Source organism: Symphalangus syndactylus, chromosome 22 (genome assembly GCF_028878055.3).
Source record: "Symphalangus syndactylus isolate Jambi chromosome 22, NHGRI_mSymSyn1-v2.1_pri, whole genome shotgun sequence".
In the NCBI taxonomy this organism is placed as follows: Eukaryota; Metazoa; Chordata; class Mammalia; order Primates; family Hylobatidae; genus Symphalangus; species Symphalangus syndactylus.
Window position 1 is genome coordinate 62,502,346 of NC_072444.2, and position 144,179 is coordinate 62,646,524.

Genomic DNA, 144,179 nt, shown 5'->3' on the forward strand with positions numbered 1-144,179 from the left:
TAATATCTTAAATGAAGAGCAAAAAGCAGTATTTCAGGAAGAAAGATGACTGGACTGGAATGATCTCAGGATAATATAGTAGCTGTTGGAACTTGACATGGGAATATATATTTTTCAACAGAACAAAGGGCAAAAGTGAACTCTAAGGAGGAAAATGGCTGAATATCTACCATTTGCCCCAGCAGATTAACTTTCACATTTCTCTACCATGCTGTATGCTCCAGAAAAATGGTTTATGGATTCCATCAATAAGCTCCCTCACACACTTAATACCAACTGTATATAGTCACTTATAAGAGGCCCTGATGGTAATGGGAGGAGGGCACATCTTAGCCTTCCAGAATGCCTGGAATGTACTATATTTTGATCCCATGGTGGTTACAAAAGTGTATACATATGTAAACATTAACTACACTGAACACTTAATATGCGTACACTTCACTATATGTAAGTGCTAACTGAATTAAAATAGTATTAAAATATATTTATAACGAACATTCTATTTTGTAGTAAACTATGAAATAGAAAACAAAAGATATGCACTATCACTACCTCTGTGTAACATCGTACAACACTGTGAAAAGCCCTTGCTATTGCAGTATGACAAGAAAAAGCGCATAATGTTTGTAAGAAATACAATTTATTATTCACACATAATGTCATTAGGTATCTATAAAACCCACAACAAACTATGAAAAATAGAATTAAAAAGATAATTTATTAATAGATTAAAAAGTCAATATATAAATAAATGTTTTTATGCAACAACAGATACAATTACATACTAATTTTTTAAAGAATGATTATTCTTACTTTAGCATCAATGAACTGTCAAACACAGTAAAACTAAAAGTTGTATAAGATATAGACACAGAAAAGCCGTGAAACATTACTGAGGGAAATTAAAGATGGTCTTTGTAAGTAAATGGAGCTTTATGAATTGCAATATTCAAAATTGTAAAGATGCCAATTATCTCCAAATCAATCAACAAATTAAACAAAATCAGAATACGTGTATATGTCTAAAATCATAGCCTGCACTATTCACAAGTGTTGTTCAAAGATCAACTGTATGCATACAACTGTATTCTTTTCCCACTTCTTGTTTACCTTTTCACGTAGTAATGCTGTCTTACTAAATTTAAAATTTTTAAATTTTAAATATATATTAATTACTATTTAATACATATTAAATCTATATATTGTGATAGCAAAGGCATGGAATCAACCTATATGCCCACCAATGATGGATTGTATAAAGATAATGTGACACATAAACACCATGAAACGCTATGCAGCCATAAAGAAGAACAAAATCATGTTCTTTGCAGAAACACAGACGCAAATAGATGTCATCATCCTAAGCAAATTAACACAGAAACAGAAGCCAAATACTACATGTTCCCACTCAAAAATGGGAGCTAAACATTCAGTATTCATGGACATTAAGATGGCAATAATAGACACTGGGGACTGCTAGAGGAAGAAGGATGGAAGAGGGGCAAAGGTTGAAAACTATAGGTACTATGCTCACTACCTGGTTGACAGAAGCACTCATACCCCAACCATCAGCATCACACAATACACCCATGTAAAAAACCTGCACACATACCCAGAAATCAAAATAAAATAAAAGTTGAAATTATAAATAAAATAAAATTAGAAGCTCTTTCTTACATACATGAGAGAATGTAATGGCTCAAGAATAAAAAAGACAAATTTGTGGAAGCAAAACAAAATTGGAAGAATTTTATTACCAGATATAAAAACTTTATGTAAGCTACACTTATCAAGATCATGTAGTGTTGGGGTAAGATAAACTAATGCATCAAGAGAGTGGAATAGAGAATCTGAAAAGGACCGTACACATATATGGTCACTTGATTTATATCAAAGGAGAGTCTGTGTTATAGTGTGGAGAGAATGATTTTTTCAATAACCAATGCTGAATCAATTGAATATCTACATAGAAAAATATTGAATCTCGACACATTCCTCATGTTATTTGCAAAATGAATTTCAGAAGTACTGTAAATATAAATGCGAATTTTAAATAAGCAATAAGACTTCTGGAAGAAAATGTATTAGAGTATCTTTATAGTCTTGGGGTTGGCAATTATTTCTTATAATAGACATAAAAATATAAAACATGAAATAAAAAATCGATGGATAAGCTACCTTAAAATTTTAAATATCTATTAATTAAAGACACCATTACTGAGAGAAAAGGTAAACAAGACGTGGGAAAAGAATACAGTTGTATGCATACACACAGTTGATCTTTGAATGACATGTTTGAACTGCACGATTCCACTTATATGCAAATTTTTAAAATAAATATACTGGTAAATTTTTTGGAGATTTGAGACAATTTGAAAAAATGTGCAGATGAACCACATAGCTTTATTTTAAAATTAGAATTTAAAAAAAAATAGAATTATTTAAAAAAATTAAGGTATGTCATGACTACATAAAATATATAAAAATCTATTTAGATACAATTTCATCATTTACTACCATAAAATATACACAGATATAAACAGTTAAAATGTATCAAAATTTATGCATATAAACATAGACTGTTCATAGAATCATTTGTGGTCAAGAGAAATGGAAACAAATGTAAATATGAACTATAGGACCTACTACTGCATAAAATGAACTGGAGAACCTACTACTGCATAAAATGAACTATAGGACCTACTACTGCATAAAATGAGCTATAGGACCTACTACTGTAATAATTTTGTAGCTACCTCCTATAGGTTAGCATGCAGTTAGCTGAAGTGCTGTGAGTATCCACTTAAAATACTATATAATTTTTTTTTTTATTATTGTACTTTAGGTTTTAGGGTAAAGGTGCACAATGTGCAGGTTTGTTACATATGTATCCATGTGCCATGTTGGTTTGCTGCACCCATTAACTCGTCATTTAGCATTAGGTATATCTCCTAATGCTGTCCCTCCCCACTCCCCCCAACCCACAACAGTCCCCAGAGGGTGATGTTCCCCTTCCTGTGTCCATGAGTTCTCATTGTTCAATTCCCACTTACGAGTGAGAACATGCGGTGTTTGGGTTTTTGTCCTTGCAATAGTTTACTGAGAATGATGTTTTCCAGTTTCATCCATGTCCCTACAAAGGACATGAACTCATCATTTTTTATGACCGCATAGTATTCCATGGTGTATATGTGCCACATTTTCTTAATCCAGTCTATCGTTGTTGGACATTTGGGTTGTTCCAAGTCTTTGCTATTATGAGTAGTACCGCAATAAACACACATGTGCATGTGTCTTTACAGCAGCATGATTTATAGTCCTTTGGGTATATACCCAGTAATGGGATGGCTGGGTCAAATGGAATTTCTAGTTCTAGATCCTTGAGGAATCGCCACACTGACTTCCACAATGGTTGAACTAGTTTACAGTCCCACCAACAGTGTAGAAGTGTTCCTATTTCTCCACATCCTCTCCAGTACCTGTTGTTTCCTGACTTTTTAATGGTCATTCTAACTGGTGTGAGATGGTATCTCATTGTGGTTTTGATTTGCATTTCTCTGATGGCCAGTGATGATGGGCACCTTTTCATGTGTTTTTTGGCTGCATGAATGTCTTCTTCTTTTTTTTTTTTTTTTTTATGTTTTTGTTTTTCTGTTTCTTTTTTTTTTTTTTTTTTTTATTATACTTTAGGGTTTTAGGGTACATGTGCACAATGTGCAGGTTTGTTACATATGTATCCATGTGCCATGTTGATTTCCTGCACCCATTAACTCGTCATTTAGCATTAGGTGTATCTCCTAATGCTGTCCCTCCCCCCTCCCCCCACCCCACAACAGTCCCTGGAGCGTGATGTTCCCCTTCCTGTGTCCATGAGTTCTCATTGTTCAATTCCCACCTATGAGTGAGAACATGCGGTGTTTGGTTTTTTGTCCTTGCGATAGTTTACTGAGAATGATGTTTTCCAGTTTCATCCATGTCCCTACAAAGGACACGAACTCATCATTTTTTATGGCTGCATAGCATTCCATGGTGTATATGTGCCACATTTTCTTAATCCAGTCTATCGTTGTTGGACATTTGGGTTGGTTCCAACTCTTTGCTATTGTGAATAGTGCCACAATAAACATACGTGTGCATGTGTCTTTATAGCAGCATGATTTATAGTCCTTTGGGTATATACCCAGTAATGGGATGGCTGGGTCAAATGGTATTTCTAGTTCTAGATCCCTGAGGAATCGCCACACTGACTTCCACAATGGTTGAACTAGTTTACAGTCCCACCAACAGTGTAAAAGTGTTCCTATTTCTCCACATCCTCTCCAGCACCTGTTGTTTCCTGATTTTTTAATGATGGCCATTCTAACTGGTGTGAGATGGTATCTCACTGTGGTTTTGATTTGCATTTCTCTGATGGCCAGTGATGAGGAGCATTTCTTCATGTGTTTTTTGGCTGCATAAATGTCTTCTTTTGAGAAGTGTCTGTTCATGTCCTCTGCCCACTTTTTGATGGGGTTGTTTGTTTTTTTCTTGTAAATTTGTTTGAGTTCATTGTAGATTCTGGATATTAGCCCTTTGTCAGATGAGTAGGTTGCAAAAATTTTCTCCCATTGTGTAGGTTGCCTGTTCACTCTGATGATAGTTTCTTTTGATGTGCAGAAGCTCTTTAGTTTAATGAGATCCCATTTGTCGATTTTGGCTTTTGTTGCCATTGCTTTTGGTGTTTTAGACATGAAGTCCTTGCCCACGCCTATGTCCTGAATGGTATTGCCTAGGTTTTCTTCTAGGGTTTTTATGGTTTTAGGTCTAACATGTAAGTCTTTAATCCATCTTGAATTAATTTTTGTATAAGGTATAAGGAAGGGATCCAGTTTCAACTTTCTACATATGGCTAGCCAGTTTTCCCAGCACCATTTATTAAATTGGGAATCCTTTCCCCATTTCTTGTTTTTGTCAGGTTTGTCAAAGATCAGATAGTTGTAGATATGTGGCATTATTTCTGAGGGCTCTGTTCTGTTCCATTGATCTATGTCTCTGTTGTGGTACCAGTACCATGCTGTTTTGGATACTGTAGCCTTGTAGTATAGTTTGAAGTCAGGTAGCGTGATGCCTCCAGCTTTGTTCTTTTGGCTTAGGATTGACTTGGCAGTGAGGGCTCTTTTTTGGTTCCATATGAACTTTAAAGTAGTTTTTTCCAATTCTGTGAAGAAAGTCATTGGTAGCTTGATAGAGATGGCATTGAATCTATTAATTACCTTGGACAGTATGGCCATTTTCACGATATTGATTCTTCCAACCCGTGAGCATGGAATGATCTTCCATTTGTTTGTATCCTCTTTTATTTCATTGAGCAGTGGTTTCTAGTTCTCCATGAAGAGGTCCTTCACATCCCTTGTAAGTTGGATTCCTAGGTATTTTATTCTCTTTGAAGCAATTGTGAGTGGGAGTTCACTCATGATTTGGCTCTCTGTTTGTCTGTGATTGCTGTACGAGAATGCTCGTGATTTTTGTACATTGATTTTGTATCCTGAGACTTTGCTGAAGTTGCTAATCAGCTTAAGGAGATTTTGGGCTAAGACAATGGGGTTTTCTAGATATACAATCGTGTCATCTGCAAACAGGGACAACTTGATTTCCTCTTTTCCTAATTGAATACCTTTTATTTCCTTCTCCTGCCTGATTGCCCTTGCCAGAACTTCCAGCACTATGTTGAATAGGAGTGGTGAGAGAAGGCATCCCTGTCTTGTGCCAGTTTTCAAAGGGAATGCTTCCACCATTCAGTGTGATATTGACTGTGGGTTTGTCATAGATAGCTCTTATTATTTTGAGATACGTCCCATCAATACCTAATTTATTGAGAGTTTTTAGCATGAAGTGTTGTTGAATTTTGTCAAAGGCCTTTTCTGCATCTATTGAGATAATCATATGGTTTTTGTCTTTGGTTCTGTTTATATGCTGGGTTACATTTATTGATTTGCGTATGTTGAACCAGCCTTGCATCCCAGGGATGAAGCCCACTTGATCATGGTGTATATGCTTTTTGATGTGCTGCTGGATTTGGTTTGCCAGTATTTTATTGAGGATTTTTGCATCAATGTTCATCAAGGATATTGGTCTGAAATTCTCTTTTTTGGTTATGTCTCTGCCAGGCTTTGGTATCAGGATAATGCTGGCCTCATAAAATGTGTTAGGGAGGATTCCCTCTTTTTCTATTGATTGGAATACTTTGAGAAGGAATGGTACCAGTTCCTCCTTGTACCTCTGGTAGAATTTGGCTGTGAATCCATCAGGTCCTGGACTCTTTTTGGTTGGTAAGCTATTGATTATTGCCACAATTTCAGAGCCTGTTATTGGTCTATTCAGAGATTCAACTTCTTCCTGGGTTAGTCTTGGGAGGGTGTATGTGTCGAGGAATTTATCCATTTCTTCTAGATTTTCTAGTTTATTTGTGTAGAGGTGTTTGTAGTAATCTCTGATGGTAGATTGTATTTCTGTGGGATCAGTGGTGATATCCCCTCTTTCAGTTTTATTGCATCTACTTGATTCTTCTCTCTTTTCTTCTTTATTAGTCTTGCTAGCGGTCTAACAATTTTGTTGATCTTTTCAAAAAACCAGCTCCTGGATTCATTAATTTTTTGAAGGGTTTTTTGTGTCTCTATTTCCTTCAGTTCTGCTCTGATTTTAGTTATTTCTGGCCTTCTGCTAGCTTTTGAATGTGTTTTCTCTTGCTTTTCTAGTTCTTTTAATTGTGATGTTAGGGTGTCAATTTTGGATCTTTCCTGCTTTCTCTTGTGGGCATTTAGTGCTGTAAATTTCCCTCTACACACTGCTTTGAATGTGTCCCAGAGATTCTGGTGTGTTGTGTCTTTGTTCTCGTTGGTTTCAAAGAACATCTTTATTTCTGCCTTAATTTCATTATGTACCCAGTAGTCATTCAGGAGCAGGTTGTTCAGTTTCCATGTAGTTGAGCGATTTTGAGTGAGTTTCTTAATCCTGAGTTCTAGTTTGATTGCACTGCGGTCTGAGAGACAGTTTGTTATAATTTCTGTTCTTTTACATTTGCTGAGGAGAGCTTTACTTCCAATTATGTGGTCAATTTTTGGATACGTGTGGTGTGGTGCTGAAAAAAATGTATATTGTGTTGCTTTGGAGTGGAGAGTTCTGTAGATGTCTATTAGGTCCACTTGGTGCAGAGCTGAGTTCAATTCCTGGATATCCTTGTTAACTTTCTGTCTCATTAATCTGTCTAATGTTGACAGTGGGGTGTTAAAATCTCCCATTATTATTGTGTGGGAGTTTAAGTCCCTTTGTAGGTCACTGAGGACTTGCTTTATGAATCTGGGTGCTCCTGTGTTGGGTGCATATATATTTAGGATAGTTAGCTCTTCTTGTTGAATTGATCCCTTTACCATTATGTAATGGCCTTCTTTGTCTCTTTTGATCTTTGTTGGTTTAAAGTCTATTTTATCAGATACTAGGATTGCAACCCCTGCCCTTTTTTGTTTTCCATTTGCTTGATAGATCTTCCTCCATCCCTTTATTTTGAGTCTATATGTGTCTCTGCACATGAGATGGGTTTCCTGAATACAGCACACTGATGGGTCTTGACTCCTTATCCAGTTTGCCAGTCTGTGTCTTTTAATTGGAGCATTTAGCCCATTTACATTTAAAGTTAATATTGTTATGTGTGAATTTGATCCTGTCATTATGATGTTAGTTGGTTATTTTGCTCATTAATTGATGCAGTTTCTTCCTAGCCTTGATGGTCTTTACAATTTGGAATGTTTTTGCAGTGGCTGGTACCGGTTGTTCCTTTCCATGTTTAGTGCTTCCTTCAGGAGCTCTTTTAGGGCAGGCCTGGTGGTGACAAAATCACTCAGCATTTGCTTGTCTGTAAAGTATTTTATTTCTCTTTCACTTATGAAGCTTAGTTTGGCTGGATATGAAATTCTGGGTTGAAAATTCTTTTCTTTAAGAATGTTGAATATCGGCCCCCATTCTCTTCTGGCTTGTAGAGTTTCTGTCGAGAGATCAGCTGTTATTCTGGTGGGCTTCCCTTTGTGGGTAACCCAAACTTTCTCTCTGGCCACCCTTAACATTTTTTCCTTCTTTTCAACTTTGGTGAATCTGACAGTTATGTGTCTTGGAGTTGCTCTTCTCGAGGAGTATCTTTGTGGTGTTCTCTGTATTTGCTGAATCTGAATGTTGGCCTGCCTTGCTAGGATGGGGAAGTTCTCCTGAATAATATCTTGCAGAGTGTTTTCCAACTTGGTTCCATTCTCCCTGTCATTTTCGGGTACACCAATCAGATGTAGGTTTGGTCTTTTCACATAGTCTCAAATTTCTTGGAGGCTTTATTCATTTCTTTTTATTCTTTTTTCTCTAAACTTCCCTTCTCACTTCATTTCATTCATTTCATCTTCCATCACTGATACTCTTTCTTCCAGTTGATCGCATCGGCTACCGGCTTCTGCAATCTTCGCGTAGTTCTCGAAACTTGGCTTTCAGCTCCATCAACTCCTTTAAGCCCTTCTCTCTCTTCATTGGTTATTCTAGTTATCCATTCATCTAATTTTTTTTCAAAGTTTTTAATTTCTTTACTATTGTTTTGAATTTCCTCCCATAGCTTGGAGTAGTTTGATCATCTGAAGCCTTCTTCTCTCAACTCATCAAAGTCATTCTCCATCCAGCTTTGTTCCATTGCTGGTGAGGAACTGCGTTCCTTTGGAGGAGGAGAGGTGCTCTGCTTTTTAGAGTTTCCATTTTTTCTGCTCTGTTTTTTCCCCATCTTTGTGGTTTTATCTACTTTTGGTCTTTGATGATGGTGATGTACAGATGGGTTTTTGGTATGGATGTCCTTTCTGTTTGTTAGTTTTCCTTCTACCAGACAGGACCCTCAGCTGCAGGTCTGTTGGGGTTTTCTAGAGGTCCACTCCAGACCCTGTTTGGCTGGGTGTCAGCAGCGGTGGCTGCAGAACAGTGGATTTTCGTGAGACCACAAATTCAGCTGTCTGATAGTTCCTCTGGAAGTTTTGTCTCAGAGGAGTACCTCGCTGAGTGAGGTGTCAGTCTGTCCCTACTGGGGAGCGTCTCCCAGTTAGCTGCTCAGGGGTCAGGGACCCACTTTAGGAGGCAGTCTGTCCGTTCTCAGATCTCCAGCTGCGTGCTGGGAGAACCACTACTCTCTTCAAAGCTGTCAGACAGGGACATTTAAGTCTTTACAGGTTCCTGTTGAATTTTTGTTTGTCTGTGCCCTGCCCCCAGAAGTGGAGCCTACAGAGGCAGGCAGGCCTTCTTGAGCTGTGGTGGGCTCCACCCAGTTCAAGCTTCCTGGCTGTTTTGTCTACCTAAGCAAGCCTGGGCAATGGTGGGCACCCCTCCCCCAGCCTCGCTGCCACCTTGCAGTTTGATCTCAGACTGCTATGCTAGGAATCAGCGAGCCTCCATGGGCATTGGACCCTCTGAGCCAGGTGCGGGACACAATCTCCTGATGTGCCGTTTTCCAAGCCCTTTGGAAAAGCACAGTATTAGGGTGGGACTGACCTGATTTTCCAGGTGTCATCTGTTACTCCTTTCTTTGACTAGGAAAGGGAACTCCCTGACCCCTTGCACTTCCCGAGTGAGGCAATGCCTCATCCTGCTTCAGCTCATGCACAGTGCACTGCACTGACTGTCCTGCACCCACTGTTTGGTACTCCCTAGTGAGATGAACCTGGTACCTCAAACGGAAATGCAGAAATCACCCATCTTCTGTGTCGCTCACGCTGGGAGCTGTAGACCAGAGCTGTTCCTATTCGGCCATCTTGGCTCCACGAAATACTACATAATGTTAATCATTTCTGCATGAGCAGTTTCTCTCACCAGTAAATTGTATATCACATCAAAAAGTGATCTCTCATGGTTCTCATGTATTTTTCATTGTACTTAGTGCAATACTGCAAACCTTGAATAACACCACAGGACCCTTATGAAATGTCTCTACTCATGCTGGAAGAGTTAAGTAGAGAAAAGACATGACATTACAAGAAAAAGTTGAATTGCTTGATATGTACTATGGGTTGAGGTCTGCAGCTGCAGTTGCCTCATGAGAGGCAAGGAGTTTAGTGACTCTGTACATAATATCTTTGACAATATGTGAAGAACCAAAGAACATAATGAAGTTTGTTGGTTGCTCCTAAGTTCACTGGACAATGTGATGAAAGAAAACGAAGAAGTCAGGGATTCTAACTCCCAGTTTCAGAAGCAGATCCTAAACACTACATCTGCTAAGATTGCCCTAAGTGAGAGTCTTATCTCCTGTAGAGAAAGAGCTGAAATTGTGGAAAACCAGACACAAGTTCTTATCATGTGTGTGGCTGACCTGCAATGAAAGGTACATGTGCAACCTTGCCAGGTGTCTACTGTTAAAGTGAGGGCATGATTGAAAAAGAATGGAACCCTACAACTTAGAATGGGGATGTGTGGGAGGACTCTGATGAAGCTGGGGACATTGAGCTTGTAAATTCTGATGAACCTTTTTTGCCAGAAGAAACAACTTCCCCATTCCCAGTAGAGGCCACATCCCTTCCTCGATCCATGCTGCCATCAGGCTTTCCACGTTTTTCTGGGAAGATAAACCCTATGTTGCCTGAGGCAACAATGATGGCCTCCCCTGAGGCAGTTGCCAGGCAAGACAGTGTTGATTCTCCTCAGGACCTTCCCCCAACATCCCTGTTTGCTTCTAGACCTATAACTAGACTAAAGTCCTGATGGGCCTCTAAAGGTGAGGTTCAGAGTGTGACACACAAGGAGATGCACTAGATTCAAAGAGAACTGCTTGAGTTTTCTAATTTATATAAGCAGAAATCTGGAAACAGGCATAGGAATGGATTTAAGGGAGTGGGATGATGGTGGAAGGAAAACAGATTTGGATCAGGCTGAATTTATTGGTTTGGGCCCACTAAATAGGGATTCTGCATTTATTGTTGTAGATCAGGGAGTTTAAAAAAGGTTCTAATAGTTTATTTGCTTGGTTAGCTGAAATATGGGTTAATATATGGCCCACTGTGAGTGAACTGGAAATGCCTAATCTCTCTTGGTTTAATGTAAAGGAAGGGATCCAAAGGCTTAGGGAGATTGGGATGCTGGAGTGGGTTAGTCACTTTAAACGTACTTATTCCAGCTGGGAGCGTCCAGAAGATATACCTTTGACCAGTGCTTGTGAAGTAGATTTGTGAGAGCAGCACCTGCATCTTTGACCAGCCCTGTAATTGCTCTTCTGTGTTTGTCAGATCTAACTGTAGGAACCACAGTCACTCAATCACAACATTTAAATCCAGTGAGAATCATTGGAACCTAAGGTGGCAGGAGGGAAGTGGCAGCACTCAACCATCAAAGGCAAGGTGGGAGTAGCTACTGTAATGGACAGCAGAGGCAAAGCAGCAATCAGAATAGTCTGACACATGTAGAGTTCTGGCATTGGCTAGTTAATTATGGTGTTCCTGGAAGTAAAACTGATAGAAAGCCTACTGCATTCCTACTTAATTTATATAAGCAGAAAACTTCCAGGTTGAATAGACAAAAGACTAATTTGAATTATATATAAAAACGGAGAATCACCTGGCCCAGAACCCCTTGAATGAAGGAGAGGCCAGGTCCCCTTGAGGAAGGACTCCACTACATTGCTGACAATTTATGCTATTAATATTTCTCCCATTCTTCGCCAAGGAGACCTACAGCCTTTTACCAGGGTAACTGTGCAGTGGGGAAGGGGAAATAGTCAGACATTTCAGTGACTACTGGACACTAGCTCTGAGCTGACGTTGATTCCAGGAAATCCATAACGTCCTTGTGATCCTCCAGTTACAGTAGGGGCTTATGAAGGTCAGGTAATTAATGGAGTTTTATCTCAGGTCTGACTTACAGTGGGTCCAGTGGGTCCACAGACTCATCCTGTGGTCATTTCCCCAGTGCCAGAATGCATAACTGGCATAGATATATTTAGCAGCTGGCAGAACCCCCACGCTGGTTTCATGACTGGTAAGGTGAGGGCAATTATGATGGGAAAGGCTAAATGGAGACTATTAGAGCTGCCTTTACCTAGAAGAATGTAAATCAACAACAATATTGCTTCCCTGGAGAGACTGTGGAGATTAGTGCCACCATCAAGGACTTGAAAGATGCAGGAGTGGTAATTCCCAACATATCTCCATTCAACTCTCCCATTTGGCCTGTGCAGAAGACAGGTGGATCTTGGAGAATGACAGTGGATTATCACAAGCTTATCCAAGTGGTGACTCCAATTGCAGGTGCTGGACCAGATGTTGTTTCATTGTTTGAGCAAATTAACACATCTCTTGGTACCTAATATGCAGCTATTGATTTGGTAAATTCCTTTCTCTCCATTCCTGTCCATAAGGACCACCAGAAGCAATTTGCCTTCAGTTGGCAAGGCCAGCAATATACCTTTACTGTCCTACCTCAAAGGTATATTAACTCTCTGGCTTTGTGTCATAGTCTTGTTCGAAGAGACCTTGATCACTTTTCGCTTCCACCAGTATCACACTGGTCCATTACATTGTTGACATTATGTTGATTGGATCCAGTGAGCAAGAAGTAGCAAACACACTGGACTTATTGCTGAGACATTTGCATGCCAGACATTTTGCAAATATGATGAAAATTCAAGGAACTTATACCTCAGTAAAATTTCTAGGGGTTCAGTGGTGTGGGGCCTGTCAAGGTATTTCTTCTAAGGTAAAGGAGAAGTTGCTGCATTTTGACCCTCCTACAACCAAGAAAGAGGCGTAATGCCTAGTGGGCCTATCTGAATTTTGGAGGCAACAGCTTCCTCCTTTGGGTGTGTTACTGCAGCCCATTTATCGAGTTACCCTAAAGGCTGCCAGTTTTGAGTGGGGTCCAGAACAGAAGAAGGCTCTGAAACAGATCCAGGCTGCTGTGCAAGCTACTCTGCCACTTGGGCCATATGACCCAGCAAATCCAATGGTGCTTGAGGTGTCAGTGGCAGATAGGAATGCTGTTTGGAACATTTGGCAGGCCCCCATAGGTGAATCACAGTGGAGGCCTCTAGAATTTTGGAGCAAGGCCCTGCCATCTTCTGCAGATAACTACTCTTCCTTTGAGAGACAGCATTTAGCCTGTTACTGGGCTTTGGTGGAAACTGAATGTTTGACTATCAGTCATCAAGTTACCATGTGATCCAAACTGCCTATCATGAGCTGGGTGCTTTCTGACCCATCCATCCATAAAGTGAGTCATGCACAGCAGCATTCCATCATCAAATGGAAGTGGTATATACATTATCAGGCTTGAGCAGGTCCTGAAGGCACAAGTAAGTTACATGAGAAAGTGGCTCAAATGCCCATGATTTCCATTCCTGCCACCCTGCCTTCCATCCCCCAGACTGCACTGATGGTCTCATGGGGAGCTCCCTATGATCAGTTGACAGAGGAAGAGAAGACTAGGGCCTGGTTCACAGATGGTTCTGCACGATATGTAGGCACCACCTGAAAGTGGACAGCTGTAGCACTACAGGCCCTTTCTAGGATAACCCTGAAGCACAGCGGTAAAGGGAAATCTTCCCAGTGGGCAGGATTTTTAGCAGTGCACCTGATCGTGGCCTCTGCATGGAAGGAAAAATGGCCAGATGTGTGATTATATACTGATTCATGGGCTGTAGCCAATGGTTTGGCTGGATGGTCAGGGACTTGGAAGAAACATGATTGGGAAATTGGTGACAAAAAAATCTGGTGAAGAAGTATGTGGATGGACTTCTCTGAGTAGTCAAAAACTGTGAAGATATTTGTATCCTATATGAGTGCTCACCAACAGGTGACCTCAGCAGAGGAGGATTTTAATAATCAAGTGGATAGGATGACCCGTTCTGTGGACCCCACTCAGCCTCTTTCCCCAGCCACCTGCTGTCATTGCCCAGTGGGCCCATGAACAAAATGACCATGGTGGTAGGGATGGAGGTTACATATGGGCTCAGCAACATGGACTTCCACTTACCAAGGCTGACCTGGCCACAGCCACTGCTGAGTGCCCAATTTACCAGCAGCAGAGATCAACACTGATCCCTCAATATGGCACCATTCTTTGGGGTGATCAGCCAGCTACTTTGTGGCAGATTGATTACATTGGACCTCTTCCATTGTGGAAAGGGCAAAGGTTTGTCTTCACTGGAATAGATACTTACTCCAGATATGGGCTTGCCTATCCTTCACACAATGCTTCTGCCAAGACGCATTCTGCCATGGACTCACGGAAAGCCTTATCCACTTTTATAGTATTCCACACAGCATTGCCTCTGACCAAGGCACTCACTTTATGGCTAAAAAAGTGTGGCAGTGGGCTTATGCTCATGGAATTCACTGGTCTTAGTATGTTCTTCATCATCCTGAAGCAGCTGGATTGATAGAATGGTGGAATGGCTTTTTGAATTCACAATTACAATGCCAACAGGGTGACAATACTTTGCAGGGCTGAGGCAAAGTTCTCCAGAAGGCCATGTATGCTCTGAATCTGCATCCAATATATGGTATTGTTTCTCCCATAGCTGGGATTCATGGGTCCAGGAATCAAGAGGTGAAAGTGGAAGTGGCATCACTCACCATCCCCACTAATGATCCACTAGCAAAATTTTTACTTCCTATTCCTGCGATATTGCATTCTGCTGGCTAAGAGGTCTTAGTTCCAGAGGGAGGAACGCTGCCGCCAGGAGACACAACAACAATTCAATCAAACTGGAAGTTAAGATTGCTACCTGGACACTTTGGGTTCCTCCTATCTTTAAGTCAACAGGCTAACAAAGGAGTTACAGTGTTGGCTGGGGTGATTGGCCCAGACTATTAATATGTAATCAGTCTACTACTCTACAACCAAGGTAAGAAAGAGTGTGGATGGAATACAGATCCATTAGGGCATCTCTTAGTATTACCATGCCCTGTGATTAAGGTCAATGGGAAACTACAACAGCCCAATCCAGGCAGGACTACAAGTGGCTTAGACCATTCAGGAATGAAGTTTTGGGTCAATCCACCAGGAAAAAATTTATGATCTTCTGAGGGGTTTGCTGAAAGCAAAGGGAATACAGAATGGGTTGTAGAAGAAGGTAATCATTAACACCAGCTATGACCACGTGAGCAGGTGCAGAAATGAGGACTGTAATAGTCATGAGTACTTCCTCCTTCTTTTGTTAAAAACATTTTTGTGTATGTACATACCTGTACTAAGAAAACATCTTCATTTTATTTCCTTTTCCTTTATCATGTGACATAAGATTTCTTGACTTCATGTCAGCATTTAAGTATTGTTAACTTTATGTAATAGCATTTAGGTTAGGGATTGATGCATTTCAGGTTGTTTGAAGGATAATTATATTACATTATGTGTAATTATAACTTTATTATTGTCTTTGTTTGAAAATTATGTATGATCTCAGGAGATGTGTATGGGTTCAAATTGACAAGGGGTGGACTTATGATGGTTAATACTGAGTGTCAACTTGATTAGATTGGAGGATGCAAAATATTGATGCTGGGTGTGTCTGTGAGGGTGTTGCCAAAGGAGATTAACATTTGAGTCAGTAACCTGGTAAAGGCAGACCCACCTTTAATCTGGGTGGCCACCATCTAATCAGCATAGCCAGAATACAAAGCAGACAGAAAAATGTGAAGAGATTAGACTGGCTTAGCCTCCCAGCCTACATCTTTTCTCCTGTGCTGGATGCTTCCTGCCCGTGAACACTGGAATCCAAGTTCCTCAGCCTTGGGACTCAGACTGGCTTCCTTACTCCTCAGCTTGCAGATGGTATTGTGGAACTTTCTAATCCTGTGACTTAGTACTCCTTAATAAACTCCCATATACATATATATATATATATATATATAAACTCCCACATATATATATAAACTCCCATATATATGTATAAACTCCCATATACATATACATATATATCTATATACACACACACATATATACACATATATATACACATGTCTCTTCTTTGATAAAGGGGTCAATTCAGAAACAGCACATAACAATTTTTAATATATACACACTCAACACTGAACCACCCAGTTATATAAAACAATTATTCATAGAGCTAAAGAGAGGGATAGGCTCCAATATAATAATAGCTGGAGACTTCAACACCCCACTTTCTGCATGGGAAAGATCTTCAAGACAGAAAATCAGCAAAGAAACATTTGATTTAATCTGCACTATAAGCCAAATTGATTTAATGGATATTTACAGAATATTTATCCAACAGCTAGAGAATACGCATTATTTTCCTCAGCACAAGGATCATTCTCAAGGATGGACCATATATCAGGTCACAAATCCAGTTCTTAAACATTGAAAAAATTAAAATAATATCAATCATTTTGTCTGACTATGATGGAAAAGCTAGAAATTAATAACAAGATGAGTTTTGGAAACCATAAAAAATACATAAAAATGAAACAATATGCTCCTGAATGATCAGTGTGTCAATGAAGAAATTAAGAAAGAAATTGAAGAATTTCTTGAAACAAATGACAATAGAAACACAACATATAAAAACCTATGGGATATGGCAAAAGCAGTACAAAGAGGGAAGTTTACAGCTGTAAGTGCCTATATCAAAAAAGAAGAAAAACTTCGAATAAACAATGGAAAAATGAATCTTAAAAAAAAACTAGAAAAGCAAGAGCAAACCAAGTCCAAAATTAGTAAAAGAAAAGAAGTAAAATATTAAAATAGAAGTAAATGAAATTGAAGTGAAAAGAACAATAAAAAAGATAAACGAAATAAAAGGTTGGGTTTTTTTGAAAAGTTCAATAAAACAGACAAACCTTTAGCTAGACTAAATAAGAAAAAAAAGAGAAGATCCAAATAAATAAAATGACAGATGAAAATGGAGACATTACAACTAATACCACAGTAATTCAAAGGATTATTAGTGGCTACTATGAGCAACTATATTCCAATAAATTAGAAAACTTAGAAGAAATGGACAAATTCCTAAACACATACAACCTACCAAGACTGAACCAGGAAGCAATCCAAAATGTAAACAGACAAATAACAAGTAATAAGATTGAAATCATAATAAAAGTCTTTTAGTAAGGAAAAGCCCAGGACCCAGTGATTTGACTGCTGAATTCTATCAAACATTTTAAGAATACCTAATACAAATTTTACTCAAACTATTCTGAAAAACAGAGGAAGAGGGAATACTTCCAAATTCATTCTATGAGGCCATTATTGCTCTGATGCCAAAAGCAGACAAAGACACATCACAAAAAGAAAACTACAGGCTAATATCCCTAATGAATATCAATACAAAAATTCTCAACAAAATATTAGGGAACCAAATTAAATAATACATTTAAAAGATCATGCATCATGACCAAGTGGGATTTTTCCCTGGGATGCAAGAAAGTTTCAACATAATAAATATATGACATTTCTATTTTTATTATTTATATAAATAAATATTAAATAAGTAAATAATATAAATAAATAGTAATTATTTGTTGTGTTTTATTTATTATTTAATTTACTTATAATTATGTTTTATTTATTTAATGTATTTATTATTGGTTTGTTTAATTTATGTTGTATTGATTATGATTATTTATTGATTACATAATTGAAAATGTCATATATCATAGCGATAGAATGAAGGACAATAATCATATGGTCATTTCAATTGATGCTGAAAAAACATTTGATAAAATTCAACATCCACTCATGTTAAAAATGCTAGAAAACCTAGTTATAGCAAGAACATACTTCAACACTGTAAAGGCTAGAGATGACAGACCCACAGCTAGTATTATACTGAATGAGGAAAAGCTGAAAACCTTTTCTCTAAGATCTGGAACACAACAAAGATGCCCATTTTCACCACTGTTATGCAACATAGTACTGAAAGTTCTAGCTAGAGCAGTCACACAAGACAAGGATATAAAGGTAATCCAAATTGGAAAATAAAAGAAGTCAAATTATCCTTGTCGGCAAATGATATGATCTTATATTTGAAAAATCCTAAAGACTCCACAAAAAAACTATTAGAACTGGTCAATAAATTCAGTAAAGCTGAAGGATATGAAATCAACATACAAAAATCACTCATATTTCTATATGCCAACCATGAACAATCTGAAAAAGAAATTTAAAAAGTAATCCCATGTACAATAGCCAAAATAAAATTAAGTACTTAGGAATTAGCCAAAAAAGTGACAGATCTGTATAATGAAAACTATAAAATACTGATGAAAGAAATTGAAGAGGATACCAAAAAAATAGAAAGACAGTGCAGGTTCCTAGATTGGAAGAATGAATATTGTTAAAATGTCCATACTGCTCAAAGCAATCTATAGATTTAATGCAATCCCCATTAAAATACCAATTATGTTTTGCATGAAAATGGAAGAAAAACTATCCTATATTTCATATGGGACCACAAAAGACCCAAAATAAGCAAATATATCCTAAGCAAAAAGAACAAAACTGGAGGCATCACATTACCTGACTTCAAACTATACCACAGAGCTATAGTTACCAAAACAGCATAGTACTGGCATACAAACAGACACATAGACCAACGGAATAGAATAGAGAACTCAGGAAAAAATCCACACTCCTAGAGTAAACTCAATTTCAACAAAGCTGCCGAGAACAAACATTGGAGAAAAGACAGCCTTCAATAAACCGTGCTGAGAAAACTAGGTATCTATATGCAGAAGAATAAAACTTGAATCCTGTCTCTCAATTTATACAAAAATCAAATCAAAATGAATTAAAGACTTAAATGTAAGATCTCAAACTATGGAACTACTACAAGAAAACCAGGGAAAATCTCCAGGTTACTGGGCAAAAATTTATCAAGTAGTACCTTACAAGCACAGGCAACCAATGTAAAAATGGACAAGTGGTATCACTTCAAGTTAAAAAGGTCTGCACAGCAAAGGAAACAATCTAATGAAGTGAAGAGACAACCCACAAATTGGGAGAAAATATTTGCAAACAACTCATCTGACAAGGGATTAAAAACCAGAATATATAAACAGCTCAAACTCTATCAGAAAAAAATTGAATAATCCAATTCAAACTGGGCAGCATATTTGAATAGACATTTCTCAAAAGAAGATTTACAAATGACAAATAGGAATATGAAAAAGTTCTCAACATCATTGATCATCGATGAAATGCAAATCAGAACTACAATGAGATATCATCTCACCCGAGTTAAAATGGCTTTATACAAAAGTCAGGCAATAACAAATGCTGGTGAGGATGTGGAAAAAAGGAAACCCTCATACACTGTTGGTGGAAAAGTAAATTAGTACAACCACTATGAAGAACAGTATGGAGGTTCCTCAAAAGACTAAAAATAGAGGTACTATACAATGCAGCAATCCCACTGCTTAGTATATAACCCTCCCTCCCCCCCAAAAATTAGGATATTGAAGAGATATCTGAACTTCCATGTTTGTTTCAGCACTGTTCGCAACAGGCAAGATTTGGAAGCAGCCTAAGTGTCCATCAACAGATGAATGTATAAAGAAAATGTGGTACATATACACAATGGACTACTATTCAGCCATAAAAATGAATGACATTCAGTATTTGCAACAACATGGATGGAAAGCTTAAGTGACATAAACTAGGCACAGAAAGACAATCATCACATATTCTCACTTACTTGTGGGATCTAAAAATCAAAACAATTGAACCCATGGAGATAGAGAGTAGAAGAGAGGTTACCAGAAGCTGCGAGCAGTAGTAGAGGGGTAGAGGGGATGTCTGGATGGTTAACGGGTATGAAAATAGATAGAATAGATATGGCCTACTATTTGATAGCACAACAGGATGAGTATAGTCAATATTAGTTTAATTGTACATTTAAAAATAACTAAAAGAGTATAATTGGATTGTTTGTAATACAAAGGATAAATGCTTTAGGGCATGGATACCCCATTTTCCATTATATGATACTATGCATTGCATGTCTGTGTTACAACATCTCATGTACTCCATAAATATGTACACCACAAAAATTAAATCTAAAAAACTATAAAATATTTTTTTAAATTACATAGCCAACTCTCCTTTAACAGATAGCAGTGTGTATCTATTTTAAGAATGGTCTTTAGGGGAAATAATATTTCTCATGAGAAATGCAAATCAAAACCACAATGAGATACCATCTCACACCAGTTAGAATGGCCATCATTAAAAGTCAGGAAACAACAGGTGCTGGAGAGGATGTGGAGAAATAGGAACACTTTTACACTGTTAGTGGGACTGTAAACTAGTTCAACCATTGTGGAAGTCAGTGTGGCGATTCCTCAGGGATCTAGAACTAGAAATACCATTTGACCCAGCCATCCCATTACTGGGTATATACCCAAAGGACTATAAATCATGCTGCTATAAAGACACATGCACACGTATGTTTATTGCGGCACTATTCACAATAGCAAAGAATTGGAACCAAGCCAAATGTCCATCAATGATAGACTGGATTAAGAAAATGTGGCACATATACACCATGGAATACTATGCAGCCATAAAAAATGATGAGTTCATATTCTTTGTAGGGACATGGATGAAACTGGAAAACATCATTCTTAGTAAACTATCGCAAGGACAAAAAACCAAACACCGCATGTTCTCACTCATAGGTGGGAATTGAACAATGAGAACTCATGGACACAGGAAGGGGAACATCACACTCCGGGGACTGTTGTGGGGTGGGGGGAGGGGGAGGGACAGCATTAGGAGATATACCTAATGCTAAATAACGAGTTAATGGGTGCAGCACACCAACATGGCACATGGATACATATGTAACAAACCTGCACATTGTGCACATGTACCCTAAAACCTAAAGTATAATAATAATTAAAAAATATATATTTCTCATGAAACAGCCTAAGAGACATAAACATACAGACAGTTAAATTCTGCTCTACATAATCTATTGCATTTAAGGGATTAAAAAGAATTTGTCATATTTGGTCACAGATAGCCCTTACAATCTCTGCATATGAGAATTTAGACCCTTTTGAACCATCAATATTGCTCTTTATTGTGTATTTTAACATTGACTGAGATGAAAAAATATAAAATTTGTTATTATTTTGCACAGACTTATCTAAAATTGTTTTAGATACTGACCAGATGTTTTTTCTTTTCTTATTTTGTCTTAATCTGTGATTTGGGATATTTCTTCAGCCTGTTTCTGATCCAAGGTATTTGCTTTGTATGCCATATCGTGAACACTGCTTTATCCATAGGAAAGTGAAAATGCTCAGCCTGAGTGAACATATTTCCTGCATGACAAAGCTGTTGTCTTTCCTGACAGGAGAAGCTCCAATTCCCTGTTTAATGCAATCAGTGGAGGAAGTCTATGAACTGTTTGAATTGAAATGAAAAACCATAATGACGACGTTTATAACATCTGTCACATTAGATTTGCTTGGTCTATATATCTCTCTCTGGAATAATAGTGATTTATGCAAATTGCTTCTCACTGCAATTTATATCAGTGTAAAGATGCCACCAGATATATGGAGAATTTTATTTGCTTCAAACTGACTGTCTATTTAATTGTATTTTCCACTAACTGAAAATACTACCCTCTGGCACATCTGCTTAGATATATAATGGTTAATTTATTTTTGGGTTTTATAACTTCAACCTCTTCCACTTGTTAGATACTTGAAAGCATGACTTTCTCTCTTTTCTTTGCAAATATACATATGTGTGTGTGTGTGTTTTAATATATGTATATGTAACATCTTTATGTCACAAATCTGGTAACTACACTTTTATTTCTCTAGGAACTTCATTACCTAGATATCATTATTCCTCTTGTGGAAGGAAAAAAAAAACGCTTACTCTGGCTACTTAAACTACAGCAGTGGTTCCCAATACAGAGAAAGAGGGTATTTTGTGACTGTAAACATTTTTGGCTGTCGCAAGTGGGAAGGGTTACTATTAGCACCTGTGAATAGAGGCCAGGGATGCTGCTAAACATTCTACAATTTATGAGACAGTCAGATAACAAAATATTCAGTCCAAAGTGTCAATAGTGCTAAGGTTGATAAACCTTGAACTACAGAATGGTTTTCGTAGTGCACTGGAGCTGCATTACTAAGATATGTCTACATAAATCCCGATATTTCCATTAAAGGTCAACAACTTCTAAAAATACAAAGGTCAATTGATCTAGGCATAGATGAATTTCCAGGAAATCTAATTGCATTTTCAGTTGTAGTTTTGGAGTATTTTAGATGCCTGAATTCTTTCTGGCTGCTTCTATTCTGCCCTCTGTAGAGCCGGGCTTTCCCCAGAGTTGCACAGAGCCCAGTGTGGCTTTATGCTTTTTCCATAGACTCCTTTTTCTTTGAAGGAAAAGGAGTGAAAGAGCCCAGGAACTCATCCTCAGTCATTATTTTGGCTCTCTGCTGCTCAGCACTCCTGTGTCTTTCTCAGTATGTCTTCTACTGCAATGACCTCTTTTTCTCTGTCCCCTTCACTAACTTTTCCTCTTCCTCCCATTCCTTCCATGTAGCTACCACCCAGGGCTCTGACACGAAATCTCTTTACTTCTGAATGTGCTCCTTTGACATTTTCATTTACTTTCTGGTTTCAATAATGACTTCTAGAGGATTATTAAATTTGCAATATAAGCCTAAGTCTCTTTTCTGAATTACAGATTTTTTTCTCTGGGTACCAGGTGCTTTGCCCAACTTTACTGATTTGCTTAAAGGTACTTTTCATAACCTCCTCCTTTACGTTTACCACATTGACATAATCGGTGCTAAATCATGCAGATTGTGCCTCATGTAGTTTCTTTCCATCCATACTTATTTCCCAGTATTATTTGCCTTCTCCATCCACTCAGTCCTACATGATATGGTCATAGGAATTTCTTCAAAGCAGAGATTATTTGTGTTAGCACACTGCTAAAATCCTGAGTGCAAACTCTTCACCATATGCGTTAAAAGTCCCCATCCTGACATTCAAGATCCTCACTAACATGCCCCAAACTAATCTTTCTGCTTCAACAATGTGTGTACCAAAAGAACTTTCACATTCAAGCCAATATACCCTGATCCTTGATCATGAATATGCCCTGTATTTTCCCGAGTGTCTGTTTCAAGCTTGCCTTGTCCCCTGTAAACTCTGCACCACATCATTACAGATCCTGTAAGAAGCCTTTTCTTTAAAAGCCTCCCATGCTCCTCCACCTTCAACATTATTTTTCTCTTTTATGAATACCCAGTGTACTTGTTGCCACCATTTTATCAATGCTTACCTAGTGGAATGATCATTTTTATCCTTGTCCAATTTTCTGTGTTAAATAAACGGCACGTTGTTTGTTGAAGGGCATGGATTGAGTTTTTTGTATCTGTTTTTCTTCAAAACACTAAACATAAGATGCTGCACATTATTCATTGTTCAGCAAATGTCATACTCAAATTGAGATCTATCTTTTGCCCTCCATCTTCAACTGCTGACAGAATATTTATTTTATTTTTATCTAAAATTCTGCTTATTTCTACAGCTGGGCTCATCTTCCCCTGATCACAAGATTCTCCGTTTACAATTTCTTATTTTTGTCAAGGTAGGTCTCTTAACTCATTAGTCAAGTGAAAAACAAACAAACAAAACAACAACAACAAAAAAAAAACCTCAGTCTTTAATTTTATACTTCCTTTTCTTCTTTTCTTTTTAAGTCTTTTGAATCTTTCCTTGAACAATCTACACCTGCATTTTATGTTGACCTCTTAACCAGTGTTTCTGCCACTCACTTTATTTGAACACTAATAAAAATTGCTCACATTGTTTTGAATTCTTCCTATGTGCTAGGCAGTACTTAAGCACTTCCTAATCAGTAATTCTCTTAATGCTGAAAACAATCTTATCATCATGATTCCTGGAGAGATAAAATGACTTTGCCATAGAAACAAAATTATAAAATGGTGAGCCAGATGCAAACTTACGCAACCCGACACCAAGTCTTAAAACACTAGGCATACTGTTCCCCATCCTTGAATTCATCTTCAACTACAAGCAATTTAATTAAATCTCTTTCCATAATAAAACATTTTTTCCATTGTTAATAGAAGAAAAAAACATACTTTTTTGAATTCTAGACCACGTTCAATTTCTCCCAACACTACTGATCCAAACTTGTCTATTGCAAGAGCCTATCTCTCCAGCAGTTGCAGACACTGGCCAAAGCTTCCCCCCTTGTCATTTCTGCCTCTACAACTTGCTCAGTCTTCTCCTTTCCCCTTTTCTGCTATCCACGCCCTCCTTATCCAGTAATTCAGACATACAAATGAATAGACTATAGGTCAGATATGACCTATATAGCACTGGTTTATGGTATTTTAAAGTAAGATATTAAAAATTAGATGTTTTCACAAAAAATTCACATTCCTGGTTCTTCAGAAAAATGGAAAGATCTGGCAATGTTGAGCCTGCTTATCGCCTCATAGTGATTCATGGGAGCTGAGAAGTTACTGTTTTATTTAAACAGAATGGACCCCTCCACCCACTACTCTCTCCGCAATACTGATGCTAAGGGAACCGTCACTATTTAGCTTGCGTTAATTCTTGTGTGTATGTTGACTTTAATACTAGAGTTAGAGGAAAGTAAAATACTTATTATTTTAATATCTCTATGAAAAGCCAAAAAATAAAAGGTAAAATAAAATAACTTTTGAAGATTAAGAAAACCAAAAAAGGTATATTGCATAAAGCCAGTAGAAAATATTATTTTGCATTTATTAAGCAATAAATGCAGGTAAAACAAATGAATGAAAATGAATAAATGAGTGTTAGTATGTAGGGAACTAAATATACTTAACATTCATTCCGTGGAAGACAATTTCCATATGTTATTATATTAAATACTTACCAGATCTCATGATGTTCTCTCCATTTAAAAGATAAGGCAACTGAAGCTCAGGAAGGATGAAGTTGCCTACGACCACATGAATATGAAGCTATTTAGTAGTGTGGCCAGGGTTTCCTCTGACCTGGCTGAAAAGTCTAAGTGCTTCCCACACTGCCAAATTTAAGTAACACATTGATTAATTATGTCATTAAGTGTGAATAGAGAGCACAGACATTGTTACTAATTCTCAGAGTCGGTGATAAGCGCGCTCACACTGACTGATAACAGCCCTTTGTGCCGTTCTCTTCCTATCTCCACCTTAATGCCATCACACAGGTAGCTTGAAATCAGCCTTGGAGTGGGTATTTACACCATGGAAGCTGGCAAAAATCCTAAAATTAGGGCTGGTGTTTTGTTTTGGTTTGGTGTGTGTGTGTGTGTGTGTGTGTGAAAAGTCTGTTGTTAAACATTTACTAGCACGTTCTTAATGAGAAACCTGGTTACTTCAGGTTTGATCCCAAAAGGTTTTCTTTTTCATGTCTTGGGAAAGCATCTCCTAATACTAAAAACCTAATTCCCTGAACATCAGGATTTGGAGAATCACTGTGGTTGATCAGACATATCTTTGTCTGGTAATGGCAGCTATTTCCATTAGCTCTGTCGGGAGCACACAATGCTGCTATTACAAATTTCTGTTTCTGATGTTCATTACAGAAAAAGCTGGGAAAACATGAGCACGAAAGACTACAGAATAGCATTTGTTCAAAGAAGTTACCACAGAGCAAACACATAGCAGCCGACAAGTTATGTTGGGCCCCAACAGAAATAAAGGTGAGACTTGCTCATGATTTTTCTCACTGATGGTCACAGCAGGCACTGTTAACCAAGCAGAACAAGTCTTTGTCCTCTTGGTATTCACATGCTGTGTTACACTGGTGTTCAAACTCCTAGAGCCCAACAACGAGGCTTTATAGGCATTTACACCCTGCTGAGAATCCAGACTCTGTTATGTCTAATAGCAAGTTTTTAGTAGTTGGTCAATATGTTTGAGATTAATTAAGGGACACATCTGATGTTCATTTGGCAGATCTCTGGGCTTGCTATTGGTGTTGCAGCCGATGAGATACGAAAGCCTTGTGAGTCTGAGTGAGGGTTTAGCCTGGCCAGAAGGCCAGAAAAGACCAGAAGGTGTTGGAAGAGAGAGGAAAGATGTGGCTACCAGAGGGAGAAAACCCACGCAGGAAGACTTCATGATGTGCAAATTGGTCATCATCTTCTTCCCTGCATAAAACTTCACGGACATTTTATTACTCATCAGACCTTTCAAGGTTGGATATTTGGGATGATAGGGTAAAGTTACCAAATGCTAGGTTTAACCCGAAGATGGGCAAAACACAAGAACAGACACATGGTACAGTAAGTAACTAAAGCATATTTTCTTTGTTGCTATTGTTTTGTTATAAACACCATGAAATTGCTCTTTCTAATAATGAATTGGGCTGGGTGACCACTTCTCTATTAATTGAAGCACACTGGTAAATGCTGGAAGCAGTTTTAACTTGCTTTAACATATACTTCTAATTACCATCCAATATCTATTTTCTACTTCCTCCATAAAAACAAAACTCAGAGTTCTAATTTAGAGTGATGATATAACTAGCCTTCCACGACTTTCTCAAGCCTTCTTTTCAGCAAGGTATGGGCATGTGAATACTTAATGTCAATAAGACATATGCAGAAGTATTGCATGGGGTTTCCAGGAAAGTGGTTGAAGGGGTGTTAACTCAGTTTCACAGACTCTGTTTTTGGTTCTTCCACTTTCCTACTGCCTGTGTTGAAGAAGAGATAGCGTGAACACCAGATGTCATGTTTGTACAGGAATCAACCTTGAAGATAGAAGCCTTGTAGTAAAGACATTTTAGGAGAAAACTAGGAATTAGGTGGCTGAGTAATTCATCAAATCATCACATGAGTCTTGACAGCCTACCTTTTACATGTCTTTGTCTCATGGTTATTTTGAGTTTTCTCCTTTATGCAACCAAACGAACCATAATTTATATAATCATAGTAGCCCTTTATAAACAATCAAACATTATTGCTTTTATATTTAAAAATAAGGAATTCTGCTTACAAATGATTCCTAAGTATTTCCAGAGATTTGTGGACATACATGCCATTAATACAGTAATTTTCTTAATTTTATTCAAGTTGTTTTTATTCACGTAGATAGTTTATTATTTTATATGTGTTTAAGTCAACTTTACAGCTTTTCCCAGTGATCATTTTGAGTTTATCAAAATAAAATAAAATGCAGTCATTAATAAACATTTACTTATATTTTGGGATGAAATTTTAAAATTTAATTTTATTGTGGTAAGACCACAACATGAAATCTACCTTCTTAACAAAATTTTAAGTGTACCATAAAATATTGTTAACTATAAGTACATTGTTGTATAGATATCTAGCAGTTATTAATCTTGAGTAACTGAGACTTTCACCTGTTGATTAGTAACGCCCCTTATAATGCTTTTATTTTTAATTTTTTTGAGGAACCTCTATACTGTTTCATCAGAAGCTGCATCATTATGCATTTCCTCTAACAGTGTAGACAAGTTTCTATTTCTTCACATGTTGTCTAACAACTGTTCTTTGTTTTTTTGATATTAGTTATTCTAACAGTATTAGGTGATGTCACATTTTGGCTTTGATTCTCATTCTTTGATGATTAGTGACATTGAGCATCTATTTATATACTTGGCCATTTGTACGTCTTCTTTGAGGAAAGATCTGTTCGAGTCTTTAGCCATTTTAAAAACGGATTTTAAGGGTATTTTTGCTATTGAATTGTAGGAGTTTTTAAATATGTTTTACAAATTAGTCCCTTAATTGATATATGCTTTGCAAATTATCCAATTCCATAGGTTTGTTTTTTTTTTTTTTTACAATTTTTTTTTTTCTGTACAGCTTTTTAGTTTGATGTAGTTCCGCTTGTCTGATTTTGCTTTTGTTGCCTGTGCTTTTGGTGTCATATCCATGAAATGATTGCCAAGACTACTGTCATGTAACTTTGCCCCTATCATTTCTTCTGGAAGTTTTGAGATTTTAGTTTGTTTATGTAAACCTTTAATCCATTTTAAATTGATTTTTGTGTATGGTATAAGGCAAAGCTCTAATATTATTCTTTTGCATATGGATGCCCAGTTTTCCCTGCACCATCTGTTGAAGTAACTATCTTTTCCCCATTGTGTATACTTGGCACTCTTGACCAGTTCACAATATATGCATGAATTTATTTCCAGGCTCTTTTCTGTTCCATTGTTCCATGTGTCACAATTTACATCTATTCATACTGTGTACCATTAACATATTTTAAAATTACATTTATTTATAATACTTTTAAAACTTCTTCTAGGATAAAAGTGACTTATCCAACAGTTACAATCAAGGAGTATTCTGTATTTGTCTATAAATTTATCTTTACCAATGAGTTTTATACTTTCTTATTTTATTGTGCTGCTGTTTAGCATCCTTTTATTTGAACTGGAAAAACTCTCTTTAGCATTTCCTGTAAGGCAAATCTGGTGGTGATGAACATTCTCAGCTTTTGTTTGTCTGGGAAAGTCTTTCATTTCTGAATGAAAGTTTTGCCAGATATTGTTTTCTTGGTTGGCAGATTTTTCTTCCCTTCAGCACTTTGAACATATGATCCCACTACATTTTGGCCTGCAAGTTTCTGCTGAAAAATCAACTGATGGTCTCCTAAAAGTTCCCTTGTACAGAACAAGTTGCTTTTCTCTTACTCCTTTCAAAATTATTTATCTTTGACTCTTCACCATTTGATTATAATGTGTCTAGGTGTAAATTTCTTTGGGTTATTAGCTTATTAGGAATCCTTGGGCTTCCTGGTTCCGGATATTCATTTCCTTTCCCAGATTTGGGACATTTTTAGCCATTATTTCTTTGTATAACTTTCTGGTCCTTTCTCTTTTTCTTCTTATTCTATGATTTCCATAGTGCACACATCAGTCCAATTGATGACATACCTTAAGTTTTCTGTGCTCTTTTTTATTTCTTTTTCTTTTTGCTTCTCTGATTGAATAATTTCCAGTGACCTACCTTTGAGTTTACTGATTATTTCTTCTGCTCTTAAATTCCTCTAGTGAGAATTCTGGTGAGGAAGGAAATCTGTCCAATCCCATAGGAAGGGGGTTAAAGACAGGGAGCCAAGCAGCGTTCTCCATTGGGCCCCATTTCCACAGATACTCAGTAGCTAAGACCCACAGGCTTGGAATTCCCACCAGCCAGTGGCAGCAGGCTTGAGACTGCCTAAGTTGAATGAGCTCCTAGTGGGAGGGACGGCTGCCATCTCTGTGGCTCCAGTCGGCTGTTTTCCCCTGCCAGTGCCCAGGAAACTGGAAAAGATACTTGCACATGCATATTTATAGCAGCACAATTCACAACTGCAAAAACATAGAACCAACCCAAATGTCCATCAATCAACAAATGGACAATGAAACTATGATGTATATGTATATATATACATACACCATTTGTAGACGAATTATTGTTGATTTGGTTTCTTAATGAGGAGGGGAAAGGATGGTTCAGGACTTTCTTTTTTGCCATCTTTCTGACTTGCCATCTTCAGACTTTCTGCCTTTTTCTTTGTAAGGCATATTCTCTGAAAAATGTAATACTTTTATATCATCAGCAAAGCAATAGAAAGACCAGTTTTATCTATTATTGTAACTTTTAAATTTGATTTATGCAATCTAAAAAAAGCTGCCAACCTGGTATTCATATATATATATATATATATATATATATATATATATATATACGATGGAATAATAATCAGCCATAAAAAAGAGTGAATTAATAGCATTCGCAGCAAGCTGGATGTGATTGGAGACTATTATTCTAAGTAAAGTAACTCAGGAATGGGAAACCAAACATTGTATGTTCTCACTCAAAAGTGAGAGCTAAGCTGTGAGGATGCAAAGGCGTAAGAATGATACAATGGACTTTGGGGACTCAGAGGAAAGGGTAGGAAGGGGGTGAGAGATAAAAGACTACAAATAGAGTGCAGTGTATACTTCTCAGGTGACGGGTGCACCAAAATCTCACAAACCACCACTAAAGAACTTACTCACATAACCAAACACCACTTGTTCCCCAATAACCTATGAAAATTTAAAAAAGAAATAAAAATAATAACAATAAATAAATAAAAACCCTAGAAGAATATCTAGGCAATACCATTCAGGACATAGGCATGGGCAAAGATTTCATGATAAAAATGCCAAAAGCATTGCAATAAAAGCAAAAATTGACCAATGGGATCTAATTAAATTGAAGAGCTTCTGCACAGCAAAAGAAACTATCATCAGAGCAAAAAGACAACCTACAGAATGGGAGAAAACTTTTGCAATCTATTTATCTGACAAAGGTGAAAAATCCAGACTCTACAAGGAACTTAAACAGATTTACAAAAAAAAAAAAAAAAATCCAATAAAAAGTGGGCAAAGGACATGAACAGACACTTCTCAAAAGAAGATATTTATGTGGCCAACAAACATATGAAAAAAAGCTTGGCATCACTGATTGTTAGAGAAATGGAAATCAAAACCACAATGAGATACCATCTCACTCCAGTCAGAATGGCCATTATTAAAAAGTCAAGAAATGACAAATGCTGGCAAGGTTGTGGAGAAATAGAAATGGTTTTACACTGTTGGTGGGAACATAAATTAGTTCAACCATTGTGGAAGACAGTGTGGCAATTCCTCAAATATCTAGAACCGGAAATACAATTTGACCCAGCAATCCCATTACTGGATATATACCCAAAGGAAGATAAGTCATTCTACTATAAACCTACATGCACATGTATGTTCACTGCAGCACTATTCACAATAGCCAAAACATTGAGTCAAGCCAAATACCCATCAATGATTGACTGGATAAAAAAAATGTGGTACATATACACCGTGGAATACTATGCAGCCATGAAAAGGAAAAAGATCATGTCCTTTGCAGGGACAAGGATGGAGCTGGAAGCCATTATCCTCAGCAAACTAATGCAGGAACAGAAAACCAAACTCCATATGTTCTCACTTATAAGTGAGAGCTGGATGGTGAAAACACATAGACACAGGGAGGGGAATAACACACACTGGGGCCTTTCATGCAGGGTAGTGGGGGGAGGGAGAGCATCAGGAAAAATAGCTAATGCATGCTGGGCTTAATACCTAGGTGATGGTTGATAGGTGTAGCAAATCACCATGGCACACACTCACCTATGTAACAATCCTGCATTCCTCCACACATACCCCCATAACTTAAAATTTTTTTTTAAAGTGTTAATTGGATACAAATGCCAAGGAGAATAAACTTCCTGGGCTTGTGCGCTAAGAGAAAAAATGGTGAGAAAAAATAAAAAACCTCCTCTATTAAATTTTTCAGTTCGATAATCTTCAGTCCTACAGTTTTTATTTGGTACTTTATTATATTTTTATATCTTTATTTAAATTCTCATTTTGTTCGTGCGTTGCTCTCCTGACCTCAGTGAACATCCTTATGATTGCTATTTTGAATTCCCTGTCAGATAAATCACATATCTCTACTTAATTAGTGGTGGTTTCCAGAAAATTATCTTGTAGACGTTTTTGGAACATATTTACTCATTTCTTTGTTTCCTTTCACTCTCTGTGTTGGTGTTGGCACATTAGAAAAACAGCCATTTCTCCCAGTCTATGAAGACTGTTCTCATCAGGAGAAGACTTTCACTAGTCAGGCTGGCTGATTCTTGGGATCTCTCAAATCTTTGCGCTAGTTCAATCTGCTTTCGTTGTTCTTAGCAACCCCTAAGGGTCCAGATTATGCTTGTCCTACCCAGGGCTTTGAGACAAGTAAGACTGAATCCAGTTACCAGAGTAGCCCACATAAAAGTTGAATAACTAGATGCTCTGTCCAAACCTTTTCTCTCCAGGAAAAATCTTAGATCTTGGATTTTTGGCCTCTTCCTTCTGTACCAAACTGGGGGGATGGGGCTGTGGCAACTAGTTGCATGCTCAATCAAACCACTGTCTTGTTCTCACTGGCCCACTGATGTCTAAAGTATTCTGGTTCTCATCAGCCCTCTGAAACAGGCAAAACAGAAGCCATTTTGGGGGGTATCCCCCAGAAAAGCTGTGGCATTAGATGCATGGTCCAACTCTTTCCCTCTCCAGGGAGAAGCTAGGAGTTGAGGGTTTCCTTCCAATCATATGGCATGGGCAGGGACTTTCTTTTTTGCCATCTTTCTGACTTGCCATCTTCAGACTTTCTGCCTTTTTCTTTGTAAGGCATATTCTCTGAAAAATATAATATTTTTATATCATCAGCAAAGCAATAGTAAGACCAGTTTCATCTATTATTGTAACTTTTAAATTTAATTTATGCAATTCAAAAAAAACTGCCAACCTGGTATTCATTCTCTTTTTTAATGACATCCTAATTTTGTGGGCAGCAACAAAGGGCTCAAATAAAAACAAACAAGCAAATAAAACTACATTCAGTTGTATCTGTCAAACAGTGATGACCAAGTTTTTGCAATTCTGACCAAGTAGATATAAGCAGAGAGTAGCTGACAGAGCATTCTGAAAAACTCCTTTAAAGGAGGTGGACTCGGCAGGTTCATACCCTTTTACTTTTCACCATCTCCTTTACTCCTATCTGTTGTGAGTATGAAAGCTGGTAATGGAGCAGCCATTAGGACCATTAATGAAGAGCCAAGAGAGTCACAGAATCCTGGACTCAGATATTTTTCAGCCGCAGGACCAATGCCTGCAAGTATCTGCCTTTGGATATCTTATTGTGTGATTGGGCTCTAAACCCTCAATTTGTTTACATTTACAGGCAGTCAGGCAGACAAATTCAATCCCCAATAGTTACATGGCTACAGGGAAAAATAAATACATAAATAAAAGGGAGGTAAAATATCTATATTTTAGGAGGTGGTTTATAAGAGATGATGACTTTTCGAAACTATTTTCATGACTGCTTCCTGCACTTTTAGTTGGAGGTTGGCAGGATTTCATTTTCTCATTATCCCCTCAATCATGAGAGACGTAGTAATAATTTTATTCTCTTCTTTTTCTCTGATTCTCCAACTAAGATATTCTCATCTGGGAAAGCTATTGCTTCACCTCTTACTCATAGATAATTGAGAGATCATGTCTCCTTGTTCTTTCTTTCTTTGTTCCTTTCCCTAATATCTGACTTTTTCTTCAACATCCCATTACTTTCCTTATTTTCTAGCTTTCCCCTTTGCTTTTCCCCCTTCTCTTATCTTTTCTCCATCTGTCATTTCTTTTCTTTAATCTGTATTTTTATTCAATGCATTTTAAAATATATATTACAACTGCTAGAAAAATAGTTATTATTTATTATTTTTTTCATCATCCCAAATGCTTGAGTTACTGAAATTTGGGAAAATACAAAAAAAAAAAGGCATTTTAGCAGTTTAACAGGTAAACACAATGACTAAGGACTAAGGGTTATATATATATAGCCCTTGAGTATATACACATATATGTGTATGTGTGTGTGTGTGTGTGTTTGTGTGATATTGGTCAGTGTTCTTCAAAGAGAGGTTTTGTTACAAAATGGCAAGAAAACGTATTATTGGCAAAAAAGGAAAAAGGAAAGAAAAGAAAAAGCCTTCTTGGTACACATTTGATCCCAATGATTTTCATAGCATGATATGCTACTTACTGGTATAAAATACTAATGTGTGTGCATATGTATGAATTTAAAAATGTTATTCCAGGCTGGGCACGGTGGCCCATGCCTGTAATCCCAGCACTTTGGGAGCCTGAGGCTGGCAGATCCCCTGAGTCAGGAGTTTGAGATCATCCCGGCCAACATAGTGAAACCCCGTCTCTACTAAAAATATAAAAATTAGCTGGGCATGGTGGAGGGCACCTGTAGTTCCAGCTACTTGAGAGGCTGAGGCAGGAGAATCACTTGAAGCCGAGAGGTGGGGGTTGCAGTAAGCCAAAATTGGGCTACTGCACTCCAGCCTGGGTGACTGAGTGAGACTCTGTCTCAAAAATAAAAAATAAAATAAAAATAAAAATTTAATTCCATACCAACTTTAAAGCAAGTTTTCCCTTCTATACACCTCTATTAGACATGATGCGAGCCCTTGAAAGTGCTTGTTAACTAAAATTATTTATCTAATTCTTCAGTGATCTTGATATTGGAGATTTCCGCTGTAACGTCCACCTCTAGTTCTCTCCCAATTTGAAAGTAAAGTAAATGAAAATTGGAAGAGCCATTCACCATCTTTACAATGATTTGTGTAATAAATGGATCTTGCCATAGAGTAGTTTCTTTAGGTAAATCTGGTGGGGAAATAACATTGCCTGCAAATTATTTTATTACTTGTTTGTAACTTCAAAATGCTCTATCAGGTTTTAAAGATAATTTATGGTTTATTACCTTAGGGTCATTTCATGAGAGCAAATGTGGTTTTCCTGACATCAAAATGCCACACAGTAACTAAATGAATATAAAATAGGTGCCTCGACCAAAAGAAATTTGGTTCCGACAGCCTTGCAGTCTGAAGGGAAAATGGGCAAGAAAGTAAATTGAACTGACAAGGTGATGTAAACTGTAGATGGAAGTCTGTTACTTCATTAACTTAGCAAAAGATTTTGACTCTTCACAATACCTGTAATAATTTAGCAGAATGAGCTGCTTGGCCTCTTCGCCTCAAAAGTTATTTCCCAACATATTTCTGGAAGTAGTTTAGCACTACCAAGTCATCCTGTTGTGACACCTGGAAGTAGGTAAAAGCAAGCTGTGAAAATGCCAAGAGTGGACATTAAGAATATTTTATTGCTTCAGTTAAATTTGGAAAGAAAAGAAGACAAAAACAGCAATACTCCCTAGTGCTGTCTGTGTGGGAGCCTGTCACTCTCCTCCAAGTCAATTTCTGCATGTTCTGCATTCCCTGGAGGTCTCTTTGTCATCTTCCGCCCTGTCATCACCACTCAATCCCTTATTTAAAAAGGAGCACATAAAGGGACCACACCATCACACAAATTGTCATTGTCAAGAGGAAGCACAGAATTCTAAAGTCTTTTTATTCAGCGCAAGCACCTATCAAGATGTAGGTGCCATGAAAAATCATAGTGAAAATGGGTGGATCTCTCACTCTGTGTCAAGCACAGGCGTAAGCTTTTTATACCCAGCGTCTGTTTTATGATGTACAACAACACCAATACCCTCCTTTAATGGAATGAGTCAATAAAGGCAGAGAAAAGTTAAGTAAGTTACTCGGGGTCACAGAGCGGGTGACTGAGCCAGAATTGGAGCCTATGCTATATGACTCCAGAACTCTCTCTTAATAATGGCCATACTGGTAAAAAAAAAAAATAAAATAAAATAAAATAATAATAATAATAATTAACTATGCCTTGCTAAATGCTGACCTGGAAATTTAGCCTGTCACATGCCCATTTGTTCAGCTCCTCCTCCTCAGTTTCTTTAATTCCAGCCCTAACACTGCAAGGCTGAGAACTCCTTTAAATGAAAGGGCACATAGATTTCTAAGCAGCCTGAGGTTTCTGCCTGATATTTTTAGAAGTGTATTCCTTATAAAGCTGATCCTTTCTCAGTCCTACAGGACAATTAGAACTTGCCAGTTGAAGACACGGTGCATTATTCTCCCCTTTAACCCTGTCCTATTTGCGATTCCTTATCACAGTTCACAGGCAGCTACTGATCTGATTATTAAACAGACAATTCCCCCTGCTACTCCTGCCTGCCAGAGCAAGAGCTCTATCTGTTTGGACTAGTTCAGCCCCATCTCTTTTGGGGTGACTTGGGTGATGCTAAGCTTCCCAGGGCCATTGTGTTCTGTCTTCTGCCTCTGACTTTTTCCTTGCTACCCATGTGAGCTTCTGCTATGCTCTCTTCTTTCCTGTCCAGAAATCATGTAGTAAGTTGCTTTTTGGCTGGAGACCCTGAAAGCAGTTTGAAGCTGCAGACCGTTCCTTCCTGTGCCCTCCAGGCGTTCAAGCCTATTGAGCAAAGTTAAAACTTGCAGAAACTAAACTCTCTTGTTTTCATAGCCCTTGGTGGTCTCTAGATTTGTCAGAGGCTTCCAAAATCACTCTTGAGAGGAGAAAGAGATGCAAGAACAAAATTAATAATAAAATCACTATGCCTCCCCTCCCACTGGTTGCCTCATCAAATTTAGAAATTGCTATAGCAATCCATCCAATTAGGCCATAGTGACTTAGTAGTGGAGTCTACCATACTATAAGGGATCCCATTTAGTTTATTATTTTCAAGTTACTTCTTTTAACTAAGCAGGCTGCTAAGTTCAATCAAATATAAAAATAGCAGGGTAATTCAGAAAAGCATCTAACTTGTCTATTGCTTTTAGCCAATTGGCCTATTATGAGGCAGTTATGAAATCTATTATTTGCATATTGGTTGACTGAATCCGGGAACCAGGTTGCCAGTGGTTTCACTTCAGATTGATTCTGGGTGAAATACCCCAAATTTTAGCCCAAATAATAAGCTATGAGATTAATTCAGAGGTGTATTTTTATTATACTCTTAAAGCTTAACATGGGGCTGCAGGTCTCTTGAAAGCCTGGCATGACTTTAGGAGGCAGGAGGGGGAAACTCATTGTCTCCCTGGAAGCACACCTGTATTAGACTTGGAAAGCCCCCTAATTTGTTGCTCTCCTGTGTGGAGTACCAAATTGATAGAAGAGATACCTTACTAGGATACAGTTTTTGGCTTAAAACATATTTTTCACTTATTTGGAATTTAAATTGGTTGCTACATTTCAAGCTGAAGACCAGAACAGTTAGTGAGCAGTTAGTGATAATCCAATTAAGGGCCTTGATGGAGCCAAGCTTCTCATTGAAGGTGACCTGCCATGGCTATTTCAAATACAAAACCTGTTACTGAAAGGGATGAGCCTTTGGCCCCTGGATGATCTCGTCTATATGCCATGGCTTCACAGGAGCAATGAGCACAAGCCCCAAGCTCTGTAATATTTTTTAAATGATGCAAAGACTGAAAAGTGTACTTTTTCTTCCTCAAAAGAATAGGCATGAATATGAAGGAGACTATTTAGGACATGCATGCATTTTAAGGAAAGAGCTATCCAACTGAGAGGCTGGGATTGTATAAAGTGAGTGTCTGTTTTGTGTCTATAAATTTACATGTTCAAAATAACTCAGAAGCCAAGAAATTTGCTTTGATGAAAAGTTGCAAGATGCATTTATTCTTGGGCAATGAAATGGTATGTCTTCAGGAAAGCTTGAGAGCTGCAGATTCTGAATACAAGACTGTAAGAGTGTGTCACAGGAAGACACCTGTCGCTAAGTGCTCCTAAAAGTATTGATAATAGGCTGAATCTGCAGATTTGGTCTTGTATAAAGTATTAAATGCCATATTTGTTGGTTAACCCCATAATAAAGGACATAGAATGAAAGAGGAAGGCCTCAGGCTACTGCTGCTGAGCAAAAGTCACTGGCATATGCAGGAAGGGTTTTGCTGTCCATGTACTTGGGGCAAGGAGCCTATTTTGTTGTGTTCTCTGCACTTGATTTTAAAATACCTCAGGCCAATATATATGTGTGTTACTTTAAATCTATAACTTAGGAACTTTCCAAATTCCATGACTGAGAATATACCAATCTATAACCCTGTGAGTCTCCAGGTCAGAGGCTTTAGCTGTATTAATCTCCAAACAACATCAGAGCCCTTAATATGAGCATACTGGATGATAAAGTAGCTTTTCATCATTGAACTGAGTGCTGTTTCAGATGAGTGCAGAGGAGAGTTATTGTTCCTGGCAACATATCCTACTCCAACACCTTCGTAAGAATAGAGAATAAGAATCAGAATCAGCAAACCCAATAGGATCAATCTTACAGAACACTGTTTTAGGCTTAGACTTCTGAAATTAAACCTGTATTTATTTTACCACTGTATTAGTCATGGTCCTCCAAGTCAATAGCATATGTAAATTTGTGTGTATTGAGAGGGAGAAAGTGGAGTGGGAGGCGAAGAGAGAGAGATACCATAAGGAATTGGCTCATGTGTTTACAGAGATGACAAATCCCAAAATCTACAGTCAGCAGGCTTGAGACCCAGGAAGGGCTGGTGTTTTGATGTTTATGTTCAAGTCTAAAGGCAGAACAACCAATATTCCAGTCCAAAAGCAGTCAGGTAGGAAGAATTACCCCTTATTCAAGGGAAGGTCAGGCTTTTGTTGTATTCAGTCCTTCAACTGAAAGGATGATACCCACCTACATTCAGGGGTACAATCTGCTTTACTCAGTCTATTGATGTATATGTTAAACACATCCAAAACCACTATCACAGAAACATCCAGAATAATGTTTGACAAAATATCATTGTACTGCATTGCCCAGTCAAGTTGATCTATTAAATTAACTATCACAACCATCTGGCAAAGACATTTGACATGTGCTCCAACTATAATATTAGGTGAAAACTGCCTCTAGAATGATGTCACATCTGTCTCTAATGATGTGAGGTGGTGTCAGAACACAGAAATGGACAGAGGCCTAGAATCTCATCAATATTACTGAAAATGTTTTATGATGACTTTTGTGCATGCTTGTTAATAGATGATGATGTACAGAATTTGCTTTCATTGCTTTTATTGTAACCTCATTGTAGTGAGAGCGTATGTGAGGATACTTATTGTTTTCAGCTATTTCTAAACTGCTGGAGTCTGCTCAGTGTCAACCAAGAAGAAACTCATACTTGGGAATGGCCACATTACATTGGCTTAGGCCAGATTGCAGCACATTTTCTATAAAGCTTCTGGGTGGAAAATGTTTTTTTCCACAGAAGAGGTTTTGAAATATCCTTCCTAGCTCAACAGCACCCAGGAAAATACAGATCTCACAGAACAAATGCAGGTGACAGAGATCACAGCCCCAGGCCTCAGGTTGAGAGTAAAGGCTTGCAAGATCTCACAACTATTTTTGATAATACACAAAACAGAAAGCTAGCACTGAGCAGAGGTAAGGGGAGTAAAATACAGCTTCTGTGGAAATCAGTTGCTAAAGGCTGTCTCAGGAGCAAAGAAAGAAACAAAATAAGACTTTGGAACCAAAAGAAAGATGCAGACATCAGAGCACACCCAAACAGAGAACAGAGAGAAGATTAACATTAGCCCCTTATCACATTGCCCAAAGATTATCATCAGCTCAACAGTAATCAGAACTCCAAATAAATATCAAAAGCTATTGAATTCCTTTAGAGTTTGTCATATATGTGTAAATTAAATGTTATATCATTTTTATTGCATTTCTTTTGTCTTCCTATATATTCCCCAAATAAAATGCCCTACATGTTTTGTGATGGGATGAATGAAAACCATCTTATAAAATTAGAGTCAAGATTCTGGTGCCCACAGTGGACTAGACAGATAAGCACCTGCATGCCTTGATGAACATGTAGTAGAATATGTAATTGGATACAGACCTAATGAGACTTAATTCTCTTCTTGTATATACCACCAAAGTAAAAAACAATAATCCAATAAACAAAGGAATGTGTATTTCATTCAAGGCTGAAGTTTTTAACCTTCTGGAAGCAAATTTGCTCTCTGAAATATTTTATATGTAACTTTGAATGTAAAGTCCCTTTGCTTTGGCTGAGGACTCCCCAACAGGGTTGTAAAGCAAAGGAAATTGTAGAATTACTTTATCTGTTGCCCTTTCAACTGGCTTTGTAATGCAATCTATGTTTTGAGACTTAAGGGAGGTGCTTTTGGAAGATACAGTAACTCTAATCAACCTTGCAGTATTTTCTCTACGAAATTACTACATCAATGTCTAAAATTGCATTTAAATGAAGAATAGTAGGTAACTTCCTTCCCACAATAGTCTTTTGTGTACTTGATGTCTCTTGTATAATCTATATTCAGCCTTCTGCTCATTTCTTCATATCTTATCTGCTCAGGACAGTGGGGATTTATTTGGATTATTAATGTCTCCTTTTCAGGGATATTTTTCCCCACGAGGCTATTTTGTGTTCCACTATGAGCTCATAAAGCTAATCTAAACATAGGGCACCACTGACATTAAAGGAAAAATTTGTTCAGAAAACATCCCCATGAGACTTAGAAAAAAAAAATCAACCCTCCAGGCAGATTCACAGAGTGATTTTAGGGTGAACATTTTCATTTCATGAAAAAAAACAAGACAGCTTTGATTTTTGATTTTTATGTATCACTTTTTTTCCCATAAGTTAGAGATACTAAAGATAAATATGTTTATGTGTGTGGAATTTACTCCAGATTCTGATAAACAATGTGCATATCTCTGCATATTGAGTCGAGATGGAAAACACACTGTGGGTTTTTTGTATTATAACTAAATTATGTATCTGGAGTTTTACCTCCTCAGCAAGATAAGCTTTTCTATTACATATAGGACCAAATGCAAGAATTAGGAAGATTAGGAAAGAGAAAAAGGTATCTGAGCATGTTGATAGTACTGGTTTGGAGAATTTAGCTGACACATTAAAAGAACTTTCTGAACAAGATTGGTAGAAACTCAATTTCACTTCTCCCTTGAGTTTCTTGGGTTCTGGCCATTTCTGACAATTGAAGGCTCTGGACAGGAGCTCTCTGCCCATCCGGGAGCCTATTAAAAGAAAGAAATCAAATACACATAACTGTATTTACTTCCTTTATGGCAACCACTAAAACCACTGAATAAACAAAAAAAATGTTGCTCAATAAAATGTTAATTTGAAAATGCCACTGCAGTTAAGTCCAAAGTCATTTTTCACCTTTATATCCTATCCTGTATCCAATTTGTCATTAATTACAGGGTTTTTTTCTTTAAAATGTTTTTCAACTTTTTTTTCTTGTTAGGACTTAGGACTATACTCTTTTGTTAACAACAAAAACAATAATAATAATAAACTTTAGCATGACTTCCTGCCTGAGTCTCTACACATTACAATGTAAATATTTGCAGATTAAGGCTTAAGTTCAGCTACCTAAGATAGTGTTTCAGTTGTTTATGAGAACATCGAGTACAAACTAACTTTATATTTAAGATGTATCTCTTGTGAGAAGTAAATAGTTGTGTCTTGCTTTTTATCCAACCTGATGACTTCTTTTAATTGGAGTCTATAGCCCATTTTTATATTAATATGGATCCATTAAATCTATGATTTGGTATATGTTTTCTATTTGGCTCCTCTGTTTTTTCATTAGCCTGTTTCTCCTTTCCTGCACTACAGATTGGCAGATTAAAGTAAACTCTCTTTGGGGCCACAAACTGAAAATATGTCATGGTTGCTAATGGAGCTATCTTGGTTAATTGTGTAGATGTCTATGGTAAGGGTCCATTCTCTGATGAGACTGACTTCCTGAGCTTATACTGCTCAGCTTGCCATCATTGCTGTCTGGATTCATTATCATACCGGAAAAATCAGTGCATCTACCATCACAGGCAAGGCACAAAATAAAGGGTTCTATGTTTCTGATGCAGAGATTACCATTACCACCACTTGCGTAACTTGTGATACATGCCAAAAGTTGACCCATTTGTCTTGTGATAAGAGAGGTCACCTTGTACAGGATATAGCTCTCACCTACTCTTGTAGACTGACTAGATTGCACCTTTGACCCCCTCTCCAGGCTGACAGCAGTGTTTTACCACTGTTTACGCTTTCTCTCATTATGGGTGTTTCTGTTCCTTAAAGATCAGCTGTATTTGGCCAGAGTTGTGGCCTTTCAAACGATCTGTGTATTTGGCCTTCCAGATCATTTTCAGTCTGATAAGCACTTTTTATCATATGTGTTACTTAGTAATGAGTTGATTATCAAGGTATTTGATAGAATTTCCACACTCCCTTTTATCTACTGGTACCTGATACTATTGTGCATGCATTGCATCTGCCTTCTCAAAAATTGATTGAAACTATTTCTGACTTTGTGTTTCTCACTTTCTTTTGGCTCACACACCATAGCAAGGAAATTTGGCCACTGAGTGCAGCTGCCCCCAGAAAGGGATCATCTACCTGTGACTGCTTCTTGGGTGATAATTAGGACCAAAGACGTGAGAGGTTATTTAAACCCATTTTGAAAATTCAAGATTCATCCTTGATCATTCTTGGGCCTGAAGCTTCTTACTTTCCCCTAATAATAAACACAGGTGATCTTGGTAGGTATGCCCCTTGGATGTCCAAAAGGGTGCCCAAAAAACTTAATTCTGGTTTAGCATCTTGGGTTCTTTTGTTGGATGGATCTCGTCCTGGATCATAACACAATGATCTCTTGGTTGACCGCATTGTTCATTGAGTCCCCATGCAGTGGCCCACTTCCACAAAATTGAACATAATAGATTTCTACAAATGTTATAAAAATGACCTTGTTTTTCTCATACCTGATCTTTCTAGATGAGAAATCTAGTTGTGAGCAGGAGATGATAAAAAAAAAAGGTGTTGTACTATATTGGAATTAGGCACATATATTTTGTGGTGGCAGAAAACAACATCCTGTCACCTGGGAGAAGAACACTTCAGATATGGAGGGGGACAGGAGAGAGGGGTACGTTTATCATCTCTGTCTTCCAGAATCAACTCTGGAGATTTCTTTCACAAAGAAGAAGGCCCTGATTTTCTCTCCCAGAATATTATAAGAACATTTACTTCAGCTGACCACTCAGTCTACCAAACCCTACCAGATATCTGTGAACACAATTTGATCAACATCTCTTTTCACCTTACTGAGAAGATAAGTAGAAACATATCTTCTGCACCTTTCATGTGAAACAGCCATCAACACATCTGGAGGTCTTCCCCACCCTCATTCATGTAGCCCTTGCTCAGTCCCATGAGGCAGACTAATTCCACCAAACCAGTGGGATAGACAAATGGGACAGGTTAGATTGACTGCCCTCAAGCAGGTCTTCCAGAACAATCATTTGACTCAATCATTTTAACTGAACTGGGCACTCAAAGGTCTAATGGCCAGACAGAGAGGCTGTTAGAACCCCTGTCAACCTGTGGGCCCTGACCCATGTAGGAACTACTTTGAGGGCACCAACAATTGTAGCCAATACTTTATTTCCTAGGGTTCTATGTATATTTGGTTCTTAACTGTAAGGCAGGTATAAACTGACTTCCTCCTAAAAACATAATGTCTTTACCTTAAAAGACTTTCAAGTATTTAAGAATACAAGTAGATCATGTAACTCTCATATGACTATAGAAATCTCTTCAAAATTTGGTCATCTCTAGTTACTCAGGGAAGATTTCTGGAGAAATCAGTGAGATAAATGACTCATTATTTTAGCACACCCTGTGAGCAGTTAGTTTTACAATGGAAAGCATTCAGTTAGAAATTTGTCCTTAACTTTGTTGAAATGACTAAACATACCACTTCCGCTCTAGAATGCATTTAGGTCAGCCATAACTTAAAGTCCACAATTGCCCTAGACTTCCCCCTTTTGGGTTTAAGCAGAATCTATGTATTCACTGATACATCTTACTGTACCTCAGTTAAAGTGGAAAGGCTAATGCAGAAATTTAAGAAGAAAATTACCTCAATTTCTAAGGTAGACCCTGATGGCTTAAAAGAATTTATTTAGCTGGTTGGGTCCAGCTGGGAAGAATGGTCAATACAGCAGATGGGCCTCCTCCTGCTACTTGTAGCTCTGGGGATAGTAGTCTTAATTAAATGATATGGGAAACAAAGTGATGGATTTAGTCCTAGCCTACCTTATTTAAATTAATGAGACTAGCCAACAGAGTAGCGTACTCGTGGGAAAATTCACCAGCAGTCAAGACAAAGTAGTAGCAATAAGAAGTAGATACTGTTGTGACATAATTCTACAGGGCTATCTCATAATTTTTTGTCTTATAGGGAAGGCAGTTACTGTACTTTATTCTGAACTATCTTTTAAAAGATTTTTGTATAGAGAGTAGCCTTGGAAGACAGAGAGTTTTCCTCCAGAGCAAATAGCAAGCATGCTTACTATCAAATACAGTGATGATAACATCTCTTTCCAGACCAAAGGGCTGGCATGCTTATTACCTATCATGAAATATTAGAGTTCTAAGCACAGAAACCCTTTCCTGTATTACAGACCACAGCATGTGCTAATGCTTTCTGGCTGAATAGCCCTTTGGAAATCAGGAATTGGAGGCACAGGGCAAAAAAAAAGCCAATACCTTTGTGATTGCCATTATTATTTGTAATTAACTATATTTTCCAAGCCAGAAAGCTTATATAATTTACCAGAATCCATGAAACTGTGGCAGGCTAACCTGTTAGCTTCCCAATAGACTAAAATCTCAGAGCCTTCAGAGTTGTTGACAATATAATAAGGTGAAACATCACACATAAACAGTGACACAGTTTCTGATACGATAAATAACTTCAATATTGGAAGTTATTTGGTGTCATTTCCCTTGCATATCACAACACTCAGTACAGAGTCAAAGTGCAATATGTAGTAAAAGAGGGATTGGTCAAATTTTCAATAAGATATTTAAAAAAAATTTGCTTGCCATAATGCCACAAAATAAAGATTTCAAAATATAATTGGGTGCTCAAAACAAAATAGATAGTTCTAGAATCTTTTTAGTTCAGTACATACCAATCAGATGTCAGTTTTCACACAAGTTGAATAAGTTTTGTTCTTAATTTTCTATCCAGTAGATGTCAGCAATTTTCTCTACTTCTTTATAAAGTTAATTCTTTCCTAACTCATATGTTTCAAACATCAGAGATTCTCATTACAATTAGATTTTTATCATTATCTAAAAATTTTGGTAACATAATAATCAATGTTGGCTAAAGATGATATTTTGATACAATGACAAAAGGCCAATGCTCAGCTTTATGTATCTCAATGCATCAGCCAGACACGTGAAAAAAATCTCATTTATGAAGGACATACTTGTCATATAATGAAAAGATATCATAAATTTTTGTCCTGAGTAATATTTCAGTACTTATTAAACCCATAATGTTCTCTTATTTTTACGGAAATGGAGGGAAGGGTGGAGTTTCTATTAGATTATATTTTTACATAAAATATCCTATACCCTTTCCTGTGGAAGGGTTATAGACATACTTCAAAAAGTTTGTAGAAAATAGAATTAAATGATAAAAATAAAAAATATAAACTTTATTTCTCAACATAACCTCCATTGAGCTCAAGACACTTTTGTAAGTGATAGTGCCAGCCATTCAGTCCATCTCCAAAGAATTGAGGGGCCTGGGAATTTAACCATGTCGATGCAGTCTTTTTTACATTACTAACTTTTAAAAAAAGTGTGCTCTTTATAGATTTGTTGTTTAAGATTAGGAAACAATAAAAAGTCAGAAGGAGCCAAATGAGGACTATAAGGTGGATGCCTACTGATTTCCTATTTACACTCTAATAAAATGACCTTTGTTTAATGAGAAGAATGAGCAGGAATATTGTCATAGTGGTAAAGAACCCTCTGATGAAAATTTCTGGGTGTTTTTCTGCTAACACTTTGGCTAACTTTCTTAAAACTCTCTCATAATAATCAGATGTTATCACTTTTTGGCCCTCCACAAGGGCAACAAGCCAAATGCGTTTAGCATCCCCTAAAATTGTTGCCATTACTTTTGCTCTTGACTGTTTCACAGTTGGACCACTTCCATCTCTTGGTAGCCATTATTTTGGTTTGATTTTGTCTTCAGGATTGTACAGGTAAAGCCACGTTCAATCTCCTGTTAAAATTCTTCAAAGAAATTCTTCGGGATCTTGATCCCTCTTGTATAAAATCTCCATTGAAAGTTCTGCTCACATCTGCAGTTGATCTGGGTGCAATGGTTTTGGCACACATTGAGTAGAATATTTGCTCAACTTTAATTTTTCAGTTGGAATTGTGTAAGCTGAACCAATTAAGATGTCTATGATATTGGCTGTTGTGGGTGCCATTAATCATCGGTCTTTTACAATTAGGGCATTTTGATGGTGAATATTGAGTGTCAACTTGATCAGATTGAAGGATGTAAAGTATTGTTCCTGGGCATGTCTGTAAGTGCTGCCAAATGAGATTAACATTTGAGTCAGTGGACTGTGAGAGGCAAACCCGCCCTCAATCTGGGTGGCACCATCTAATCAGCTACCACTGCAGCTAGAATAAAGCAAGCAGAAGAGGTTGGAAGGACTTGACTTGCTGAGTCCTTTCTCCCGTGCTGATACTTCCTGCCTTCAAACATCAGATTCCCAGTTATTCAGCTTGTGGACTCTTGGACTTACAACAGTGGTTTGCCAGGGGCTCTCAGGTCTTTGGCCACAGACTGAAGGCTGCACCATTGTCTTCCTTATTTTGAGGTGTTGGAACTCAAACTAGATTCCTTGCTCCTCAGCTTGCAGTGAGCCTATTGTGGGACTTCGCCTTGTGATGATGTGAGTCAATACTCCTTAATAAACTCCCCTTCATAATTACATCTATCCTATTAGTTCAGTCCCTGTAGAGAACCCTGGTTAATACCGGTGTGAACAAGATTAATTTTTTCCTCACAGATTGATGTGAATAATCTGCTGCTATGGGCTTCATCTTCAACATTGATTCCTTCTTAAAATGAACTATTCATTTGTAAATTGCTAATATCTTTAGGGCATTGTCCCCATAAACTTTTTGAAAAGCATCAATGATTTTACCATTCTTTCATCCAAGCTTCCCATTAATTGGATGTTTGTTTTGTAACAATTTCAGTAGAATTCATGTTGCTCTGATAAAGATTCTGTTTAAACTGATGTTTTATTCTTCTTAGTGCCTCAAACTAGATCCTGTTCAGACATGTTATAACAAGTTAGTATGACTTTATTTTGGTGTAAAAACTTTGAAATCCCTGCATAGATATTTCATAATGTGCATTTTCATGAACTTTTTGAATATCCTTCATACACTTCAATCTATTTATTGATGCCAGATTTTAAAATGTGAGCAGGAATGATGTGTCTCATTAATGAGTAGAAGTTTTTAGAATCATCATGTTCTTTATTCATTGTTTTCTTTTTCCTCTGACATGAGACTGGAAATATCCCATACAGGGGTTGTTCATCATGTTTCCTAGAATGAGAACAATGAGTTGCATTTAACCCATGATGGCTATGTAACAAGAGAAAAAAATTGACTGAAGTTGAAGACACTAATATTTAGGGGTTTGTTAGATACTGCAACAGATTTAGCTTGAGCTATCTGATAAAGGGGCAATAGAAAAGGATATTTATTACCCCAGAAGGTTGATAAATGGGTAATATGTATAAACACCTTGCTAATTCTAAAGCACAATTCTATACATTTAAAGAAGAATATGGCAGGGTGTGGTGGCTTATGCCTGTAATCCCAGCACTTTGGGAGGCCAAGGTGGGTGGATCACCTGAAATCAGGGGTTCGAGACCAGCCTGGCCAACATGGTGAAACGTGTCTCTACTAAAAATATAAAAATTAGCTGGGTGTGGTGGCATGTACCTGTAGTTCCAGCTACTTGGGAGGCTGAGGCAGGAGAATTGCTTGAACCTGGGAGATGGAGGTTGCCGTGTGTCGAGATTGCACCACTGCAATCCAGCCCTTGATTTGTTGTGAAATCTGTGTAGGTACTTTAAAGATTCCTGACCACATATTCAAAATCTTAAACATTCTTTAAATTCAAAGTCGCTACTTCCTGATTCCTCTAAAATGTCTCAAACTTTTTTTGGTTTCTCTGATTCTTCATTTTAATAAAAACTTTCCCCTTTCATTAAATTTCATTTGGTCTTTGAAAAGACACTCTAGCTTCTGGGCTATGCTTTGCTTTGCATCCTGTCTGCTAGTCTGAGTTTAAAAGGAGGAAGCACAGGGCCGCTCCACATCTGATTGGCTATAGTCCCCTCTCTGGTACTGTGCTGATGCAGCTGACAGTGCTGAGATGATTAAAGGATTTTGGGAATCTGTGAAGAATCAAGTACAGATATTTGAATTGTAACCACTTGTCAAAATTTTACAGTAATTAGGAGCTAAGCAAAGAAAAAAGAATGTGGCGGCTCAGAACTTGGTAGAATCTCAATGTGATGAATATTCCTTTTGAAATTTTTAAATGACCTGAATTCATGAAGAAGACACATAAACTTCGCATTCCATTGAAAGGAAAAAATAAATACATTTGTGTAGTATCCTAGATAGTGGTATCCTTGAGATGGGGGCCAGTATTTAGAAGTGGTGTCTTGGAATTGATTGCATTTGAGCAGCTGCCATCTTCCTTCTTTCTCCTAGGAGAGTAGTCAAATTCACCCTTTCATTAATTTTCTCCTTCATTGCATTTATACTGCCAGACACTGTAGCAGGTATGCGGACAAAATGGTAAAGAGCATAGGTGCTGTATTGGACCTTGTCAACCTAATAGCTTGTTTAGGACCTTTTATCACAATTTTCTCTGTGTCATTCACAGCTACTGTATTTAAACACAATTTTTGATCTCTTATGATTGAGAGCTATCATTTACCTAATTGTGTACTTGAGAAGATTAAGATTGCTTCTATTTTTAAAATTATTACATCTAATTTGGATACAAATATTTTTATATTTAAATATTTATTTACCTTGTCAAAAGAAGAGTTTTGAAGTAAAATTTTTCACTTACCACAGGACTCAATCCAATTTAACCAAGGCAAATTCTTTTTTCACTAGGGAAATCCTAAATTTTGTGTGTCTTTGTCAAAGGAAATAATTTAAAAGCCCAACTAGAGAGTATGTGATTTAGGAATCACTTTCCCTATATTAGGGCTTTAAAGTAAGTTGGCTTCTTCTTATCTACCAGGAGGCTCCTATTTGCTGCCATGTTTGTAGTCAGGGAGCATGGCATGATGTCTTGGTTTGTTTCATGTGACTGTATGATGATGGATGCTTTTTCCAGCATCTGAGGTTCCAGAGAAATTGAGCAACTTGAATACCTGAGAATGTTTTAGAAATTCTGAATTATGATTGTACAATACTGGAAATCTCTATGATACAAAATAGAAAAAAAAATGAAGTAGCTAACTGAACTTCTTAGAGAGATGTATGGGTTTGAGGACTATATATAAACCAAGATTTCAAATGACCTAGAATTCAAGGTGTGTTATCCAGGAATGGTATCTATCTCCCACCTTGACTAGATGCAGTGAATCCTAGAAAACCAATCTCTCTGGTCTGTCCCCATTGGAATGGTGTAACCAGCTCAATCTAGCCCCAACAAGAAGGAATAAATGGAATTACTGTTTTTCCTATTACAAAAACCTCAGGACAGAGAACAGATCCAACTAAAAATACACACCCCTTAGCTTAGTTTTACCCATCTTTTTGCCATTTCCTCAGGCTACAGAAAATTGGAAGGGACACAAACTACCCAGCTCTCATTATATCTCATAGTGAAAAAGAAGAAGGGAAAAGAAAGAAAAATTATACTAAAAATGCACTTGCGGGGAGAGAGTCTAAAGTTAACCACATTCTATCAGAGCAAATAGAATGTGTGGACAGAGTCTCTCAAAAAGGAGAAAAATGAAAACTAAAGCAATCTTGGCAACTAGGAAAACCTAAAATAAGAAGAATAAATTTTTAAAATCAAGAAGGCAGGAAAGAAGGAGAAAAGGCACATTATCTAAAGTAAGAAATAAATAAAAAATACATTGGTCCAATTATTAAAAGATGAATAAAAATAATAAAATAAAAATGTTGGGAACAGGGAAATGTGTTAAAGGATTACTGCTTCATACTGTCAAAAGATAAAATTACAACAAATTTATTTTTTATGCTTATTTGAATATAAAGTTTAGGGTTTTTATTTTTATTTTTTAATTTTGTCAGGCATAAAGTTTCAATTTACATAGTTTAAAGATTTAATTGGCTTCTATTGGAAATTCTAGATTTGGGCAATACATTCTATAAAATATAATTAGTGATTTGATGAGCTGAGCAGAGGCTTGGTTTTATAGACAGAAAAGGGCTGAAAAAAGCAGAAACAGGGAATAAGAAACAGAGTGATCATTTCAAAGTTACTTTCCTTATAGGGTTAAACACAAGGGACGCCTTATTGTGCTGACTTAAGTTGACTGAGATCTGCATTTTGCTTTGCATTATTTGAGAAAACTGGTACTTCAACGTTCAGTTTGATTACATGGCACCTAGTATGAGTGACTTCATTGTGGTTTGGTCTGGCCTGCTGGGATCTACTATAGGAGGCTAGTCCAAAAAAACAGTCCTCATAAATTTCGTTTAACACTAGTATATCAACTAAATGTAGGAGTAAAACCAATTATTAGAATTATGGTTAACAACTAAATACTAATATTATAAAAGTTGACCTTGACATAGGAATACCAGTAACCAAAAATCCAGAGGAAAAGTTGAGGGGAGTTGGTAAGATTGGTGAGATTGGTGGCATCCTTCTAAAGCAGAGTAAATTATAGATATGGCTTAAAACTGAAGCTCATAGTTTAAAAAAAGTGTAATGACTCCAACTTTTACCAAAAGTTTCATGGCATCTTTTTGAAACCATAGTTGAGAATATTAATTTTAACTTTTTCAACTTTAGTTCTATATTTTAACTTCAAGTAAAATTAACTTTATTATCAAAATAGCATGTACTTTATAAATTCCTTTATATAAATATTTATATTTGTTTATTTATTCTCATCCATCTGCATATAAATCCATCAATCTATTTGTATATTCAGAAAATAACACCCAACTATTTCAATAATAAAAATGTATGGATAGTGAGAATTAAGTTTAAAAAAATACTTCACCTTTGGGGTTTTTTTCAAAATAGACTATTTTTCAGAGCAGTTTTAGGTTCACAGCAAAATTAAGAGGACAATTTAGAGAATTCCTGTATACTCCCTGACCTCACACTCAGGTAGTCTCTACAGATATCAATATCCCCCACATCAGAGTGATTCCTTTGTTAAAACTGACAAACTTACATCGACATCATCATCACCCAGCCTCCATAGTTTGTATTAAGCCTCACTCTTAGAGTTGTACATCTTATGAGTTTTGACATAGTGTATAATGACATGTTTTAGTTCATTCAGGATCCTATAACAAAACATCAAACACTGGATAGCTTATAAACAATAGAAATTTCCCAGTTCTAGATGCTGGGAAGTCCAAGATCAAGGCACCAGTAGATTTAATGTCTGGTGATGGCCCATTTGATTCATAAATGATGCCTTCTCACTGTGTCCTCACCTGGTGAAAGGGGCAAGACAGCTCTCTGAGGCCACATTTTTTTTTTTTTTTTTTTTTTGAGATGGAGTTTTATTCTTGTTGCCCAGGCTGGAGTGCAATGGCACGGTCTGGGCTCACTACAACCTCCACCTCCCGGGTTCAAGTGATTCTCCTGTCTGAGGCCACTTTTATAAAGGCACTAATCCTATCCATGAGAGTTCCCTGCTCATGATCTAATCATCTCATAAAAGCCTTGTCTCCTAATATTATCACATTGGTGAATAGTTTCAATATGTAAATTTGTGAGTGAGGGGATACAACATTCGGACTACAGCAGCATGTATCTATCATTATAGTTTCATACATAGGACAGCTTTACTGTCCTAAAAATTCTATTTATTCTACTTACTCCCTAGCCACTGAAAATCACTAATCATTTTACTGTCTCGATAATGTTGCCTTTTCCAGAATGTCATGTAATTGGAAATATACAGTATCTAGGCTTTTCAGATTGGCTTTGTTCACCTAGTAATATACCCTTAAGTTTCCTCCATGCCTTTTTCATGGCTCTGAATAATACTCCATTGTCTGGATGTACCAGATTTTGTTTGTTTGTTTGCTTTGGGTTTTTTAAAAAAAGTATTCACCTACTAAAGGACATTTGGCTGCTTCCAAGTTTTAGCAATTATAAATAAAGCTGCTATAAAGAACTATATACATTTTTGTGTCAACATAAGTTTTCAGCTTCTTTAGATAAATACCAAGCAGCACGATTACTGGATCACATGGTATGACTATGTTGGATTTTATAGGAAATTGCTCAGTTGTCCTCCAAAGTGGTTGTACAATTTTGCATTCTCACTGGCAATGAATGAGAGTTCCTGTTGCTCCATATTCCTGCTAGCATTTGGTGGTGGCAGTGTTCTGGATTTTAGCCATTTGAATAGGTAGGTAGTGGTGTCTTTGTTGTTTTAATTTACAATTCTCTAATAACAATATCATCTTGAGCATCTTTTTGTATGCTCCTTTTGCTTTTCAATTCTTAAAAATTCTGTTAAAGCAGTTTTCAATTTTATGAAATCAATTGAGAAATATTAACTGTAAAGGAAAAAAAAAAAAACCTTGAAGCAAATATGCCAAGATTTAACAGTGGTTAATTCAGAATATGAAATATGAACTATAAATTATCCCACTTTCTCTTTCATGTTTTAAAAATTCAATAAAGAAAAATGTGTGAGATAATTTTAATCTACTCAGCCAGGCACAGATAAGAAGATATCTAGGCATGAGATTAGGGATATTACCCTACCTGTCCATTTTTACCCTGGATTTTTCAGCTTTGTCTCCACCCTTGAGTATATCTTGTCAGAGCTTACAAGGGCTAAGAAGACCCTTTGACGTGGCATTTCGACACCACCCATACCCAGCAAGAGAGGTGAGAGTGGTATCCCTCTGGGCTTGGAGGAACTTGGCTTCATTTTATTCAAACCTTAGCACAGCTGCATTGAAAAAAACTGCTTCTCTTATTTTGAAATTTGCTGTGCTTCCCTTTTCTCTTTCCATCACCAATCTTGCTCTTTTTGTAACATTTCTCAATAGCAAGAAAAATGCTAGTTTTTGGAGGTGAGTCCTTAACAAGTAACTTTCTCATGTTAAGTCTGTAAGTGCAATGCAGAAGAGCCTGTTGTCCTGCCTAAACAGCTGAGGCCGCAGAGGGGTGTCAGTTCTGACACACTTCCAATTTATCTGCATTAATAGTTTATGAGAAGGCTGGGGTAGGGGTTAGAGAAACTCTGCTTTAAGACTTAAACACTTGAGAGGCAAAAAGCAAAGAAGAGAAGAGAGAGAGTGGAATCATGCACCCACAGTGGCAGTTGGTTAATGTGGGCTGCTGATAAAGGGAGCTTACCAAGAAGCTGGCTATCCTTTGATTCACTGGGTCTTGGTGGAGTGTGAGGGGACTTCTCCTTCCTGGTATTTTGCTAGCTTGCCCTAAAATGACATAGCTAGTGGCCCAGTGCTTGTTCACTGGCATCGAGCAGCTTTCTGTTTTATAATTCTGTTTTATATGCTAAGCTGAAGAAATCACCTCAGCAAGATAGAACAACCATCAGCATTAAAAGGCCCTGGCCCAGCACTATCTGTTGCCCCAGGGCTGTTGCCCTGCAGTGTTTGTTGCATGAATGAGTGCTAAACCCCACAATTAAATGCCTCATTAGAAGGCCTACCTAATCCTAGATCTTCACAGAATCACATAGCATCTGTCTTCTTAGCTCAGCTTTGGGAGCGGTGGCAACAGGAGGGAGCTTGATCCTCACAGTGGAGTAGAAATGTTTTCCCAAGAAAGGAGAACGTTGGGAATTATATATTCAATTTGAAGGCTGCATGGGGCCTAAAAAATTAGATTTCCTCAGAAATGCTAAGGAAGTAGGCAGATTTGACTCTGCCAGAAAGGCAATTCTTTTTTCTTATTTTTTAACATACCCAAGGACAGAAATAGTGTGAATTTCTGTGTTAAATGACCAAAGAAGTACTATTTTTAAATTTTAGAGATTCACCAAAAATGATGGTAATTTGAAACACAAAATGCAATAATAGGAAAGTGTATGGACCGTAGAGTTCATAAGCCACAACTTACATCTGAGTGGCTTTCACTGCCTTGTTTAACCTCTTAGAGTCTCATTTGCCTCATTTGTAAAATGAGAACATCTAGCCTGGAGTATTTTTATAAGAATTAGAGATAGTGAGTGTAAAAAACTTGGTACAGTGGGCAGCACATCTTAGGCACATTATAATGATGATTTAAGTACTATTTATAGATTTTTTTCCCTTAGATCAACATTAAGGATTAGCCATTGTTGGAAAACAGAGATGCAGTTTTAGCCATGTACATCAATGGGTTTAGGAATATATAACACCCATAAGTAATTAAGAAGATATGCGTTACAGATATTGGTCCAAATTTTAATATTATCTTAATAAAGGATAAGCATTGTAACAGAAATGAAAAGACAAACAAACCACCACAAAAAAAGGGAGACTGCAAGAGGAGAATTGAACTGCTCCTTAAATGAGTCAACTTCAGCCCACAGAGAGGGCATAAGAACAAGACTGAGGAACAATTTTGTGGCCATTACTTCATAATCACTTTGTCATTCTGAAGCAGTGCTAATGGTATTTAGAAATTTCCCATAGCACCACAGTTCTTCTCTCATATCCTGTTCTCCCATAGCTATGGCAAATTTTGGAAGTATTGTAGAGAGTTTTAGGTGCCAAGAAATCATTGCCCAGACACAACGGTAACTGCCTTTAACACCAATACACTCCTCTTGGTGCACTGGGTAACATTTCCCCAACACGGGCAAAGAATCCATGTTGGAGCCAGATCAGAGATTGCACATATGGGACAAAAGCTGAAAATACCTCATTACTGTCTAATTGTCACTGGAGTCCAAAGTCTTCCTGAGAGTGGCTCTGCTTCACTCACCAGAACTTCATGTTATGATGTGCCTCTGGAATTAACAATTAGAATAAAAAATTTAAGACAGAATAGTTTTAGAATAACTCTGCTTATGAATGTTTGTTGTCTCCATTTAATGTGGCATTTGTCCCCTGCAGACATCATATTCTGAGGGAAGAACATTTATTATTTATTTCATTTTTAAAAATTTATGATTTTTTTTCTCAAAGGATATATCCCAAACTCCAAACTCTTAATAGTTTATATGGCAGGATGGTGAAAAATACGCGTGGAAGAATTTTCCTGGTCACTTTCTTGCATTTATGGGTGTGAATTTTTATGTTCACCTATTTATTTAGTTAGAAATTAAATAAGTTAAAACATGTATGCCCCAAAACTCGTAGTTTTGCTCATTCTACAGAGATGCTGATAATTTATAGCTCTCTAATCATAAAGGCTGACTGGCTTAGTTAGGTCCTCAACATTAGTCTTAGAGGTCTTTAAAAAGAATAAATGATTTAATTTATTTAAAACTCAATGACCATTTTTAGTGTCAACTCTTTGCCAGCTAGTGGAGATGCAGAGGTAAATCAGATGGGTCCATACTTTCCAGAAGGATACTCTATATTGATAATAATAATTTCATAAAGAATAATTATGATAATGCTACCAGTTGTTGATTCTTACCCCAGGCCTGGCACTGTGCTGAGCCCTTCATTCACATTCATTTATAGAAACTTTTCATTAACAAAATGACAAAGATAACTATTAGTATCTCAATTTTACAGAAGAAAAAAAATGAGGGCATAGACGGGTTAAACAAATCTGCCAATACGTTTTAAAATGTAGGTTTTTTTATTATTCAGGTATGGTGAGGCCAGTGGATCAGGAGAAGACTGCCATGGAAAAGATAGCTGTTACTCATAGTTCCCAAGAGGAGGGAGAACAACCCACCACCCAGGTCCACATGAGGAGGCACCAGGGCCAATGAGAAGGCAGAGGAAGCAGGAGGAAAATGTGGGTAAGAGCTTTTGTTTTGGCTTTCATGGGAAGAAATGGGCATTGCACCTACAGACTGAACATGGGGATTTTACTTGTTAAAGACTCAGCGCCAACAATCATCCTACTACTGTTGTAGTCATTAAGAAATGTTACCAAAAGAGCCAGACTGGCTCTTTCAGGGTTCACAGCGAAATGCTTTAGTATTCCTTCATCCTGTGCATTCTCTGTCGAATTTGCTCCATGTGGAGGCCTCCAATTAGCATAATACAGGATGCTACTTTTCCATTCATATCTATGAACAAAGGCAGAACCTGGTTCTTCAGATTTAAATGTTGCTGCCTCTGCTGACTGGACTTTTTAGCCCTACATAAATTACAAACCTCACTGAGCTTTAGTTTTCTTACTTACAGAGAGGAAGTATGTAATAATGCTGTTGACCTAAAGGAAGAAACTGAAGCAAATTTAATATGAGTAAAGAGTTTATTGGGTTAAGGTTGAGGACTAAAGCACAAGAATCATAGATTCAAGTTGCCCTGAACATATGCTCCAATTAACAGCAGTTATGAGTGGGTTTTTAAGGAAAAAAAATAAGAAGTTTAGGGGCAGTTCCTAAGTTGTTTCCCAAGAATTTACATTGGTTCATTAAAATAACGTAAGCTATCTACTGGCTATACATAGATCTTTGTGTCACAACTTCCACAAACGAAGATAATGGGCAGGGTTCACATTGTGCACCTTGTGGTAACACTTAGGTAATTTATCACCTAGTCTGAAACTTCCAAGAAGGAAAGGAAAACCAAAATGCCTTTAAACAACTACCTCTCCACCCCCACCCAAGCATGGGTGCAGGAACCATAACTGAAGTCCCATGCTTGTGTCACTCTGGGCCTGATAAATTTTACAAATTTCACATTCCTCAGACTGCCCTGAGCCCTTTTCTTTCTAGATGTTTACTCTGAAAGTTCTTTTAGAGATTAGAATAGGTTTTTGCATAGGTTGGAGAGCATAGTAAGTGCTCAGTAAGTGCTATATATTTTAAAATTATTCAGGAAAGTACCCTGTCTGTGAGATTCTTGCTAGAAGACAAACATTAGCAGATAGTTACTACTTTTTTTTTTACATTTTGTTTTTATAGATTCAGGAGATGTATGTGCAGCTTTGTTATGTGGATATATTGCATAATGATGAAGTTTGGGCTTCTAGTGTGCCCATCACCTGAATAGTGAATGCTGTACTCAGTAGGTAATTTTTCAACCCTCACCCCTTTCCCACCCTCTCCTCTTTAGAAGTCCCCAGTGTCTGTTATTTCCCTCTGTATGTCCATATGTACCCATTGTTTAGCTTCCACGTATAAGTGAGAATATACGGTATTCCATTTTCTGTTTCTGAGTTATTTCACTTAGGATAATGGCAAAGCCCCATCTATATTGCTGCAAAAAAACATTATTTCATTCTTTTTTATTGTTGCGTAATATTCCAGTACATATATGTATGTGTATATATATATATATATATATATGTATACCAGTCATCTGCATCCATCAGATCCATCCTTAGGTTGGTTCCATGACTTTGCTATTGTGAGTAGTGCTGTGCTATGATAAACATATGAATACAGGTGTCTTTTTGATAAATTAATTTCTTTTCTTTGAGCGGATACCCAGTAGTGGGATTACTGGGTCAAATGGTAGTTCTATTTTTAGTTCTTTGAGAAATCTCCATACCGTTTTTCATAGAAGTTGTACTAAGTTACATCCCTACCTAGAGTGTATAAGTGTTCTCTTTTCTCTGCATCTTCACTAACATCTGTTTTTTTAAAAACCTTTTAATAATAGCCATTCTGACTGGTGTGGGATGGTATCTCATTGCAGTTTTAATTTGCATTTTTTTTTATTATACTTTAGGTTTTAGGGTACATGTGCACAATGTGCAGGTTTGTTACATATGTATCCATGTGCCATGTTGATTTGCTGCACCCATTAACTCATCATTTAGCATTAGGTATATCTCCTAATGCTGTCCCTCCCCCCTCCCCCAACCCCACAACAGTCCCCGGAGTGTGATGTTCCCCTTCCTGTGTCCATGAGTTCTCATTGTTCAATTCCCACCTATGAGTGAGAACATGCGGTGTTTGGTTTTTGTCCTTGCAATAGTTTACTGAGAATGATGTTTTCCAGTTTCATCCATGTCCCTACAAAGGACATGAACTCATCATTTTTTATGGCTGCATAGTATTCCATGGTGTATATGTGCCACATTTTCTTAATCCAGTCTATCATTGTTGGACATTTGGGTTGGTTGCAACTCTTTGCTATTGTGAATAGTGCCGCAATAAACATACGTGTGCATGTGTCTTTATAGCAGCATGATTTATAGTCCTTTGGGTATATACCCAGTAATGGGATGGCTGGGTCAAATGGTATTTCTAGTTCTAGATCCCTGAGGAATCGCCACACTGACTTCCACAATGGTTGAACTAGTTTACAGTCCCACCAGCAGTGTAAAAGTGTTCCTATTTCTCCACATCCTCTCCAGCACCTGTTGTTTCCTGATTTTTAATGATGGCCATTATAACTGGTGTGAGATGGTATCTCACTGTGGTTTTGATTTGCATTTCTCTGATGGCCAGTGATGATGAGCATTTCTTCATGTGTTTTTTGGCTGCATAAATGTCTTCTTTTGAGAAGTGTCTGTTCATATCCTTTGCCCACTTTTTGATGGGGTTGTTTGTTTTTTTCTTGTAAATTTGTTTGAGTTCATTGTAGATTCTGGATATTAGCCCTTTGTCAGATGAGTAGGTTGTGAAAATTTTCTCCCATTTTGTAGGTTGTCTGTTCACTTTGATGGTAGTTTCTTTTGCTGTGCAGAAGCTCTTTAGTTTAATGAGATCCCATTTGTCAATTTTGGCTTTTGTTGCCATTGCTTTTGGTGTTTTAGACATGAAGTCCTTGCCCACGCCTATGTCCTGCATGGTATTGCCTAGGTTTTCTTGTAGGATTTTAATGGTTTTAGGTCTTACATTTAAGTCTTTAATCCATCTTGAATTAATTTTTGTATAAGGTGTAAGGAAGGGATCCAGTTTCAGCTTTCTACATATGGCTAGCCAGTTTTCCCAGCACCATTTATTAAATAAGGAATCCTTTCCCCATTTCTTGTTTTTGTCAGGTTTGTCAAAGAACAGATATTTGTAGATATGCAGCATCATTTCTGAGGGCTCTGTTCTGTTCCATTGATCTATGTCTCTGTTGTGGTACCAGTACCACGCTGTTTTGGTTACTGTAGCCTTGTAGTATAGTTTGAAGTCAGGTAGTGTAATGCCTCCAGCTTTGTTCTTTTGGCTTAGGATTGACTTGGGGATGAGAGCTCTTTTTTGGTTCCATATGAACTTCAAAGTAGTTTTTTCCAATTCTGTGAAGAAAGTCATTGGTAGCTTGATGGGGATGGCATTGAATCTATAAATTACCTTGGGCAGTATGTCCATTTTCACGATATTGATTCTTCCAATCCATGAGCATGGAATGTTCTTCCATTTGTTTGTATCCTCTTTTATTTCATTGAGCAGTGGTTTGTAGTTCTCCTTGAAGAGGTCCTTCACATCCCTTGTAAGTTGGATTCCTAGGTATTTTATTCTCATTGAAGCAATTGTGAATGGGAGTTCACTCATGATTTGGCTCTCTGTTTGTCTGTGATTGGTGTACAAGAATGCTTGTGATTTTTGTACATTGATTTTGTATCCTGAGACTTTGCTGAAGTTGCTAATCAGCTTAAGGAGATTTTGGGCTGAGACGATGGGGTTTTCTAGATATACAATCCTGTCATCTGCAAACAGGGACAATTTGGCTTCCTCTTTTCCTAATTGAATACCCTTTATTTCCTTCTCCTGCCTGATTGCCCTGGCCAGAACTTCCAGCACTCTGTTGAATAGGAGTGGCAAGAGAGGGCATCCCTGTCTTGTGCCAGTTTTCAAAGGGAATGCTTCCAGTTTTTGCCCATTCAGTATGATATTGGCTGTGGGTTTGTCATAGATAGCTCTTATTATTTCGAGATACATCCCATCAATACCTAATTTATTAAGAGTTTTTAGCATGAAGCATTGTTGAATTTTGTCAAGGGCCTTTTCTGCATCTATTGAGATAACCATGTGGTTTTTGTCTTTGGTTCTGTTTATATGCTGGATTACATTTATTGATTTGTGTATGTTGAACCAGCCTTGCATTCAAGGGATGAAGCCCAGTTGATCATGGTGGATAAGCTTTTTGATGTGCTGCTGGATTCAGTTTGCCAGTATTTTATTGAGGATTTTTGCATCAATATTCATCAAGGATATTGGTCTAAAATTCTCTTTTTTGGTTATGTCTCTGCCAGGCTTTGGTATCAGGACAATGCTGGCCTCATAAAATGTGTTAGGGAGGATTCCCTCTTTTTCTATTGATTGGAATAGTTTCAGAAGGAATGGTACCAGTTCTTCCTTGTACCTCTGGTAGAATTCGGCTGTGAATCCATCAGGTCCTGGACTCTTTTTGGTTGGTAAGCTATTGATTATTGCCCTAATTTCAGAGCCTGTTATTGGTCTATTCAGAGATTCAACTTCTTCCTGGTTTAGTCTTGGGAGGGTATATTTGTTGAGGAATTTATCCATTTCTTCTAGATTTTCTAGTTTATTTGCATAGAAGTGTTTGTAGTATTCTCTGATGGTAGATTGTATTTCTGTGGGATCGGTGGTGATATCCCCTTTTTCATTTTTTATTGCATCTATTTGATTCTTCTCTCTTTTCTTCTTTATTAGTCTTGCTAGCGATCTATCAATTTTGTTGATCTTTTCAAAAAACCAGCTCCTGGATTCATTAATTTTTTGAAGGGTTTTTTGTGTCTCTATTTCCTTCAGTTCTGCTCTGATTTTAGTTATTTCTAGCCTTCTGCTAGCTTTTGAATGTGTTTGCTCTTGCTTTTCTAGTTCTTTTAATTGTGATGTTAGGGTGTCAATTTTGGATCTTTCCTGCTTTCTCTCGTGGGCATTTAGTGCTATAAATTTCCCTCTACACACTGCTTTGAACGTGTCCCAGAGATTCTGGTATGTTGTGTCTTTGTTCTCGTTGGTTTCAAAGAACATCTTTATTTCTGCCTTCATTTCATTATGTACCCAGTAGTCATTCAGGAGCAGCTTGTTCAGTTTCCATGTAGTTGAGCGGTTTTTAGTGAGTTTCTTAATCCTGAGTTCTAGTTTGATTGCAGTGTGGTCTGAGAGACAGTTTGTTATAATTTCTGTTCTTTTACATTTGCTGAGGAGAGCTTTACTTCCAACTATGTGGTCAATTTTGGAATAGGTGTGGTGTGGTGCTGAAAAAAATGTATATTCTGTTGATTTGGGGTGGAGAGTTCTGTAGATGTCTATTAGGTCCACTTTGTGTAGAGCTGAGTTCCATTCCTGGATATCCTTGTTAACTTTCTGTCTCGTTGATGTGTCTAATGTTGACAGTGGGGTGTTAAAATCTCCCATTATTATTGTGTGGGAGTTTAAGTCCCTTTGTATGTCACTGAGGACTTGCTTTATGAATCTGGGTGCTCCTGTGTTGGGTGCATATATATTTAGGATAGTTAGCTCTTCTTGTTGAATTGATCCCTTTACCATTATGTAATGGCCTTCTTTGTCTCTTTTGATCTTTGTTGGTTTAAAGTCTATTTTATCAGAGACTAGGATTGCAACCCCTGCCTTTTTTTGTTTTCCATTTGCTTGATAGATCTTCCTCCATCCCTTTATTTTGAGTCTATGTGTGTCTCTGCATGTGAGATGGGTTTCCTGAATACAGCACACTGATGGGTCCTGACTCCTTATCCAGTTTGCCTGTCTGTGTCTTTTAATTGGAGCATTTAGCCCATTTACATTTAAAGTTAATATTGTTATGTGTGAATCTGATCCTGTCATTATGATGTTAGTTGGTTATTTTGCTCATTAGTTGATGCAGTTTCTTCCTAGCCTCTATGGTCTTTACAATTTGGCATGTTTTTGCAGTGGCTGGTACCGGTTGTTCCTTTCCATGTTTAGTGCTTCCTTCAGGACCTCTTTTAGGGCAGGCCTGGTGGTGAAAAAATCACTCAGCATTTGCTTGTCTGTAAAGTATTTTATTTCTCCTTCACTTATGAAGCTTAGTTTGGCTGGATATGAAATTCTGGGTTGAAAATTCTTTTCTTTAAGAATGTTGAATATCGGCCCCCACTCTCTTCTGGCTTGTAGAGTTTCTGCCGAGAGATCAGCTGTTAGTCTGATGGTCTTCCCTTTGTGGGTAACCCGACCTTTCTCTCTGGCTGCCCTTAACATTTTTTCCTTCATTTCAACTTTGGTGAATCTGACAATTAGGTGTCTTGGAGTTGCTCTTCTCGAGGTGTATGTTTGTTGCGTTCTCTGTATTTCCTGAATCTGAATGTTGGCCTGCCTTGCTAGATTGGGGAAGTTCTCCTGGATAATATCTTGCAGAGTGTTTTCCAACTTGGTTCCATTCTCCCCGTAATTTTCAGGTATACCAATCAGACGTAGGTTTGGTCTTTTCACATAGTCCCAAATTTCTTGGAGGCGTTGTTCATTTCTTTTTATTCTTTTTTCTCTAAACTTCCCTTCTCGCTTCATTTCATTCATTTCACCTTCCATCAGCGATACCCTTTCTTCCAGTTGATCGCATCTGCTACTGAGGCTTCTACAATCTTCGTGTAGTTCTCAAAACTTGGCTTTCAGCTCCATCAGCTCCTTTATGCCCTTCTCTCCATTGGTTATTCTAGTTATCCATTCTTCTAATTTTTTTTCAAAGTTTTTAACTTCTTTGCTATTGTTTTGAATTTCCTCCCATAGCTCAGAGTAGTTTGATCGTCTGAAGCCTTCTTCTCTCAACTCGTTAAAGTCATCCTCCATCCAGCTTTGTTCCGTTGCTGGTGAGGAACTGCATTCCTTTGGAGGAGGAGAGGTGCTCTGCTTTTTAGAGTTTCTAGTTTTTCTGCTCTGTTTTTTCCCCATCTTTGTGGTTTTATCTACTTTTGGTCTTTGATGATGGTGATGTACAGATGGGTTTTTGGTGTGGATGTCTTTTCTGTTTGTTAGTTTTCCTTCTACCAGACAGGACCCTCAGCTGCAGGTCTGTTGGAGTTTACTAGAGGTCCACTCCAGATCCTGTTTGGCTGGGTGTCAGCAGTGGTGGCTGCAGAACAGCGGATTTTCGTGAGACCACAAATTCAGCTTTCTGATAGTTCCTCTGGAAGTTTTGTCTCAGAGGAGTACCCGGCCGAGTGAGGTGTCAGTCTGTCCCTACTGGGGGGGTGCCTCCCAGTTAGGCTGCTCGGGGGTGAGGGACCCACTTTAGGAGGCAGTCTGTCCGTTCTCAGATCTCCAGCTGCATGCTGGGAGAACCACTACTCTCTTCAAAGCTGTCCGTCAGACAGGGACATTTAAGTCTGTGGAGGTTCCTGCTGACTTTTTGTCTGTGCCCTGCCCCCAGAGGTGGAGCCTACAGAGGCAGGCAGGCCTCCTTGAGCTGTGGTGGGCTCCACCCAGTTGGATCTTCCTGGCTGCTTTGTTTACCTAAGCAAGCCCGGGCAATGGCGGGAGCCCCTCCCCCAGCCTCGCTGCCACCTTGCAGCTTGATCTCAGACTGCTGTGCTAGCAATCAGCGAGATTCCGTGGGCATAGGACCCTCCGAGCCAGGTGCGGGACACAATCTCCTAGTGTGGCATTTTCCAGGCCCATTGGAAAAGTGCAGTATTAGGGTGGGACTGACCCAATATTCCAGGTGCCATCTGTTACCCCTTTCTTTGACTAAGAAAGGGAACTCCCTGACCCCTTGCACTTCCCGAGTGAGGCAATGCCTCGCCCTGCTTTGGCTCGCGCACAGTGTGCTTCACCGACTGTCCTGCACCCACTGTTTGGCACTCCCTAGTGAGATGAACCCGGTACCTCAAACAGAAATGCAGAAATCACCTGTCTTCTGTGTCGCTCAGCCTGGGAGCTGTAGACCGGAGCTGTTCCTATTTGGCCATCTTGGCTCCACCCCCCCTAATTTGCATTTCTTTTATGATTAGTGATGTTGAGCATTTTTTCCTATGTTTGTTGGCCGCTTGGATGTCTTCTTTTATGTCTGATTCCGTCCTTTGCCCAATTTTTAATGGGTTTGTTTTTTTTCTTGTTGAGTTTTTTGAGTTCCTTGTAGGTTCTGAACATTAGTCCTTTGTCACATGCATAGCTTGCAAACATTTTCTCCCATTCTTTACATTGTCTATTTACTCTGTTGATTATTTATTTTGCTATCCAGAAGCTAGTTTGAGTCCCATTTGTCTATTTATTTTTCTTTTTGTTGCATTTGCTTGTGAAGTCTTAGCCATAAATTGTATGCCTAAGCCAATGTTCAGAAGTTTTGTCTAGGTTTTCTTTTAGGCTTTTGATAGTTTCAGGTCATACATTTAATTGCAAACTACTATTTAGTGTGGATAATAGTAGTGATGGTTAGACAAAATGTACTTGAATGCTTCTGGGTAAAGAGCATCGTTTTTGGAATTACACAAAATCATAGAAGCATATCAGTCAGAGTTCTAGAAATTATCTACCATCTAGTAAACAATCCTAAAAGGATTAAATACCTTTAAAAAATTCTACTTCAATAACTGACTATGTTATGATAAGGTTCCTTGTATTCAATTCCTAGTAGAGTGCCCTTTCCTTTGTGTACATTGTCAGGGTTGGTTTTGTATGTACATAAAATGGCATCAAAATATTAGAGTATTATATTAAGTATGAAATATATAATTTCTCCTCTATAATTCCCTGTGTAGGGCCCAAGGGGTTAACTTCTCCTTCTGAAGTTTCACTGAAAAATCAAATTGCAAAAGGAAGGTTGATTAGAGAAAAGGCATATACATTTATTTAACATGTATAAGTGGGAGGCTTTAGAATGAAGACCCCAAAATACAGGGGAAATTGTTCATTGTTATGCTTATGTTCAACAAAGTACAGACAGTGATGTAAAAATGTGATTGGAAAAAAAGGGTATGTGCTGATGCTAATAGACTGATCGGGAAACCCAGCAAGGCCAGTCTGTCTAGACTCTTCTTGACCTCATTGTGTCTGCATCCTTTCCTTCTGGGTTTGCAGTAGGTCCCTCTCTGGAAAGGGGGTTTTATAACTTACAGTCAAAGTTGGTCAGATAACTTGTGACTAGTTTTCATATGGCATATTTTTCTGTTTTATGGCTGCGTTTCAAACAAAAGCATTCTACTTTCTGTGACCTGCCTCTGGGAAGAAGGATTATAGTTTCTATGGTTAACCTTGGGGGAGAATGAGACTGAGAGACAGGAGAGCAAGAGAAAGTTAGAGAAAAAGTTTTATTTCTAACGTGTTTCTGAGGGCTTCATTTTGGGATATTGTTTTTGAGTCCTACTTGTCAGTTGGGGCTGGGAATTCCAAATATTAGATTCATTCCACTGGGTTGAAAGAGTGCCTCCTCACAGTCCTTGTTAAAATGCTCACAAATAATCTGAGTGCTAGCACCATGTATAAAACCTATCAGTCACAAAGTTAACACAGTGGGCGGAGTCCTATAAAACTTACCAGTCACAAAGTTAACACAGCAGGTGGAGTCCTCAACCAGGGGACTGTGGTTTGTTGGATTCTTTTCTTTTTATTGTAACCCCTGCCTCCCACTGATAATTGGTTGCTTGACCAATTCATCCAGGTAGGTAGCCTGAACAGTTGAGGAAGTCATGATAGCATTTACATTTACCAAAAAGGTGACAGGACTGATGTGTTAGGTTGGGAACTGTGGGGCATCAAGAGTGATGAATATCAGACACCATATATGTTTTATTTCAAAAATATATGTCCTGGCCAGTGCGGTAGCTCATGCCTGTAATCCCAGCACTTTGGGAGGCTGAAACAGGTGGATCACCTGAGGTCAGGAGTTCAAGACCAGCCTGACCTACATGGTGAAACCCCATATCTACTAATTACAAAAAATTAGCCAGGCATGGTGGCATATTCCTGTAATCCCAGCTACTTGGGAGGCTGAGGCAGGAGAATTGCTTAAACCTGGGAGGCAGAGGTTGCAATAAGCAGAGATTGCCCCATTGCACTCCAGCCTAGGCAACAAGAGTGAAAGTCTGTCTCAAGGAAAAAAAAAAAAAAGTATATGTCCTGACATTTTCTTAGTCCTGTGGTGAAGAGTAGTGCTTTTTAAAATGGACTTGTCCGTGGATCAAAATGAATGGAAAATAAAAGAAGGCACATCAGAGAGGAGAGGTATGGCTGAAAATCTAGGACACAGCTATGGGGTTTGATAAGGGCATCTCAGTTCCTTCCACCTGAGCTGTTAGCCACAAAGTGTCACCCAAGATTCACCACATAATGAGAGCTGCAGTGTCCATTTCGGACTGGGGGCATTCTGCTGGGATTTTTTAGGTGCTGAGCAGGAAAGCAAGTCCTACATCAGGCACCTCAGCAGGGTGCCTGGCGGGGTCAGAGGGAAGATAAGAACACAGTTTCCGACAGTTTTGCCAGATTACCTGAGAGCATATTTAGGCTTGAAGTGATTATTTTCCTGAAAGGAAGCTTAGAGGTCTAGATGAGTAGCAAATGTGTCAATGAATAAGGTTTCAAACACTTTTAAAGTAAAGATTTTCTGACCCCACTTTTACATTTATTTTGCAGCCCAGGGAGGCAATAGGATGCAGTGGGTAATGGGATGGATTTTGAAACTGAATAGATTTGTGTTAAAAACCCTAGCTCTGCCAGTGAGTATGTTCCATAATGAGTATTGGAACCACAGTCTCCTAATCTGTAAAATGTGGGGATAAGACCTACCTTACATAATTATTGCAGATTTTAAATAAGCCTATACAAGTATTTAGCATAAAGCCTATATAATTAAAAGTGATAAATAAGTATTGTTATGGTTATGATTATTTTCTTACTGGTCATGCCAATTTGTTTATGCTGGATCATTCTGGAAACATGGAGAGACTAAACAGAATGACCCATTAACTAAATTCAATTCTTGATTTCATTACTATGTCTCACTATTTTGTATGGATAGACTGCTCGTGCTGGTTTCACCTAGACTGAGTGTCATAAGTGATACAGGCTAATCCATCCTAATGAGCTAATAAATCAGTTTAAGCAGGCACTCTGCTGGCGCTTCCCTCATCTACTTTATCAATTCTTTGTACTTTGTCTTCAGAGGGAAGTTTGTAAGCACAGTGAGAAGATTCGTAATTAAAATAGAAGGTTCATTTAACCCTAATATGCAAATTTGTCTTTGTGAGGAGATAAAAAACATTATGGATACACTATCAGGAAATAAAATATAACCAGCTGCATTTTTTTTCCTGAAACGATAACAAAGAAGATAACATTGGAGCAGTAACACTAAGTCTGAAATTGGCGTTAGCTTTATGTACTTAACACAAATGAAACAAGATTTCTCTTCTCTTCTCTTTAGATCCTCTCTGTTAGGTTTTTTAACTTCCTGCTCATCCATGGAGCCCATGTTTTCAGTTCTTCTTGTCACTAGGATCTGTCTGGCTCCAGGCACTCTCAATCTTCTTTTGTATTTCTTTATTGGTAAGCTGTGTGTGACGAAAGTTAATTTCTGTGTAGCCTCCTTGTGTTACTTCCTGGATCTTCTTTCCACCACCTTGGAATATTCTTCTCCATTAGTCAGATTAGCCATCACACAGGGACCATGAAAAAGGTGTGAGTTACAGAATATTGGCTAATTTGAATTCTTAGGATAATGTGAAACTACAAATATTTGCTGAGTCTACTGAAGTTTATGTTGATGAGTCAGGAAGACATTTCAATTGGTTGCAGTTGAGCATTACTGTGTTTAAAGTGAAGATTAGTTTCTTAGTTTCAAGTGTACATATGGGACCTTTTACTTCAAGGGACCTAGGGCAAGAAAGATAGGTGTAGATTAAATGGGGACTTTATAGTAAGCCATGAATTTATGTTAAGATACGTAATATGTGTATGATATAGGGCTTGTTATAAAATGTGTCCAAGCTATGACATTCTCATGTGAAAGATGTTAACAGGGTCTTTGTAGTATACTTCTGCTGTTTTTGCTTATTTAGAGTTGCCAAATTTGGAGAAGAAAAATAGAGGAAACACACTTTAATTTGAATTTAGATCAACAAGGAATAATTTTTTAGTATTGTTCCAAATATTGCATGGGACATATTTATACTAAAAATTATATGACATTTGGTACATAATTATAATGAAAATATTAATTATTGATCTGAAATTGAAATTTAAGTGGGTACCTTCTATTCACAACCCTATGCTTATCCCATCTCTTCCTTCTCTGATAATCTCTGATCTTTCCCTACGAAAGCACTCCTCTCCTAATGTAAGCCCATGTGCTTCAAGTAGAGTTTCTCCTGCATGGCACTAAGCAGGATAATAGGATGAAGGTTTGGCCAATTGGGCACCAAACTCTCTTTGTTTCTGTTTCTCGTTCAAAGTTGGTTATGAGACAAAGGTGGTCTAATTGAACTCAATGTTGGGACGCAATGAAGCAACTCTGAAAAATGAATTTACTCTCTCTGGGACTGACGAGCTACAGATGTAAGTCAGCAGTTGCTGCATCTGTTTTGCTAATGTGATTTGAGAGACTGCTGGAGAATTCAGCCAGGATGGCACAGTGTAGACCTCAGAGTTAAAGAGAGTTAGATTGTGTATTGATGATAAAACCACCTTTGCAAAGATTATGACAGTGAAATAAATCTAAAATGGCTGATTTCTTCTTGCTCTAGCCTCACAGGCTGACTATCTATCTTCATTCATTCCTGGGCATAGGCCAAGTTAACCATGGAAGACATTTATATTATAATTTAACTTGAAAGCAAAGATGATAATAGTCCCTCCCTAAAACTAACCCCCTCCTTCCTCAGAGACTGAAAACTAATGAAGGCCATGAGATTAGGATTATGAGAGGGGTCTGAACTCTAAGATTAGGATTATAGAGGCATAGTTTCTATAATCCTTTACTACTTAGGAGTCATGTGGGCAGAGGTCACAAGATTTTTGACTTTCCCGATTGCTCTTATAGATAACATCACTGTTATAGAACTTAAGACTGGACTTTTGAGATATTTTTCAGACTTGCATTCTGGCAATGAACTGATCTCACCCAAACATGTGACTAATGGTTCAAGCTGTCCTGTGCACCCTGACAAAGAGGTGGACTCAGTGCACAAGGACTGTTTTCCACACCCCTATGATTTCATCCACAACCAATTAGCAGCTTCCATTCCCTAGTTCCCTGTTCATCAAAGTATCCTTTAAAAACCCTAACCTCTGAGCCTTGGAGGAGACTGAGTTGAGTAATAACTCCAGTTCTTCCATGGAACTGGAAGTTCCATGCATCTGGCTTGCCTTGCATTAATTAAACTCTTTTTTGCTGCAATACCACAGTCTCAGTGAGTTGGTTTTGTCTGTGCAGCGGACAGGAAGAACCCATCAAGTGGTTACAAATCTGGGGGCTCATCCAGGATCTGCCCTCCTGGGTGCCAATCCACAGTTTGTCAGGCCCCGTGTGTGTGTTTATATATGTGGAGGGATCCCTGAGGGAATTGCTAATAGAAGTCCAGCAGGCCTTAATTTGGAGAACCCTGTTTTTTTGTCTGGTCACATTTGGTGAGCCCTGAAGGGAAGCTCAACAGGTCTAACTCAGGGTGACCATTTGCCCTTCCATCTTGCCCAGATACTGACTGTTGAAATTCCAGGTTGGAGGTCATCCCTTCTGATCTTGAGTAGATCAAAGACAACAGAGGCCAGTGGGTGATGTTTGAGCCTTGCCAGGTTGATACTTGGGTGCTGAGTGGGATGATTACTGTCTGTGTTTTGTCACATGTATATCACTCTGGCCAGAATGGGAAACGTTAATTCAATTCCTCCATACAGCCAGTTGGGCTGCATTTTGCAAGATTGAGAGGCTTTTTCCTGTGATTCCATGAAATAGAAAAGAATTATTTCCTTTTGTATTGCAACTTGGCCCCCACAAATATGGTGCAGTGAGTGGTTTCATCAAACTCTACTCTTCTGGAAGCTACAGAAAAAGGAAGCCCCAAAACTTGGCAATCTGGCAAGAGGGTAAGAATTTCTGACCAGCTTTTGGCTTCTGTGTGTGTGTGTGTGTGTGTGTGTGTGTGTGTGTGTGTGCAAACCAGTTGAGTAAATGGTAAAAATTAATGTTTGTCTCCTCTGAAAGGTTTTCATTAATGAGGGAAAGGATTTATGAGACTAATCTAAGGTTGTGGGGAATCTGGCATACAGCCTACTTTGTGCTATGCATTTATCTTTCTGTGTCATTCTGTCACAAAGAGGAATACCATAGGATAGAAGGTGGCCTAGGACCCCTATATACCCACCAATTGAGCTGGCCCTGCAGACTGGTCAGATAGAAACTTTGCTGCAGGTCCCTGAAGCAAAAACTAGATGAGGTTGCTTTCTTATCTTGTTTCATGTCCTTCGGAGCTTGACTTTTAACCATGTGGGGATATTCTGCCATCCAGAAGGCAGAAATTGATCTTTTCACTTCCATATACGGTTTTGTTTTTCTGCCTTCCATCTGTGTGGGCATATAGTGTTTTGTGGACCTTTGTATATAGATAGTTAGCTGAGAAGCTGAGGCCTTGCAGAATATGACTGGAAAGAAATATAAGTTGTACCCCATTTACAGCCAGTGAAACTTTCTCTGAGCTGCCTTTAGAGTGAGTCGATGTTGAAAAACTGCTTGCCACGTCTTTAGGGACACCTTGTGTGTCACAAATTATGGCCTTAGTTGGGGCTTATTGGTTTCACTTGGGAGAATAACTAACTAACTATAGGTAGGGAAAAAAATGCTTAAAAGCCAGAGGTTTTGGCGGTTTCTTCTGGCTACACTCTGTTAATAAGAGATTTGAAAGGATTTTCTTAAAGTTATAAGCCAGCTTAATTAAAAGTTGATATTCAAATATATATATATTTATTTATATACATATATTTATATATTTATATATACATTTATACACACACTTTTATACAAATACAAATTTATATATACACATTTATATACACATATATACATTTATATACATTTATATATATTTATATACATTTATATATACATATATTTATACATACATTTACATTTATATACATACATTTACATGCATTTACATACAGATACATACATTTAAATGCATATACTTTTACATACATCTACATACACATATATAGACATGCATTTACATACATATATAGCATTTATTGCATTTACATACATTCACATACATCTACATGCATTTACATACATATATAGTATTTACATACATTTACATACATTTATAGTATTTACATACATCTACAACATTTACATACATTTACATGTATGTGTGTAATTGCATATGCATGTAAATGTATGTAAATGCTATATATGTAAATGCAAGTGTATGCATGTTTGTAAATGCATGTCTATGTATGTAGATGTATGCAAATATATGTAAACGTATGTAGATATATGCGTATGTAATTGGTACGCATACGGATGTATGTGTATGTAAATGCATGTAAATGCTATATATGTAAATATATGTAAATGTCTAAATATATGTGAATACATGTAAATGCATATTATGTAAATACATGTAAATGCATATAAATGTACGTATATGTATGCAAATGCATGTCTATGTATGTAGATGCATGCAAATGTTTATAAATATATGTAAATGTAATGAATGCCATATACATGCATGCAAATGCACGTCCATGCACGCAAACATTGTAGACGCATGTAAATGTATCTAAATGCATGCAAATGTATGCAAATATATGCGAATGTATGTAAATATATGCGTATGTAATTGGTGTATGTGCGTGCGAATGTATGCATATGTAAACAATATATATGTAAATATATGTAAATGCATGTAGATGTATGTAGATATATGCATATGTAATTGGGGTATATGTGTGCAAATGTATGTATATGTATGTAAATGCGTATGCATGTAAATGCATGTAAATGCTATATATGTAAATGTATGTAAATGTATGTAGATGCATTTACATATATAGCATTTACATACATATACATACATTCGCATACATATCACTTACATACGTATGTCTGCATGCATTTACATATATTTACATATATTTGCATACACAGCCATGCATTTGCATCCATGTATATAGCATTTATTACATTTACATACATCTACATACATTGACATACATTTACATACATTTAATGTATGTAATAAAGGGATGGAGGAAGATCTATCAAACAAATGGAAAACAAAAAAAGGCAGGGGTTGCAATCCTAGTCTCTGATAAAATAGACCTTAAACCAACAAAGATCAAAAGAGACAAAGAAGGCCATTACATAATGGTAAAGGGATCAATTCAACAAGAAGAGCTAACTATCCTAAATATATATGCACCCAACACAGGAGCACCCAGATTCATAAAGCAAGTCCTCAGTGACCTACAAAGGGACTTAAACTCCCACACAATAATAATGGGAGATTTTAACACCCCACTGTCAACATTAGACACATCAACGAGACAGAAAGTTAACAAGGATATCCAGGAATTGAACTCAGCTCTGCACAAAGTGGACCTAACAGACATCTACAGAACTCTGCACCCAAAATCAACAGAATATACCTTTTTTTCAGCACCACACCCCGCCTATTCCAAAATTGACCACATAGTTGGAAGTAAAGCTCTCCTCAGCAAATGTAAAAGAACAGAAATTATAACAAACTGTCTCTCAGACCACACTGCAATCAAACTAGAACTCAGGATTAAGAAACTCACTCAAAACCCCTCAACTACATGGAAACTGAACAAGCTGCTCCTGAATGACTACTGGGTATATAATGAAATGAAGGCAGAAATAAAGATGTTCTTTGAAACCAACGAGAACAAAGACACAACATACCAGAATCTCTGGGACACGTTCAAAGCAGTGTGTAGAGGGAAATTTATAGCACTGAATGCCCACAAGAGAAAGCAGGAAAGATCCAAAATTGAAACCCTAACATCACAATTAAAAGAACTAGAAAAGCAAAAGCAAACACATTCAAAAGCTAGCAGAAGGCTAGAAATAACTAAAATCAGAGCAGAACTGAAGGAAATAGAGACACAAAAAACCCTTCAAAAAATTAATGAATCCAGGAGCTGGTTTTTTGAAAAGATCAACAAAATTGATAGACTGCTAGCAAGACTAACAGAGAAGAAAAGAGAGAAGAATCAAATAGATGCAATAAAAAATGAAAAAGGGGATATCACCACCGATCCCACAGAAATACAATCTACCATCAGAGAATATTACAAACACCTCTATGCAAATAAACTAGAAAATCTAGAAGAAATGGATAAATTCCTCAACACATACACCCTCCCAAGACTAAACCAGGAAGAAGTTGAATCTCTGAATAGACCAATAACAGGCTCTGAAATTAGGGCAATAATCAATAGCTTACCAATCAAAACGAGTCCAGGACCTGATGGATTCACAGCCAAATTCTACCAGAGGTACAAGGAGGTACTGGTATCATTCCCTCTGAAACTATTCCGATCAATAGAAAAAGAGGGAATCCTCCCTAACTCATTTTATGAAGCCAGCATTGTCCTGATACCAAAGCCTGGCAGAGACATAACCAAAAAAGAGAATTTCAGACCAATAACCTTGATGAACATTGATGCAAAAATCCTCAATAAAATACTGGCAAACTGAATCCAGCAGCACATCAAAAAGCTTATCCACCACGATCAAGTGGGCTTCATCCCTGGGATGCAAGACTGGTTCAACATATGCAAATCAATAAATGCAATCCAGCATATAAACAGAACTAAAGACAAAAACCACATGATTATCTCAATAGATGCAGAAAAGGCCTTTGACAAAATTCAACAACACTTCATGCTAAAAACTCAATAAATTAGGTATTGATGGGACGTATCTCAAAATAATAAGAGCTATCTATGACAAACCCACAGCCAATATCATACTGAATGGGCAAAAACTGGAAGCATTCCCCTTGAAAACTTGCACAAGACAGGGATGCCCTCTCTCATCACTCCTATTCAACAGAGTGCTGGAAGTTCTGGCCAGGGCAATCAGGCAGGAGAAGGAAATAAAGGGTATTCAATTAGGAAAAGAGGAAGTCAAATTGTCCCTGTTTGCAGATGACATGATTGTATATCTAGAAATCCCCATTGTCTCAGCCCAATATCTCCTTAAGCTGATTACCAACTTCAGCAAAGTCTCAGGATACAAAATCAATGTACAAAAATCACAAGCATTCTTGTACACCAGTCACAGAGAGCCAAATCATGAGTGAACTCCCATTCACAATTGCTTCAAAGAGAATAAAATACCTAGGAATCCAACTTACAAGGGATGTGAAGGACCTCTTCAAGGAGAACTACAAACCACTGCTCAATGAAATAAAACAGGATACAAACAAATGGAAGAACATTCCATGCTCATGGGTTGGAAGAATCAATATTGTGAAAATGGCCATACGGCCCAAGGTAATTCACAGATTCAATGCCATCCCCATCAAGCTACCAATGACTTTCTTCACAGAATTGGAAAAAACTACTTTAAAGTTCATATGGAACCAAAAAACAGCCTGCATTGCCAAGTCAATCCTAAGCCAAAAGAACAAAGCTGGAGGCATCACGCTACCTGACTTCAAACTATACTACAAGGCTACAGTAACCAAAACAGCATGGTACTGGTACCACAACAGAGACATAGATCAATGGAACAGAACATAGCCCTCAGAAATAATGCCGCATACCTACAACTATCTGATCTTTGACAAACCTGACAAAAACAAGCAATAGGGAAGGGATTCCCTATTTAATAAATGGTGCTGGGAAAACTGGCTAGCCATTTGTAGAAAGCTGAAACTGGATCCCTTCCTTACACCTTATACAAAAATTAATTCAAGATGGATTAAAGACTTAAATGTTAGACCTAAAACCACTAAAATCCTACCAGAAAACCTAGGCAATACCATTCAGGACACAAGTGTGGGCAAGGACTTCATGTCTAAAACACAAAAGCAATGGCAACAAAAGCCAAAATTGACAAATGGGATCTAATTAAACTAAAGAGCTTCTGCACAGCAAAAGAAACTACCATCAGAGTGAACAGGCAACCTACACAATGGGAGAAAATTTTTGCAACCTACTCATCTAACAAAGGGCTAATATCCAGAATCTGCAATGAACTCAAACAAATTTACAAGAAAAAAACAAACAGCCCCATCAAAAAATGGGCAAAGGACATGAACAGACACTTCTCAAAATAAGACATTTATGCAGCCAAAAAACACATGAAAAAATGCTCATCATCACTGGCCATCAGAGAAATGCAAATCAAAACCACAATGAGATACCATCTCACACCAGTTGGAATGGCCATCATTAAAAAGTCAGGAAACAACAGGTGCTGGAGAGGATGTGGAGAAATAGGAACACTTTTACACTGTTGGTGGGACTGTAAACTAGTTCAACCATTGTGGAAGTCAGTGTGGCAATCCCTCAGGGATCTAGAACTAGAAATACCATTTGACCCAGCCATCCCATTACTGGGTATATACCCAAAGGATTATAAATCATGCTGCTATAAAGACACATGCACACGTATGTTTATTGCAGCACTATTCACAATAGCAAAGACTTGGAACCAACCCAAATGTCCAACAATAATAGATTGGATTAAGAAAATGTGGCACATATACACCATGGAATACTATGCAGCCATAAAAAATGATGAGTTCATGTCCTTTGTAGGGACATGGATGAAACTGGAAAACATCATTCTCAGTAAACTATCGCAAGGACAAAAAACCAAACACCACATGTTCTCACTCATAGGTGGGAATTGAACAATGAGAACTCATGGACACAGGAAGGGGAACATCACACTCTGGGGACTGTTGTGGGTTGGGGGGAGGGGGGAGGGACAGCATTAGGAGATATACCTAATGCTAAATGACGTGTTAATGGGTGCAGCAAACCAACACAGCACATGGATACATATGTAACAAACCTGCACATTGTGCACATGTACCCTAAAACCTAAAGTATAATAAAAAAAATTAGCTTTAACATTAATAATGCACTAATGTAAAGGTGGAATTTGGTTTTCTCTTTTGAACAGAATTTCCATGTAACACTTAAAAATAGTTGTTTTGTTTTGTTTTGTTTTTTGTTTTTGTTTTTTTGCCTTTTGAGTAAACTGCAAGTAAAAAGGAAAAAAGAATGGAGAGGAAAAGGACAGTCAGTCGATCTCATGCGTTGGATCTTGTTTGAAAAGCTGAGTCCCCTCTATATCAGAGTAAACGTTTTTGACTTCTTGAAATTTTTTGAGTTATCACTTTGACTAAATGAATGACCTGTGATCCAACTATGTGGTATCAAGTACTTTAAACATTTGATATTTAACAAACCTTCCAAGATCAAAATTTCAAATTCTAAATTCAATCCTTTTTCACTTATTAACTTTTTAAGATATTAGGTCCCCTGAAGTCCAAAGGAGACATTTGGTTAATTTGTTGTGTTAAATCATACAGGAGGAATTTTCAAGTATGAAATGGTGTTTGGTTTTCTTTGGGTCATATTTGCATGAATGTGTAATTAGTGTGTGTTACAGAATTGCATGAGATTCTTGTATTCTGATATGTCTCAGCATATGTTATCAGTAATAATTATAATTATGTTAAAATTTTTTATGCCACAAAATACCACATTTTCATCAATTGTATCATTAACCCTGAATGTTCTAAAACTTTTGTCATCCATAAATTCTTTAGATTGATCCTTTTGAAAAGATGATTTTACAATCAGCTATAAGACTCTGACAGGCGCTCTTGAATGCAAGTTTCTGATAACTTTAGATATTGTGTCTTTGAAATAGGAAAACTTCCCAGACTGTCATGGAAAGCTGATGTATTCATGAGATTTGAGCAAAACAGGAGTTATTGGCATGGACTGAACTAATAGAAGACTGAAATAATCTTTTTATGACTTATTGCTTGAAACCTTGCTTGTCTTCCAGAGTCAAGAAAACTTATTTTCTTTTGAGCTGTTTACAACTTTTTAACAACTGAGTAAAGTATACTCCCTTGAGCAAAATTTGGCATGTATATCTTTCTCTCTACCTGATTTCTCCAGAATTTGAAAACTATTTATGAGTATTTTTAACTTATGACAATATATTTATTTGCAATAATTCTATGAGAATCTGTTTTCTTTTCTAACAGGAAACAATTGGAGACACTGATTATTTTACCAAGCCTTTGACTGGTATGACATGTTTTCAGCCTGCTTTGAAGAATTGATGTTGAACTACAGAGCCAACAAAAGTTCCTTGGGAAAATTGGTCTCATACCTTGTCCTTTACAAGTTTCCTAACCTGTAGTAAGTAAAGAATGTCAGTTTCTGACAGGCCCAGGAACCCCAAGTTATTTTGGAAACATCAAGATGGAAGGAATTCACTCAATTCATACAAGAATCTGCAGGCACAAATAAATCCTTGGCTGGGCTCAAGAAGCTTTTAAAAGGTCTAATCTGAGATTCCTTATTAAAAAGTCCCAGAAAAGCCAATTTTTTTAAAAAAAAAAGGATATATGGCAATTAATTATTCTCACCTCACTTTATGTGTATAACGAGGCCAAGTATAATAAGACTAAAACTTATTTTGCAAATAAATTAGTCTTACTATGATGTGTCTTTGATAGAAATGAAAAAGTGAAGAGATAAACATTATTTCAGAAAAATTATAGTACACCTGTTATTAGATTCTATTCTTGTCCATTGTTTTTGAGTCTCTGCTAACAACCCAATATCTGACTGGTTTTCATGGTCATTCACCTGGATCCCTCAAAGCCTCAGGTGAGTTTTACAGAGACTCCTGAAGCTAAGACTCTTACTCCTTATGTTAGGGCTCATTATTTATCTTATAGTCCACTGTTCTCTCAAGTGCAGTACTAAAGCTGTGGATAATAATATTAGTGTTTTTGTTATGCAGAACTTGAGACCGCAACTAGGCACCTATGAATACATAGGCACCTGTGAAAACATACAGTCAACTGCAAAATGGTTTCACTCCTCTTGCCTTTGGGGAAACCCCTATCCCAACTATGCCCACTGTCAACAGGAAGAAGTTAGAGGAGTCGTCAGTCTTTTTCCATCTCCATAGCCCATGCCTAAGGATTGAGGTATGGTGAAGCCCAAGGAAGGAATTGAAACCACCTTTGCAGAGATCATGAGGGTGAGAGAAATCTAACATGGCTGACTGCATCTTTCTTCTAGCCTCACAGACTGGCTGTCTTTACTCATTTCTGTGCATAGGCCAAACTAACCATAGGAAGAGTTTAGTTTAGTTTAACTTGGAAACAAGCACGATAATAATCCTTCCCTAAAACTAACCCTCTCTTTGCTCAGGGACTGAAAATTAATGAAAGGCCATGAGATAAGAATTATGGGAGGGGCCTGAAATCTGCTGAGATGTAGGTGTAGCTTATATAATCCTATATTGCTCAGGAGTCATGTGGGCAGAGGTCAGAAGATGTGTAACTTCCCCAATTGATCCTATAGATGACCTCACCATTGTAGAACTTGTGTTAGTTCATTTGCTGTGCTATAAAGAAACACCTGAGGCTGGGTAATTGATAAAGAATAGAGGTTTGTTTGGCTCATGGTTGTGCAGACATATAAGCATATAGGCATGACACCAATATCTGCTTAACTTCTGGTGAGGTCTTAGGAAGATTTTACTTATGGCAGAGGGTGAATGGGGAACAAGCGTGTCACATGGTGAGAGAGAGAGCCAGAGAGCTCCCAAATTCTTTTAAACAACTAGTTCTCATGGGAAATGATATAATGAGAACTCACTCATTACTGTGAAAAGGGCCCCAAGCCATTCACAAGCAGTCTGTCCCCATGACCCAAACATCTCCCACCAGGCCCCACCTCCAACACTGGGGACCACGTTTCAACATGAGATCTGGAGGGTAAAAACGTCCCAACTCTATCAGTGAGATTGGTCTTTTGAGATGTTTTCCAGACTTTTGAATTCTGGCAACTGACTGGCCCCCACCTGGACTCATGATTCAACCAGTCCTATGGCCCCCAACAGAGAGGTGAGCTCAGCACAAGAGGACTGTTTTCCACATCCTTATACTTGCATCTCCAACCAATCAGCAACACACATTCCCTAGTCCCCTGCCCACCAAATATCCTTGAAAAACCCTAACCTCCAAACCTTCAGAGAGACTGATTTGAGTGATAACTTCAGTTATCCCATGTGGTCAGTCTTGCATTAATTAAACTCTTGTTTTTAGTGCAAAATAACTCAGTGAAATGGTCTTCTCTGTGCAATGGGCAGGAAGATCCCATCAGGTGATTAATGACATTATATGAACCTCTTCTGTGACTGTAGCCAGCCTACCCTGCATTTCTGGCAATATGAGCCTATTTTATAAACCACTTGCTGCTTTAGCCATTTTGAATTGGGTTTCTGTCACTTGCAAAAGGAAAGTTCTGAAAAATACAGAGCCTAATCAAATTTTGTGAGTACTAAATGAAAAACTATGTAAAGAGCTAAAAGGACTATCTGTTACATAAAAGATATTCACACTACAAGGCTACAGTAACCAAAACAGCATGATACTGGTACCACAACAGAGACATAGATCAATGGAACAGAACAGAGCCCTCAGAAATAATGCCGCATATCTACAACTATCTGATCTTTGACAAACCTGACAAAAACAAGCAATGGGAAAAGGATTCCCTATTTAATAAATGGTGCTGGGAAAACTGGCTAGCCATTTGTAGAAAGCTGAAACTGGATCCCTTCCTTACACCTCATACAAAAATTAATTCAAGATGGATTAAAGACTTACATGTTAGACCTAAAACCATGGAAACCCTAGAAGAAAACCTAGGCAATACCATTCAGGACATAGGCATGGGCAAGGACTTCATGTCTAAAACACCAAAAGCAATGGCAACAAAAGCCAAAATTGACAAATGGGATCTAATTAAACTAAAGAGCTTCTGCACAGCAAAAGAAACTACCATCAGAGTGAACAGGCAACCTACACAATGGGAGAAAATTTTTGCAACCTACTCATCTGACAGAGGGTTAATATACAGAATCTACAGTGAACTCAAACAAATTTACAAGAAAAAAACAGCCCCATCAAAAAGCGGGTGAAGGACATGAACAGACACTTCTCAAAAGAAGACATTTATGCAGCCAAAAAACACATGAAAAAATGCTCATCATCACTGGCCATCAGAGAAATGCAAATCAAAACCACACTGAGATACCATCTCACACCAGTTAGAATGGCCATCATTAAAAAGTCAGGAAACAACAGGTGCTGGAGAGGATGTGGAGAAATAGGAACACTTTTACACTGTTGGTGGGACTGTAAACTAGTTCAACCATTGTGGAAGTCAGTGTGGTGATTCCTCAGGGATCTAGAACTAGAAATACCATTTGACCCAGCCATCCCATTACTGGGTATATACCCAAAGGACTATAAATCATGCTGCTATAAAGACACATGCACACGTATGTTTATTGCGGCACTATTCACAATAGCAAAGACTTGGAACCAACCCAAATGTCCAAAAACGATAGACAGGATTAAGAAAATGTGGCACATATACACCATGGAATACTATGCAGCCATACAAAATGATGAGTTCATGTCCTTTGTAGGGACATGGATGAAACTGGAAACCATCATTCTCAGTAAACTATCGCAAGGACAAAAAACCAAACACCACATGTTCTCACTCATAGATGGGAACTGAACAATGAGAACACAGGGACACAGGAAGGGGAACATCACACTCTAGCGACTGTTGTGGGGTGGGGGGAGCAGGGAGGGACAGCATTAGGAGATATACCTAATGCTAAATGACGAGTTAATGGGTACAGCACACCAACATGGCACATGGATACATATGTAACAAACCTGCACATTGTGCACATGTACCCTAAAACAAAGTATAATAATAATAAGATATTCACTAAATATCAGTTCCCCTCTGCCTCCCCCCTCCCAATCTCTGTAACACCACACACAATCCCTGTGCAAGCACAAACAATAATATATGAGTGAAAATATATAGAGTTTTAAATTTACATTTATCCTCCATATGAGAAAGAAACAAGTGAGAAAAATAACCTCTTAATAACTACAGGATCAGCCACATATTTTCTTAATAAAGGAGACCACTACTTTTTTACTTAGACACAAGATATAGCAGCTTTTCTCCAAAAACATGAAAAGCAATTGCTGACTTATTGATAAGTAAGGCTCATAATGCTAAAATATGAGAAACTTTAATCTTAAGCTCATGCAATGTTACCATAATTACTAGTTGGACTGGGATATTTAGTTTCCTAAAAGTTTGTAGGGACAATAATTATTTGCAAGCTTAGGCTAACTAGTAGATATTGAGAAAGATGATTTTTCCTTAATTTTATATGTTGAGATTAAAACATGGTTCTATTTGAATCTCTGTGTGTGTGTGTGTGTGTGTATGTGTGTGTGCGTAGAACACAGTGTAGTTTAGTGTTTCTACTGGGAAATCAAATGAGAATACATATAATAAAGAGAGCCCAATGATCTGGTCTTAGGGTAAGATGCTTACATATTACCCAAATTGTAAGGCTAATCATCCTGTCTTTTAAAATTACAATAATTACTTTGTTCTTACATTTCACAATCATGAAACACAAGCAATGATTCATATTGAAGGCTTTGGAGTTAGATAAACTAGGAACAAAGTAGGTGCTCACCAAATGGTGACCTACAGAGATAGTTGAATCATGGCTATGTTGGGATTTTACAGCATAGTCTCTGAGGAGATGGTTGCCAGATCCATAAACTGGCAGTTTTTCTTCTGTTCTCTTCAATTCCCCTGAAGTTAGAACATGCTATAATCCAGTTTCTTCCAGCTACGCTTCAAATGATTGTTGGTCCATAAACTGAGGCAAGAGATTTTATAACACCCTAGCTAATTTTAAAACACCTCTCCCAATCGCAATTACTTTCTGGTATTTTAACATGGTCTTTTTAATTTATTTCAATTGCTATGAAGTTGACATTTAGCTTCTGGTATAATCATCTCTTTTGTTTCTTTGATCCACTCCTATTCCTTATGCACATTTAGTCTGATACATATAGGTCTAAACTCTTTACTAGAACATAAATCAATGGTAAGAAAAGCAGGTATATCAGGGTAGGTGACACAGTAACACTCACGATAGTGCAGCAGGCCATTTATTGGTAAAGAGCATAGAGCACAATTTGTAACTTGGGGCTGGAGCTGCTAGTGACATTGCTAGGCTGGGAAATCTAAGGAGACATTTGCTCCGAGGGTCCCACAAGTGCAGTGTCAGCCCTGGGAGCAAATGCCTCCTAAATTTTGAGCCCCAGGGCCTCACTCCCTTTACCCTAGTCCTGGCTCTGAATTGCAACACTAAGTCACATTGGCTATAAATATAGAATAGCATTCAAAGCTTGGAAAAATAAACATTTTAAGTAACTTAAGTGGATTGTATTAGAAGTCAGCAAAAAATTTTACACACATGGGTAATATATATATAGCATTCTCTTTTTAGATTATACATTAAAAGGTACTATGAAAATTTAAAATTTTTATGTCCAGTTTTAAAAATACATGAATAATAATGTTAGAACCACTAGCATACCTCAACAAACACTGAGCACACTAAGTGCATCCACATCTTTATTTCATCATTAGTTTGGTGACTTGAAATAAATTTTATGTTAAACACTATGAGCAAATCAAAAGGTTCATCCAGGAAAATTAAGTACTTGTATTTTTTTAAAGTTTTAATAGGATGTATATTTCTGTATTAGTCCATTTTCATACTGCTCTGAAGAAATACCTGAGATGGGGTAAGTTATAAAGAGAAAGAAGTTTAATGGACTCACAGTTCCACATGGCTGGGGAGGCCTCAGAATTATGGCAGAAGGCAAAACAGGAGGAAAGGCACATCTTAAATGGCAGCAAGCAGAGACTGTGTGCAGGGAAACTGCCTTTCATAAAACCATCAGATCTTAGGAGACTTATTCACTATCACAAGAACAGCATGGGAAAAACCAGCCCCCATGATTCAATTACCTCCCACCAGGTCCCACCCATGACAAGAGTATTAAGGAGCTGCAATTCAAAATGAGGTTTGGGTGGGGACAGAGCCAAACCATATCATTCTGCTCCAGGTCCCTCCCAAATCTCATATCCTCACATTTCAAGACCAATCATGCCTTTCCAACAGTCCCCCAAAGTCTTAACTCATTTCAGCATTAACTTGAAAGTCCACAATCCAAAGTCTCATCTGAAACAAGGCAAGTCCCTTCTGCTTATGAGCCTGTACAATCAAGAGTGAGTTAGTTCCTAGATACAATGGGGTACAGGCATTTGGTAAATACACCCATTCCAAATGAGAGAAACTGGCCACAACGAAGGGGCTAAAGGCCCATGCAAGTCCAAAATCCAGCAAGGCAGTAAAAATCGTAAAGTTCCAAAATGACCTCCTTTGACTACATGTCTCACATCCAGGTCATGCTGATGAAAGAGGTGGGCTCCTTTGGTCTTGGGCAGTTCTGCCGCTGTGGCTTTGAAGGATACAGCCCCCCTTCTGGCTGCTTTCATGGGCTGGCATTGAGTGTCTGTGGCTTTTCCAAGTGCACAGTGCAAGCTGTCTGTGAACCCATCATTCTGGGGTCTGAAAGACAGTGACCCTCTTCTCACAGCTCCACTGGGCAGTGCCCCAGTGGGGACTCTGTGTAGAGACTCCAACTCCACATTTCCCTTCTGGACTGCCCTAGCAGAGGTTCTCCATGAGGGCTCTGCCCCTGCAGTAAACTTATGCCTGGACATCCAGGTGTTTCTATACATCCTCTGCAATCTAGGCAGAGGTTCCCAAACCACAATTCTTGACTTCTGTGCACCCACAGGCCCAACACCACATGTAAGCTGCCAAGGCTTGGGGCCTGCACCCTCTGAAGCAATGGCCTGAGCCCTACTTTGGTTCCTTTTAGCCACAGGTGGGATGCAGGGCACAAAGTCCTGAGACAGCACACAGCAGCAAGGCCCTGGGCCTGGCCCACAAAACCATTTTTTCCTCCTAGGCCTCCCAGCTTGTCATGGGAGGGGCTGCCACGAAGGTCTCTGACATGTCCTGGAGACATTTTCCCCATTGTCTTGGCAATTAACATTTGGCTCCTTGTTACTTATGCAAATTTCTGCAGCCAGCTTAAACTTCTCCTCAGAAATGGGTTTTTCTTTTCTACCACATGGTCAGGGTGCAAATTTTCCAAACTTTTATGCTCTGCTTCCCTTTTAAATATAAGTTCCAATTCCAAGTCTTATCTTTGTGAATGAATAAAACTGAATGCTTTCAAGAGCTCCCACGTCACCTCTTGAATGCTTTGCTGCTAAGAAATATCCTGCATCAGATGCCCTAAGTCATCTCTCTCGAGTTCAAAGTTCCACAGATCTCTAGGGCAGGGACAAAATGCTGCCAGTCTCTTTGTTAAAGCATAGCAAGAATTATCTTTGCTCCAGTTCCCAATACGTTCCTCATCTCATCTAAGACTACCTCAACCTGGACTTTTTTATCAAAACCATTCAACAAGTCTTTAGGAAGCTCCAAACTTTCCCACATCTTTCTGTCTAATTCTGAGCCCTCCGAACTGTTCCAACCCCTTCCTGTTACCCAGTTCCAAAGTCTCTTCCACATTTTCGGGATCTTAATAGTAGTACCTCACTGTACTGGTACAAATTTACTGTATTAGTCCATTTTCATACTCCTATGAAGAAATATCTGAGATGGAGTAATTTTTTTTAAAAAGGAGGTTTAATGGACTCAGTTCTACATTGCTGGGGAGGCCTCACAATCATGGCAGAAGGAAAGGAGGGGCAAGGGCACATCTTACATGACAGCAGGCAAGAGAGCATGTTCAGGGGAACTGCCCTTTATAAAACCATCAGATCTTGGGAAACTTATTCACTATCATGAGAATAGCACAAGAAAAACCCACCCCCATAATTCAATTACCTCCCATGAAGCCCCTCCCATGACATGTGGGGATTATGGAAGCTACAATTCAAGATGAGATTTGGGTGGGGACATAGCAAAATCATATCAATCTCTGATCAGTATAACTAAAATGAAGAAAACAAGCACAAAAAAAACCTGTATTGTGTTAATTTTCAGAAGCCTGCTCCCTCAAAAAACACATTAACATTTCTTTTACAGTGTTGTTACATGTGACGACTTATTTTGCTTATATATAAAGTAACCAGAGAGTTTTTATTCTTCTTAATAAGTATTTAAAATATGTTTCTAAGTATTAAGTTTAAGTGTTAATTTATGACACCCTTAAAAGTCTTTTGTATGGCAGACTCACATGACAGCAATAATTTAAAGACCCCATCATCTAAGAAGAATGTGTGTTCAGAGATCCAAGCTAAGGAACCTGGAAGCAGTCAACCTGGAGATTTATTCCTTATTGATGAGGAACATCTGAAACCCTGGCCCATCCTGTAGAACGCAGGCCTTACAGTGGATCAAGGCCTTTTGCTTTGGGTTAAGTGAAGGTTGCCAGGTGGAGGGTGCTATGGGGAGGGTGCTGAGAGAAAATGCTATATGAACCGTGTGTTTTTTACAAACGGTAGTGGTTCTGCGATCCAGCCCATTACCACTGGACTACACTGTATTGTAGGTCTCCTCAATAAATTCTATGTCTTGCTTACTGGTTCTATGTCTCTTCTCCTGCCTCTTGAACATGGTGTCATTCCTATTGAATAGTCAATAGGGGTCCAGCACAACGTCTATGAACTTCTAAAAAACAATTTCTAAATATATGTGGATGCTTATGTTTTAGTAGCAAATTGTCATATAATTAATCAGCACCATGTAAAGACATACGTATTTGCTTTGGTTCTAGAAATAACTTTGGTTCCGTATAATAAGAAAATCATGGGTATTGGAGGAGTGGTCTTCAAAGAGTCAAAATGATAAATTGTTTCCTAACTTTTTTTTGGTTGTCATGTAAAGTGTTAATTTTTTCCTGAGATATTCAAACCATAAAACCTAGCATTTTCTCTCCAATATGAATTGATTTTTTACAAATTGATATATTTCAGAAATTCAACTTTGTGAGTGCATTTGAAAAGAAAGACATACAAGATGGTATTTTAGGCAGTTCAGATAGCTTTCTAGCCTAGCAGAAAGAATAAAAACGCTGGTCTGAAACAAATTTAAAAATCAAGGAGTTGATTAGCTAACCTTTAAGTTTGTAAACCTAGGGGTAATTGGATGGTCAACACTCTTCCCTTAAGATTAAAGCTCTGCTATTTTTTTAGGGCTCAAAAAAATTTATACTGATATAAATTTTAGAGAATGCATGCCCAAGTCTTCATCCTTGATACATTCAAGAAGCTTCTTTCTCTATGCTCAATTTGCATTCTCTGTATAAGACTCCTTATACAGAAAAGCTGACAACACAGAGGCTAATCTGTGTTGTCAGGTTTTAAGGAATCCAGTGGTTCTGCATTTTCAGCAGCTCACACTTAAGTCTGCATACTGGCAGCTGTCATTTATGTGTAGGTGAGGTATGAGGTGGGGGTCAGGCAATATAGGCTTTGCAAAAGGAGGACTTATCTGTTGCTTTCAGTTGCTTTGAGCTTTTTTCTGCTCTTTCCCTTTCTTTTCTTACTGTGTGTTTGTTCCCTTTTCTTTGGAAGAAAGTTATATGCTGCTGGGATAATGCTGAGTGATCTATAGCTGGAAAGAACAGGCAGGTTTTTGATGAAGTCTCCAGTTGTAGCTAGACCTTTTTCACCTGTCACTTGGAACCAAATTTATATACTTCCTAACTACTAGAGAAGACAGAAAGATGGTCCTGCAGTCAGGTAGAGTGATGTACTTTAAATGATATCAATGTCCTCCTTCTTGCTGATTATTAGAAAGAACCAAAAGCAGAGACATTCGTTAGAAAAACCAAAGCCCTCTGCTTAGACTAAAACAGGTTAAATGTTCTTTTGAGGGAAACCTTTTAGTTTGCTCTTTAAAGATGGCTTACCTTCTAGAAAATGTAGTATGTTCCAATCCTTTCATTTTGAGGAATGCCCTTAGACATTCAAGAACTTCAAAGTGATTAAATGTGTATCATTACATATCAGATCTTGGAGGCTATGTGGTATGAGAGAAAAAAACATTAGTTTTGGGTCATAATTTTTTTTTTTTTTTTGAGACAGAGTCTCGCTCTGTCACCCAGGCTGGAATGCAGTGGCAAAATCTTGGCTGACTGCAAGCTCTGCCTCCTGGGTTCAAGCCATTCTCCTGCCTCAGCCTCCCGAGTAGCTGGAACTATAGGCACCTGCCACCTCACCCGGCTAAGTTTTTGTATTTTTAGTAGAGACAGAGTTTCACCATGTTAGCCAGGATGGTCTCAATCTCCTGACCTTATGATCCACCTGCCTTGGCCTCCCAAAGTGCTGGGATTACAGGCATGAGCCACCGTGCCCGGCCGGGTCAGAAATTTTATATCCCCGTTTTGACACTGTAATTAACTCTTTGAAAGGCACTAGAAAAGTTTGTTTTTTTATTTTTTTTTATTTTTTTTCTGGGTGTCAGTTGCCTCATCCCTAGATATTGGACTTTAAATTAAATCTCTGTTTCAGCTCAAACATTCTATGAATTCTTGTTATTCTAGGCTTAATATTACAGGTATAATACAGAACTGTACATCACAGTCATGACTGGAGGAACATGCAATCCTACTGCAGAGATAAGGCTGTGCCTGTGAAATAATAGCATGCACTACAGAACAGACTACATTTTAGTAATGAATAGAGTGGAACAGATCACAAGTGTCAAAACATTTCAGAATAACAAGAGAGAGTAAGGCAGACTCAAATGATAAAGTTCCTTAGAAAGGATTAGACTTGGGTTGGGCCTTTGAGGTAGGCATTGTGTAGATGGATAAAATAGCAAATGTAACAGGTAACAGTAATTCAGTTAATGGATACTACTCGACAGGGCCCAGATATGAGAGGGAGCATGGTAAAGCCAAGTAAGGAGATAGCTCAATATATCTTTTGGTTCAAAGGGTAAAATGTTTATTTTTCACTTGTATGCTTTAGTCAGTTTGGACTGCTTTAAAGAATACCATAGACTAGATGGGTCAAGCAACAAACACTTATTTCTCACAGTTCTGAAGGCTGGAAAGTCCAAGATCAAAGTGCCAGCAGATTCACTGTCTGATGGAGGCCCACTTCCTGACTCAAATGACCATCTTCTTGTTGTATCTTCTCATACTGAATGGAGCAAAGGAGTTCTCTAGGGTCTCTTTTATAAGGGTATTAATCCTATTCATGAGGGGTCATCCTCATGACTTAGCTCCCAAAGACACCATCTTTTACAAATCATCACATTGTGGGTTAGGATTTCAAAATATGAATTTGTGTGGAGGGCACATAAACAGTCCAGAACATTGTAGAACTCCTATTTCCAGCTTTCTTCCCAGTTTATATAAGAAGAAAACTTAGGACCTAGAGTATGGACAGATCAACTGTGCTATCTTACACAATTGTATCTTACTTACTTCTTAGAAGAACTTCTCTAGATTACAGCCAGTGTTGCCTTGCTTCCTCTCTGAATGGGTCTTTTCCACCTAAATTTCTCTTGAAACTATTCTACCACCACAATTTCAATTGCTAGAACTAAAGAGTTTATTGCATTCTCTTTGTGACTTCCCAACATTTTAGATACAAGGAAAGTTTTAGAAAAGTCCAAAGAACAGATCATCTTTTCACTTTTGCATCCCAGAACACAGCCATTGCATCTCAATTTACTGCCTGATTCCACATGACCTCATCTTCCATAAGCCCTCTGTTGAAGTTCCTTGTGCTTTGCCCTTGGTTCCTTGTCTTTCAGGAGCATAAAGAACCTCAGAACATCCATTGTTATTACTATTTGGAAGTTCTAAGATTGACGATATTCTTTAATTGTGGATTTATACCTAGCCCGCCAAGCAGACAGCAATGGAGTAACTACCAATTCATTTATTTTCATAATTTAGCTACATAAGATCACATGAGTTCCATTCTTCCTTTTCTTACCCATTTTATAGATTCTCAAAATTATGCCTTCTACCTAGTTAGAGAGAAGAAAAGCTGCTTGAAAATATTTGACATAAAGTTACAGAATCTTTCATTAGGAACAGATGGTGTAAGGAAAGTGTTATGTTTCATATCTGGGTATAACAGAAGTCAAGGTGTGCATCCAGGTTTCCTCCAAAATATGTAAAAATGTATCTAAGGAACTTCTTTCCTTCTTTGAACCAAGACTAGGGGAGGTAAAACTTTTCATGTTCTGCCTCATTTAACTCTGAGGAAACACCTCCTGATGGATGTGGCAGTGTTTGTTTCATATTCCATCTGGTGTTCATTAATTACTGAGAGCATTAATGATGACTCAAAAGCCATTTTGCAAAACAGTAAAGTAGAATATGGTCCACAGAATATTTAATGTTCCACAGATTTATTTTATTCTGCCAATTTTGAACAGGTGGATCTATTATGTTTTTGGCTATTCGTCTCATATGACTGACTCTCACTCTTAACAACTTTCACAACTTCATGCTAACTGACTAAAAAGATGCTTAATTAAATGTGTGCTTGGTAATCAGAGAGTTTTCACAAGCAAGTACAGATGGAGCAAATGTAATTGAATAGAGGAACATAGCAATTCAGTGATCTTTTACATAGATGTGGAATAGTATGAGCAAGATAATAGGAGAAGATCTTTGTAGAAGTTTAATAGTAGAAGCTTTTTTATCCATCCCTAAAAATTTAACGGTTTTGAACGATTCAGATTTATACTCAAGGGGAGATGCTGTAATACATGGGGAAATTAGTAGGAAGAGCATATGGCCTAGTTTCCCTGGGACCATCTTAGTAAAAACCTTATAGCAGACGTTGGTTTCCACCTATAACGCATTGGTGTTCACATTCAAGTCTATGTCTAAGACATCCCAAGACAAGCACTTGTGACTCTCTCTATAAGGCTTCCTCTAGGCTCAAAAGAATGGTAGGCCAGAATTGTGTAGTCGTTTATGCTCTTGAGAGTGCCCTTAGATGATAAAAGATGGAAGTTGAGGGATAAATAGCCCAGTTTCTTCTCTCCTTGGGGATACATCTGGATTACGTTCTAGATCAAGTTTCAGAGTTTTTCAGCAGGATTGAGTCCCTGTTACCCACCGTGGTAACTGACTTGATATATAGCTATTATTGTGTTCTCTCCTTTTCTTGCCTTAGGTCCTCACTCTCATGCTAGTGCTTCCTGGGATAGTCTCCTAGATAAATCGCTTCTACTCAAATTCTTGCCCTCAAGTCTGCACCTGGGGGAAGACAGCCCAATACTTGCTATTGCTGGGTAATTTTGAAGTTTCCTTTGCCTCTCAAAATTTCTCAGCTTAGATATAAAATAAATAGCATTCTAATCATTACATATCAGGATACACTCTTGCTAGACTTATCTAAAACTGTAGACAATTTTGTCCTCATTATTTCAAGATTTAGTTTTGAGTCAACAGTTTCAAATAGTTCTCTATTTTCTCTTTTTGCAGTCTTCCAGGAGACAGATAACTAGAGTATTCCAACACCCACAGACACCTCCAGGGAGTTCCTCTCTGTGCGTTTCCGTAACATTTTATACATCTGTGAATTGCATGCTTAGCAAAATTACAATGACAATTTGCATAACTGTCTTTTCCATGAGGTTATAGGTTTCTCTAGTTCTGAGGACCTTAGTTTATTTATCTTTTGCTTTCCACAGTATAAATAAGTACCTGACATCTTTAAATGATATCTACTCAATGGGTGATTAAGTAAATCAATGAATAAATGAACCGCATGCATAAATTCTAGGGTCTATTCCCCTTGAAATTAGGTCTGGATTTCTGAATCCAGGAAAGAATGTTTACTGGGTGATATGGTTTGGCTCTGTGAGCCCACTCAAATCTCATGTGGAATTGTAATCCCCATGTGTCAGGGGAGGGTCTGGGTGGGAGGTGATTAGATCATGGGGGTGGATTTCTCCCATGCTGTTTTCATGACAATGAGTGAGTTCTCATGAAATCTGATGGTTTAAAAGTGTGGCACTTCTCCTCCCTTACACTTTCTCTCTCCTGACACTTTGTGAAGAAGGTGTTTGCTTTCCCTTTGCCATCCACCATGATTGTAAGCTTCCTGAGGGCTCCCAGTCATACTTCCTGTTAAGCATGCAGAACTGAGTCAATTAAACCTCTTTTCTTCATAAATTACCCAGTCTCAGGTAGTTCTTTACAACAATGTGAAAACAGACTAATATAGAAAATTGGTACTGGGAGAGTGGGCAGTGCTATAAAGATACCTGAAAATGTGGAAATGACCTGAAACTGGGTAATAGGCAGAGGTTGAATCAGTTTGAAGGGCTCAGAAGAAGACAGGAAGAATGCGAGAGTTTGGAACTTCCTAGAGACTTGTTGTTTTACCAAAATGCTGATAGCAATATGGACCACAAAATTGAGGCTGAGGTGGTCTCAGATGGAGATGAGGAACTTATTGGGAGTTGGAGTAAAGGTCATTCTTGCTATGCTTTAGCAAAGAAACTAGCAGCATTTTGCCCCTGCCCTAGAGATCTGAGGGAATTTGAACTTGAGAGAGATGATTTAGGCTGTCTGGTGGAAGAAATTGCTAAGCAGCAAAGCATTCAAGATATGACCTGGCTGTTACTAACAACATACAGTCATATGTGTTCACAAACAGATGGGCTGAATTTGGAATTTGTATTAAAAAGGGAAGCAGAACATCAAACTTTGGAAAATTTCCATTCTGATCAGAAAAGAAAAACCCGTTTTCTGGGGAGAAATTCAAGCCACTGGCTGCAGAAATTTGTATAAGTAATGAGGAGCCAAATGTTAACAGTCAAGGCAATGCAAAAAGTGTCTCCAGGGCATTTCAGAGATCTTCACAGCAGCCCCTTCCATCACAGGCATGGAGTCCTAGGAGGGAAAAATAGTTTCATAGGCCAGGCCCAGGGCCCTGCTGCTCTGTGTAGCCTCAGGACACGGCACCCAGCATCTCAGCAACTCAAGCACCAACCATGGCTAAAAGGAGAAAAGATACAGCTTGGGCCATTGCTTCAGAGGGTGCAAGCCCCAAGCCTTGGTAGCTTCCATGTTGTGTTGGGCCTGTGGGTGTGCAGAAGGCAAGAGTTTGGAAACCTCCACCTAGATTTCAGAGGATGTATGGAAATGTCTGGATGTCCAGGCAGAAATCTGCTGCAGGGGCAGAACCTCTGCTAGGGCAATGCAAGGGGATATTTGGGGCTGGAGCCCCCACACAGAGTCCCCACTGGAGCACTACCTAGTGGGGCTGTGAGAAGAGGGTCACTGTTCTCTAGATCCCAGAATGGTTGATCCACTGACAGCTTACGCTGTTCACTTGGAAAAGCAACAGCCCATGAAAATAGCCAGTGGGGCTATACTCTGCAGAGCTGCAGGGGTTGAGCTGCTGCCCAAGGCCCTGGGAGTCCACCTCTTGCATTAGCATGTCTTGGATGTGAGACATGGAGCCAAAGGAAATTATTTTGGAGCTCTAAGATTTAATAACTTCTCTGCTAGGTTTTGGAGTTGTGTGGGACCCATGGCCCCTTTGTTTTGGCCAATTTCTCCCATTTGCAAGGGGAGAACTTACCCAATGCCTGTAACCTCCTTCATATCTCGGAAGTAATTAACTTGTTTTTTATTTTACAGGCTCATAGGCAAAAGGGATATGCCTTGACTCAGGTGGGACTTTGGACTTGAACTTTTGAGTTAATGCTGGAATGTGTTAAGACTTTGGGGGACAGTTGAGAAGGGATAATTGAATTTTGCAAGGTGAGAACATGAGATTTGGGAGGGTCCAGGGACCAGGGGTGGAATGATGTGATTTGGCTCTGCGTCCCCACCCAAATTTCAGATGGAATTGTAATCCCCATGTATCAGAGGCGAGACATGGTGGGAGGTGACTGGATCACAGGAGCAGATTTCCCCCATGCAGTTTTGTGATAGTGAGTGAGTTCTCAGGAGATCTGATGGTTTAAAAGTATGGTTTTTCTCCTACCCCTCCTGCCATCTTGTGAAGAAGGTGCTTGCTTCCCTTTCACCTCCCACCATGATTGTATGTTTCCTGAGGCTTCTCAGTCATGCTTCCTGTTAAGGCTGTGGAACTGTCAGTCAATTAAACCTCTTTTCTTCATAAATTACCCAGTCTCAGGCAATTCTTTACAGCAGTGAAAATGCTGGGTAATACACTGGGTAACAAAGCCATGTGTTCCTGTCATAAAGTCATCTTCTGTTGTAGGAAAGAAATTGTGGAAATAACTGTGGTTCATATATTAATATCAAACTTTTCTCTTTGTTAACTCACTAGGTCAGAGATTAGCACTTGAAGAAAAAAGTTTCTCTAAAAGCACATAGGAGTCCAATTGCCCCAAAAATAGCTTGGGGTAAAATTCCACCCATTAGGGTTGCTTGGCATTTACATGGCGATTAAACATTCTGTCAGTTCCACTCTTCTGGAAATGAATTCCTAACTAAAAAAAGGAGGCAATAAGTATACATATAGTGTGACCCTTGAAGAATCCTGAGGCATTTTTCCAGTTTCCCATGAGACCTGCTGTATATCTGCCATATATCTTGGAAGTACTGGAAGCCTAAAACATTATCTACATGAAACATTGAAGGGCTTTGTCTCTCTACATTTTTCAGTATCTTTGAAAAAGCAATTTTACCAAATGCAACATTTTATGCCTCTTGATTGCAAATCTTAAAGAACCCAACAAATGCAGATAAATGAGTGGATAAATAAGTTGGGGCCAAAGCAAAAGATCATTGTGTAAAAAATAAGCAGTACATAGGAGCAGGAAGATCAACCTCTGGAATAAGTTCTTTCAGCCTCTTGTTTTCTGACTTTACATCTGGCTGCTGTGACTCTCAGATTTCAGCTTTTGTTACCTGCTATCTGTAGATGTCTTGGCTCACTTGCTTTAGAAGGAACTGGGGAATAATGAATCTATTCCTAGTCTGCTTTGGGATTACAAAACCACCCTAGCAGAAACAGTGAGAGAAGTCTAGCATGGCTGACCCCATCTTGCTTCAAGCCTCATAGGCTGGCTGTCCTTGCTCATTCCTCGGCATAGGCCCAGATAACCATGGAAGGAATTTAGTTTATAGTTTAACTTTGAAGAAAGGATAATAGTCACTCTCTAAAACTGACCCCTTCTTGTTCAGGGACTGTAACCACTACCAGATTAGGATTATGAGAAGAACTTGAATTCTGCTAAAATGTAAACATAGCTTGCCCTTCTGTAATCATTTACTGTGCTGGAGGTTACAAGATTTGTGACTTCCCAAATTGCTTCTATAGATAGCATCACTATTGTAGAAACTAAGATTGGTCTTTTTTTTTTTTTTTTTTGAGATGGAGTCTCGCTCTGTCGCCCAGGCTGGAGTGCAGTGGCGAAGATTGGTCTTTTGAGATGTTTTTCAGACTTTTGTATTTTGGGGACAGCCTGACTCCACCTATAGCCATGATGCATGACTCAACAGGTCCTGTGACCCCCCCCAGAGGCAGACTAAGAGCACAAGGACATTTTCCAGACCCTTAGGATTTCACCCACAACCAAGCAGCAGCACCCATTCCCTAATCCCATGCCCACCAAATCATCCCTAAAATCCTTAGTCTCTGAATTCTCAGAGAGGCTGACTTGAGTAATAAACTCTGCCTTCTTCTTGGCTAGCCCTGTGCTAATTAACCTCTTTCCTTGATGCAAAAGCCTTCTGTTCTCAGTGCACTGACTTTTCTGGGCAGCAGGCAAGATGAACCCATTGGGTTATTACAATTATACTAAGGACCCCAGGATACAGAGCACCTTTTAAACTCAAGACAGGGTGACTTAAACAAAGAAAGCAGGCACCATGCAATAGACTATCTAGTCACGGCATGTGGCAAGATCTGCAGCCCTCTCTTGGGACATGCAGAGAGTGATACTTCTCCAGAACTGCTGGGGCTTACTGACATCTATGATGCAACTTTCTGTTAAAGCACAGCAGCAATTTTCCTATTTTGAAACTCAACTTTCTCAGATGTAAAATGATCCCAGAAGTCATCTCAGCCAGGCTTTATCTTGGTAAAGAAAAAACTACAACAATCAAGAGCTAAAAGCCAACAACAAAACTTGGAAAAAATCAACACCCTAATTATGTACAGCATTCTAGAAAATTTCAAATCGTTTCTCTGTTATCGCATTATATTTGATTATCACAATACATCTATTAGGTGGGAAAGAAAATGAAGATCCTGAGAAACAGGATAGGTAAGCCATTCTGCTAGTTATTGGTTAAGTCAGAACACAAGTTCTTTGCTATCTCACTATACTTAGAGTGCATCTGCAGGTATAACCGTTGTTGATCTCCCCGGCTTCTTCAGAGACCACTCCTTCCTTAATCTACTTCCCTCAGGCTATAGGAATGAACACCTACTCTAAGGCTGGGTAATTATTATATCACTCTTGCTGAACAAAAGTGATTGGTCCAAGAGGTAGACATTACCTTTTTTGTTTGTTGTCTTTCAGCTTCTGAAAGGAAAATAATATCTCGTGACCGCAAACTCACTATGCCAAAGGGAAAAGTTAAGCTTTGGAACTGAGTCATGCAAAAAACAAAAGCAGAAACAAAACAAAACAAAAACCTGCCTTCCTTTTGTTCTCAAATAGATAGCTATAATTTTGTATGCTTACTTTGTCTTATGTAAAATGTAGATTTACTGAGCATAAGACAGGTACTTAATTGACTTGTTCCCCACTACTCTCTTTTCACCTGTAAAATGTGGATTTCTCATTGCCTAGCCTCTCCCTTTTTTCTTTCCTTCTTCCCCTCCTTTCCAATCTTTCCCTTTAAATATTGAAGTCAATCATGAACAAACACTTTTCAAAAGAAAACATACATGCGGCCAAAAGTATAGGAAAAAATGCTCAACATTGCTAATCATTAGGAAAGCGCAAATCAAAATCATTGTGAGATACCATCTCATACCAATCTGAATGGCCATTATTAAAAAGTCAAAGAATAACAGACATTGGCAAGGTTGTGGACAAAAAGGAAAACTTATACACTGCTGGTGGCAATGGAAGTCAGTTAAGCCAATGTGAAAAGTAGCTGGACTATTTTTGAAAGAACTTTAAACAGAACTACCATTCAACCCAGCAATCCCATAACTGGTTATGTACCCAAAGGAATACAAATTGTTCTACCACAAAGACACACACATGCATATGTTCACTGTAGCATTATTCCCAATAGCAAAGATATGGGTTCAACTGAAATGCCCATCAATGGTAAACTGGATAAAGAAAATGTGATACATACACACCATGGAATACTATGCAGCAATGAGATCATGTCCTTGCAGGAACATGAATGGAGCTGGAGATCATTATCCTTAGCAAACTAATTCAGGAAAAGAAAACCAAATACTGCATGTTCTCACTTATAAGTGGGAGCTAAATAATGAGAATACACGGAAATAAAAAGGGTACCAAGACACTGGGTCCTACTTGAGGGTGGAGTGTGGGAAGAGGGACAGGATCAGAAAAAATACCTATTGGGTACCATGCTTGGTACCTGTGTGATGAAATCATCTGTATGTACATCAAACCTCCATAACATAAGTTACCTATATAACAAATCTGTACATCTGCTCCTGAACCTAAAATAAAAGTTAAAAGAAATGAATAATAAATAAATATTGAAGTCCTTAAAACCTTATTTTGAAAAAAGCACAGGCCACAGATCCTACTTTAATTTGTGTTTCTTTTTCCCAGGCATGTTCTCAAACTTGGCAAAATAAATTTCTTAATTAATTGAGATCAGTCTCAGACACTTTTTGATTTACAAGTTCATAATTTTTTAACTAGTTTGTTTGTTGTTTGTTTGTTTGTTTTTTGCTATGCAGATGTGGAAAGAATGAAGTCACATTTTCACTGGGATCGCTAAACTGGTGGTATCAATCTTGAGCTGTTAAGGGTGTCTGCCAAGCTGTTGGAGGAAATACATCTTCAAAATCTATTTTATTTCATTTTATTTTTTATTACTATACTTTAAGTTCTAGGGTACATGTGCACAACGTGCAGGTTTGTTACATATGTATACATGTGCCATGTTGGTGTGCTGCACCTGTTAACTTGTCATTTACATTAGGTATATCTCCTAATGCTATCCCTCCTCCCTCCCCCACTCCATGACAGGCCCCGGTGTGTGATGTTCCCACCCTGTGTCCAAGTGTTCTCATTGTTCAAAAGAACTTAAACAAACTTACAAGAAAAAATCAAACAACCCCATCAAAAAGTGGGTGAAGGATATGAACAGACACTTCTCAAAAGAAGACATTTATGCAGCCAACAGACACATGAAAAATGCTCATCATCACTGGCCATCAGAGAAATGCAAATCAAAACCACAATGAGATACCATCTCACCCAAGTTAGAATGGCCATCATTAAAAGGTCAAGAAACAACGGGTGCTGGAGAGGATGTGGAGAAAAAGGAACACTTTTACACTGTTGGTGGGACTGTAAACTAGTTCAACCATTGTGGAAGTCAGTGTGGAGATTCCTCAAGGACCTAGAACTAGAAATATCACTTGACCCAGTCATCCCATTACTGGGTATATACCCAAAGGATTATAAATCATGCTGCTATAAAGACACATGCACATGTATGTTTATTGCGGCACTATTCACAATAGCAAAGACCTGGAACCAACCCAAATGTCCATCAATGATAAACTGGATTAAGAAAATGTGGCACATATACACCATGGAATACTATGCAGCCATAAAAAAGGGTGAGTTCATGTCCTTTGTAGGGATATGGATGAAGCTGGAAACCATCATTCTGAGCAAACTATCTCAAGGACAGAAAACCAAACACTGCATGTTCTCACTCATAGGTGGGAATTGAACAATGAGAACACTTGGACACAGGGTGGGGAACATCACACACCAGGGCTTGTTGTGGGGTGGGGGGAGGGGGGAGGGATAGCATTAGGAGATATACCTAATGTAAAGGACGAGTTAATGGGTGCAGCACATCAACATGGCACATGTATACATATGTAACAAACCTGCATGTTGTACACATGTACCCTAGAACTTAAAGTATAATAATAAAAAAATCTATTAAAAAAATATTAAAGAAAAATAAAAAGAACAAAAATGAGATTTGAATTTTCATGTTAGCCTGTGAAGTGAGGCCTTCATTCTTGCATCTCTATCTTAGCCTGGGTATCGTTTCTCACTTCCTAAACCAATAAATGCTCCCATGTGTGCTTAAGTTGCTTTGAGTGGTGTTGTTCTCCCTTGCAACCTTTGACCTATTATGAAGATAAATAACAGATGCTGGCAAGGTGGTGGAGGAAAGGGAACACTTATACGCTTCCAGTTAGAACACTCTTCTAGTTAGAGTACAAATATGGCTCAACCACCCCTAAGATTATGAGGCTTAAAAACAGAGATTAGATGAGTGAATTTAGGCAGAAAATGAAGAAGGAAGAGTTGCTAGAGGGGAATAAAGGGTGTATATATGCCAGGGAAGGGAGTCCCAAGAACATGCAGGAGAGGTAGAGAGAAAGGAAGTTGGGGAAGATAGAGCTGGGGTACAGGTTGAGGAATGTTTTAGCTTCAAAGGTTTTAGAATATACCTCAGGTAAAGAAATAGTCTAATGCACACAACTTGGTCAACTCACCCAATTCATCATCTGATGGCTATGCTAGTTCATAAATACTCAGTAACCAAGGTCTCTGCCTCTTTGCTTGTAATTCTGACTGTTGCTCTCTGTTATTCAGCCTCAGTGCTATCTTTGGTTTACTATTAAAATGCTTCTCCTTGGACAGGGGTAACAACCAGTCTTATTTAACATTATGATCCTATGCAAAACTCCAGAGCATGCAGAAACCTGATTTCTTAAGAAAGCACAAGGCTTATGTAAATCCTATTAAAGAAGCCAAGAACTTAAAGACTCAGCAAAATGGGGATTATCATATTTTGTACTCATTTAAGCATTCATAGATTTAGGGAGGGGTTGAGTGAAGCATAGAAAGTCAGATACCTTGTTACAAAGCCTGCTTCTGTCACAAAACATTGCGACATGTGTTTTTAAAAGCCCGTTTTGAAAACATTTCAGTTCTGAAGTTGGTTTGGTAAGTAGTCTTCATATTAATCATCAGTTCAGAGATCCTTAGGCCAGAAAGCCCTGGAGTTGTAATCTAATCTTTGCTACCTTAGAGAACACCAATTTAATCCTACCAGGTGTATTTATTTATTTATTTATTTATTGCTAGTCACTGTGATGGCTTTTGAATATACCATGGAACACAAATCCTAGTCCACAATGTCATAGAATTGCTAGTCTAACGGGAAAGAAGACAGGCAAGTAATAATGACCATATAAGGAGACACTAATGAGGAGGAAGCTTAGGGAACTAGGTTAAGTTGTAGCAGGAAGTCTGACTAATCTAGGGGCAGAGAAGGCTTTTCTTTCAAAATTGATGTTTAAGACAAGGCTGTAGGAACAAGTAAGACTAGGCAAGTACAAGTGGCTCTAGAGAGGTTTTACACAGCAAGAAAAGTGTGTGTGAAGAACAAGAAAAGAAGGGGAGCACTGACCCTGGTGGAACCACAATATGTCCATTATGCTTTGCATGTAATGGTGCAGCAAGAGGACACTGGGGGGAGATGGAGCTATCTAGCAACTATCATAAATAGGTACTAAAAATATTGAAACAGTTGATGTCTAGGATCAGACCAGTGTTCTATTAGGAGAATCATATTCCAACTTCAAGGTTTTCTCACTCAGCAACTCATTATCTGGTTACCAGGAGCCAGATTGTGGAAGCCCTTGTAAATTGTTTTAAGAAATTTGGATTTTGTGTTTGAAGTTTCTTTGAGATCGCTATGTATCCAACCACCCACACATCCATTTGCTTATTTCACAAGTACTTATTCCGCTTCTATTACATGGCAGGCATTGAGGCAGGAATTAGCTTTAGATTAGAGAATAAACTAGACACACTTCCTAACTGTGAAATTTATATAGACCATGGAGAAATGAACAATAAACAACTAAAGAAACAAACATGTGATATGACTTATTGGTACAATAAAGGAAACAAATTTCATATAACGATAGAAGATAATGGAAATTAACTCATGTACATAAGGTGGTGTGAATGGTTTCTCTAGGGAAATATAATTTATGATGATAAATGAAGGGTAAGAAGACAGAAGCCTTGTGAAGAAGATTCTAGGCAAAAGGACACCTCTGTGAAGACCCACAGGCAAAAATATCTTGAGATGTTTAAGGAAATAAATACAGCTACTGTGATTTAGATGGAGAGGGAAACAGAGAGTGGTTCAAGGTGAAGTTAAAGGTTTACCAGGTTAGACAGGGACTTTGTAGACAATATCAATGAGTTTGGGTTTTATCTGAACAGCAAGAAGAAACCATTGAAAGTTTAAACAGAAAGTAGTGGCCATGGTACTACAAAGGTTGGGTTCTGGTGAGGCCCCTCTTCCTGGCTTGCAGGTGGATACCTTCTCACTCTGTTCTCAATGGCCTTTCGTAGTGCACAAAACGAGAGAGAGAGAGAGAGATATCCCCAGTGTCTCTTTCTCTTCTTCTAAGATGATACCATGGTATCTTCAGGAGCTATCACAGGGACTAGCAAAAGTAGCTGATTGGTGTTCTCTAAGCTAGCCAAAATCAGATTGCATTCCTATCATGGTGAGGCTCATCCTTATGATCCCATTAATCATAACTACCTCCTAAAGGCACTATCTCCAAATACAGTCATACTGAGGATTAGGGCTTCAACATACACACACATTTGAAGGAAACAAAATTCAGTACACAACCAGACTATGGATCAAGACTAGAAATGGAAAGACACAAGTATGCTAGGATCTTGATTGTGTCTTGAAATGAGTAGTGCTCATGCATTGAAGAGAAGTAGGTGAACTCAAAATATGTTTAGACATAGAAACAGTAGAACTTGCAGCCGGGCGCGGTGGCTCACGCTTGTAATCCCAGCACTTTGGGAGGCCGAGGCGGGCGGGTCATGAGGTCAGGAGATCGAGACCACGGTGAAACCCCGTCTCTACTAAAAAAAAAATACAAAAAAATTAGCCGGGCGTGGTGGCGGGCGCCTGTAGTCCCAGCTACTCAGAGAGGCTGAGGCAGGAGAATGGCGTGAACCCGGGAGGCGGAGCTTGCAGTGAGCCGAGATTGCGCCACTGCACTCCAGCCTGGGCGACAGAGCGAGACTCCGACTCAAAAAAAAAAAAAAAAAAAAAAAAAAAAGAACTTGCAGATGGTTTGGGTGTGGGAAGTGGTACCACTACTAAAGTGGAAAAGCCTTGGGAGGAAAGATTTGTAAGAAGGAAACGGGCACAGTATTTTAATTTCTATAGTTGGGAAATCTATGACTCACCAAACTGGAGATGTGTGTTGAAAATTGAATGTAATAATCTGAAACTCAGAATATAGATCTAGAGAAAAATGAAAATTTTGGAAATCATTGGCATCAATGCAGAATGAAGTATCACCAAGAGAGACCATAGAGTGAGTGGAGCTGAACATCCACAGTAAATTAACACTTAGAGGATGGGGAAAGAAAAAGTCATCTAAAAATAAATTAAGCTGGTGTATATGTATCATATTTTCTTTATCCAGTCCACTGTTGATTGGCACCTGGTTTGATTTTATGTCTTTGCTACTGTGAATAGTGTTGTGATGAACATACGAGTGCGTATGTCCTTTTGGTAGAACAATTTATTTTCCTTTGGTTATATACCCAGTAACACGATGCTGGGTCAAGTGGTAGTTCAACTCTTTTTTCTATGAGAAATCTTCAAATGGCTCTCCACAGTGGCTGGACTAGTTTATATTCCTACTAACCATGTATAAATTTCTTCTTTTCTCCATAGCCTTGCCAACATCTGTTATTACTATTATTATTTTTACTTTTAACAGAAGCTATTCTGACTGGTGTGAGATGGTATCTCATTGTGGTTTTGATTTGCATTTTCTGATGATTAGTGATTATTAGCATTTTTCATATATTTGTTGGCCTCTTTGATGTCTTCTTTTGAGAAGTGTTTGTTCATGTCCTTTGCCCATTTTTTAATGGAGTTATTTTTTTCTTGTTAAGTTCCTTATAAATTCTGGATATTAGACCTTTGTCAGATGCACAGTTTGTGAATATTTTCTCCTGTTGTGTAGGTTTTCTGTGTACTGCTTTGATGTTTTCTCTTGCTGTGCAGAAGGTCTTCAGCTTAATTAGGTCCCACTTATGTTTTTGTTTTTGTTGCAGTTGTTATTGAGGACTGTTGGAATACTATGCAGCCATACAAAAGAATGAAATCATGTCCTCTGCAGCATTATGGATGCAGCTATAGGCTATTTTCTTAAGTGAACTAGTGCAGAAACAGAAAACCAAATACTGCATCTTCTCACGTATAAGTGGAAGCTAAACATTGGGAACACATGGACACAAAAATATGAAGAATAGACACTGGGGGCTATTAGAGCAGGAAGAGAGGAAGTGGGACAAGGGCTGAAAAACTGCCTATTGGATACTATGATTACTAACGGGATGATGGATTCAGTCCTATCTCAAACCTCAGCATCATACAATATGCCCATGTAACAAACACACATATGTGCCCCCTGGTTCCAAACTAAAAGTTGAAAAAATAAAATAAAAATTTAAAAACAAAAGTACAAATAAATAATTTTTTTAAAAAAAATAAGAAAGACAGAAAGGCAGGAATAAAACCAGGAAAATGTGTTGCCAGAAGTGGAGAGAGTTTCTGAAAATGAATATCTGTGTTGAGGTCCCCAAGACCACTCCAAGGTTCAATGATTCTCTAGGAAGCCTCACAGGACTCAACATAAGTTATGTTTACAACTATGATTAATTATATGGTATGAAAGAATATAAAGAAAAATCAGCAAAATTAAAGGCAGATGGATAAATTCCAGGGGAAAGCAGGTGCAAGCTTCCCAGGATCCTCTCCCAGGGGAGTTGCACAGAACTCCCCAGCATCAAGCTGTGACAACAAATATGAAATGTTGCCAACCTAGAAAGCTCATACGACACTCAGTGCTCAGTTTTTACTGGGGGTTTATCATACAGGCAACCAATTCCTGGCATGTATGAAAATTCCAGACTCCTTGAAGGAAATCAGGTGTTCAGTATAAACCAGATTGTGTGCACAGGCAGTTTAGGTACAATTAGCTACTCTTAAAAAAAAAAAAAAACAGCTTTACTGAGGCATAATGGGCATAATTGACATACAAAAATCTGCACATATGGATTGTATATAAGTTTGGACATATGCATATACCTGTGAAACCATCACTACAATCCAGGTAAAAAACTTATCACCTCCAAAAATTTTCTTGTGTCCCTTGTGAATTTGTTTTTGTGATACGAATACTTAATATGAAATCTTCCCTCTAAACAAATATTTAAGCGCATAATACAATATTGGTGACTATAAGAATTATGCTGCACAACAGGTCTCTAGAGCTAATTCTTCCTGCATAACTGTAATTTCCTACCAACTGAGAAGCAACTCCCTATTTTCTCCTCCCCCTGTTCCCTGGTAACCACTGTTCCTTTCACTGTTTCTAGGAGTTTGACTATTTTGGGTACCTCATGTAAGTGGAATAATGCAGTGTCCCGCCATGCCTGGCTTATTTCATTCAGCATAATGTCCTCCAGGTTCATCCATGTTGTTTGAAATGGCAGGATTTCTCTCTTCTTTGAGGCTGAATAATATTCCATTGTACATATATGTCACAATTTCTTTACCCACTCAGCTGTCTGTAAACTTTTGGGTTGCTTCCATATGTTGGCTATTATGAATAATGCTGCAATAAATATGAGAGTACAGATATCTCTTCACAATCCTTATTTCAATAATTACTTCTGGGAATGGTGGGAATTCTCCTCCAATCAAGATTCTCAGATGCCAGCCAAAGGCAACCTTGTAAGCAGGACTTTCTAAGGATAAGCGGTCAGGTCTGCTTTATGTATTTTCTATGCAGCACCAAAGTGTCAGATGCTGTTTGGGAGGATTAAAGCTAAAGAGAATCAAAGATTGTCATTGAATTAAGTGATAAGGAAGTTATTCATGACAATACAAAAGCAGTTTTCATACAGGGCAGAGTAAGGTAATTTTTCAAGGGTTGAGGCATAATGAAGGGATAAAAGACAGAAGAGAGTCAGTGTAGACAACTCTTTCAAAAAGACTTGTTATGAAGGTAGGAACAGGGAATGTAGTAGCTAGAAGTAAAAGTGGAGTAAATGGTGTAATTTTTGTTTTTGTTTTTTAACGGGGAAGTCTGGAACATATTGAAAATCTGGTATGCACAAGTTGGTAGAGAAAGAGAGGTTGAAGGCACCAGGCAGAAAGAAGACAATCAAAAGGATGAGAGTTCTGAAGAGGCAGAGGGAAGGTTGACTTTAGACTGAAGAAGGGACTTTCCTTTCATTTTGATGGGACACCAGGCAGAATGGATGCATTCAAGGGCACAGAAATCTGAAGTTTTCATAGCAAGAAGTTGAAATGATTTTTTTTTTTCCTGGTAGAATTTGTTTCCTTAAAGAAATAGGAAGTTAGATTTCTACTATGAGATCTATGAAGATCTAGGGATGTGGGTGTTGGAGGATTAACTAAAATGAGAGAGAGTGGAGTAAAGAAACACAGTAGGACTGACAGTCTGCTTAATGTTGGTGACCACAAATTTATAACTGCAATAAATGGCTACTTGGGTGCTTTCTTCAGAGACAGTTCAGTAGGAGAAAGTTGATGTTGGACGTAGTCAGAGGCACACTATGGTTCAGCTTAGGCAACCATGTGAACATGATGTGGCCTTGAGAAAGCCCTGAAGAGGGCAAAGGTGGGCAGTGAGGGATACATTAAAAAAATTATTCTGACTTGGCTTTCCTGTCTTGTGTCTCGGGATAGACCTAGAAATTTGATGCTGTTCAACCAGTGTTTATTGAACACTTTATATTGTGCCATACACATGTTCTAGATAATAGAAATAGGGACATAGAGAAAGATTATTTTGCATAGTAAAATAACCAAAAGTCTCATTTACCACAGTATAAAAGAGGTAATTAAAAGAACAAAAGTAAAGGTGATAAAATAATTTCTTTTTTGCTCTCCCACAGGTAAATCAATGCTTTATATTATCTGGAGCTAGCAGGATACTTTTCCTATATTTTTCTTGTGACTATATACAAAATATCATGGCATTATATTACTCATGATTTATTTGGAACTTCTCTTTCTTCATTATAATGCATTTTGCTAATTAGTTATTTTCTTACTCTACAGCCACTCAAATTTTATTTATTGGGTTTGTTGTTAAAGATGGTGTACATTATAGAAGCAATGCTGGCAGTTGCAATTTCCTCTATTTTAATAAACCAAGGCTTTAATGAGGTGTCTGGCTGATCCATAGCCCAGAATTTAGAAGAGAAATCAAGCCTTCATTGGAAAATGAGGATCTAGACTTTGCTAAAAATGCCACAATACTTTGGCAGTCTGGACTGACAAGAGAATAAAAAGTTATTTTTAACATTTATTTTATGGTGATGTTATTCTTGAATATGTAGGCATAATCTGATGAAAGCATTTCCATTTTGAATTTAGAGAAAGTGTTGAGTGTTAAAATAAATTGAGAAAGTACTGTAGCATTTCATTTTTCTTTCTTATTTAATTCAGCAACCCTAAAAAGGGAAAAATTCTAGAATCAGATATATAAAACTTCATATGGAATAAATAAATACATCAATAATGACACTGTGTTTATCCATTTTGCTGATGTCATATGAAGTATACTATCACAGATTTATCACATTGTATTTAACAAATATGTTCCTAAAGATATAGTTGTTGCAATAAAATATTTATTATCTTATGTATACTAAGAACTATGCTAACATCCATGAAAGATGCAAATGAACTGTAGTCTCTGCCTCCTGGATTATAGGGTCTTACTGTAGAAAAAATAATGTATCACACAGTTTGAGAGATGTCTAAGACAACATCAATAATACCCTAAATATGTGGCAAGGAAAAGTTTGAGTAGGGTGCAATTACTGTGAACTGTGGGATCGAGTTACTATTTCAAGAAGCAGCAGCTCCAAGATAAAGTTCCAGGATACACTCTGCCATGATTGAGCTATTTCCAGTTCTGGCTTAATCCTCTCTCACTCTCTCACATGAAAATGCTAGACTTAATGCTACTCCAAAGCCTCATCTGGGTTTGATGCCTACATGATTTGTACTTACAACTTCCTCTGCCTGGAAAGCCACACCCAATTCATCAATCTGCTTTTATGACTAATTTCTAGCCTTTCAGTAGCAACTAAAAAATCACTCACTCAGGGATACTTCTCAGACCTGGTTTGGCTGGGTTAGGAAACCCCTTCTCTGTGTTGTTAAAATATCTTCACTTACTTCTGTCCTTCAGGTTGCCTCCTCACCAATAGGCTGCAAACTCTTTGAAGGCAATATATCCCTGGTAGCCATGAGTATACTGTACAAATGGGGGCCATCATCAGCCCCTAGAATAATGCCTGGTACATAATGGTCTCTCTAAAAATTATCTCATGGTTGAATGAAAGAGAACATTTGATATGGAGAATGCTCTAGTTAAATGGGACATCAACTTTCTATTGTTCCAGAAAAAATGCATCAAAGGCATAATGGTTAACAGCACTACGACTTCCTCTAGGGCCTGTGAGGAGATAAATCTGATTTCAATAAAAGAATAAAACTCGGCTCTGGACAAAACAAGATGAGTCCCATAAATTGTGAAAAAAACTACACCACAGAACTTTGTGGGTGTGTATCTATCATGTGCCTATCATTTGTTACCTCATTTAATCTGCAAACAACTTTGCCAAATATCTTGTTATGATAACTTACAGACACTTTATAGTTTAAAATTGTCTAAATTCTATTATCTACTTGCTCTAATTTGGATCAATCTTTTATTATAAAAACATATGCACATAATGAGCTATTACACCATTGCCATTTCCAGTTAGCTCATAGGTAACCTCTTTTAACTACTTGTGTTTTTCAGTTTCTGGTGATTAACAATATCTTAGTAATATCAATATGACTTCATTGCTTGACTTACCAACTTAGGATAGTTTTCTTTTATTTGAGCTATTAGAGACTAAAAATTCAGCTCACTTATTGTGCCATCTGCCAAATATTTCCCTTCATTCTGAGTTTCAAGAATTATACTATCATTTTAGTTATTCTGCAGGCTTTAAAAAATAATGTAAATAAAATGTCTGGGCCTACATGTTTGTTCTATCAACTTGAAACCTAAAAAAGACAAGGCAACGTACTTCCCTACACTAACCTACTCCATTTACCACTATCGTACCTACTGTACTATTATTGGAGTATCAAGACTTGTACAATTTTCTTTCTGATAAAACTGTGATTAATTCAAGTATGTTAATAGTTTGAGATTCTACAAATCTAAATGCCAACACATAGTATTAATAATATTTGGATTATCCAAATACTACTTTTTAAAAGAACAAAGGAGTATGATCAAAACCATAAAAAGAAACCCATAGAAAGAAATATAATTCAACATCATGTAAGATATGCTAATGAGAAGAGAATCAGCCAGCATCAATCAAAATAATTCTCTTTTTAAATTTTCTATAATTCAAACATGATGTAATTTGCTTTGCTTTTTTGAGCATCACTTTCATGTATAGCTCTTTGTTTTTCGGAGGATTTCTATTCATATCTCAATGCTTCTTTTATGATACAACTGATATCTTCCAGCTTTTAAGTCATAAAATTTGATGAATAATGTCACTTTTATCTTTCAGTCATAGTTCTTTATGCCCTGTTTCCCTCTTCCAGCAGAAGAGCCATGTCCCAGAAAAGGACATGGATCCTAGGATGAAAACAACGTAGAAGAGAGCTACAGCCAGTCCACAGTGGGAATGTGACTTAAATATATGGGGCCATTTGCTACCTTAGCATTTCTTACTCTGTTCTGATACAGGATTGGTATGTATGGTTGAGAAATTTTTTTTTATAATTTTGAATTACTATTCTAGCATCCACTACTTTTGACGAAAGATTTGATACCAATTTAACTATCGTTTCTTTGCTAAATGATTGATATATTTTATCATATTCTTTCAGAAGAGTTTTAGAATCTTCTCTTTAATCATCGGTGTCTTGAACTCTTCTAAGCATTGTCTAAGTGTCAACTTTGTTTCATTCATACTACAATTAAAGACTTGTCTCTCTCTAGTTCTAATAAATTTCTCCTCTTCCTCCCTTAATTTTTCCATGTTCCCTAGTCTTAATTTAAGTCTTCTAGCTTTTAAGTCATAATATTGACATTTTTATTAGAAACAGATCTTCTTAATTTTATATTTTGAATTTCTGTCCTGTTTTAACTGTTAATTTAATTGGAAATTAAATTAATTGCAGTTTAAACAAATTGTCCCAGTCATAAGGTAACATCCTATTGGCTTTAGGTTATATGTGATTTCCTCAACTCATTTCTCATTTTCTCTTTCTTTTATTAATGACATTTCTAGAGTAAGTACTATGATCTTTTTTCCTAGAAGTCTTTTTGCAATGAAGATAAATGTCTTTTCAATTAAAATTAAAAATATTATTTTAACTTTGCTGAATTATATCTGCTTTCCTCTTGAGCAGTTGATTTGTGTGTTCATTTTGGTACTTCTGTATCAAGTCATTTGTTTTCCTCAAATGCTTAATTGTCTTTAATTTTCTATCATATTTATGAGTAAATGATGAGGTGGATGATCATAGATAACTGCAGACCTGTTCTAAGCTTCTGACAAGTCTAATACCTATTTTGTTATTAAAACAATCAAAACATCCTTCTTGTAATTGAAGGACTGATAGCAATGACTACAAGTCCTGGGTGTCGGGACAAGGTGAGTTGGCTTTCAGGTTTCCTATTAGGGTACACAGATGGGGTGTAGGTAGCAAATTGTCCTTCTCCTCCACTGAAAGAAAAGTGCTTTCCTCTTAAGACACATACCTGCCTTAGGAATCCTAACCTTACATGAATAGGTTGTTCAAACTCACTGGAAAACTCTTTTTCTAGTTTTAGCTACAGAGGCAACTCTACTGCTCTCTGATTTTTGGTATATGTAGGTTTGTTTAAATTTAAAAAGATCAATTGACTTAGTCTTCATATAGACAGTTTTAAAATTATTTATTCAGATTATTACTCTACAACCCTTTCTGATTTCCTGAGCCTGGTCTTTCCAGGGTTTTGCCAGGAAGCTCAGCTTCTACTTTTTTTTTTTTTTTTTTTCCCAGACAGGTCATCCAGGCTAGAGTGGAGTGGTGTGATCTCGGCTCACTGCAGCCTCAACCTCCCAGGCTCAATCAATCCTCCCACCTCAGCCTCCCAAGTAGCTGGGACTACAGACACATGCCACCATGCCCAGGTAATTTCTTGCATTTTTTTGTAGAGACAGGGTTTCATCACGTTGCCCAAGCTCGTCTACAGTCCCAGGGCTCAAGCAATCTGCCCACCTCAGCCTCCCAAAGTGTAGCTCTAATGTAGCCTTCTTCAGGCTTTTTCTTTCTATTATGATTTGCATGTTAATGTGGTCCCATTCACTTTCCAAAATGTCCTACTTTCTGAGATGCTTGGCCTATTCTTAGTATTATTAAGGATGTATTTCATTTTGTGCCTTCTTACTAGAATCTCAAACATATTTTGGCATGTATGTGTCTCAATCTCCCATCATGAATAGGAAGCTACCAAATTCATTTTCCTGAACATTAGGAAAAGCTATGCATCTATTCATTACTGGATAAAAAACGAAATTGTACTAAGAAATTTAGGCAAAAATGATATAGAAAAGGGAGGAAAGAAGACTAACATTTGTTGATGACATACTGATAGCCAAGAATGAATAAGAGACTTTTTATTTTTTTTGCTTTCATGATCTAATTTAATCTACACAATAACCCTAAGTGCTGTCATCATCCAGTTTTTAAATATATCAGGGAATTCAAATAAACCCAGGGAGCTCAAAAGGTTTAAATAAATTGTCCAAGTTGAGTCATAGGACTAATAAATTGTAGAACTGATCTTGGGCATGTCTAGCTCTAAATCATCTGCTAGTTGCTTCACAGCATGCTGAATGACTTTGAGTGGTTTAGACTCGATGCTGGAACATTGTTAGTTGTTTCTAAGTTGTTGTTGTTGTTGTTGTTTTTAAACAGGAAAATAACACGTGAAATGCTAAATTTTATTTGCAATCATCAAACTCAGAGAAATTCTATATAAAGGGAAAATGTATTTTAAAATACATTTTCAGACTAGCATAAACAGTAGAACATACTACATCCCTTTCACTGAAATTCAACCAGTGACACATATTTTTCCTCCCCACAATTGGATTATGCATAGATAGTAACAAACATGTAAGTGTTAGTGTTCTTTAATGACAAATCAAGGCTAAAACAAGAGATGCTGTGATCTGAGGCCCACAGACAATGAGACCGAGACAGTAAAGTGGGTAAACGTAGTTCAGTCTCCCCCAATAGAGTCTCTATGCCAAAACAAGGTGACAAAGGCTAGCTCAAGTGTCATGGTCTTCATTCATTCAAGAAATGGTGTGTTTCTTTCTTCCCCAATGGATTAGGTATATATGACACTCTCAGCGTATGTGGATCTATCATCCTATATGATTCTTCCCATAAGCAATGGGAGCTGAAAAACAGCAACCAGCAGTAGAAACAAAGAAGCAAACAAACCCTTTCTGTTAGATGGTTTATGAGGGAGAATCACATTAGGTTTTTCATAGAAAAAAATGTACTGACCACATTACTGGTCAACTTATTATTAAAGACTTCTCACAAACAAAAACAAACCTTTGCTATTTTGATGTGTCTGAGTTTAAATCTACCATATTGCTGTTTTTTTCTGTTTATTCAATCCATTCTTGCTTAATTTCCCCGATCTGTTTGAAGAATACATGTTTATTCTAGTTTATCTCCTTTATTGACTTATTAGTTATGCACCTCTGTTTTGTTTTTAGTGTTGCTCTATTTTTTGACCAATAAAACTTTATATGATCATGAAAATGTTCTATTATCTGCATCGCCCAACACTATTCTCTAGTTACACATGACTGTTGTGTCTTTGAAAAGTAGATTTAAATTTAATATCAAATAGATACATACAGCTATCAAATGCTATACCATGAAACTTAAGGGATTACAATGTATAGTCTTATCTTATCCAAGTTTACCTTCAAATAATATTACTTTACCTAGCGAGGTGTGGTGATGTGTGCCTGTAGTTCCAGCTACTTGGGGGGATTCTAATTTCAGCTGAGGCAGGAGGATTGCTTGAGTCCAAGAATTTGAGGCTGCAGTGAGCTATGATCACACCACTGCACTCCAGTCTTGATGGCACAGTGAGACCCTGTTTCTAATAAGAAAGAAAAGAAATTACTTTACCTGAGTATAAGAATCTTATATCTATGCTCTAAGTTTAAGACTAGACTAGTCTAGTTCAATTGTCATTGTACATTTTACTTCTACCTATGTCATAAGCCCCCATTATATATTGCTATCATTTTTGGTTTAAGAAATCATGTTTTAAAGATACTTTTAAATAAAAAGAAGTATCTTGTATGTCCCTCATATTTACCCTTTTAAGTGTTCTTCATTCTTTTATAAATTTCTACCTATCTAAAGGACTTCTTTCTTTCTTTTTTTAGTGAAGATCTGCAGATAATGAATTGCCTCCGCTTTGTATGTCTTACAAAGTGTTTATTTCACTTTCACTTTTAAAAGTTGTTTCTGGCTGGGCGCGGTGGCTCACGCCTGTAATCCCAGCACTTTGGAAGGCCAAGGCAGGTGGATCACGAGGTCAGGACATGGAGATCATCCTGGCTAACACAGTGAAACCCGGTCTCTACTAAAAATACAAAAAAATCAGCCAGGCATGGTGGTGGGCGCCTGTAGTCCCAGCTACTCTGGAGGCTGAGGCAGGAGAATGGCAAGAACCTGGGAAGCGGAGCTTGCAGTGAGCCGAGATTGTGCCACTGCACTTGAGCCTGCATGACAGAGCGAGGCTCTGTCTCAAAAAAAAAAATAAAATAAAATAAAAAGTTGTTTCTACCTTGTATAGAATTCTAGGTTGACACTTTTCATTCAACATTTTAAAGAAGTTGCTCTGCTCTTTTCTGGTTTGCAGTATTTCTGACAAAATGCCTGCTGTCACTTACCTTTGTTCATTTGTACAAATGGTCTTTTTTTCCTGACTGCTTTTAAGATTTTCTCTTTATCACTGAGTTTCAGCAATTTAATTACGATGTGCCTTGGTGTGTCTTCAGTTTCTTGTGTTTGAGGTTGGTTGAGCTTCTTACATTTGTGGGGTTATAGTTTTTGTTAAATTTTTAAAAATTGAATAGTTTTTGTTCAAATATCTTTCTGTCTCTACCCTATTATTGTTTCTCTCCTTCAGGAGTTCTAATTATAGATCTGTTAGGCTACTTGATATTGTATTGTCCCACAGCATGTTCATTTAAAAAAAAATCTTTTGTTCCCTACATGTTTAATAAGTTTATCAATTTTTTATAGGCAGGGTCTAAAATGTTGCTAATATGATCTAGCGTTTTTTGTTTTTGTTTTTGTTTTGTCTTAGCTGTTACATTTTTCATCCCCAGAAGTTTCATTTTGGTCTTTCTTTTATAAATTGTATTTCTCTCTTCAACATATTTATGCTTTCCTTCATGTTAATGAGCATACAGAAGACATTTTAAATAGGTGATTCAATGTTATTTTAAATGAATTCTATCATCCATGCTGTTTTCTGCATCTGTGTCTATTGAATAATTTTTCTTCTCATTATGAGTCATATTTTCCTGCTTCTTTTATGCCTAGTAATTTTGTATTGGATAACAGACATTGTAGATTTTGTATTGGGTGCTGAATATTTTTTAACTTCTTTAAATACTTGAGAGGTTTTTTCCTTTGTTGTTGTTGTTTTTTCTGGGATGCAGTTAAGTTTCTTGTTTTATCCTTTTGAGGCTTGTTTTTTAAAATGTGTTAGTTTGGGATAGAACACCCTTTATTCTAGGGCTAACTTATTCTACTTCTAAGGTAGGACCCCTTTAAAGACTTCACTTGATGCATATATGTTAAGATACATTTCCATTCTGGCTGGTGAAAACAATTATTCCTGGCCCTGTGTGAGCTCTGAATATTATTTTTACTGTTTTTTTCCTGATGGTTCTTTGCTTAGTCTTGGTAGTTGGTTCACATGCATGGAGTGATCAGTACACAGCTAAAGGCTTGAGGAAACCCTCTGAAGACCTTTGGAACCCACCTTCTCTTGAGGATCTTTTATCCCTGGTATTCTGCTCCATAAATTTGAGTTGCTTTGGCCTCCCTAAAATCCAGCTTTGTCTCAACTCAAGAAAACTTCAAGCTCCAGTTTGGTTACTATTATCTGATGGTTAATTTTTTGTGTTAACTTGTCTGGGGAAAGGGATATCTAGATGGCTGTTAAACATTATGTATTAGTCCATTCTCATGCTGCTAACAAAGATGCACCTGAGGCTGGGTAATTTATACAGGAAAGAGATTTAATTGATTCAGTTCAGCATGGCTGGGGAGGCCTCAGGAAATTTAACAATAAAGGCAGAAAGGGAAGCAAACATGTCCTTATTCACATGGCAATAGGAAGGAAAGAATGAGAGCTGAGTAAAGAGGGAAGCCCCTCATAAGACCATCAGATCTTGTGAGAACTTATTCACTATCATGAGAATAGTATGGGGGAACCACCCCATGATACAATTACCTCCCACCAGGTCCCTTCTACCTCACTTGGAAATAATGGAAACTGCAATTCAAGATGAGATTTATATGGGAACAGAGAAAAACATATCACATTATTTCAGGGTGTATCTGAGAAGTTGTTTCCAGAAGATATTAGCATTTGAATTGGTCAACTGAGTAAAGATCACTCTTACTAACATGGATCAACATCTTTCAATCCATTGAGAGTCCAACACAGCAAAAAGGTGGAGGAGGGCAGATTCACTCTCTCTCCTTGAGCTGGGACATCAATCTTTTCCTGACCTTAGATAGCAGAGATCCTGGTTCTTTGGTATTTAGCCTCCTACACCAACTCTTTAGACTTTATACCAACTCTTTAGATTATTACATCAACAGCCCCCTGATTACTAGGCCTCCAGATTTGGATTGTTTCCCAGCTTGCTGATGGCAGATGATGGAACTTCTCTGCCTTCATAATCACATGAGCCAATTTCCATAATAAATTAAACCAATCATCTTCTATCTCCATCCCCATCTGCCTGTTCCTCTTCTCACCCTTTTCTCTCATATATATAGATAGATACAGACATAAATATCTTTTACCAGTTCTGTTCCTTTGGAGAACACTGGCTAATATACCTTTACTACAATCTTGCCCAAAAACCTCTCTAGTCAATATCTCTCCAGTCAGTAGGCTGTGGTTGTCATTGGTCTCATCTTGCTTGTTTTCTCTCAGTTGTCACTATTCCTTACTCTCTGCTGCACAATGTCTGAAAATCATTGCTTCACAAATTTTGTCTTGTTTCTTAGTTTAAGAAGGGGGATAAATTCAGTTCCTGTTACTCTTTTTTTTTTTTTAAATTATACTTTAAGTTCTAGGGTACATGTGCACAATGTGCAGGTTTGTTACATAGCTATACATGTGCCATGTTGGTTTGCTGCACCCATTAACTCATCATTTACATTAGGTATTTCTCCTAATGCTATCCCTCCCCCGACACCCACCCCATGACTGAGTGAAAATACTCCTTTTCATGACTATTTTCACGACTGTGATTTTTACTTACTTCATGCCTGCTTGCATTTGGTAAAAAACAAATAAAAAACAATCCTAGCTGTTAGAATATGTGTGTGGTTGGAATTCTTACACAAGAGCTGGGACCATGCCCTGTAGCCTTTCTGTCCAAACAACTTGACCTTACTGTTTTAGCCTAGCCCTCATGTCTGCGTGTGGTGGCTGCCACTGCTTTAATACTTTTAGAGGCCCTCAAAATCACAAATTATGCTCAACTCACTCTCTACAGTTCTCATAACTTCCAAAATCTATTTTCTTCCTCCCACCTGATGCATATACTTTCTGCCCCACAGCTCCTTCAGCTATACTCACTCTTTGTTGAGTCTCCCACAAGTACCATGTTCCTGGCCCGGACTTCAATCAGGCCTCCCACATTATTCCTGATACCACATCTGAACCCCATGACTGTATCTCTCTGATCCACCTGACATTCACTCCATTTCCCCATATTTCCTTCTTTCCTGTTTCTCACACTGAACACACTTGGTTTACTGATGGCAATTCCACCAGGCCTAATCGCCACTCACCAGCAAAGGCAGGCTATGCTATAGTATCTTCCACACCTATCACTGGGGCTACCACGCTTCCCCCCTCCACTACCTCTCAACAAGCCAAACTCATTGCCTTAACTCGAGCCCTCGCTCTTATGAAAGGACTATGCGTCAATATTTATACTGACTCCTTTTTCAGACTCAGCCCGCCTGCACCCAGGTGAAATAAACAGCCTTGTTGCTCACACAAACGCCTGTTTGATGGTCTCTTCACACGGACGCGTGAGACAATATGGATATAGGCAGCTTTTCTTTTTATTCATTTCTAGTTTAGGTCACAATAAATCAATCCAATAATCATAAATTTAAAGATGAAATTTATTTTAAAGCTACCATACATCTTGGGGGAGAAAAAGGGTAAACATTGCAGGAAAATGTTTGCCATAGCCTTATTGCCATAGCCTTATTTTACATAAGATGAAAGACATTATTAAAAGAACTAGAAAAGCAAGAGCAAACACATTCAAAAGCTAGCAGAAGGCAAGAAATAACTAAAATCAGAGCAGAACCGAAGGAAATAGAGACACAAAAAACCATTCAAAAATTTAATGAATCTAGGAGCTGGTTTTTTGAAAAGATCAACAAAACTGATAGACCACTAGCAAGACTAATAAAGAAGAAGGGAGAAGAATCAAATAGATGCAATAAAAAATGATAAAGGGGATATCACCACCGATCCCACAGAAATACAAACTACCATCAGAGAATACTACAAACACCTCTATGCAAATAAACTAGAAAATCTAGAAGAAATGGATAAATTCCTCAACACATACACCCTCCCAAGACTAAACCAGGAAGAAGTTGAATCTCTGAATAGACCAATAACAGGCTCTGAAATTGGGGCAATAATCAATAGCTTACCAACCAAAAAGAGTCCAGGACCAGATGGATTCACAGCCGAATTCTACCAGAGGTAAAAGGAGGAACTGGTACCATTCCTTCTGAAACTATTCCAATCAGTAGAAAAAGAGGGAATCCTCCCTAACTCATTTTATGAGGCCAGAATCATGCTGATACCAAAGCCAGGCAGAGAAACAACCAAAAAAGAGAATTTTAGACCAATATCCTTGATGAACATTGATGCAAAAATCCTCAATAAAATACTGGCAAACCAAATCCAGCAGCACATCAAAAAGCTTATCCACCACGATCAAGTGGGCTTCATCCCTGGGATGCAAGGCTGGTTCAACATACGCAAATCAATAAATGTAATCCAGCATATAAACAGAACCAAAGACAAAACCACATGATTATCTCAATAGACGCAGAAAAGGCCTTAGACAAAATTCAAAAAGGCTTCATGCTAAAAACTCTGAATAAATTAGATATTGATGGGACGTATCTCAAAATCATAAGAGCTATTTATGACAAACCCACAGCCAATATCATACTGAATGGGCAAAAACAAAGCATTCCCTTTGAAAACTGGCACAAGACAAAGACAGGATGCCCTCTCTCACCACTCCTATTCAACATAGTGTTGAAGTTCTGGCCAGGGCAATCAGGCAGGAGAAGGAAATAAAGGGTATTCAATTAGGCAAAGAGGAAATCAAATTGTCCCTGTTTGCAGATGACATGATTGTATATCTAGAAAACCCCATTGTCTCAGCCCAAAATCTCCTTAGGCTGATAAGCAAATTCACCAAAGTCTCAGGATACAAAATCAATGTACAAAAATCATGAGCATCCTTATACACCAATAACAGAAAAACAGAGAGCCAAATCATGAGTGAACTCCCATTCACAATTGCTTCAAAGAGAATAAAATACCTAGGAATCCAACTTACAAGGGATGTGAAGGAGCTCTTCAAGGAGAACTACAAACCACTGCTCAATGAAATAAAAGAGGATACAAACAAATGGAAGAACATTCCCTGCTCATGGGTTGGAAGAATCAATATCGTGAAAATGGCCATACTGCCCAAGATAATTTATAGATTCAATGCGATCCCCATCAAGCTACCAAAGACTTTCTTCACAGAATTGGAAAAAACTACTTTAAAGTTCATATGGAACCAAAAAGAGCCAGCATCACCAAGTCAATCCTAAGCCAAAAGAACAAAGCTGGAGGCATCAAGCTACCTGACTTCAAACTATACTACAAGGCTACAGTAACCAAAACAGCATGGTACTGGTACCAAAACAGAGACATAGATCAATGGAACAGAACAGAGCCCTCAGAAGTAACACCGCATATCCACAACTATCTGATCTTTGACAAACCTGACAAAAACAAGCAATGGGGAAAGGATTCCCTATTTAATAAATGGTGCTGGGAAAACTGGCTAGCCATATGTAGAAAGCTGAAACTGGATCCCTTCCTTACACCTTATACAAAAATTAATTCAAGATGGATTAAAGACTTATATGTTAGACCTAAAACCATTAAAATCCTACAAGAAAACCTAGGCATTACCATTCAGGACATAGGCATGGGCAAGGACTTCATGTCTAAAACACCAAAAGCAATGGCAACAAAAGCCAAAATTGACAAATGGGATCTAATTAAACTAAAGAGCTTCTGCACAGCAAAAGAAACTACCATCAGAGTGAACAGGCAACCTACACAATGGGAGAAAATTTTTACAACCTACTCATCTGACAAAGGGCTAATATCCAGAATCTACAATGAACTCAAACAAATTTACAAGAAAAAAACAACCCCATCAAAAAGTGGGCGAAGGACATGAACAGACACTTCTCAAAAGAAGACGTTTACGCAGCCAAAAAACACATGAAAAAATGCTCATCATCACTGGCCATCAGAGAAATGTAAATCAAAACCACAATGAGATACCATCTCACACCAGTTAGAATGGCCATCATTAAAAAGTGAGGAAACAACAGGTGCTGGAGAGGATGTGGAGAAATAGGAACACTTTTACACTGTTGGTGGGACTGTAAACTAGTTCAACCACTGTGAAGTCAGTGTGGCGATTCCTCAGGGATCTACAACTAGAAATACCATTTGACCCAGCCATCCCATTACTGGGTATATACCCAAAGGACTATAAATCATGCTGCTATAAAGACACATGCACACGTGTGTTTATTGCAGCACTATTTACAATAGCAAAGAGTTGGAACCAACCCAAATGTCCAACAACGATAGACTGGATTAAGAAAATGTGGCACATATACACCATGGAATACTATGCAGCCATAAAAAATGATGAGTTCATGTCCTTCGTAGGGACATGGATGAAACTGGAAATCGTCATTTTCAGTAAACTATCGCAAGGACATAAAACTAAACACTGCATGTTCTCACTCATAGGTGGGAATTGAACAATGAGAACACATGGACATAGGAAGGGGAACATCACATTCTGGGGACTGTTGTGGGATGGGGGAGGGGGGAGGGATAGCATTAGGATATATACCTAATGCTAAATGATGAGTTAATGGGTGCAGCACACCAAAATGGCACATGTATTCGTATGTAACAAACCTGCACATTGTGCACATGTACCCTAAAACTTAAAGTGTAATAATAATAAAATAAAATTAAATTAAATTTAAAAAATAAAGACATTTTATCAGGAAGACTTCTTCAAAAGTATTCATTCATATTTGAGATGTATTTGAACACAAAAGACAATAAAGCAGTGAAAGAGGGGCAGTGGTCCACATACAAGATTAAGCTGTTGTTTTTTATAAGCAGGCTGGCTAGAAAATGAGGCCCTCTGTGCAGCAAAAATTGCTCCAGGGTAATTTAAGTACCAAACACAATCAATAAAAATATCAGGGCTATTTATAATGTGTCGCTAAGAAAGACAACAAATAAAAACTCATTTCAGGGTACTTGCCAGCCATTCAGACTTGGAAGACACATCTCCAATGAGTCAGAATGGCAAAGAAAGGCTGTAGTTGTCACCAGCATTCAGCAAATCATTGGCTTTTGCAGCCTTTAAAATCTAGGAAAAGTTTGTGTTCATTTTTAAAGCCCCAAGCATTTCAATGGACCATCTTTTTCTTCATATATGCTATGAAACATAAGTTCTATGTTACCACACATTTATTGACCACTTCAAGCTTAGTAGTGTGTGCTATTTGGATGTATAATGATGAGTAACAGCAGTTTTATCCCTGAATAATTTTATAATAAAAAGGGGTTAAGAATTTATGTCCAAATATTCACAATCGAAGTCATGATATGCTAAGTGCCATTAGGATGGTCTGAAGAAGGGTGTCCATGGGCAGAGATCTCACCTGAATTGTCTCTAATGGATGCTTTCTTGGAGGAGGTAGTTTTAGAGTAGATGACAGAAGGTGGGCAGGATTTTCACAGGAAGAGGTAGGAGTGGATGGTAACTTATTAAGAGCAGAGGCAACAAATCACCAGGTAGTGATTTAAAAGAATAAAAGTTAAGGGGAGAGGGACTAATGGAAGAAGACACTGGAGAGAAAACTTGGGCACAGGATTATAAAGAGCTTTGTGTGGCAGGCTGAAAGGTTGTTGTGCAGGATAGGTAGGCCCCTTCTGAGTTCCCATTACAGTGCTTTCCAGCACTAGGATTTGATACTAAATTTACAACTTTACATAGTATGGATTTAAAAAAAAAGACAGGCTTTTTGGAGAAACTTAAATAGGCCAAAGATACAAAGATATACAAGGAAAAAGATGTCATGTGAGTCCTGATGCTCCTTTCACCCCACAGAGAGATGTATGGGGGCCAAGGCAATGCTGAGCCTGCAGCATATCCAACTGGTAGCACTTACCTTGTTACTCTCACTTTTTCCAGAAAAAGTATGGTAAATTAGCCTATCAGTGGGCAAATTCACAGATTACTTAGTCACATGGTGTCTGAATTCATAGGAAGTGTCTGGAGCAGCCAGATTGCTGGAACTTAAAGACCGTGGGTCCCCTGGATGTTACTGTGTGACCCTTAGGAGGCCACAAGGGTAGCTGAATTTGGACCCAGCAACTGTCACTCGGACACAGTGGTGGTAAGTTCTAGCTAACTTTCAGGGTCACTTTTTGGACAATTATGCTCATTATACGATCAAAGGACAGGAATTAACAAGGTTAATGGAGGTTGCAAATTCAAAAAAATTTCTAAAGCCAAACAGAATTTTAAAGAAAAAGGAGGGCAGGTCTTAAGGCATACTGAAAAGATTAACAACATTCAAAATTAAACTTAGCAAGAACCTGCATAACAAAGGTCAAGATTATCCTGATCCATTCAATGTTCAGATGAGGAGTGAAAAGGATAATAGAGTAAGGATGACTCAACCACGAAAACTGCTAACTAAAAATGTGCCACTACCATTAGCAGTGCTAAGAAATTTAGAAGAGCTAGTTCGGGTGGAAAGAAGGCAGTAAGTCTGGATTTTAGACATTTTGGATTGGAGAAGTCAAATAGAATAGCTAAACATATTTTGTGTTGTTTTTTGCCTCAGGCGTACTCTTTTCTTTTTTCTTTTTTGAGACAGGGTCTCACTCTGCCACCCAGGCTGGAGTACAGTGGCATGATCACAGTTCACTGCAGCCTCCAACTCTTGGGCTCAAGCTATCTTCCTGCTGCAACCTCCCAAGTAGATGGGACTACAGGCATGCAGCACACTCAGCGAATTTATTTTGATTTTTCTTTAGAGATGGTGTCTTGCCATGTCACCCAGGCTGGTCTCCAACTCCTGGGCTCAAGCAATTCTTCTGCCTTGGCCTCCCAAAGTGCTGGAATTACAGGCATGAGCCATCGCACTTGGCCCATTTAAGTCTTATAATTACTCCTTGAAGCGGAAACTATTATTATTATCCCCGTTTTACTGGGAGAACAACTAAGACTTAGAGATATTAAAAATAGCTAATTATACCATTCAGCTAGTAAGTGGAAAATCCAAATGAAGATAGTCTTCTGATGCAAAGCTGATCAACCACTGAGTCAGTGAGCAAATTCCAACCAAAAGGTCTATCTGAGAGCAGCCACAAAGGCTCTGGTTTATCCATCTAGTCATGGGAGAAGGAGCTACAGGAAGAAAACAAAATTGTTCAAAGGAACATAGAGATATAAAAAGAAAGGCAGCCCTGAAGAAAATGTTGGAACAGACCAATTTGAGTGAGTAGTGGGAAAGAGGAAGGAGTAAGAATATGGAGAATGGGAGAAATCAGAGAAGATAGGATGTGTGTTATGAAAAACAGGCTGGGCGCGGTGGCTCACGCTTGTAATCCCAGCACTTTGGGAGGCCGAGGCGGGCGGATCACGAGGTCAGGAGATCGAGACCATGGTGAAACCCCGTCTCTACTAAAAATACAAAAAATTAGCCGGGCGTGGTGGCGGGCGCCTGTAGTCCCAGCTACTCGGAGAGGCTGAGGCAGGAGAATGGCGTGAACCTGGGAGGCAGAGCTTGCAGTGAGCCGAGATTGCGCCACTGCATTCCAGCCTGGGCGACAGAGCGAGACTCCGTCTCAAAAAAAAAAAAAAAAAAAAAAAAGAAAAAAAAAAAAAAGAAAAACAAGAAACAAAGTTTTGAGAAAAATCCATAATCCACAATGTAAATTGTTGCCAAAGGGGATAACAACTAGAAGGTTATGGGGAACTTTGGGATAATAATAACAAGGAAAACATGCTTATTGTGTTAGGAACTGTTTTAAGTACTTTACATGAATTAATCATATAATAATCACACAAGTTTATTACCCCATTTCACAGATAGAAGCTGATGCACAGAGAAGCAACGCCCTGCTGAAATAATTAAATGGCAGGAAATTTGCCTGAGATGGCTCTGACACCCTGGGTTCTGGAGTAAGCAAGCCAAAACCCAATACGGAACTTAAAAGAAAACAAAACTTAATCTCAGCCAACCACAGGCACCCTACTGGGCATTAGGTAATATTGTCTTGAACTTCCTGTCAAGATATTCTAAATAAAGCATTTGCTCACACTTTAGCCAATCAGATAATTTATTTTATTTGCTTTTACAATCACCCTATAAAATCTTCCCCTCATGTCCCGTTTTAGTGCTATGAACCATTTCTAGTTTTAAGCTGTCTGACTCATGAATTACTATCTATCAGGCCTCTGAGCCCAAGCCAAGTCATCACATCCACTGTTACTTGCACGTATACATCCAGATGGCCTGAAGTAACTGAAGATCCACAAAAGTAAAAATAGCCTTAACTGATGATATTCCACCATTGTGATTTGTTTCTGCTCCACCCTAACTGATCAATGTACTCTGTAATCTCGCCCACCCTTAAGAGGGGTCTTTGTAATTCTCCCCACCCGTGAGAATGTACTTTGTGAAATCCACCCCTGCCCACAAAACATTGTTCTCAACTTCACCGCCTATCCCAAAACTTGTAAGAACTAATGATAGGGAGGGTGGAGCCAAGATGGCCAAATAGGAACAGCTCTGGTCTACAGCTCCCAGCCTGAGCAACACAGAAGACGGGTGATTTCTGCATTTCTGTTTGAGGTACCGGGTTCATCTCACTAGGGAGTGCCAAACAGTGGGTACAGGACAGTTGGTGCAGCACACTGTGCACGAGCCCAAGCAGGGCAAGGCATTGCCTCACCCAGGAAGCACAAGGGGTCAGGGAGTTCCCTTTCCTAGTCAAAGAAAGGGGTAACAGATGGCACCTGGAATATCGGGTCAGTCCCACCCTAATACTGCGCTTTTCCAATGGGCCTGGAAAACCGCACACCAGGAGATTGTGTCCCGCACCTGGTTCGGAGGGTCCTATGCCCACGGAGTCTTGCTGATTGCTAGCACAGCAGTCTGAGATCAAACTGCAAGGCGGCAGCGAGGCTGGAGGAGGGGCGCCTGCCATTGCCCAGGCTTGCTTAGGTAAACAAAGAAGCCAGGAAGCTCGAACTGGGTGGAGCCCACCACAGCTCAAGGAGGCCTGCCTGCCTCTGTAGGCACCACCTCTGGGGGCAGGGCACAGACAAACAAAAAGTCAGCAGGAACCTCTGCAGACTTAAATGTCCCTGTCTGACAGACAGCTTTGAAGAGAGTAGTGCTTCTCCCAGCACACAGCTGGAGATCTGAGAACAGAGAGACTGCCTCCTAAAGTGGGTCCCTCACCCCCGAGCAGCCTAACTGGGAGGCACCCTCCAGCAGGGACAGACTGACACCACACTCGGCCGGGTACTCCTCTGAGACAAAACTTCCAGAGGAACTATCAGACAGCTGAATTTGTGGTCTCATGAAAATCCGCTGTTCTGCAGCCACCACTGCTGACACCTAGCCAAACAGGGTCTGGAGTGGACCTCTAGCAAACTCCAACAGACCTGCAGCTGAGGGTCCTGTCCGGTAGAAGGAAAACTAACAAACAGAAAGGACATCCACATCAAAAACTCATCTGTACATCACCATCATCAAAGACCAAAAGTAGATAAAACCACAAAGATGGGGAAAAAACAGAGCAGAAAACCTGGAAACTCTAACAAGCAGAGCACCTCTCCTCCTCCAAAGGAATGCAGTTCCTCACCAGCAACGGAACAAAGCTGGATGGAGAATGACTTTGACGAGTTGAGAGAAGAAGGCTTCAGACGATCAAACTACTCCGAGCTATGGGAGGAAATTCAAAACAATAGCAAAGAAGTTAAAAACTTTGAAAAAAAAATAGACAAATGGATAACTAGAATAACCAATGCAGAGAAGGGCTTAAAGGAGCTGATGGAGCTGAAAGCCAAGTATCAAGAACTACGCAAAGATTGCAGAAGCCTCAGTAGATGATGGAATCAACTGGAAAAAAGTGTATCAGTGATGGAAGAGGAAATGAAGCGAGAAGGGAAGTTTAGAGAAAAAGGAATAAAAAGAAATGAACAAAGCCTCCAAGAAATTTGGGACTATGTGAAAAGACCAAACCTACGTCTGATTGGTGTACCTGAAAATGCCGGGGAGAATGGAACCAAGTTGGAAAACACTCTGCAAGATATTATCCAGGAAAACTTCCCCAATCTAGCAAGGCAGGCCAACATTCAGATTCAGGAAATACAGAGAACACCACAAAGATACTCCTCGAGAAGAGCAACTCCAAGACACATAATTGTCAGATTCACCAAAGTTGAAATGAAGGAAAAAATGTTAAGGGCAGCCAGAGAGGTCAGGTTACCCACAAAGGGAAGCCTATCAGACTAACAGTTGATCTCTCAGCAGAAAATCTACAAGCCAGAAGAGAGTGGGGGCTGATATTCAACATTCTTAAAGAAAAGAATTTTCAAACCAGAATTTCATATCCAGCTAAACTAAGCTTCATAAGTGAAGGAGAAATAAAATACTTTACAGACAAGCAAACACTGAGTGATTTTGTCACCACCAGGCCTGCCCTAAAAGAGCTCCTGAAGGAAGCACTAAACATGGAAAGGAACAACCGGTACCAGCCCCTGCAAAAACATGCCAAATTGTAAAGACCATTGAGGCTAGGAAGAAACTGCATCAACTAACGAGCAAAATAACCAACTAACATCATAATGACAGGATCAGATTCACACATAACAATATTAACTTTAAATGTAAATGGGCTAAATGCTCCAATTAAAAGACACAGACAGGCAAACTGGATAAGGAGTCAGGACCCATCAGTGTGCTGCATTCAGGAAAACCATCTCACGTGCAGAGACACACATAGACTCAAAATAAAGGGATGGAGAAAGATCTATCAAGCAAATGGAAAACAAAAAAAGGCAGGGGTTGCAATCCTAGTCTCTGATAAAATAGACTTTAAACCAACAAAGATCAAAAGAGACAAAGAAGGCCATTACATAATGGTAAAGGGATCAATTCAACAAGAAGAGCTAACTATCCTAAATATATATGCACCCAACACAGGAGCACCCAGATTCATAAAGGAAGTCCTGAGTAACCTACAAAGGGACTTAAACTCCCACACAATAATAATTGGAGGTTTTAACACCCCAGTGTCAACATTAGACAGATCAATGAGACAGAAAGTTAACAAGGATATCCAGGAATTCAAATCAGCTCTGCACAAAGTGGACCTAATAGATATCTACAGAACTCTCCACCCCAAATCAACAGAATATACATTTTTTTCAGCACCACACCACACCTATTCCAAAATTGACCACATAGTTGGAAGTAAAGCTCTCCTCAGCAAATGTAAAAGAAGAGAAATGATAACAAACTGTCTCTCAGACCACAGTGCAATCAATCTAGAATTCAGGATTAAGAAACTCACTCAAAACCGCTCAACTACATGGAAACTGAGCAACCTGCTCCTGAATGACTATTGGGTACATAATGAAATGAAGGCAGAAATAAAGATGTTCTTTGAAACCAAAGAGAACAAGGACATAACATACCAGAATCTCTGGGACATATTCAAAGCAGTGTGTAGAGGGAAATTTATAGCACTAAATGCCCACAAGAGAAAGCAAGAAAGATCCAAAATTGACACCCTAACATCACAATTAAAAGAACTAGAAAAGCAAGAGAAAACACATTCAAAAGCTAGCAGAATGCTAGAAATAACTAAGATCAGAGCAGAATTGAAGGAAATAGAGACACAAAAAACCCTTCAAAAAATTAATGAATCCAGGAGCTGGTTTTTTGAAAAGATCAACAAAATTGAAAGACCACTAGCAAGACTAATAAAGAAGAAAAGAGAGAAGAATCAAATAGATGCAATAAAAAATGAAAAAGGGGATATCATCACCAATCCCACAGAAATACAATCTACCATCAGAGAATACAACAAACACCTCTATGCAAATAAACTAGAAAATCTGGAAGAAATGGATAAATTCCTCGACAAATACACCCTCCCAAGACTAAACCAGGAAGAAGTTGAATCTCTGAATAGACCAATAACCAATAGCTTACCAACCAAAAAGAGTCCAGGACCTGATGGATTCACAGCCGAGTTCTACCAGAGGTACAAGGAGGAACTGGTACCATTCCTTCTCAAACTATTCCAATCAATAGAAAAGGAGAGAATCTTCCCTAACACATTTTATGAAGCCAGCATCGTCCTGATACCAAAGCCTGGCAGAGATATAACCAAAAAAGAGAATTTCAGACCAATATCCTTGATGAACATTGATGCAAAAATCCTCAATAAAATACTGGCAAACCAAATCCAGCAGCACATCAAAAAGCTTATCCACCACGATCAAGTGGGCTTCATCCCTGGGATGCAAGGCTGGTTCAACATATGCAAATCAATAAATGTAATCCAGCATATAAACAGAACCAAAGACAAAACCACATGATTATCTCAATAGATGCAGAAAAGGCCTTTGACAAAATTCAACAACACTTCCTGCTAAAAACTCTCAATAAATTAGGTATTGATGGGACGTGTCTCAAAATAATAAGAGCTATCTATGACAAACCCACAGCCAACATCATACTGAATGGGCAAAAACTGGAAGGATTCCCTTTGAAAACTGGCACAAGACAGGGATGCCCTCTCTCATCACTCCTATTCAACATAGTGCTGGAAGTTCTGGCCAGGGCAATCAGGCAGGAGAAGGAAATAAAAGGTATTCAATTAGGAAAAGAGGAAGTCAAATTGTCCCTGTTTGCAGATGACACGATTGTATATCTAGAAAACCCCATTGTCTCGGCCCAAAATCTCCTTAAGCTGATTAGCAACTTCAACAAAGTCTCAGGATAGAAAATCAATGTACAAAAATCACAAGCATTCTTATACACCAATCACAGACAGACAGAGAGCCAAATCATGAGTGAACTCCCATTCACAATTGCTTCAATGAGAATAAAATACCTAGGAATCCAACTAACAAGGGATGTGAAGGACCTCTTCAAGGAGAACTACAAACCACTGCTCAATGAAATAAAAGAGGATACAAACAAATGGAAGAACATTCCATGCTCATGGGTAGGAAGAATCAATATCGTGAAAATGGCCATACTGCCCAAGGTAATTTATAGATTCAATGCCATCCCCATCAAGCCACCAGTGACTTTCTTCACAGAATTGGAAAAAACTACTTTAAAGTTCATATGGAACCAAAAAAGAGCTCTCATCCCCAAGTCAATCCTAAGCCAAAAGAACAAAGCTGGAGGCATCAGGCTACCTGACTTCAAACTATACTACAAGGCTACAGTAACCAAAACAGCATGGTACTGGTACCAAAACAGAGACATAGATCAATGGAACAGAACAGAGCCCTCAGAAATGATGCCACATATCTACAAATATCTGATCGTTGACAAACCTGACAAAAACAAGCAATGGGGAAAGGATTCCCTATTTAATAAATGGTGCTGGGAAAACTGGCTAGCCACATGTAGAAAGCTGAAACTGGATCCCTTCCTTACACCTTATACAAAAATTAATTCAAGATGGATTAAATACTTAAATGTAAGACCTAAAACCATTAAAATGCTACAAGAAAACCTAGGCGATACCATTCAGGACATAGGTGTGGGCAAGGACTTCATGTCTAAAAACACCAAAAGCAATGGCAACAAAAGCCAAAATTGACAAATGGGATCTCATTAAACTAAAGAGCTTCTGCACAGCAAAAGAAACTACCATCAGAGTGAACAGGCAACCTACAGAATGGGAGAAAATTTTTGCAACCTACTCATCTGACAAAGGGCTAATATCCAGAATCTACAATGAACTCAAACAAATTTACAAGAAAGAAACAAACAACCCCATCCAAATGTGGGCGAAGGACATGAACAGACACTTCTCAAAAGAAGACATTTATGCAGCCAAAAAACACATGAAAAAATGCTCATCATCACTGGCCATCAGAGAAATGCAAATCAAAACCACAATGAGATACCATCTCACACCAGTTAGAATGGCCATCATTAAAAAGTCAGGAAACAACAGGTGCTGGAGAGGATGTGGAGAAATAGGAACACTTTTACACTGTTCGTGGGACTGTAAACTAGTTCAACCATTGTGGAAGTCAGTGTGGGGATTCCTCAGGGATCTAGAACTAGAAATACCATTTGACCCAGCCATCCCATTACTGGGTATATACCCAAAGGACTATAAATCATGCTGCTATAAAGATACATGCACATGTATGTTTATTGCGGCACTATTCACAATAGCAAAGAGTTGGAAGCAACCCAAATGTCCAACAACGATAGACTGGATTAAGAAAATGTGGCACATATACACCATGGAATACTATGCAGCCATAAAAAATGGTGAGTTCATGTCCTTTGTAGGGACATGGATGAAACTGGAAAACATCATTCTCAGTAAACTTTCACAAGGACAAAAAACCAAACACTGCATGTTCTCACTCATAGGTGGGAATTGAACAATGAGAACTCATGGACACAGGAAGGGGAACATCACACTCTGGGGACTGTTCTGGGGTGGGGGGAGGGGGGAGGGACAGCATTAGGAGATATACCTAATGCTAAATGACGAGTTAATGGGTGCAGCACACCAACATGGCACATGGATACATATGTAACAAACCTGCACATTGTGCACATGTACCCTAAAACCTAAAGTATAATAAAAAAAGTAAATAAAAAAGTAAAAAAATAAAAAAAATGAACTAATGATAATCCACCACCCTTTGCTGACTCTCTTTTCCGACTCAGCCCGCCTGCACCCAGGTGAAATAAACAGCCATGTTGCTCACACAAACCTGTTTGGTGGACTCTCCACAAGGACGTGCATGAAATTTGGTGCTGTGACTCGGATCGCAAGACCTCCCTTGGGAGATCAATCCCCCATCCTCCTGCTCTTTGCTCCGTGAGAAAGATCCACCTACGACCTCAGGTCCTCAGACCGACCAGCCCAAGAAACATCTCACCAATTTCAAATCTGGTAAGTGGCCTCTTTTTACTCTCTTCTTCAACCTCCCTCACTATCCCTTAACCTCCTTCTCCTTTCAATCTTGGTGCCACACTTCAATCTCTCCCTTCTCTTAATTTCAGTTCCTTTACTTTTCTGGTAGAGACAAAGGAGACACGTTTTATCTGTGGACCCAAAACTCCGGCGCCGGTCACGGACTGGGAAGGCAGCCTTCTCTTGGTGTTTAATCATTGCAGGGACGCCTCTCTGATTATTCACCCACATTTCAGAGGTGTCATACCATGCAGGGACGCCTGCCTTGGTCCTTCACCCTTAGCGGCAAGTCCTGCTTTTCTGGGGCAGGGGCAAGTACCCCTCAACCCCTTCTCCTTCAGCCTTAGTGGCAAGTCCTGCTTTCCTGGGGCAGGGGCAAGTACCCCTCAACTCCTTCTCCTTCACCCTTAGTGGCAAGTCCCACTTTTCTGGGGGCAGGGGCAAGTACCCCTCAACCCCTTCTCCTTCACCCTTATGGCAAGTCCCGCTTTTCTAGGGGGCAAGAACCCCCAATTGCTCATTTCCACACCCTGACCCCTTATCTCTGTGCCCCAATCTCTTATTTCCATGCCCCAACCCCTTCTCTGCTTTTCTGGAGGGCAAGAACCCCCCACCCCTTCTCCATGTCTCTACTCTTTTCTCTGGGCTTGCCTCCTTCACTACGGGCAAGCTTCCACCTTCCATTCCTCCTTCTTCTCCCTTAGCCTGTGTTCTTAAGAACTTAAAACCTCTTCAACTCTCACCTGACCTAAAATCTAAGCATCTTATTTTCTTCTGCAATGCTGCTTGACCCCAGTACAAACTCGACAGTAGTTCCAAATAGCCGGAAAATGGCACTTTCAATTTTTCCATCCTACAAGATCTAAATAATTCTTGTCATAAAATGGGCAAATGGTCTGAAGTGCCTCACATCCAGGCATTCTTTTACACATCAGTCCCTTCCTAGTCTCTGTGCCCAGTGCAACTCATCCCAAATCTTCCTTCTTTCCCTCCCACCTGTCCCCTCAGTCCCAACCCCAAGTGTCGCCGAGTCTTTCTAATCTTCCTTTTCTACAGACCCATCTGACCTCTGCCTTCCTCGCTAGGCCAAGCTAGGTCCCAATTCTTCCTCAGCCTCCGCTCCTCCACCCTATAATCCTTTTATCACCTCCCCTCCTCACACCCGGCTTACAGTGATTAGCCCTCTCCCACCTGCCCAGCAATTTATTCTTAAAAAGGTAGCTGGAGCTAAAGGCATAGTCAAGGTTAATGCTCCTTTTTCTTTATCCCAAATCAGATAGTGTTTAGGCTCCTTTTCATCAAATATAAAAATCCAGCCCAGTTCATGGCTTGTTTGGCAGCAACCCTGAGACGCTTTACAGCCGTAGACCCTAAAAGGTCAAAAGGCCATCTTATTCTCAATATGCGTTTTATTACCCAATCTGCCCCTGACATTAAATAAAACTTCAAAAATTAGAATCTGGCCCTCAAACCCCACAAAAGGACTTAAGCTCACCTTCAAGGTGTACAATAATAGAAAAAAGTTTCAATTCCTTGCCTCCACTGTGAGACAAACCCCAGCCATATCTCCAGCACACAAGAACTTCCAAACACCTGAACTGCAGCAGCCAGGGGTTACTCAAGAACCTCCTCCCCCAGGAGCTTGCTACAGGTGCCAGAAATCTGGCCACTGGGCCAAGGAATGCCCGCAGCCCGGGATTCCTCCTAAGCTGCGTCCCATCTGTGTGGGACCCCACTGGAAATCGGACTGTTCAACTCACCTGGCATCCACTCCCAGAACCCCTGGAACTCTGGCCCAAGGCTCTCTGACTGACTCCTTCCCAGATCTTCTCGGCTTAGCGGCTGAAGACTGACACTACCTGATCGCCTCGGAAGCCCCCTAAACCTTCATGGACGCCGAGCTTCGGGTAAGTCTCACAGTGGAAGGTAAGCCCGTCCCCTTCTTAATCAATACAGAGGCTACCCACTCCACATTACCTTCTTTTCAAGGGCCTGTTTCCCTTGCCTCCATAACTGTTGTGGGTATTGACAGCCAGGCTTCTAAACCTTTTAAAACTCCCCAACTCTGGTGCCAACTTAGAAAATACTCTTTTAAGCACTCCATTTTAGTTATCCCCACCTGCCCAGTTCCCTTATTAGGCCGAGACACTTTAACTAAATTATCTGCTTCCCTCACTATTCCTGGGCTACAGCCACATCTCATTGCCACCCTTCTCCCCAACCCAAAGCCTCCTTCACGTCTTCCTCTCATATACCCCACCTTAACCCACAAGTATAAAATACCTCTACTCCCTCCTTGGCAACCGATCATGCACCCCTTACCATCTCATTAAAACCTAATCACCCTTATCCCACTCAATGCCAATATCCCATCCCACAGCATGCTTTGAAAGGATTAAAGCCTGTTATCACTCGCCTGCTACAGCATGGCCTTTTAAAGCCTATAAACTCTCCTTACAATTCCTCCATTTTACCTGTCCTAAAACTGGACAAGACTTACAAGTTAGTTCAGGATCTATGCCTTATCAACCAAATTGTTTTGCCTATTCACCCCATGGTGCCAAACCCATATACTCTCCTATCCTCAATACCTCTCTCTACTACCCGCTATTCTGTTCTGGATCTCAAACATGCTTTTTTTTTTTTTTTTTTTTTTTTTAACTATTCCTTTGCACCCTTCATCCCAGCCTCTCTTTGCTTTCACTTAGACTAACCCTGACACTCATTAAGTTCAGCAAATTACCTGGGCTATACTGCCGCAAGGCTTCACAGACAGCCCCCATTACTTCAGTCAAGCCCAAATTTCATCCTCATCTGTTACCTATCTCAGCATAATCCTCATAAAAACACACGTGCTCTCCCTGCTGATTGTGTCCGATTAATCTCCCAAACCTCAATCCCTTACAAAACAACAACTCCTTTCCTTCCTAGGCATGGTAGTGTGGTCAGAATTCTTACACAAGAGCCAGGACTACACCCTGTAGCCCTTCTGTCCAACAACTTGACCTTACTGTTTTAGCGTAGCCCTCATGTCTGCGTGCAGCGGCTGCCACTGCTTTAATACTTTTAGAGGCCCTAAAAGTCACAAACTATGCTCAACTCACTCTCTACATTTCTCATAACTTCCAAAATCTATTTTCTTCCTCATACCTGACGCATATACTTTCTGCTCCCGGGATCCTTCAGCTGTACTCACTCTTTGTTAAGTCCCACGATTACCATTGTTCCTGGCCAGGACTTCAATCTGGCCTCCCAATTATTCCTGATACCACACCTGACCCCCATGACTGTATCTCTCTGATCCACCTGACATTCACGCCATTTCCCCATATTTCCTTCTTTGCTGTTCCTCACCCTGATCACACTTGATTTATTGATGGCAGTTCCACCAGGCCTAATCGCCACACACCAGCAAAGGCAGGCTATGCTATAGTACAAGCCACTAGCCCGCCTCTTAGAACCTCTCATTTCCTTTCCATTGTGGAAATCTATCCTCAAGAAAATAACTTCAGTGTTCCATCTGCTATTCCACTACTCCTCAGGGATTATTCAGGCCCCCTCCCTTCCCTACACATCAAGCTTGAAGATTTGCCCCCACCCAGGACTGGCAAATTAGCTTTACCCCAACATGCCCCCAGTCAGATAACTAAAATACCTCTTAGTCTAAGTAGACACTTTTACTAAATAGGTACAGGCCTTTCCTACAGGGTCTGAGAAGGCCACCACCGTCATTTCTTCCCTTCTGTCAGAGGTAATTCCTCAGTTTAGCCTTCCCACCTCTATACAGTCTGATAACAGACCAGCCTTTATTAGTCAAATCAGCCAAGCAGTTTTTCAGGCTCTTAGTATTCAGTGAGACCTTTATATCCCTTACAGTCCTCCATCTTCAGGAAAAGTAGAATGGACTAAAAATCTTTTAAAAACTCACCTCACCAAGCTCAGCCACCAACTTAAAAAGGACTGGACAATACTTTTACCATTTTCCCTTCTCAGAAGTCAGACCTGTCCTCGGAATGCTACAAGGTACAGCCCATTTGACCATTTCAGACACCAGACCAACTTAGACTGTGCCCCCCAAAAAACTTGTCATCCCTACTATTTTCTGTCTAGTCATACTCCTATTTTCTGTTCTCAACTACTCATACATGCCCTGCTCTTGTTTACACTGCCGGTTTACACTGTTTCTCCAAGCCATCACAGCTGGATATCTCCTCGTGCTATCCCCAAACTGCCACTCTTAGCTCTTGAAGTAAATAAATAATCTTTGCTGGCAGGACTATGCGGAATCTCTTTAGGCACTCTCTAATCAGATGTCCTAGGTCCTCCCAATTCTTAGACCTTTTATACCTGTTTTCCTCCTTCTCTTATTCCATTTAGTTTTTCAATTCATACAAAACCATATCCAGGCCATCACCAATCATTCTACACAACAAATGTTTCTTCTAACAACCCCACAATATCACCCCTTACCACGAAATCTTCCCTCAGCTTAATCCCTCCCACTCTAGGTTCCCACGCCGCCCCTAATCCCGCTTGAAGCAGCCCTGAGAAACATCTCCCATTATCTCTCCATACCACCCCCCAAAAATTTTCGCCACCCCAAGACTTCAACACTATTTTGTTTTATTTTTCTTGTTAATATAAGAAGGCAGGAATGTCAGGCCTCTGAGCCCAATCCAAGCCATCACATCCCCTGTGACTTGCACGTATACATCCAGGTGGCCTGAAGTAACTGAAGATCCACAAAAGAAGTAAAAATAGCCTCAACTGATGACATTCCACCATTGTGATTTGTTTCTGCCCCACCCTAACTGATCAATGTACTTTGTAATCTCCCCCACTGTTAAGAAGTTTCTTTGTAATTCTCCCCACCCTTGAGAATGTACTTTGTGAGATCCACCCCTGCCCACAAAACATTGCTCTTAACTTGACCGCCTATCCCAAAACCTGTAAGAACTAATGATAATCCACCACCCTTTACTGACTCTCTTTTCAGACTCAGCCCGCCTGCACCCAGGTGAAATAAACAGCCATGTTGCTCAAAGCCTGTTTGGTGGTCTCTTCACAGGGACGTGCATGAAACTATCTGCTCAAATAAACTCTAACAGCCAAAAGTCACTCAGCTCGTAAGTAGCAGAGCTGTGATACAACCCAGTGAGCCCAGTCCAAGTATATATATCCTTCATTGTGCCACAGTTTCAGGAGAATGGCACCTGCACTGACCAGATGGTAGCATGTTAACAAACGACTAAATGATGTTATTTTTCCTCTTGCTATCCAGTGGTTAACGGGATAACCTGGCTTAGGGATCTTCCTTTCTTGCCGACTCATTTTTTTAAAAAGCCAAGGAGCTGGAGTCCAGCAAGGGTCAGCGTAGTTGTGCTGCAATGACCACACTGCAGTTTCTGTGGCTCTGGGGACTGACTGCTGGACTCTTTTGACAAATGAAACAAAGCCTTAAAGGTCAGGACCAGTGTTTCTCTGGGAGTTGCTTAACTCCCTCTCCCGTTTTTTCCCGATGTATTTTCCTTCAAAATAGCAGAGAAGCCAAGTAGAACCACATATTTGCTAAGAAGGAGAAGAGAGGATGCTGGTGAAGAACAGGGGTCTGAGTCAGTGCTAAACAAGAGAAGGTCCCAGTGTCAAATACAAGAGCGTTTTTCATTATGAGTCAGGCCTTTGCTACTTGATTTGAGGCACAGTACATAGAGGTTTAGGGTTAACCCTACCTATCCACAGACAGGCAGCTGCTGGAACCAGTGAAAAGGAATGAATGCAAACAATACTCACCAATCCTTTGTCTCCACAAGAAGACCCTCTTAGTCATTCCTTATGGTTCCTATTCATTAATTCCTTTGAGAAGGGCCATTGTTTGTGAGCTTTGGTTGAAAAGCTCAGCATTTTTCCTGAGAGGAATTCTATGCTACCCCATTAGCTGGAGAAAAGTGGGAGTGAGGTCATCCTGGAGGCCCCAAAAGGGGTCTGATTCTGGGGAGGAACTGACCTTGATTTGAATAACTGCTCTTGCCAGCTCAGCCCCAAAGCCTCGAATCTCTTATCTCTTATGTTGCTGAATTTATGGCTTCTACAGCCTCCCCCACTTGCTCTCTCCTTAAGAGCCCACATTTTTCTGCCTTCACCATTTTATTGAAGAGCTGTTTGCCAAGATTCCCAATGATGGAGTCCAGGTACCAAGGGGAAGATGGAAGACCAGGCAGGGGAGCCTCAGTTACTGCCCTCCTCTTGTGGGGAGCGGGATGTGTGTGGAGAGACACTGGTCCTTCAAATAAGAGTTGGAAGAACTGAAAGCAATGTTGTATATATCAGTGGTTCCCAAACTTTGCTGCATATTGAAATCAACTGGGGACCCTTGAAAAATATGGCTGCCTCATTTCCACTCACAGGCACTCTGATTAAACTAGGATGAGCTGGGCATTGGAAGTTTGGAAAGCTGCCCAGGTGATTCTAATATGCAGCAAAGTTTGGGAACCACCAGTCTACTACACTTGCCTCCCCTGTCCTAGATTCTTGAAGAATATCTTTGAATGTGTGATCTTGAGTTGGCTTAAGGAAGTCTGGATCCAACAAACATATTTATTCAAGTTGGCCTGGTGGGCTTTTTCCGTTTGGATCTGGTATGGTGTCATACTTGTTGGAATGGCCTTCCTGACCCCTTAATCTCTTCACAAAAGTGATCAACAGTTAGGCTTAGTCAGCTGGGAATGAAGCTTAAAGGAGATGCAGCAGGTGTCAGAGTTCAAATCTGTAAGTTCTAAAGGCTAACAGAAGTCCCTGGAGGCAGGTGGTGAAGACTACCAGAAGAATAGAGGAGGCAGATGATATCTGTTAATCCAGCAAGTTTTGGTAAATGATAAATAGCAGCACTGATAGGGATATAGCTTGATTCTAAAGCAAAGGATGTTCAGGTGGAAGGGTAATCACAACCATTTGAACTGGACTGGAAGCAGGAGGAGGGAATCTGGTAGCCATGGGAGATGCATTGACACCAATTTTCTGGTCTTCACTGTACTCATTTTGTGTGAATGTGAGTCATCTGTGTCCAGAGATAACAAAACTCTAATGAATATTATTATACAACAACATTGGAAATATGTATTTGGGTGGTGTCACCTACTGGTTGATACATAAGGACCTAGCACAGCGGGGAAGACTTTGCAAAAGAAGCTTGTTACAGTGTTGTGTAATGGAATGAGCCCCCCAGTGAGACAGATCTGGGAGAACATGGCCTGAATACTTGCTAGTTGTGTGACGCTGGCCAAGTTACATAAACTTTCTGAGCCTTAGTTTCCTTATCTGTAAAGTGAGAATATGGTTCGCTCTCATAAATTTGTTGATGGATTAAGTAAGATAATGGCATAAACATCTTGTGCATTTCTTGGCATATAATGCGAGTTCAACAAATGCAAGTTGTCTGGCCTTCAAAGGAAGCCAAAATATTCCTCTCCAAAACACTGATTGTTGAGCTGAAGAATACAGGAGGCATCCTGCCCCTCCCTCTGCCTGCATGATGGCAGGACAGCAATTTACAAAGACAAAAGTTGACCTTCCCTCCTCCACCTTTCCCACCTAAAGATAGGCTGCTTTCCAGTGCTTGCTTATCAGCTCAGAGACAGCAGCACCAGAGCATGTAGGAGCAGACTTTACTCTTCCCATAAATTTACATTCCCATGTTTTCCCTCCTTTAGGAAGCCTGAAGATATTATCTTTTTTATCTTGTTACTATATAGGATTTATGGCTCTTTGACAAAATACTATTTAAGTAAATCCCCTAAGCCACTTCCTTGAGAGAGAAATATTTTGAACTGAGGCCTCTTCTGCGTGATGGGTATAGTACACGTTAATAACCTTCTCCTGGTTTTTCTCTTGTTAATCCGACTTTTCTTTTCAGGAAAATGTCTCAACTAAGAGCCTATGAGGGCAAGATAAGAAATTATATTCTCTCCTTTACACTTTTCTCTGTCATCTTGTTCTTTTATCTCTAGAATAGAAACATATTAAAACATTTTTATAATATGCAGCAGGTTTAGTATCACTTAAATTTAAAAATATAGGTGATTAAATATAATAATATATATAAGTGTTTTGAAAATTATAAAGTACTAAGCGACTCTAAGGTATCATTATTTTAATTACATAATTACACACAAGCAGCTTCTATCTCATAGTCCTGCCTATTACTGCCTGCTGCTGACTCTCAAATCTGCATTTCTAGGACAAATCCCTGAAGGCTCCTTCTCCTCAGGGGCACTCACAGATCTCCACTTTGCATTTCCATAAACAGACTCATTACCTTCCTTCCTATGTGTTTTCTTCTATCACTTGGTGCAAAAGTAATTGTGGTTTTGTCCATTGCTTTGAATGACAATTAAATGGTGCAATTACTTTTCCACCAACCTAATACTTCTATTGGCGCTTTGGATGAAGCGATCCTGTCTGTATTTGTGTGAAGAAGGATCTGTCTGTGAATTCAGCTCAGTGTGGTGGAGTGAGCTGAGGAGGATGGCTGAATTAGAAAGTCATCATTTGAAATCTTGGCGGGGCAGAACAGTATATGGTGAAATAATATATTCTGGAACCTAACTGCCTTGGTTCAAATCCCAGCCTCATCTCCTATAAGCTCTGTGACCTCAGACAAGCTTCCAAATTTCCCTGTGCCTCAGTTGCCTCAGCTGTGAAATGGGGTTAGTAATAACAGCACTTACCTTACAGGGTTGCAGTGATAATTAAATGGCCTAACATAGTTAACCTATTTACAATACATTCATTATTTATTAGCTTGGTGCTGCCTGTATAGCCGCATAGTCTCTGCAAAAGTAACTCAACTTGGAGCCTATTAGCTTGTCCATGAAGTGAAATAAAAATGCTTGCCTGTTAGACTGTGATGATTAAGTGAGAAAGTAAATCTGCTGCCAAAGCGTTGAGATCATTCTCTAGTTTAGTTGACATCAAGGAAGACAGTGGGTTGTGTCCTCTTGCCCACTGAAGACAGAAAATATAGATGTGCACCTCCTTCCTGCGTCTCCTTTCTGCATCTAGACGGGTCATCTTACCTGGGATTGGCCAGTGAAATTGAATTTGGAAGCCCTTACCTTGGATTGGCCATTACCCTGGATCTGGCTTCTATTACCTGGGTTTGGCCAGTTCCCCCGAAACTGTGCATCTCACGTGGGAGCCGGTGAGTCTAGTGTCCAGGCTCCTGGGCAGGCTGGTTCGGCAGAGACACTGTGGACAACACTTTCTCACTTGCTGTCTGGCTGCTTCCATTCCCCCATCATGGGGATTCAGAATTAGATGTAAGGAAAGGGCTTCTCACTTGAGCAAAATGAGTGCTGTACACGGTAAGTCTCAGCTTACTGCAGGACTTGCAGAGAACCCCCACAATAATCAAGAATAATTTCCCTTCTATTTGCTATGAGTGTATTTACCTAAAAACTGGTCTAGGTTAACTTGGGTATCCCTAGACTCTGGCTATCTTGTTGCTGTAGGAGGATCTCAATCTGTTCGTGTTTTCTGTCATAAGCACTGGGATTGGTATTCATTCTATTTCCACGTGTGATGCGGTCAGTCGGGCTGGAAAGGGGGCATTTTCCTCCTCCCTACCTGTTTAATGTGCTTACCTCCTGAAGTCCATGGCCAAAATGATGTGGACACACTTTCTTCCAGACAGTAGCTGTTTCCTTGCTAAAGCCTCTGCTGTATATTCTCTCGGTCACCTGAGCTCCACGTCCCTGTGAATTTGCGCTTCTCCTTCTCTGTCACTGCCCATATTGTGCTGGTCATCTAATACGCGGTGATGCTCCCTCCAATGCCTCTCACTTTTGTGGTGGCTAAATAGTGGTCTCTGCACATTCATTGGGTGTCTGGCCATCGCAAAACTAGATTCTATCTTCTTTTTTTTTTTTTTTTTTTTTTTTTGAGACGGAGTATCGCTCTGTCGCCCAGGCTGGAGTGCAGTGGCTCAATCTCGGCTCACTGCAAGCTCCGCCTCCCGGGTTCACGCCATTCTCCTGCCTCAGCCTCTCCGAGTAGCTGGGACTACAGGCGCCCGCCACCACGCCCGGCTAATTTTTTATATTTTTAGTAGAGACGGGGTTTCACCGTGGTCTCGATCTCCTGACCTCGTGATCCGCCCGCCTCGGCCTCCCAAAGTGCTGGGATTACAAGTGTGAGCCACCGCGCCCGGCCGATTCTATCTTCTTAAAGCAACAGTTCTGATGCCTCACTGCAATGATTTTTCCCACCATCCACGTGCAGAAGTGGATTTGCCATGAAGCTAACGAGGCATAAGGTTGAGGGCACCCACTGGCAGGGCCCCTGGCATTATGTTTTCATGGTCATATGTTATTGTAAAATAAATAAAAGTAAGACATTTAACCTAAATAAATTCATACCTCCATGCCTTTCTGCTTCAGTTTGCCCTATGTACACACCCCCTCGTGTCAGAAGGTGATGTCACAGTGTGGATATTTTAAATTCATGTAACAGGAATTTTAGCTAAGCATATATTACAATCCAGTTTGGTGCCATATGTCCTTTGCTGACTCACAGACACATTGTGCCATTTTGCTATTTTCCTGAATTTTGTGATGCTTTTGAAATCTATCAGCTTTGAAAAAAACTGTAGCATGTTGTGGCTTATTTCCTTACCTAAAATAATCTGTTTATTCTTATTTTTATTTTTCAGGATGGAGTTTCGCTCCTGTTACCCAGGCTGGAGTGCAATGGTGCAATCTTGGCTCACTGCAACCTCTGCCTCCCGGGTTCAAGTGATTCTCCCACCTTAGCCTCCCGAGTAGCTGGGATTACAGGTGCCCACCACCACGCCTAGCTAATTTAGAGATGGGGTTTCCCCATGTTGGCCAGACTGGTCTCAAACTTCTGACCTCAAGTGATCCACCTGCCTCAGCCTCCCAAAATGCTAAGATTACAGGCATGAGCCACCGTGCCTGGCCAATAATGTTTATTTTTGTACCTAATTTGTAACAAAAGTTTTATGATGGTGCCCCAAATTATATAAGCTGCAAGCTCCCAACACCAACAACAAGAAAGATCCACCCTTGCTCATAATTTTTAAAGAATATGCTAGTTTGGGATTCTGATCCCTCCCTCCTGCGCTGCTCGTATATTTTCCAAATTTTCCCAACAACCACCACTGTCAGTGTGGAACTTCTACTCCTGTTATTTACTCCTTTTCCCCTCAACATGTCATACATGGATTTCAAGTTCTGTATGTCTCTAAATTCCACCCATCCCTTTAGGCCCTCACCACATTGCATATCAAGGATAAACATGACAAAGTCACAGTTATTGACTATTTCCAATAGGACAGGTGTTCTTTATGCATTATCTTTAGTTCCTACAACCACCTGGAGAGGGAGGCATTATTATCATCATTCTGTAGTTGAAGAAAGATAATCTGCACTTATTTTTCCCACTGTCATGGCACACAAAGGCCAGGAGCCAGCATTTGCTATTGCCTTGAATCAGCATCTCTTTAGAATGAGAACCCCCCTCCCACCATCAGTCCAGAGTTATCTCTGAGCCCTAAAGTATGATGCTGCCTATCTTGTAAATACCAATAAGAGTCTTAACTATTTTGTAGACACACTTCTTCATTCCTGCTTCTTCCTCCACCCCAACTAGAGCATAATAACCTAGAAAACTTGGACAAAATTTATGCTTCTATTTTATCTCCTGTAGGGCCTATGGCACGCAGACAGGTTAGGGTTTATTAAATCAAGGTACAAATGAATTACTCTATTAGAAACTAAAATACAAGCAGTTGGAGGAAGAGCTCAATTTTAATTCACAAGAGTTAGGAAACTTGAGAATAAGAGTCTCTGTTCTAACATGTTAATCCCAAAATAGAAGACAGAAGTTAAATGATGCATAACAGCAGAAATATATTTGAATCCACAATGTCAAGAAATATTAACTAAAAATATTTTTCATACAAAAAGTAATTCACTTGTGTCTGGAGACTGACACTTCAGTGTAGGTGATTGGACTGAGAGGAATTCATAGTTTTTAGAATATAGCTGAAAAATTACATAGAAATTTTGAATCAACTTCTGTTCTTCAACCTGAAAAATGCATATTTTCAAAACCCAATCAAATACAATGATAATGAAGATTAACAAATAAGTTGCATATCAGAAAGATGATGATGCCATTACAGTTTTCTTTTTTATCTGTCTTTTTTTACCTAATTGTCCTTATGTTGTTTCATGGAATAGTGGGAATGAAATATACAAGCTTCAAGTTTTCATTTTCTCTCTCTCTCTCTTGCTCACTACTCCTCCCTGCCTCCTCCTTTACTCCTATTACACTTCCTTCCTCTCTATCCTTCTCCCTTTCAAATCATTAATGTATTAAATTAAATGGAACATTTTGTTTCAATACACAAGCTATAGGCATCTGCCTCAAAAGAGCATGCTGGGAAAATTTCTTGGTAACCTGCTGTTGCTCAGTCATTGGATCACAGAATCTCAGGTTATTCTTATAGTGTCTAATATCTTAGATATTATGTAGCTAAAAGCATTTCATCAAATTAATGAACATAGTTGTTTAGTATGTCAAGCACCCTATTAAATACAATACATATTTTATTTTTTTAAAGGAAATCCATAAGGTACATATTATCTTTACTGTAGAGGAAACATACGTTGAGATAGTTGAATAATAATTGTTAACATTTGACTGGGCATGGTGGCTCACGCCTGTAATCCTAATACTTTGGGAGGGTTAGGTGGGTGGATCACCTGAGGTCAGGAGTTTGAGACCAGCCTGGCCAACATGGTGAAACCTCATCTCTACTAAAAATACAAAAATTAGCTGGGCATGGTGGCATATGCCTGTAATTTCAGCTACTCAGGAGGCTGAGGCAGGAGAATCACTTCAACCAGGAGGCAGAGGTTGCAGTGAGCTGAGATTGCACCACTCCAGCCTGGGTAACAGAGCTAGACTCTTATCTCAAAAACAAATAAACAAAATTGTTAACACTAATTAGGTGCTTACTATAAGCCAGGTAATGTTCTGAGTTTTTTGTTTGTTGACTTGTTTGATCCTCACACAATGCTGATAATAGTACTTACAAGACAGATAGTATTGTTGTCCACATTTTGTAGATGAGATCATTGAGGCCAGGAGACATTCAATGCCATGCCAAGGTCACACAGCTAGTAAATGCAGACTAGATTGAAAACCAGGCTATCCAGCTTCAGAAACCACCACTCAGCTCAAAATAATGTATCTATTTAGAGAAAGTCTTTGAGCTTAAGTCTTTTCTTTCCCAAAGCCCATTTTCTTAGTTACACTGTTTCAATCTTCTTTCCAATTACCTTACAAAAGGTTATTAAGCCTTGGCTAGAACCCTTGAATTGCTGGTGGGGATTGGCTGCTTCTGTTTCTGAAGAAAGTTCATTCTATTTTCGGACAACTCTGTTAGAAAATTCTTCCTTATACTGAGCTAAAGTGTTCCTCCCCATTACCTGTGTGAAAGGAGAGGTTGGCAGAAAATGTCACTAGATGTGAGGCTGGACAGGAAGGTAAAGGCTGGAGTGTGCAGTGCCTTGAGGCCATTCCTGCCTCTGAAGCTGCTGTGGAGAATGACCCCTGAAATAAGTCCAGTGTTAGCACACATCTTCCCATGCTGCACCTGGATGGCAGGTTTCCACCTCTGGAGCAGGAATCTACTTTCTTCTATGCTACATTTAACAGTGTTGGCTTCTGCTCATCATTCCAATGTAAACACGTTTTGTCTCCCAACTCTGACTTTCAGTATATTACCTACCTTTTTCAGTTTTCTACATTCATCAGTATTTTTATTCAAGCTATTGATAAGCTTGATAGCAAGCTTGATACCAAGAAAGATGTTACTGGATGTTGCCCGAAAAAAATAGACTTGAATTTCTCAATCACCATTAGGTTGTAGTATTCTTGCCTTCTAATACATTGCAGAGATTCTCTTCTCTTTTTCTCGCCAGGCAGTGTCCTGGATGCTTCACCAGCTAAGAGATCACTGGGTGAGAAATAGTAAAAATCATAAAACTTGGACCTCTGTAGCCAAGGAGGATGTTTAATGGTGTTACACAGGAAATAAAATGGTATTTATGTTTCTGCTTAATGGAGAATCAATATTTAGCTATGACCTAGCTGGAAAGTCCTTTGAATGACCAAGGGGGAAAAAGCTGTGGATCATAAAAGTCTACTCACTGCCACAGCTTTGAGAAGAACACAAAGTTGACTGGGCAGAACACAGAGCAAGTACATGAGGCCAAGGCAAGACAAGGGTACTGACCCAAGAAAGCAGAGCCACGTGCCTTTCTGGGTCCATTCGTAACTCATAACCAGCAGCCTGGGTGCTCGCAGGCTGCAGGTGAAAAAGAGCCCCTTCTTAGAAATACCTGGTAAGGACTTTATTAATTAACGTCTAAACTCTCAGTGGCTATAGCTATAGAGAGGGAAAATTCTCTGTAATTACGATGAAGATCATGATACCAGGAAGCAATCTTCCCAGCCACCTGGGAAAGGCCCAGAGAGTTATCTGTCTCATAAGGAAATTAACAAGTTCTGTTCAGAGGAAGAAATGAGACATTCTGAGCTAAAGCAAAACAAGACCATTCCCAATTAGCCAAGATATTAGTAAAGACAAAATGAAATTTAACACAGAGTGTGCCATTTAGACCTTTTAGTTTATTATGCAGTCATTCTCACATTGCTGTTTTAATAATCTGCATATAATTTTCATTTTGAAACAGTTCATATGTTTTCTCGAAGTACTTTATTATGAAAAATTAATAATAATAACTCCCCACGTACCATGTTAGAGAGATGTCTGATCTGAGCCAACCCAAACTAAAAATCACATGTAAGACTCACATTTACAACTCTGGAGCCCTTACATGGGCAGACCAGACAAGCAATCTTTTTTTAGAATGTTCAGAACAGCTATTCCCAACTAGTTGTGCTCCATTATTATACTTCCACCCATAAGTAGGTATATGCCCATACAAAACTCAATTTGGGAGAT

The 144,179-nt window shown here is 38.7% G+C and overlaps 1 long non-coding RNA gene across 7 annotated transcripts; it reads left to right on the top strand.

The window, feature by feature from the left end:
* The first annotated feature begins 25,836 nt into the window (after positions 1-25,836).
* LOC134735602 (uncharacterized) lies at positions 25,837-85,479 on the top strand. 7 transcript variants are annotated; one of them, XR_010118851.1, is made up of 6 exons: positions 25,851-26,323; positions 55,488-55,642; positions 56,759-56,861; positions 76,930-77,086; positions 77,697-77,939; positions 85,129-85,479. It is a non-coding gene; the product is annotated as an uncharacterized lncRNA (long non-coding RNA). The 7 variants fall into 7 exon arrangements; XR_010118856.1 differs by having other exon boundaries at positions 56,759-56,865; positions 76,930-76,972; positions 85,114-85,374; XR_010118853.1 differs by having other exon boundaries at positions 55,488-55,638; positions 56,759-56,865; positions 85,114-85,374.
* The last annotated feature ends 58,700 nt before the right edge of the window (positions 85,480-144,179 follow it).